The sequence below is a fragment of the Dendrobates tinctorius genome, unplaced genomic scaffold (assembly GCF_039654945.1).
Source record: "Dendrobates tinctorius isolate UK_male_01 unplaced genomic scaffold, ASM3965494v1 ptg000019l, whole genome shotgun sequence".
Lineage (NCBI taxonomy): Eukaryota > Metazoa > Chordata > Amphibia > Anura > Dendrobatidae > Dendrobates > Dendrobates tinctorius.
The window spans coordinates 89070592-89214770 of record NW_027361687.1 but is presented as its reverse complement, the minus strand read 5'-3'; the positions used below and the strand labels follow the sequence as shown (position 1 = coordinate 89214770).

General features: G+C 45.9%; 1 protein-coding gene across 2 annotated transcripts; it reads right to left on the bottom strand.

Moving 5' to 3' along the window:
* Nucleotides 1–30865: 30865 nt before the first annotated feature.
* Nucleotides 30866–116456, bottom strand: LOC141083091 (C-reactive protein-like). Of its 2 annotated transcripts, XM_073567280.1 has the most exons (4): nucleotides 116370–116410; nucleotides 101769–101804; nucleotides 100400–100455; nucleotides 30866–31595 (listed from the first exon to the last, which is right to left on the bottom strand). In XM_073567280.1, exons 1-4 carry the CDS (start codon nucleotides 116372–116374, stop codon nucleotides 30940–30942), a joined length of 753 nt encoding a protein of 250 aa, XP_073423381.1. In that variant the 5' UTR covers nucleotides 116375–116410; the 3' UTR covers nucleotides 30866–30939. The 2 variants fall into 2 exon arrangements, with proteins under 2 accessions (XP_073423381.1, XP_073423382.1); XM_073567281.1 differs by lacking the exon at nucleotides 101769–101804 and having other exon boundaries at nucleotides 116370–116456.
* Between the last annotated feature and the right edge of the window lie 27723 nt (nucleotides 116457–144179).

The following is a 144179-nucleotide window of genomic DNA, read 5'->3' as shown; positions in this document are numbered from 1 at the left end:
CCCCTGCTGTGTGTACGGCAAACTCTCCTGCTGCCTCCAAAGTCAAAATACCTCCGATTTACACCTGGCTCCTAGTAGGCCTCGGCCTGCACCATGATTGTCCCTGGGCTCCAACAATGCCAGTTGGTGCTCGGAAGTGCTGTCCACACAGAAAAAAACACTCGTTCATGTGAAAGTGGGGTTCGGTAACGTCAGCTGATCCCCTGCTGTGTGGAGGGCAAAGTGCTGCTGCCTCCAAATTGTAACTACTTCAGATTTAAACATTCTCTGATTTGGCCTCTGTCTCCACTCTGTCTCTCGTATTTCCCCTGACCTCCAACACCGCCAGTTCCTGCTCACAGTTAACGTCCACGCATTCCACACTTGTTCCTGTGTTCCTGGTGTTCTGTTACGTGAGTAGATCCCCCAATGTGTGTCCGGCACTGTCTCCTGCGCTGTCCACCTTCCCACTGCAAGCGGTGGGAATGTGGACAGAGCAGGAGACAGTGGCAGACACACATCAGGGGATCTGCTGACATTACAGAACCCCAGTAACACAGGAACACGTGTGGATTGGGCAGACGGCTGCAGTACGCATAAACTGGCGGTGTTGGTGGTCACGTGAAATCCTAGAAACAGAGTGGAGACAGATGCCTAATTGGATCACATTGACAGTTTGTTGTAGCCTACAAACAATCTAAAACTACCACCAAGTAGGCCTCGGCCTTCACCATGATTGTCCCTGGGTTCCAACAACGCCAGTTGGTGCTCGGCAGTGTCTTTGGCACGGGTACTCCCTGTTGCCCAGTCTGGTTCCAGCACGCCAGCTGTTTCCGGATAGTGTCAAGGTCACTATGCCACCAATCCGTCGTCCTGTGGTCTTGCGGCCGGGTTAGCCGACTCAATGGTGCCTGCAGTTTAGGTGACTCCTATGTGGGCTGCAGGAACTGGCACTGAAGGCTGGATCCGTAGTGCCAATGGGATATGGACCCCCTGTAGGACTGTGGGTTTCGGTAACTGAGGCCGGCTTGCGGCCTGGCTACTTTGCTTTGGATGGGTACCTTCTGCTACCCACCCGGGTTCCAGCACTGTCAGCTGGTCCTTGGTAGTGCTTTTTAGCACAGGTACCTTCTGCTTAGTAACCGTGGTCCAGCACCGTCAGTTGGTCCTCGGTAGTGCCATTGGCTCTTGTTCCTTCTGCTACCCATCCGGGTTCCAGCACTGTCTGCTGGTTCTCGCCAGAGCCTTTGGCCTAGGTGCCTCCATCTCGGTATCCGAGGTCCAGCACCGTCAGCTGGTCCTTGGTAGTGCTTTTTAGCACAGGTACCTTCTGCTTAGTAATCGTGGTCCAGCACCGTCAGTTGGTCCTCGGTAGTGCCATTGGCTCTTGTTCCTTCTGCTACCCATCCGGGTGCCAGCACTGTCAGCTGGTTCTCGCCAGAGCCTTTGGCCTAGGTGCCTCCATCTCGGTATCCGAGGTCCAGCACCGTCAGCTGGTCCTTGGTAGTGCTTTTTAGCACAGGTACCTTCTGCTTAGTAATCGTGGTCCAGCACCGTCAGTTGGTCCTCGGTACTGCCATTGGCTCTTGTTCCTTCTGCTACCCATCCGGGTTCCAGCACTGTCTGCTGATTCTTGCCAGAGCCTTTGGCCTAGGTGCCTCCATCTCGGTATCCGAGGTCCAGCAACGTCAGCTGGTCCTTGGTAGTGGTTTCTAGCACAGGTACCTCCTGCATAGTAACCGGGGTCCAGCACCGTCAGCTGTTCCTCAGTAGTGCCATTGGCTAATGTTCCTTCTGCTGCCACTACGGGTTCCAGTACTGTCAGCTGGTTCTCGCCAGTTTCTCAGCCTTCTTGTACCTTCTGCTACATTTCCAAGATCAAGCTTTTTGAAATTGTCTTTGGTAATCCTTATTGATCTCCATGACGACGACCCTGATGACGACGACCCTGAAGACCACACCAAAGAAGACCAGAAATATGACCCTAAATAATAAGACCAAGAGGACAAAGAACATGAAGACAACCACAAAGATACAGAACAAAAGACAGAAGAACAAGAAGCAGAAGAAGCAAAAGCAGAAGAACAGAAAGCAGAAGAACATTAAGCATAAGACTAAAAATCAGCATAGAAGAAATCAAAATTATAAGCAGAAGAAGACTAAGCAGTAAATGGTGGTGAGTCCGTTCCTCCTCGTGGTGCCCCTGGAAAATGCCTGCTGCTGCAGGCCAAACTGAACGCGGACAAATCCTGTTGTAAATCTTTTGTGACAGGCAGAACGTAAGGTGTAATCTTATAAGTTTTATAGATAAGTACTACAGGAATGCCTGTCACCATAAGAAAATGAAGAAAAAGAAGAATAGGAAGAAGATGAAGAAATAGCATATGAAAATTAATAATAGCTGAATAAGAAGAATATGAAGAATGGGAAAAAAAAATTAATGGGAAGAAGGTGAAGAAGATGAATAAGGTGAAGAAAAAGTTGATGAAAAAAATGCTACTGCTGCGGATCATGAAGGAGAAAGTGTGGGAGAAGTACAAAAGAAGGTGAAGAGCATGGAAGTTGTGAAACATACATATCGGACAAAACATAAAAAAGTTAACATAGTCAATATCTTTTTAACTCCGAACGTCTTGGAAAAAAAAATTGGAATTAATGCTATGCCATGTGATTTGAATAAACCACTATGCCTTTAATGTCTCCTCCACCTCCCACAATACATTCTACATGACTCTTATTTGTTTTCAATTACGTAGAATTAGCCAACAAGGAAATAAAGGGCTTTTTTAAATTCCGATACCGGAAGTCCCATTGACTTGAATGGGACTTCTGGTATCGGAATCGGCGATACCCGATATTTTTTTCGTATCGGGCGATACCATCCGATAAGATATTTTTGGGTATCGAACGGTATCGCTCAACACTATTCAGCGTGTGTCTGGGAGAGGAGCAGCAGGGTGGTCTGCTTGCAGCCAATAACAGCCAAGCCATTAGTTAACATGCCTAACATGCATAACAGGATGTGCCCACACTTCTTAGGATTCCTCATTGGCTGAATAAAATGGCTCATTGCATTATGGGAACTTCCGATTCCGGTATTCGATATTCTAAAAGTATCGGAACTCCGATACAGCGAATAACAGCCGATACCCGATATTGCAGTATCGAAATGCTCAACACTAATCCTGACACTTCCCATCCTGCACCTTCTCTGAACCCAAGGCCCGCATAATCCTCCCGTTGGCTATCACTGGATGCTTCCCGTCTACATTGCCCATCCTGGCAAGGTACAAGACTGCCGCTTGCAGTCCCAACTGGACCGTAAGTCCCAGTCAATTCCAGACGGTGTCCCCAGACGCTGCCCTGAGGTTCGCTTCCTGGCCTCTCCCCGAGATCGCTCCCCCGAAGTTCAGCTTTCAACTTTCCTTTTCCTCCAGATCAGCACACTGACTGTCTCGTCCTGCTTGCTCCAAGCTATTGCTGCAATTCCACTGTAGTTCTGCACGGTATGATCTCTCACAACACTCTGACTAACTTTTCTAGAACTTTTCTGGGTGACTCCTCCTCCCACCAATAATCCCATTGGTACAGCTAATTAACTTTCTCTATTCTGGCTAGACCCAGCTAACTATTGCTATCATCTAATCTCCCTATATCTACAGCTAGCAACTTACATTCTTACACTACAGTGGCCTCTAGTGTCCTAAGCACTATATAACTATGCTGTCCCTATAATACTTTGTACAACAGCACATATTGTATATAACAATTAAAGGGAGATTCACATAGCACATACAACACTCCATTTAAAGTAGCAGAGTGCTCTTCTGTACACACCGGGTCAGCGGTTATACCACCGGAGTTTAGTTAGTGTCCGCCATTACCGAGCAGCAGTTTACCTTCTCTGCACGGTGGACTCCAGGTTGTGATCGCACTTTCTTATATCTATATTTAGTGCTATCTGTAAACCCTAAAAAGTCCTGCCCTGCTACCAAGTCATACGCACCCCTATAACCCCAATCCTCCCTTGGAAGAAACATGGAGGAGGGCCTCTTAACAAAATATGTCCCATTAAAAAGGAGCGGGTCTCCTAGACTTGTAATGCCCATACAAAAATGTGTTGGCTGGCAAAAATGTTTCCCTGTGGGGCACACCTCAACCTATTCCATAACAAGTCTTTTGCGCCCATTAAAACCACCCACCCTTGTTCGTGTGATGACTCCTGGAGTGGACCCTCTGGGTCATGATACCAACCCACCCCGGGCGAGCTGACATAGTGAGGACCACCCCCTATACAGGGAGCATCAGGGGTAGTCCCAGGGGATTAAAGTACCATGACTGTTGGAACCAGATAGCTGGCTCGAAGGAGGCACGAGAGACCTTGTTTAGCAGGGTGAAGATGGGGGCACACAGGGTACAGGAATATGTAAAGCATATACTTGGGGCACGCTGGGTACGGAAAAACTTAGAGCATGTACACGGGGAACGCAGAGTACAGGATGGTGCAGGACTCGCGCTGGGAAGCACGCCTGAGTACAAGACAGAGCAGAGCATGTGCTGGGAATGATGCCTGGGTACAAGACAGAGGAGAGCGTGTGCTGGGAATCCAGTCAGAGTACAAGGCAGTGGACATCAGTACAGAGAGCCACCATGCAGGCACCAACAACACCTAGCATGGAAGCAAAAGCAATAATTAGGCGCCGCCTACAGGAAGAGGTGGCCTGATATAGGGAATGCGCACCGGGACTTCCGGGTCAGGTCCTCCAGGACCATAGAGATGTCAGAGTCAGTGAGGTCGCAGACAGAGCTCCGGGTTGTGCAAAAGTGCACCTGATGGAACCTGGGATCTGGCACATGCACGCACCCTACGGGACCTCAGCACTGGACGCGAGACCGTAAGTGAAGAAGTCGGGCGGAGTGCACCAGCTCCAGAGGTATGCGGTGAGAGCGGCATAACAGTTCGGAATTCGACACTGGCTGTAGCAGCACGGAACAAGTTAACCATGGTGATCTAATGGGGGTGGATGATGAGACGTGGCGGAAGGCCTGATTTCAAACTATGCCCAATTTAAAGGAGCTGTTCTCCTAGACTGGGAACGCCCAAACACTAAGTGTATGTGCTGGCAAACATTTCCCCCGGGGGGTAGATATCAACATAGTGTGGCCTTTTTTGTGGGGGCATCATAAACACCTTGCAAAACTGTAACGTGGTTTCATACACAGTTGCTGCTGGGAAGGTGCAGGTTTTTAGTCAAAATATGGTGGGCGAATCATTGGATGAAGTGATCTGGAAAAGGGGCATGGTGAAGACAGGAATGTGAAAGTACATGATTAATAACAGCAGTGGCTATCGGAGGTATGACATCCAGGATACAGTCATCAATGATTCGTCGATTAGCCACCATCAATTACTAGAATCGGTTTCATGCCCGTCAGGAGGTCGGTGTACCAGATGCACGTGTGAGACTCACCCTAAAAAATGCCTGTCCCAAATAGGTTGCCAAACACGCACATGTCTGTATAATGGGCAAAGTGCAACATGTTTGTGAGATGTTCAATTATATAAAGCAGATTAGTGTCGGAAGAAAACCAAACAAACTGATGGATGGTGGTGAAAAACTAAGTTTAAAGAGGAATGCAAGTTTAAAGGGAACCGCCTTAACCCACTTTGTGCGTCGTCCCTGGGCGTGGCAATAGGGCACTCTGTAGATGGGTCTGTTTTTTCGGCCACACCGGCGGCTTATTTTCAAGGCCTTTTTGGAGTAACTATTTACAAATAAAAGTTCTGCCCACATATAGTCCTGTGACCCAATTGTCCTTTAACTGGTTATTACGAATACTTTAAAAAGTTCATACAGTAAGTCTCTGTAGGCTCTCATGCTTAACAGTTACAACTATACATTCTTATTACTTTATTTACATTATGTAATCTCTGTAACGGGCAGGGATCTGACCTCTAGTACTACGAGTGGATCTACGCAGTATAGGTATTTCTGATGACCTGACTTGTTATCTGATGTCTACTGTTGGTACACTAGTCACTACGCTATAAGTAGACTTGTGTAAGATAGGTATTCTAGACTGCCTTGTCTTGACTCCTAGACTCACCATGAGATTGACAGTTTCGCTGTTAGCAGGGGACAGATTTCCGCATTCCACTGCAGATGTGGCATCTGTTACTGGAGCCATTTCATTTAGAGTCTCTACTTCATCTGGTGCAGTAGGCTAATGAAAGGTTAGGACTGGCACTACTATTGCCTGATTTACTTGTGTCCGTGTCCAAGGAAATTCACCAAGGATAGTGTGGATCTTCTCTTCCTCCTCTACTAAGGGCTGTGGAGTGTCTTGGACTTCTTTCTTGTCTTTCAATTGATCAGGGCACACCTTTAGATGATCTCTTGAGACTGTTTCTAAGGTTTCTCCTCCATATTTGCTGATGAGGCATACCTTGGTGTTATTAAAGTATGAAGGCATTACGGTGTGTGGCTCTGTCTCCCACTGGTCATCTAGTTTGTGAACACGTCTCTTTCTTTAGAGTACTTGTTCTCCTGGTGTCAAGGGAACAGCAGGGGCGTCTTGATTGTAATTTCTTTCCTGCCTCTGTCTTGCTTGGGACAAACTTTCCTCCACACATTCTTGTACTTTGTGGTATTGTTGCTGCCGCTCTGTATCCCAGTCTGCATCTGGTGATGTTGTCTCAGGCGTTAAGACTCCCATGTCCAAATCAATGGGTAATTTGCCAGATCTCGCTCTCATCAAGTAGGCCGGAGTGAAATTTGTGGAATTTACCGGTATATGATTATATAGATCTACCAGATCTGGCAACTTCTCTGGCCACTGGTTTCTTTCTTCCAGAGGTAAGGTCTTCAATAAGTCAATGACCACCTGGTTCATCTTTCACACATGCCATTTGTCTGTGCATGGTATGGCGTCATTCTGATTTTCTTGCAACCGTACATGTTACAGAACTCCTGGAACACTTCTGCCTCAAAGGCCAGACCTTGATCGGTGAGCACTTTTTCAGGGTATCCGTGCGGTCGACAAAAGTGCTGCTGAAATGCCTTGGCTGCTGTCTTTGCTGTTTGGTCTTTAACAGGTACGACTACCAAGAACCTTGAGTAATGATCCACGATGGTCAAAGCATAGGTGTAGCCATTCCTATTCGGACTTAACTTCACGCCATCCAAGGCTACCAGTTCAAGCGGCTGTTTTGTGATGATTGGCTGTAATGGGGCTCGCTGGCTGTTTCGGTCTTTTCTGCGTAGGTTGCATAGCCACAATCTCGGCACCGCTTCTCAATGGCTGTCCTCATGCCAACCCAGTAGAATCTTTCACGAAGTAGGACCTCCTACCTCTTCCACCCGAAGTGTCCTGCTCCATTGTGGGATGCCTCCAAGACCATTGGCACATCCCTCTTCGGGACTACCACCTGCCAGACCAGTTCGTGTGTACGGGAGTTGATGTTCCTCCGACACAGTTTACCCTCATAGATGAACAGCTTGCCTCTTTCCTTCCATAGCTGCTGTGCTTCCTGTGGGTTATCTGGACCAGGGTGTGCATCAGCTTGTGCCAGCTACTCCTTTACTAGGCGAACAGCTGGGTCACTATCTTGTGTCTCTGCCCACTCATGATGGGGTAATGGGTTCAACATTACCTCTTGTATGACAAAGCGCTTATTCCTCACTCCTTGGTAGCACTGGGCTGCAATTGGACGGTGGAAGGCTGGTAACTCGATTTCTTCGAGTTCTTCTGGATCTTCTCCCCCATCTGGTGAATTGGGCATCCTGGACAATGCATCCGCATTAGCGTTCTTATGTCCTGCTCGGTACTTGATGGTGAACTCGTAGTTGGACAGTCGGGCCATCCATCGCTGCTTAACTGCCCCAAGCGTTGCTGTTTCCAGGTGGGTTAGTGGATTATTGTCTGTGTAGATGGTGAACTTGGCTTAAGCCAAGTAGTGCTTGAAGCGTTCTGTTACTGCCCAGACTATGGCGAGGAACTCCAGCTTAAAGGAACTGTAGTTGTCGGGGTTCCTCTCAGTGGGATGAAGCTTCCTACTGGCATAGGCAATCACTCTCTCTCGGCCTTTCTGCACTTGTGACAGCACTGCTCCCAATCCCACGTTGCTGGCGTCTGTGTAAAGTGCAAATGGTTGGTCATAGTCAGGGTAGGCCAGGACCTCATCTCCCATGAGTGCCAGTTTCAACTTGGTGAAGGACTCTCCTATCCTTTTGTTCCACTTGAACGGAAGACTCTTGTTCTTGGTCTTCTTGGATTGGCTCACTAGAAGGTCTTGCAGCGGTGCTGCTATCTTGGTGAAGTCCTTGATAAATCTTTGGTAGTAGCCTACTAACCCAAGAAATTTCCTCACTTCATGAATAGTGATTGGTCTTTTCCAGTCCCGGATAACGTTGACATTGTCGGGGTCGGGTGCCACACCTTCCGCACTCACCATATGGCCTAGGTACTGCACCTTGGGTTTCAAAAGGTGACATTTGGACGGCTTTACTTTCAAGCCAAAGTTTGACAGGGCTTCGAATACCTCGGCTAGGTGCTTCAAATGGTCTTCGTAGGTTTTGGAGAAGACGATGATGTCGTCCAGGTACAGCAGAATGGTTTTAAAGTTTTTATGTCCAAGGCAGTATTCCATTAACCGCTGAAATGTTCCTGGCGCATTGCTGAGCCTGAACGACATGTAGTTAAACTCACAGAGGCCCATTGGTGTTGTAAACGCTGTCTTCTTTTTCTCTGCCTCTGCCACAGGAACCTGCCAATACCCACTGGTGAGATTTAAGGTAGAGAAATAGTTAGCAGTTCTCAGTGCAGCTAGTGATTCCTCAATTCTAGGTAATGGGCATGCGTCTTTATGTGTAATGCTGTTAATCCGCCTGTAGTATACACACATTCTCATAGTACCATCTTTCTATGAGGACTAATGGAGCTGCCCAGGGGCTACAACTATCTCTGATTACCCCAGCCTCCTTCATCTCCCGTAACATACTCTTGGCACATTGATAGTGTGCTGGGGGTACAGGTCGGTGTCTCTCTTTAATGCGTGGATGATCTCCAGTGGGGATATGATGTTGGACCCCTTTTCCCTGCTCAAAGTCTAGAGGATGTTTTCTGAAGACCCGTTCAAATTCTCAAGCCACCTGGCAATCCCCATGTTTTTGGTGTGAAGGGGTGGAGTCAGTGCCTACGTGTAGCTGCTGACACCAATCCTCCTGCTGCACTTCAGAGCCATTCTCTTCCACCTTGTCAGACGGAAGCAAGGATTCTAGTGCTTCTATTGCTTTGTTGCTGACAGTGAACAGTTTAGCAAGGGTGGCATACCGGGTTAACTGGACCTCTCTCTCCCCACAATTTAAGATGCATATTGGTACTCTCCCCTTGCGGACATCAACTACCTCTCTGGCTGTCAGGATAGTGGGCCTACTATCAGAGTACATGGATTCTACCAGGGCTTGGTAATCTTGACCCCTGAGGCCTATTGCTGCCCGACACCAAATTAACATTTCACTTCTGGGAGGTACTGCAATGGGGAAAGGATCACTTACTTTGACACTGCCGACTTCTCCACAAGACAGCTCTATCTGTTGTCTCTGCATCTGGGCTCTGATCTCCTTTTGTGCAACCCGTTGCTGACTGGAGCTGGCGGTCTCCGCTACCTGTTGTAACAAAGCAATAATTTCTCCAAGACAATTTTCAATTAGATTAGTGTCTAAAGTGATCAGAGGATGGCATTCTCATTTGTCAATATCTACTATAATCAAACCTTGCGATTGCAATTCTACTCGGCCAATCTTGATGGTCACCTCTTTATATCCCATCTGAGCCAACGGCTGACCATTGCTAGCAAAAATGGCAAGATCTTTATCTGAGCTGTGAGTAAGGTCTGAATCTTCCCAGTACTGCTTAAAAAGAACATATGGCATCGCTGTCACCTGGGAGCCGGTGTCCAGTAAAGCGTTCATTGGAAAGCTGTCAATCATGACAGGCAGGACTGGTTGTCCTCCTACGTACTTGTCTCGCCAATTTGGTGGGCCTGGTCATCTTTCTCCTGGGGGTTGGCCCTTTGCCCCAGGGGTTGCTTGTTTAAATGACAGGATCTGACTAGGTGTCCCGCCTTGTTACAGTGGCGACAGATGGACTGTCCGTCCTCGTCGTAACGATCGCTGTCTCTCCCTCTGGTCGGTGGGATCCTCTTCAGCTGTCGCCACGGGACGTCATCTGGACTGGAGGCCATCTGGATCTTCTTCTTTGGAGTCACTTGCAGGGACTGCACATTTTTTGTGAGTGCAGCCACACTTTTGGTTAGTTCCTTGACTTGGAGACATAAGTCTGCAGCAGAGTCATCATCTTGGGCCGGCTTGTCAGTCTCAATAGGGGTCTTTGGAAAGGATGCTGTCTCCTGCTGGTATGTAATTGCAGGATGCTTAGAGGGCTCTGTGCTGCTAGGGTTTGGTTCACGCAGCACTCGGATGGCGCTATCCTTAAAGTGTGCAAAGTCCAATTCAGGATTTTGTAGTGCCATTATACGCAGCTGTGTCCTTTGGTTGCTAGACTGGAGTCCATCTATGAACTGCTCTGCTAGTAATCTATCATCATCATCTTGCACGCTGTCAGGGTCAACCTGCTTTGCGGCCCGTAGTGCCTCCTGAAGATTAAGGGCATAGTCCCGTATACTGTCCTGCACTCTCTGTTTGCACCCAAAGAATCTCATTTTTATCTCTGTTGCAGTGCGGGTATCAAAAGTGTTTTTCAGTCTGGCCAGGATTTGTTGGACAGTCCCTTTATCAGTGTCCGGCCAGGACTTTACTTCCCTCTGGGCCGCACCAGTTAACTGAGCAATGAGGATACTGACTTTTTGGCTTTCTGACAAGGGGTACGCTTTGAACAAACTACTTAGTCTTTCTTTAAAATCACTCAGGGTGTGCGACTCCCCTGAGTACAGTGGTAACCAGGTTGCTCCTGGTATATATGGCATTGATAGCGGCATTATGGAGTCTGCGGCTGCGACCGCCACTGAATCTTCACCCGTGTTCAGCGTTTTCTTCCTGTTTTTCACTTGCTCACATTAGAGCGCAGCTCCAGCTTCACTGACACGCCCTCTCTGCTTGCATGCACAGTGTGACGCAGTTATGGCGGTTATTTGAAAGCTCAGTCAAATCTTTAGCACTCAATTTTATAAAGTCTATGGCACACAGTACCCATCTTTGCTAGGCTCCTTGTACGTAGCTTTGCTAGGCTGCTAAATCCTGTTTGTGACTCCAGTTGGAGCGCCCAGGCGCGTGAGCGGCGCAGGCAGGGCCGTGGGGTACTCAGTACCGGACCCGTCGACTTCAATGGGGGGCGGTGTCACAGCGGCGGTGACCCGGTCCGTGGCCCTGGGGCGTCCATTAAATAATAAGATAGGGGGTTTGTGATGTTCTTAGATGTGGTAAAAATGAAGATAAAGTTTATAGATGATTAAATATGTGACGCCACCTGTTTTATTCTGGTCAGAGGCGACCAGCGCTGCTGTGTTGTTCCCCTGAGACTGTTGGTGGGTCGCAGCTGAGGTGAAAATAGCTCTCCACAGGTAGAGCAATAGTCCCAGGGCAAAGATGTTTGATTAATAGTTAAGATGGCTGTGAACGTTGCGGTGCAAAGAAATGAGAGAAGGACACAGAGAGGTGCAGTTTCTTTACCTTTTACTGGCAAATGATTGCAATCCGGAGTACCACATACAGGTGATTGGTTGAGTCCGGCTCGCCTGGAGGCATTCAGGGGATCCACCCTGCCTGGTGGGGGTTTAGCATTTTCCTTCTGCGCTTTGTGTGCGGGTCTCTGCTGTTTATAACTAAGCTGCGACCCTCAATTGCGTGATGATTTCATTAACCTGTCCAGCTGTCAGCTTGAGCCTATTCCACAGGTACCGTCCTTTTCACCCTCAGACCCGGGCTCTTTATCTGCTGGCATGCCCTCAGGTGTTCAATGTTGCACAGGAATTTACAATCCACTGTACTTTCAAATTCAGTTATCAGGGCGTACAGCTCCTGTCAGCCTAGGACTCTGGCAACCTCTTTCTCTCTATTGACGCTTCGTTCTGGGGTCTGCTATACGCAGTTTTTAGCTTAACCAGAGCCTCTCTGTCTCTGCTCTTGCCCTTTTCCCTCTTCACAGATCAGCTCCCCTCACCAGCTCCTCACAGATCAGCTCCCCGTCTTGAACTGACTGGATCTTCCTGAAAGATCATTTTACCTCACGTTTAACTGTCTTGTCATGTGCTCTCTGCTCACAGCTGCTCTCGTTTCCATGACAACTCCCTCAGCTCACTTCTAGCTGACTCACCAACCCCCTCTGCTGGCCAGAATTTATAAGGCAGCTTCTTTTCTGACCTGCAGCAGAAATTATTATTTAATCTATGTTACCTGGCATGGGGGTCCCTTTTCTGCCTCCATGCATGACTTCACCTCTTAGAGGGAGGCAATGTCACTGTGACAACCTAACTCTCGGGTGTCATACAAGCCTTATCTGTGCACATTTTTCCCACTAGGCAGCCAGCTCCTCTTTTTCTTTTGGTTACTGGCTGTCTTCATCAGTGGGTTGAACCTGTGCTGCCCCAGCCTTTATCAATGGAGGTCTGCTGCATCCTGCTAGTGCATCAGTCAGGGCTTGGTGAGTTTACCTTTCATATGTAAGTATGTACGTTTTTGTTTAATTTTTTCTTATGTTAGCTGAAATAGCTATTAGCCATATCTTCGCCATAGAGGTTCTCAGTACTGCACGAACCCCTTTATATTACAGACTGACTGCAATGGTTCACAGTTGACACCGAATGTACCTCCTGCCAATTCCTGCATTTACAAGCCCCAGGTGAGTGAAGTATGTCTTTTGCATCACCCACGCCACTTATTTGTCACTAATTACCACTAGTGAAAAGAGGTTACCATAAGCGACAAGATCGTTGTCATATGTGTATTCTGAACTACATGAACCCCTTTAAATTGTATATTTATTGCAACGGTCCCAGTTGACACCAAATGTAACATCTGCCAATTCTTATTTTCACAGGCGTCAGGTGGGTTCAGTGTACCTTTTGCATAACCCACAGCATCTATTCTATTTTACTATGAGGGAAAAAATACCCCTACCCCTCCCCCCCCGGGTAATATCTCCAATATACTGTGACAGACTACCATCTTTTATTCTAATGATAGGACATTAACAAGCCATGTTTTCCACCTAATATCCGGCACATACTATTACTGACTGCAGTCAGGTAAGTCTATTACCTAATCCTTTACCCTCCTCTCCATCTTATTCTTGTAAATTAGAGGATAGAATATTTTGTCATTATTTTTTCTATTTTTTCATCTTTATAATGTTGAATTTGTGAGCAGTATTATATATCTAAACACAAATTGTAAAACCTTAACATGGGGACGTTGACTCTTCCTCCATTTTCATCTGTCTGAGAATCCACAAATAGAGATTTAATGCTTTGCTCTTTCCCCGTATGGTTATTATCTGTTTATGATTTATCTAACCTAAGGGTATATATGGTCTTTAATTTGTCTTGCACTTTGCACCTGTTTTTCTTTGTAGTACACTGATGAAGGTCATGATTGTTTGACAGAAATGTCTATTATTTGCACTAATTTTGTGGATTTGCACCACGTTTTGGGAACACATTAACAATATTCACTATTTATACGTTTGTGTGCCAAGTTTTGGATAGGACGAGACAGTGTTTGTTCAGTTGAGCTTTCATTCACATTACCACCTAACCCACATACATATCGAACACAAAGAATATCCCCCTTCCAGAACAGCCTTGCTTTTTCCCACTCATGTTGTAGCTAGCCTTCCCCACTTTTTACCTACTACATTAAGGCCCGATGCTATCGCATCGGGAGGATAGTGACACACCTCTTGCCATGTTAACCCTCAACACACACACCTCCTCAACACACACTCCTCTCACCTTTCACCATCTCCACTCACGTCCCCCCCTCTTTCACTCCACATACGACCCTTTCTCTCACTCCTCTCATACTCACGCCGTCATTGCCGCTGTCCCACGATCCCCGTCATCTTCTTCCGCCAGCGACATCCTGGATCCAGACGTTGTCCACGCTGGCGACATGTTCTTGCGGCAATGCCATCTTGAGTATCATGAAATCCCGCGATACTTTGCCTTTTTTCTATTACTTTTCTTTTAGATTAGGAGATGATGATCCATTAAAATTTATATTTCCAGTTGGCTTGTCCATAGTGCCTTATTTTTTATCCAGATCTTGCTGACTTTAGTGATTTGTGACTTACTTTGCCAGTGTGTAACATGTCTTATGTAAAAAAAAAACACTAAAAAATAACACTAAAAAACTTCCTACATATCCTTTTAGCATGTTTCTTTTATATGTTAAGTCCCAAGTTGGCCAATTCTATTGATCAGATGACTGTCTAATGTGTATGGAGGTCTCCCAACGCTGCCCCGATTGGTCTGGGTAGAGCAGGGTCGGCACTTTGGAATTCCAATGGTGGTTCCTTTAGTTCTCTGCACTCATAAACTTCTGCCCAAAGAGTCACAGGAGTGCATGGCCGAATGCGTGTCTCTATGAGGGAGTCCAGGACGATAGCTGGCAGCTTTATTATGTGCGTTGGGTCCTTTTAGCTACAATAAAATGTACAGTCGCATTGTGTACATGTAGGAATATAAGAATCAGATAAGGGTCCCATACTTACATTTACTGGAGGTGGCCATACACGTGAGAGGTCACAGTGAGGAGGAAAGAAGGGTCATGTATTTGAATTTCAGCACCCACAATCCTTTAGTTTGGAGAAAAGCCGTCCCCCGAGCATTCATCTGTATGGGGGATCGGAAGGAATAGCTGACAGATGACAGCCATCCAAGGTGAATGCCTACCGTAAAAATTCCATCAGACAATGTTTTATTTTGTCAATGTACAAAATGTTCTGTTGATAATTGAAATACAAAACACACTCTATATTATCATTAATGTGTATGAGGATTTTACAGTAATTATTTTGTTTTGTGAACTGAAGGGTGCACAGACTTTTGCATGAGCTATAAGCAATTTAACATGCTGTAAATTGTGGGAAATAAAACTAACACGCTACCCGCCTGTGCCTGCAAGTGATTAGTCTCTGCTATTGTACATCTTTGCTGTGAAGTTTTGGCATGACGGGATCCAGGATGGCGTCGGCAAAATCTCGTGAGATTTCGCCGACGCCATTTCGGATCCCGACGTCGTCCACTCCGGCGACATGTTCTTGCGGCAACGCCATCTTGAGTATCACGGGATTTCACGATACTCAAGATGGTTTTGCCGCAAGAACATGTCGCCGGCATGGACAACGTCTGGATCCAGGATGGCTCTGGCGGAAGATGTCGGGGATCGTGGAGCAGCGGCGATGACGGCGTGAGTATGAGAGATGGAGTGAGAGAAAGGGTCGCATGTGGAGTGAAAGAGTGCGTGGACGTGAGTGGAGATGGTAAAAGGTGAGAAGAGTGTGTGTTGAGGAGGTGTGTGTTGAGGAGGAGTGGTGTGTTGAGGGTTAATATGGCAAGAGGTGTGCTGTGACGTCACCAGTTACAACTGGATGGAAGTTGTTACAACCCGGAAGTTGCTTAGCGCATTTATTATTATAGAAGATAGATGTATCACAGACATGTTTTTATGTGGATAGGATATTTACATAGTGAGCCTCAAGAGGGACAGTATTACTGACGTATGTAAAGTGCTATTGAAATAATAGTACTTTATTAATAAATAAAAAATTAATTATTATTACCTAAGTTATGTAGGTATGTGTTAGCTATGTAGTTGAAATCTACGTAGGTGTGCCTAAATTTTTTTTGTTTTTGCTTTTGTATTTTTTTTTTTAATCTATATATACCTATACCTATGTATGTTTTTATGGATTTAAATATGTCAATGACATATATGTGAAAGAGATAATTAGTGTATGATATATCTATCTGCTTAGAATATCTATATGTATATATATATATAACATATATAAAGCTATGTATAGAAGTCTTAGAAGTCTATTATCTATATCTATTTAGAATGTAACTATCATTTATATATCTATATATCTATCCATTCCAGGACCAACTTAAATAGTTTAAAGTAAGATATTTTTGTAAACTACATTTCTAGTTAAGATTTTTGGGCTATTAGGTAGCAATTGTCCTTTAAGTGGTGTATCCACCACTTTGACCCTAACGTTGCTGCGTTGCTTTACTCGGGAGAATGCAACATACAATTGTCCATGGGCAAATACAGGTTCGGGCAAAAAAATGCCAACTCGATTGAGGGTCTGTCCTTGGGATTTGTTAATGGTCATAGCAAAAGCAGGTTTTAGAGGAAACTGTTGACGTTTTAATTTAAAAGGTAACCCAGTTTCTGAAGGACACAAATCGATGCGAGGAATAAATACAATATCTCCTTCAGCTGAGCCAGTAATCACTTTAGCCTGTATGATGTTGCGGAGTAAGGCAGTGACAATGAGGAGAGTGCCATTGCAGAGACCTTTCTTGGTGTTTAAGTTTCTTAATAGCATCACAATGGTGCCAATTTTAAGTTTTAAGAGATGTGATGGCATTCCTGATGGTGTCAGAGAGTGTAAAAATTCAACTGGGTAGTTTTCACATTCCTCTGCCTCATCAGCATCGACAGAATCATCACTTGTATATACAGTATAATCACCACTGATGCGATCCATTACTTTACAGTTCAGAAAATCGACGTCATCATTTTTCGGACATAGTATAGCATGTGATACAGCAGTGTTGAGGCTTTGTTGGTCATTAACATCAATGCAAATATGGTCTCCAAAGATCTCGGTTACTATAGAGCCAGTGCAAAGCATGTCTGGAGGAATTTCAATGACATCCTCTCCAAGGTTATGTTCATTAGACAGCTCACCATTTCCAAGTTTAAGCAACCAAGTGCTGTATTCAGGATCAGTGGAGCGCATGTTGTTGATTAGCGGTAGTCTGGTAAAATGTTGCCAATGTTCTGAATATTTAATGCAGGAATCTACAATGTCTGTTCTTGCTCCATGAGCGATGACGGGAAGACATTGTCTGAAGTCTCCTCCAAGAACAATAACTTTACCTCCAAACGGTGTTTTATTTTTTTCAGCAACATTTGTTGTCATGATGTCACGTAGAAGTCTGTCTATCACATTCAATGCATGTTTTTGGACCATAGTGCACTCATCAATAATAAAAAGTTTTGTACTCTGTAAATGTTTTCCTGCATTTGTATCGTTTTTAACCCTGGAAACGGATGTTTCGTTGATCGGAATAGGTATGCCATATAGAGAGTGTATTGTTCGGCCTCCTTGTATCAAGTTAGATGCTATTCCTGTAGTCGCTGCAGGTGAGACAATTTCTCCTTGTCCTCTTAAATGATGTGTAAGTAGATGGTATAGGTAGGTCTTTCCACTGCCACCAGGTCCATCGAGAAAAAAGCACTTTGGTGTTAAACGGCTATTTTGTAAAGCTTCAGTAATGACATTGTAGGCAAATAGTTGCTCCTGATTAAGAGTTTCTTTCATCTCTGCAGCTTTTTTAACTCATAATCCTTATCATATTGTTTAAGGAGGTGTTTAATATTTTTTGCTGGGCATGGTAAATTGAAATCAGCAAAAGTTTTTCCATGGACTATGAGGACATCTTGGACATCTTTCATAGGATATCCTTCACAATCGATACACTCTTCAGTGTCGCTGTGGTATGTATGACAGTAGTCTTGTAAAAATGGTCCTTAAATTCATTCCACAATTCAAGTGGATTACTGGGGGGGCCAAAATTACAGATATAAGCAAACATGTCTCTTAGTTGGGAAGGCATGTTAAGAATGCAAGCATCTCTTAAAAGTATGTCTCCAGATGCTATCATCGAATAATAATCCGTGTGCTAACGCAGCATCCTTAAAGGTTTCATGCATAATTCCACTGACGGTTTTAATGCTGTCAAAACTGGTAGCAGCTTTTACATGCAGTAACAACAAACGTAAATAATAGCGTTCTTGGTCTTTCACACTAACAGTATACATTCTTCCAATAACTGTGAGACCCCCACGTTTTCTTTGTTCCCATGTGCCTTGTTTCCAAACGTAGTGTTCTGGAATTTCGCGGTAGAAATAGTTATGTGCATTGTGGTCGATCTTATTAAGGTTGAAATACACCATAAGTGTAGAATTGGAATTGAGCTTTTGATGGATGTTGTCTGCAGAGTCACTCTCATGAAAATAGAGTGGTTGAGAATTAGGCAGATGTACGGCTAGGCGAATGATGGCATGAGATTGTTTATGCATAGGAAAAGCAAATATCTGCCATGCAGCCTCAGGTGCACTAACATATCTGGTATCCGTAAATTGGTGTGTTTCATCATGTTGGATGTTATTTTGGGAAATTTCAAGGTTGGCTTTGTCATGTCCTTTGTAAACGTATTTAAATAAATATTTTACACTTTGAATGGAAGCACATATTTCTACATTAATATGGCACTTGTATTTGGTGAGTAAAAATGGGTTATATGGAACTACCCATGAATTGTCAATCATCTTAGAATGGTGTTCATATGTTTTGCCAATGGGTCTGCGGTAAGTGGGATAGTCATCCTTTTCTTTGATGGTATATGGTTGGTATTGTTTAGGGAAACCTTTGATACACTTTCCAAGATCCATACAGGGAGAATTAGGATTCTGTTCTCCACAGGGACCATGAATCATGTGTTGAAGAACAATGTTATGGAGCTGAGGGTAGATTGTTTCATCAGGTATTTCAGCCCAGACTATATTGTCTATGTCCGCCTCAGTCCGTAATTTAGACAGGCTGTCAAGAATAATTAAAATATGGTGCGTGTGGGAGACCACGCTTCTGAAATTCAATGACATGGACCATTGCAGTGACGTTTCCAAATAATCCACTGCTAATGTCTTTTAACAGGGATTCCAGTTTAATTTTAAAGACGCGTGCAACCAAGTCTGGTCTGTGTTCAACACGCTGCCACGGTTCTAAATGTGTAGTAATCTCACTCCACTTAGGATTACATGTCATGGTGATAAATAGATCTGGTTGACCATACTTCGTAACAATAGCCATAGCATTCTGGTAGCGCAGCTGCATGTTTCTTGGACTGCCTTCAAAAGAAGATGGTAAAATGACAGTTTTTCCAATAGGGATGCCTTTTTGAACCAATTTTTTGAGTAGATGTTCTTGAAGGAGGCAGTAATCCTCCACTTTTAAATCTTTTTGGTGGTTGCGGATGTAATGTAGGCGATTAGCTTCGATTTTGACATAAGCATCTACTAAATATTGCTGTGTTAGCTTACCACCATTGAGGAGTGGATTAAAGTAATTTCTGACAGATAACATATAGCAATATGTTGTGAGTTCATTTTCCCCTTCACTACTGAGGCCCGAGGAACTCCCTCTTCTGGTGAAGAAAGGTAGTGAGCCTGATTGTCAAACACCTGGGGCTGATGATGATGACTGGCTGAGTGGAGTTAATGACTGGATATAAGGCTGCCGACGCCCTTCTGGCCTGCGGGTGATTTCTCTGTGGACTTCTAGGAAACCAGTCTGATTCCTGCTCATCTAAAGCTAAGATTTCTGCTTTGCCTTTTTGCATTAGTGTTTTGTTTTCCTTGCTTTTCTGGATTCTGCCATTCCCTGCTGGGGTGAGCTGAATCTCCTTTTGCCTGTTGCTCTGTCTTCAGAATATTCCTGAGTACTGACATAGCTTTTTTGAAGCCTAGCGTCTTCAGGGCCTTTTTTACTGTCAGTTTGTTGGCTCTTATTTTCATAGGGTTTTTCACGGATTGCAGACAGCAGCCTTCCTGTCCTTTCCTATCTAAGCTAGCGTGGGCCCCATCTTTGCTCAGTCTATCTTTCTGTCTGTGTTTTGTTCTTTCTTCTTGCTTCACCGTCATTATATGTGGGGGGCTGCCTTTTGCTTTGGGGTCTGCTCTGGGGCAGTTTAGATTTCCCTTTCTGTCTTTAGGCTATGTAGTCCTCCGGCTGTGATTGAGGGGCATAGGGCATCGTAGGAGCCCCCCACGGCTACTGCTAGTTGTGTTGATAGGTTCAGGGGTCTGCAATCCGATAGCTGCCAACTTCTCAGGTTTTCTGGACTTAGCTAGCATTTCTATTTTTGCCTCCTACCGTGACTCAATCATAACAGCAATAGTATTGGAGTTGTGTGATCCTCCTCGGACTTTTGCCTTGTTGTTTGAGTCCATCATGCCATCCTTGGTCTCCATAAGGGAAAAATATTGGATAGAGGAGGGCATCCAAATTGCTATGGAGAATGCTAATTTGTTGTGTTTTTGGAGCTAAAGGGTTGTGGGGATCAGGTTTTAAATGAATTAATATGTCTCTATTGAAAGGTGGCTCACCATTGTCATTTTGAAACACGACTGCTACTTCACTGACAGTGGGATTATTGTAGCGTCGAGGGTCTTGAGTACGATCTTGTTTAATAGCCATAGTGATGTTTGGCATGACAGTTCTGTTTTGTAGAGATTTAATTTTTTCTTGATCTTCCACATCACGTAACATTTGATAAGCTTCCACAAAAGGATTAATAGTTTGGATTTGAAGGGCAATAATGTTCATCAATGTAGGATGACATTTTTGATTTTCTTTACATCGTAAGCGTTGTTCGTTTGCGGTAGTGGTATCGAGAATGTAAAGTTGGGCAAATGTGCGTTGTTGGTCATCTGAGGGATGTAGTGTTCCAGTTCTATGATAGATCTGGCCATGTATGCGGAAACAGTATGGGCCATATCCAGGAGGTGGTGAAATATTTGCACCCATGGAGGCAAAAGCAAAGGAACTGTTAATACTTCGAATATTATCCATGAAATTTTTGCTAAATTCACTTTGCCCTTTCAGCAAACGTGTAAAGACATCAGAATATTGTAGTATGGGTACATGGACTTTACCCTTCTGACAGCAGAGTGTAAAGTTATTATCAGAAGGTATCTCTGCTACAAAATGAAAAGCTTGGCAATGCTCACATACATGGGTCATGTCACCTAGCTGTGTTCAGTAATACTATTTTCATCATTAGTGAAAATGTGAGGTTGTAGTAGAAGTGCATGTCCAACCGATGGGGTGCGCCTAGTTTTGAGACCAACGTATATTTGTCTTGGTTGCACTTTCTGCTGGCTAACTGCAGCTTGTATGTGAAGAAACTGTGCGTCGGTATTGACTAATGGTGGTATTGATAGGGCAGAAACAGATTGCTGATTAGTTATGTCAGTGAACGGCATATAGGATGAAATGTGGTAGTAACTTGTTCCACATGCTGATGTGGAAGCATCCTGCTGTGAGTCTACTAATGATGAGGAAGAAGCCGTCTGTTGTTGGCGGTGATGGCGTGCAGAGGCTTCTTCAGCCAATGTAATGGATTTAGAGTTAGGGGATTCGTGTGTGAGATGACGGCGTTTATAAGCCTTAATCTTGTCAAGTCGATGCTGTTTTCCTCAGGAGTCTCATTAGCACGGCGTTGTTTTTGACGTAGTGCTAAAGCAGCTTTCATTTCACTGGCATTACCATACTGTGCGTCGGTATTGACTAATGGTGGTATTGACAGAGCAGAAACAGATTGCTGATTAGTTATGTCAGTGAACGGCATATAAGATGAAGTGTGGTAGTAACTTATTCCACACGCTGATGTGGAAGCATCCTGTTGTGAGTCTAATAATAATGATGAGGAAGAAGCCATCTGTTGTCGGTGGTGACGGCGTGCAGAGGCTTCTTCAGCCAATCTAATGGATTTAGAGTTAGGGGATTCATGTGTGAGGCGACGGCGTTTATAAGCCTTAATCTTGTCAAGGCGATGGTGTTTTTCCTCAGGAGTTTCATTAGCACGGTGTTGTTTTTGTCGTAGTGCTAAAGCTGCTTTCCTTTCACTGGCATTGGCATACTTTTTGTTATGACTCATGTTGGCACAGCTAAAGGAGTCTATTTGACAGTTATCTGGCAGTGAAGAAGGCGTCCTGGAGTATTGTAGTGTAAACAGATACTAATTGGCCCTGTAATTGCCCAGCAGTAGTTATGAAGTGGTAGCGGCAAATTGGCCCTGTAATTAGACACCGGCAGTGAACAGGCAGAGGAGCAAGGCAGCAGTAGTTATGGTGGTAGAGGCAAATTAGCCCTGTAATTAGACACTGGCAGTGAACAGGCAGAGGTGCAAGGCAGTAGATGTTATGGTGGTAGAGGCAAATTGGCCCTGTAATTAGACACTGGCAGTGAACAGGCAGAGGAGCAAGGCAGCAGTAGTTATGGTGGTAGAGGCAAATTGGCCCTGTAATTAGACACCGTCAGTCAACAGGCAGAGGAGCAAGGCAGCAGTAGTTATGGTGGTAGAGGCAAATTGGAGCAAGCCAACACGTCCGCACAGCAAGTCGGCGTGAGGTAAATGACGCAATTCTCGTGAGATTTCGCCGACGCCATTTTGGATCCCGACGTCGTCCACGCCGGCGACATGCTCTTGCAGCTACTCCATCTTGAGTATCGTCCTCTTGCCATGTTAACCCTCAACACACACCTCCTCAACACACACTCCTCTCATCTTTCACATCTCCACTCACGTCCCCCCCTCTTTCACTCCACATACGACCCTTTCTCTCACTCCATCTCTCATACTCACGCCATCATCGCCACTGCTCCACGATCCCCAACATCTTCTTCCGCCGGCGCCATCCTGGATCCAGACGTCGTCCACGCCGGCGACATGTTTTTGCGGCGACGCCATCTTGAGTATCGTGAAATCCCGCGATAATCAAGATGGCGTCGCCGAAAGAACATGTCGCCGGCGTGGACGACGTCGGGATCCAAAATGGCGTCGGCGAAATCTCGTGAGTTTTCGCCGATGCCATTTTGGATCCCGACAGCATCCACGCCGGCGACATGTTCTTGCGGCGATGCCATTTTGGATTGGCGAAATCCTGCGATACTCAAGATGGCGTCACCGCAAGAACATGTCGCCGGCGAGGACGACGTCGGGATCCAAAATGGCGTCGGCGAAAACTCACGAGATTTCGCCGACGCCATTTTGGATCCCGACGTCGTCAACGCCAGCGACATGTTCTTTCGGCGACGCCATCTTGATTATCGCGGGATTTCACGATACTCAAGATGGCGTCCCTGCAAGAACATGTCGCCGGCGTGGAGGACGTCTGGATCCAGGATGGCGCCGGCGGAAGAAGATGTCGGGGATCCCGGATCAGTGGCGATGACGGCGTGAGTATGAGAGACGGAGAGAGAGAAGGGGTCGTATGTGGAGTGAAAGAGTGAGTGGACGTGAGTGGAGATGGTGAAAGGTGAGAGGAGTGTGTGTTGAGGAGTGTGTGTGTTGAGGAGGAGTGGTGTGTTGAGGGTTAACATGGAAAGAGGTGTGCGGTGACGTCACCGGTTACAACTGGATGGAAGTTGTTACAACCGGAAGCTGCTTAGGGCATTTATTATTATAGATGGTTTCACAACCTTAAGCCCACAGCTGTCAGTCACCTGTCACTAAATGAACAATCACTATTTTCTTAGAGAGTGTGCATGAACAATACTGTTATACCTTATGATTTTGAAGTGGCAATCTGGCCCTCTGATTTTCCACTTAGACACAGCTTTATCACAACTTATTTGGAGTAGATAATTGAGCCTTGTAGCTGCACCCCAATATTAGGCCTAATGATTTTTAAGAGGAAATCTGGCCTTCTGATTTGCCAGTGAAACACAGTTTTATCACAAACGATTTGGAGCAGTTATTTGGGCCTCATGACTGCACCAAAATAATAGGTCTAATGATTTGTACATGGAAATCTGGCCTTCTGATTTGCCACTGAAACACATTTTTAGCACAAACTCTTTGTGCAGCTAGTTGGCCCTCTAGACTGCAACCCAATATTAGTCCTAACAATTTTTAAGTAGAAATCTGGCATGCTGATTTGCTACTGAAACACAGATTCAAAAGATTTGGAATAGGTAATTGGGCCTCGTGGCTGCACCACATAATTAGGTCTAACGATTTTAAAGTGGAAATCTGGACTTTTGATTTGCCACTGAAACACAGTTCTAATGGAACTTAGTTTTTTGGACTTTCATGCGCTGCTTGACATATTAGACAATCCAGTTAAATTGAAAGATCAGTCTTTTATTCACATTTAATCCCAACACGTTCCAAAGTGAAAGACACTTCTTCAGGGGAAGACAAATATTTGTCTTTCCCTGAAGAAGTGTTTTTCACTTCGAAACGCGTTGGGATTAAATGTGAATAAAAGACTGATCTTTCAATTTAACTGGATTGTCTAATATGTCAAGCAGCGCATAGAAGTGTTATACTGGCGGTCACTTGCCTGACCATTTGGACGTGCAGCAGCTGATGATTTCTATATGCCTGATCTTTCCTTCAGCGGGTGAGTGGATTTTATATATCTTTATAACATTGTTATCAGATAAGACCCTATTGCACATCTCTGTTTCCTATAGTGTATTTTACTGAAACACAGTTGAAATATCGAAATATCGTTCTGCATTATACTATTTCTACTGTGGTGAAATTGATGCCACTTCAGTGGTGCAGGTCCTAATTTTTTGAAATAGTGATAAGAACAAACTTTGGTCACAAGGGAGCGCATAGGACATGGCTCCTGAAGGGTTAAATCTCATTATTGAAAAAGTCGCATGATATATACATTCATCCATTCCTATATCTTTACATTTTTTATCATTTTTAATGTATTCTGTTTTTTTATTATGTTTTAGTATGTTTTTATTAGTTTTTATTTTTTTTTATTCATTTTTATTCGTTTTGTGGCTGCATTTGTATTTTACTAATCATGTGTTTTTACTAATTGACCTTTATCTCCTATTGGTTGCCCTACCTTTATATGCCCTTCCCGTTTTATTGTATGTATTCTGCCACCTGAGGAAGATGGTGATGTACCGTAGAAACGAGTTGTGGATAATAAATAAAGGAAGATTGAATTCACCACCTCTTCTCTGTGTCCTTTGCGCTCCATTGTGACCGAGGTTTGTTCTTATCACTTCGTCCATTCCTCAGGCAGAGGCACCCGGCTGGAGCTGCAGCGGACACTTCCCATCTCATTTTACTTAACGCCAACTCAGCGCTCCACTTTGACCGTCTATTCTTACATTGTTCATACTAATTTTTGGAAATGTCAGCACTCCTGGTTCAATTTCTGTATGATGGGTTGGCTGTAGTGGAAAAGATGTCACTCCCCATTATACTATTTCTACTCTGGTGAATTTGATGCCACTTTGGTGGTGTCTGCCTATAAGTTTTGGAAATGTGGAGAGTCCTGATTGGGTCTCTTCATCAGCTGGGTTGGCTGTAGTTGAAGAGATGTTGATTCCTATTATAATATTTGTACTCTGGTGAAATTGATGCCACTTCAGTGGCGCCAGGCTCTAATTCTTGGAAATGTGAACACTTCTAGTTCGGTGTCCATGTGATGGGTTGGCTGTAGTGGAAGAGCTGTCGATCCCTATTATACTATTTCTACTGTGGTGAAATTAATGCCACTTTGGCGGTGTTTGCCAATAATTTTTGGAAATGTGGAGAGTCCTGATTGGGTCTCTCTATCTGCTGGGTTGGCTGTAGTAAAAGAACTATCGTTCTCCATTATACTATTTCTACTCTGGTGAAAATGATGTCACTTCAGTGGTGCCAAGTCCCCAATACTTGGAAATGTGAATACTTCTGGTTGGGTGTCCATGTGAAAGGTTGGTTGTATTGGAAGAGATGTCGATCCCTATTATACTATTTCTACTCTTGTGAAATTGATGCCACTTTAGTGGTGTCTGCCACTAATTTTTGCAAATATGTAGACTCCTGGTTGGGTCTCCTTCATGCGTGTTGCCTGTAGCAGTAAGCCTCCAAGACCTTCAGGCCTCCACTCAGTTTGAATCAACCACCTGTGTTACTATCCATAGATTTTTCTGAAAATTGTAGTCTTCAAAACTGTGCCACCTAAATGTGGCTGATCATGAAAGCAGGTTGAGCTGTTGCATGCTAAAGATAGGGTGCGCAGATCGCATGCGGCTGTGTGTGATAGTAGGAGGCGATGACCGGATGGGGGGCAGGGAGCCGACAGGGGGCAGGGCTTAGTGGCGCCGTGCGCTGCATGGAAAATACGCTAGTGTGAAACTAGCCTTAATTTGAGGTTGACTTCAACGCTGTAAATGTAGACCCAGATACATAATGCATGGCTGATTTCTGCCTTGCCATGCTACATTTTGTACTGTGGGTGAATTGAGACCACTTTCTTGGTTTCTGACCCTTATTTGGTGAATTTTGTCAGCTTTTGGGCCCATTTGAAGGTGTTGTGTATCTGTTTGTTTTCCCTCCCATTGACTTGAATGGTGTTCGGCTGTGTTCGGCGAATATTCAATGAAAAAGATCAGCGAACACTGCAAATTTGGCGATCATAATCCAAGCCAAACATTGAAATATCGCTCATCTCTATTGGAGAGTCCTGATTGGGTCTCTCCATCTGCTTGGTTGGTTTTAGTGGAAGAGATGTCGCTCCCCATTATACTATTTCTACTCTGGTGAAATTGATGCCACTTTGGTGGTGTCTGCCACTATTTTTTGGAAATGTAGAGAGTCCTGATTGGGTCTCTCAATCTGCAGGTTTGGCTGTAGTGGAAGAGATGTCGCTCCCTATTATACTATTTCTACTCTCATGAAATTGTTGCCACTTTGATGGTGTCTGCCCCTAATTTTTTAAAATTTGAAGACTCCTGATTAGGTGTCCATCTGAAGGGTTGGCTGTAGTGGAAGACGTGTTGGTCCTTATTACACTATTTCTACTCTGATGAAATTGATGCCACTTTGGTGATGTTTGCCACTAATTCTTGTAAGTGTGAACACTCCTGGTTGTCTCTGCATCTGATGGGTTTCCTATAGTGGAAGAGGTGTTAGTCAATAAAAATACTATTTCTACTCTGGTGAAATGAATGCCACTTTGTTGATGTCTGCCACTAATTGTTGGAAATGTGAACATTCCCGGTTGGGTCTATATCAGCTGACATCAAACCTAATACTATTATTCCACTTGCCACCACACCAGGGCAAGTTGAAAGAGCCAGTCCAAGTGTCAAAATTTGCGCATTTATTAGATGCGTTTTTTCTGGGGCAGCTGCACACTGCTATTTTTAGACTGGGGAGGGCTAATATCCATGGCCCCTTCCCAGTCTGAGAATACCAGCCCCCAGCTGTCTGCTTTAACTTGGTTGTTAATGAAAAATGTGGAGGGACTCCTCGCTGTTTTTAATTATTTATTTTAATACACTGGAGCTACGAGACTTGGCTGCTGGGAACTGAGGTGATGTCAGTAACGTTATCTCAGATCACAAAGCCCGGTTCCCATGAGAGTGGGACTATTGTGAACTGAAATGACCTTATTGTAAGGTCACTTGAGTTCATGCAAGCTGGTTCTCATGTTGCTTAGTGTCAGTGCCAACTGATGAATGACCTTTAGTCCTGCACTTGGCATGCCAACATCCATCAGTCTGCCATTTAAGATACCGTGAGACTCAGTGGCTATGAACTCAAGTAACCTTATAGGTTACTAGATTTCACAGCCACCGGGTCTTCTGGCAGCTGGAAGGCCTGGGAATCCTCTTATGACACTTTGAGGGACTCTTTAAGTTTACTTGTGTTTCCAGCTGCTGGAACACCTGGAGGCTGTGAAGTAAGGTTACCTTGGGTATGTATTTTACTGTACTTCTTAACAAATAAATACATAAATGAAAAAATGATGTGGGGTAGCTCAGTGTGATCTGGCTGTCCCTTTCATTTTCACTATCCTGCTGAGGGAAATCAGACAGCTGGGGGTTGGTGTTATTATTCTGGGAAGAAACCAGTAGCAATAAAGGTTCCCAGGTTATTCATTTCAGCTCACAGCTGATTGCTTAGCCTTTACTGTTTATAATAGGGGAGACCCCACCAAAAAAATGACAGGGGATCCCGCATATTTACGAAACAGCAAAGGCTATGCAGGCAACTGTGAGCTGATATTAATTGCCTAGGAAGTGGCCAGGGATATTGGCCCTGCTTGCAGACTAAGAACATCAGCTCTCTGCCACTCCAGAAATGGCACATTCGTAAGATGTGCCAATTCTGGCTCTTTGCCTCTCTCTTTCCACTTGCCTTGGTGTGATGGCAAGTGGGATAATAGTTGTGGGATTTGATGTCAGCTGTTTTATAGCTGCTGACATCAAGCCGACAGGTTAGTAATGGAGCTGTGTCTATAAGATACCCCCATTACTAACCTCATAGTCAAGCATAATAAAAACCGAGACAGAGCAAAGTCCTTTAATTAAAATAAAGACACAGACTACTTTATTTGACATAAAAACTCCTAGATCCTCTTTTACCCATTTATTCTCCAAAAATTTAAATAAAATGGAAAAGTTTACCTCACCTTTCCAGTAATGGCCACGTCCTATGATGTCCACATAGTTTGTAGAGTGGTCACATTAATGATGTAACCTCTCTCCATGCAATCCGTCTCACACTGAAGTGAGTGTTTTCTGGAGTGAGAGCACGGCTACTTGTCACCAGCATTGATGTCATTAAGCTTGCTATCCATCACATGATATTAGGCTTTGCTGTTGTAATAAAGATTCTTTGGGACCCAGATAAATTAAGAAGTTTTCATTTCCACAACCTGTTTCAACGCTGGAGTAACGTCTTTTTCAAGTGAAAAAAACCAAATGCAATTTGGAAGCAAGCAAGTAACCAGATTGCCTACACCTGCTTTTACCATGTGAATTAGCACATCAGGTTGTGCTTCATCTGGTGCTTTCTACCCCATTTATTAATTTGCTATCCTGCATACCCTGCTGCCCTGGTCTGGGTAAACCATACGCCATCCATCCAGAATTCCTTTGCTGCACCATCGGTCCTTTCTGCTCACTTAGACCTTTGGCTAAGAGAGTCCAACTCACCAGGTGAGATCATAACTATCAGGCTGCAAGGTGGCCAAAAATCTCCTCCATCAGCCTGCTGTGCTCAAATTGACTTTCCTTTCCTCCTGCTTCCAAAATGGCAATCACAGTTGTATGGGTTGTATGGGGTAGGCAGCTGTACGTCTAAATTAAATGTACTGCTGCCCTGCACTCCCCATGTCACATGGTATCTGCATTCCAGCAGTGCCTTCATGTGTTTTTTCCTCCACACATTCCTATTACATGCCATTGTGGTAGCCAACTTGGAAGCAGATGAAAAGGAACACTGGTTTCAGTAGTAGAGATAGCAGTAGGCAAACAAAAGCCATCAGAATATGACTGTATATCTGACTAACACTATAAATAGTCACTTCAGTCCCATGGTAGAGGGTAACTGTAAGATTCAGGTTTACTTTTTATTTCATTCTTTGTGGCAATCCACAATCCAGAGCTTTTTTACTTTTTGATATTTTTTAATTAAAGGGAAACTGTCAGTAGGTTTTTGCTATGTAATCTTAAAGCAGGATATTGTAGGGACAAATTCCCTGTTTTCAGCAATGTATCACCTATATTACTGAGTGCTGTAGTTGTGGTAGAATCACAGCTTTATCTGCTGTAGATCTAGCAGAGCTCAAATGCTGAGCTGTGTATAACCCCACCCACACACACCACTGATTGGCTGCTTTTTGTGTTCATTTTATATTGACAAAATGATGCTAATCAGTGGTGGGGGGCATCTGGACTAGGGGGCTCGAGACACTTAGTCCTCTAGTGATAATTTCTGTAATCACCAGCAATACACCAGTTTGGGTGACATGGTAGCCCAGTGGTTAGCAATGCAGCTTTGTGGTGCAGGAAACCTGTCTTCAAAACCCACAAATGAGAAGATCTGTAAGGATCTGGGGTGATTTATTTTATATCTTGATTTTTTCAAAGCGTTTGTGGGAAAATGTGTGTAAATGGGTAACTGGCTTAGTGAGACAAAGCAGAGTGTGGTTATAAATGGCATATTCTCTAACTGGGGCGCTGAGGTCGGTGTTGGGACATATTCTCCTCAACATATTTATTAACAATCTGGTAAAAGGTTTACACAGTAAAATATCAACATTTGCAGATGATACAAAACTATGTATAGCAGTTAATACAAGAGATGATAGTATTCTGCTACAGATGGATCTGGATAAGTTGGAAACTTGGCCCGAAAGGTGACAGATGCGGTTTAACAATGATAAATGTAAGGTTATACACATGGGAAGAAGGAATCAATATCACCATTACACACTGAACGGGAAACCACTGGGTAAATCTGACATGGAGAAGGACTTGGGGTTCCTAGTTAATGATAAACTTACCTGGAGCAGCCAGTGCCAGGCAGCGGCTGCCAAGGCAAACAGGATCATGGGGTGCATTAAAAGAGGTCTGGATACACATGATGAGAGCATTAAACTGCCTCTGTACAAATCCATGGTTGGATAGCACATGGAGTACTGTGTACAGTTTTTGGCACCAGTGCTCAGGAAGGATATAATGGAACTAGAGCAAGTACAAAGGAGTTAAACAAAATTAATAAAGAGGGTGGGGGAACTACAGTTAGCCCAGTGAAAATCTGGAATTCCTTGCCTGAGGAGGTGGTGATGGTGAACTCAGTTGTTGGGTTCAAGACAAGCCTGGCTGTCTTCCTGGAGCGTCACAATATTGTATCTTACAGTGATTAGGTTTCTTAGAAGGACGTAGATCTTTGGATTTATTCTGAAGGAATATAGGTTGAACTGGATGGACAAATGTATTTTTTTGGCCTCGCTATGTTACTATGCAATACTGCAATAATGTCCAAAAATAGTGTTTTTTATGTACGCACATGGCACTTAATTCCGTAAAGTAAGTAGAAATGACAGTAAGCATTTTATTCCACGTTGTCTTAAAATGTCATTATAACCATCATTAGACATCTGATCAGTTGAAACATTGAGTATATAGGGATGCAGTGTAGCCCCAGGATTTACATTGAAGTTTTGGTTCGATCAAGACATTTCCCTTAATTTCAAAGTTTAAAGATCTCCAGTTAATAACATTTCCAGTGTAATCACCGGCGACTACCTTTTGAATGTTTTCTGGTGTCAGCACATAATCACACATATGGACATCACTGATCTCACCCACAAAGCTTTGTTTCGAGTCAAACCCACCACCGAATGAGTCCTGGTCCTGTCCAAGAATAATTCTCATCTCTGTTGTGAATGAAAACCCTTTTTGGGACAATCTTCGAGGATATAGTTTACCATTGACCCAAAGCTGAATGACTCCAGTTTCTGAGTCCCATGTCACACATGTATGTTTCCAATCTAGAACATCTAGATCTGTCTTGATTTTGCTTTCTTTCTGATTCACATAGACATAGCTAAAATTAGGCGGTTCAGGAAAAATGAGAAATGCATTATCTTGGTTGGAACCAGCCATGGCCAGAGAAAAAAGGCTGTAACTGCGAGACAGCTCAGTATAGGACCTCAGGCAAACAGAAAGCTTCCGTAGAGGCGCTTTTACTTCTGGTTTTAAGATCACGTATGAAGTTGAAGATTCTCCTGGGAAGAGGAAGACTTTGTTTCCCAAATCTAAAACATAAAAAAATCCAACAGCATAAATAATATAATGAAAGATTTATAAATGCAAGATATGTATCACTGAAATAGTAACTAAACTTTTATTAATTTATTTTAATACTTTTGCTCAGCAAAGGAAAGTTCAGAAACATTGCAAATTAGATTATTTGTGATTTGTCTTTATTCCTCAAAATTATATTGCATGTAATTGGCTTAAAAAACCCACATTTCCCCAGTCCATGAGCCTGCTTTTAGCTGAATTAATATCAGAACATATCCTTTAGAGTACAAATGATGGCAGTGATAATTTCAGCTCAGCACTGAGGTCTCACTAACTCTGGGGAGAAGCTGCTGATGGAGAATGTTCTGATAAGGTCAACACTTAGAGGAGGAGACAAGTGCTGACCCATCACTATCATCATCAGTACTCCAAATGAGCATGACCAGATATCAATGCAGCTGAAGGCAGGCAATATAATAGGAAAAGCAGGAGTCTGGAAGCCACATTATATCCATTTTTAATAGGAAAGAAGGCAAATTCTCTAATAAAGAAATTTGCATAGTTTCATAACTCTACATTATGAACACAAATATAAAAAATATGAAAGTTAAATTTGTTCTGTCCAGCCATATAATTGCTGTCTAGAAAGTTTAGTCATATTTTTTATGTCTCTGTTATTACAGACAATGTATATTTTGTGTGTTTTAATCCTCCTTATATTTCATATTGTAAGGTAACAGCACCATCTGCTGGCGGTTTAATGTATAGATTCTAGTTTAGTTTGCAATGTATTATGGGAAGTTCCTAGGGCATTGTGGGATTGTTCCTGTTGCATTGTGGTCTTATGACACTGTGAAGGGAACAGCAGCCATTGTTCCTCCATGCGTCTGAGGAGAAACCTCACCATTCATTTTCTTCATGCTCCTTAAACAGCCTGCTCTAAGCATAGTTGGTAAGCAGTATCTATGTGTTACAGTCCTGTGTCTATCCATACGTTTGCTGTACTAAGTAGGTAATCATCACCTATGTATTACCTCATGTTACTGTATATTACCTCATGTAAGGCTAGTTTCATATTTGTGTCTTTGTGCGCAGCGCATTGTGCGCAAGTAAAAACGCATGCAAAAACGCACATGCATTTTTGCATGCGTTTGCGTTTTTTACGTGCATGCGTTTTCTAGGTTTCACATTTCACAGGATGAAAATCCTTGAAACAGACTCCACCAATGGGACACCAGTGGGCGTGTGTCATGGGCAGGGGGTGGTTTAAACCAGTGTCTAGACATGTTTACTCTTAAAACACATGCAAACGCAAGCGTACGCATGTCCAAGCGCACGCCTGCATTCCCATAGACTGCACATAGTAATGCGTTGTTTTGACCCATTCTGTATGCAAGTGTACGCCTTCCTTTTTTTTTTTGCCGACTTTGGACGGACCCAAAAATGCAACATGTTGTGTCTGGCGCGTCTAGACGCACACCTGGAAAAAACGCATGCGCATGCATGCAAACGCAAGACCATGCATACGCCATGTTAAACATAGGTACACATGACGCATGTGCACTGATGCGCACAAAAACACTAATGTGAAACCAACCTTACCTGTTTATTACCTCTTATTACTGTGTATTGCAGGCGATTTGTGTTTTATGCTCTGTGCAGTTATATATTCTGAAATGCTCCTGTTATTGCACCCTATAGTTTCACTCTTTCCTGTCACATCTGCAATCAATAAAAGGTTACAACTTACAGTCTCTTTTTCTAAAAGAAGACAGGGGGTTTAGCTACATGTCTCACTACACACCATGCTACCATGTATGAGGACAGTATAAAATTACTTTTTAAAAGGGTTATCTATCTTCTGAAAAGAAAGATAAAAGGGGCATCAGAATTGATAAAGTAGCATATAATCTATACTGAGCTCTTCTTTTCCTAGTTATACAGTTAAGGCCCCTTTACATTTAGCGATGCATCAGCGATCCCGACCATGATATGACCCGGTCAGGATCGCTGGTGCATCACTAAATGGTCGCTAGTGAGCTGCTACACAGGCAGATCTCACAGCGATGCAGCAGCGATCTAGCGGTCGCTACTTACCTTTCAGACGCGGCGATCCTGACGTCCTCCCGTCCGCGTCCAGGCATTGGAAGCCAAGCAGGAAGCGCCCGACGAGAAATGGAGCTGCGCGATCAGCGGGGGATCCGGTCGGAGGTAAGTATCACACATAGCGATATCGCTGCTGCGTCACCAAATCGGTGATGCTTTAGCGATATTGTTAGCGATATCGCTATGTGTAAAACCCCCTTTTGTCCTCATCTGGCATGTGACCGCCTTAAACAATCAAGTGTTAACGTACTGATACTGCCAGTAAGCAATGAGAGCCATGATGCCAGCAATACGACGTGTGACTGTTACGCCACCATCTATTTATATAATTACCTTGTAATGTTTTCATTTCCTGTTCTGTCCAGATGTCACCGTATCCCAGAATTCCAAGTGGATGAAGTTCACCGACCATCATATTGGAACACCCAAGTGATGGGTGTCTCAATATGGAAACTGCTGCTGGTAGCAGCCTATTGCGTGGTGCGACCAGCAGAACACCATCACACCACACACTCTATACGCCGTACACACCACACACACTCACACACTATCACACACTATCACACACACACTCAGTCACACTCACACTCATACACTCACACACTCTCACCCATACAGCCTCTTGCGCGGTACCACCAGCGGAACATCATCGCACTGCGCCTGCGCAAATTCCGAGAGATGGTATATACTCCGGCTGTACAACAATGGACAGCGAGTAGTAAAACGCTCGCTTGACACCGGCTGGTAACCACTGACCTGGTGTGATAGGAAATGGGCTCTGTTACTGCACAGACACTGCAGAAACTGATGCCGAAGCCTGTTAAACCTCACAGGCTACGGCTAGAGGAGCGCTAGCGTGAGGTCTCAGGACACTGCTTCTGAGACACAAGAAGCGTGCCCTTTTAGACCCACTAGTGCCTGGAACCGTTACTGCGGAGCCAGGTAAAGTTCTCCCTGGAACACTGTGCTCTGTTAAACATCACAGGGAACAGCAAGCATTAGCCTACTGCTCTGAGCGTGTACTGCATCTGCACTTGCGGTCACCACTAACCAGCCTGAGCTTAAAGCTGCAAAGCACACTATCTGTGCACAGCGCCATACAGACGGACGCTGCAACATATGCGGTACTGTGATGCCTGTGCCGACTGGCGTCCACTGGCAATAACGGATGAGTGAGCTGAATGCACTGCGGCGCTAGGCAGTACCAGTACTAAGTGCTAACTCTAACCTCTAAACCCTACTAACATGTGTATCAAAGGGAAGGGGTTTCATAATGAGTCATTCACCTGTCTCATACATCCATCATCACACACACCACAATAAACATAAGAACTAATGTCTATAATAGCGCATGGCGGGGCGGCCATGGGAGGCTTTTGTAGCCACGACTTTCCGAGACCTTCCTGATGATCCAATCAGAGCAGAAGCAGGACCTGAGCATGTGACCTCCGATCTCCAATGAGAGATCGTCCCACGGGCATGCTCAGTGGACCAAAAGGAGGACTTAGTCCCTGGAGATGCTTTGCTATAGCTGGACCAGAGGTGGCAGCAGCAACCAAACCCACAATGCTAGTCTGAGCAGGGCACCAGGATCGATGGACCTGCTGAGCAGCCTCCTCTGCGGCTGAAGAGGAATGGGAGACCGTAGAAGGCAAGGCTTGGGATTCCTCCTGTGCAGCGGCAGGAACCTGACTCCTAACACGCAGTGAATCATTTGGCTGATCCCAGCGGCAGATGCACGACGTGTCTACAGGCAGAGGAAGCTGGTCACATTAAAGGGGTTTCCCCATGAACGAAAGTTCATTTTAAAAATTGTCTGTGTTTGACCGTGTACGGAGCATACTACATCTCCTGGACAGGGAGGAAGCAAAAGACAATACTGACATTACAGCAGGAGATTCCAGAGGATACATGTTGTGAGGTAAAATATTGTTTAAAAACAGTCAGTGAAATATTTTACCTCACAAAATGAATCCTCTGGGATCCTCTGCTGTAATGTCAGTATTGTCTTTTGCTTCCTCCCCTGCCCAGGAGATGCTCCGTACATGGTCAGACACAATCTCCTGGGCAGGGGAGGAAGCAAAAGATTCGACTTTCAATGGAAAAGTCGATTATTTTTTTGCTGGACCCATCAAACAGGTCTGGGGACATGAGGAAAAAGCTGAAATGCATGGAAAAAAGCTAAAACTAAATGGGAACAGCATGGAGAAGATACCAGAATGCCTTTCTGACTCACATATGGTATCTGGGAATAATGTTGTCGGACTATTGCGCCGGTTTTACGGATTTCTAAAGAGACCTACCAAATGAAACAATTTTTTTAAAGGGAAAAATGCTAATAAACATTTTTCTCTTTCACAATTACATCTGTATATAACGCCAAATAAAAACAATAATAAAAAAAATATACCTTCCCTTTAGCATATGTTCTTACGGAGAGTTTTAGTTTTTCCTTTAACATTTGTGAGGGCCCTCACTCCTACATTTGGGAGGTTGCTACCTCATGCCAAATAGTTAGCAAGATAGTGGAATACATGTTCCCCATCCCTTTACAATGCCATTTCAAACATGCCTATTTGAATTTTGGGCTATGCCCGCCGCCACTACCATGTCCACCGCCATGTCATTATGCGGCCATCGCTTTTCATTTTCAGAGGGCCAGCAGGTGCTGTGAAACCTATGTTTTGGATTCTATCAAACACCAAAAGCATTAGAATTAAATTCTGAATACAGTGTATGCAAGTGAGGGCCTGTATTGTGCTCAGTCTGCCAGGCCTGAAACCCATGTCAGGACCATGTACAAGCCTCATTTTACTTTGAAGCAGCCTCTTAAAGGGAAAGAGACAGGAGTGACATTGACCAATCTGCACAAGCCTACGCACTTCTTCTGGAAACTACCCAACCAGGCAGAATGTATCTTTTGCATGGTTTTGAGCAACAATGGAATAATTACAGGATACTGTATGTCCCAGTGAGTGTCAAGGTCTGTGGAGTGTATTACTCAGGTAACAGGCAATACTACAGAGCTCAGGTAAAGGCCTTAACATGGCAATGACCCTGTTCCAATATGTGTAAGGCTGCGGCCTGAATAAGTCTGTGGAGCGTATTAACCTAGTCTTTAAGACGTGCTTAAAATGTACATAAACTGGCCAATATCCCATCACCATTTTTTTTGTAAGGAACTAAATTTAGAAAATGTTAGTTAAGAGACTGCTTAATAAAGAGACAGACGTTTCATTTAGGAGCCTGGAAAAGTCAGCATTGGTCCTTGACGATGTAAAACCAGAGTACACCTCATTCTACTTGCAATAGGACAAGCTGGAAGGCAAAAAAAAGTGCTAGTAATATCCCATAAGTAATAGGAATGAAAAAATAACTTTTAACCATGTCAAAGGAGTTGAAAAGTCTTGAATGAGGAAAAGAAGGGCTCAATTCTGGTTTTACTAGCAGAGAAATACAGTGAGCGTCATGTTGCCTCCATCCTTAAAATTTCTAAGATAGCAGTCCATTACAACAAGGTCAAGCAGCAGACATTGGGGACAAGAAAGCTACAGACTGTCAGAGGGCGAAAACAACTCTCCACTAACCGGGATGACCATCATCTTATTCGAATGTCACTCAGCAACCGCAGGATGACATCAAGTGACCTACAAAAGGAATGGCAACTAGCAGCTGGGGTGAAGTGCTTGGCAAGAACAGTTCGTAACAGTCTCCTAGATGCAGGGCTCAAGTCATGTAAAGCTAGAAAAAAGCCTTTCATGAATGAGAAGCAAAGGAGAGCATAAGACCATAGGATTGGACCATAGAGGACTGGAGTAAGGTAATCTTCTCCGATGAGTTTAATTTTCAGCTGGTCATCTAATGGTTAGACAGAGACCTGGAGAAGTGTACAAGCCACAGTGTCTTGCTCCCACTGTAAAATTTGGTGGAGGATCAGTGATGATCTGGGGATGCTTCAGCAAGGCTGGAATTAGGCAGGTTATTCTTTGCAAAGGACTTATGAATAAAGTCGCATACAAGGTTATCCTGGAAAAACAGTTGATTCTTTCTGCTCAGACAATGTTCCCCAACTCTGAGGGCTGGTTTTTCCAGCAGGACAATGCACCATTTCACACAGCTAGGTCAATCAATGTGTGGATGAAGGACCACCACATCAAATCCCTGTCATTGCTAGCCCACTCTCCAGACCTGAACCCCACTGAAAACCACTGGAATGTAATCAAGAGGAAGATGGATAGTCACAAGCTATCAAACAAAGAAGAACTGCTTAAATTTTTGTACCAGGAGTAGCAAAAGGTCTCCCAAAAGCAGTGTGAATGACTGGTGGAACGCATGCCAAGATGCATGAAAGCTGTGATTAAGGGTACAGTATGTGCACACATTGTGGATTGCTGTACTGATTCACAGCGGATTTGGCCCTGCAGATCCACTGCAGATCTACCAGAGAATACAGTACAAGTTATCCAATGGAAAAAAAAAAATGCTGTGCACATGCTGCGGAAACACAGCGGTTTATTTTCTGCAGCATGTCAATTTTTTTTGCGGACTCCGCAGCGTTTTTACACCCATTCCATTATAGGAATCCACAGGTGTAAAAACACAGGCCAAATCCGCACAAAATCTTCTAGAAATCCGCAGTACATCAGCAGGTAAAACGCAGGTATTTTGACCTACGTAGTCTGCCAAAAATAGCAGATTCTGCACTGAAAATTCCGCACAGTAATCCACAATGTGTGCACATACACTAAAATCATGGTTATTCCACAAAATATTGATTTCTGAACTCTTCCTGATTTAAAACATTAATATTGTTGCTTCTAAATGATTATGAACTTGTTTTCTTAGCATTATTTGAGGTCTGCAAGCACTGCATTTTTTGTTATTTTGACCATTTCTCATTTTCTGAAAATAAATACAAATTTTTTTCCTGGAAATTCGGAGACATGTTGTCAGTAGTTTATAGAATAAAAGAGCAATTTACATTTTACTCAAAAATATAACTATAAAGAGAAAGATCAGACAAACTGAAAATTTTGCAGTGGTCTCTTAATTTTTGCCAGAGCTATATGCCCTATCTAACTAACAATTTTTGAACAGACATATATGCTGACAAGGGACAATTGAACCCTGCTCTGTGAGAATGAACTGGATGAGGTTGTTGACTGTTGTGTCTGGGCAATTGCAGGTTGTGGACAGCGCCTCCTTCCTGGACAGAAGAGTGGGAATGATGTAACACGGGAAGGGCTAGTTGTTTCACCGTCAGACACAGATTTTGTACCCAGGCATTCCACTCACCTACTGGGTTGCTGTGCATATGAGCAGTATATGGCATATGCTAGCAAAGGTATTATGTAGAATTTCCCTGTGGGTAAGAATTTTGAACTTGCACCATATATATATATACAGTCATATGTAAAAGTTTGGGCACCCCTATTAATGTTAACCTTTTTTCTTTATAACAATTTTGGTTTTTGCAACAGGTATTTCAGTTTCATATATCTAATAACTGATGGACTCAGTTATATTTCTGGATTCAAATGAGGTTTATTGTACTAACAGAAAATGTGCAATCTGCATTTAAACAAAATTTGACCGGTGCAAAAGTATGGGCACCCTTATCATTTTCTTGATTTGAACACTCCTAACTACTTTTTACTGACTTCCTGAAGCACTAAATTGGTTTTGTAACCTCATTGAGCTTTGAACTTCATAGCCAGGTGTATCAAATCATGAGAAAAGGTATTTAAGGTGGCCACTTGCAAGTAGTTCTCCTATTTGATTCTCCTATGAAGAGTGGCATCATGGGCTCCTCAAAACAACTCTCAAATGATCTGAAAACAAAGATTATTCAACATAGCTTTTCAAGGGGAGGATACAAAAAGTTGTCTCAGAGATTTAACCTGTCAGTTTCCACTGTGAGGAACATAGTAAGGAAATGGAAGAACACAGGTACAGTTCTTGTTAAGCCCAGAAGTGGCAGGCCAAGAAAAATATCAGAAAGGCAGAGAAGAAGAATGGTGAGAACAGTCAAGGACAATCCACAGACCACCTCCAAAGACCTGCAGCATCATCTTGCTGCAGATGGTGTCACTGTGCATCGGTCAACAATACAATGCACTTTGCACAAGGAGAAGCTGTATGGGAGAGTGATGCGAAAGAAGCCGTTTCTGCAAGCGCACCACAAACAGAGTCGCCTGAGGTATGCAAAAGCACATTTGGACAAGCCAGTTACATTTTGGAAGAAGGACCTGTGGACTGATGAAACAAAGATTGAGTTGTTTGGTCATACAAAAAGGTGTTATGCATGCGCTGTATTGTTGACCAATGCACAGTGACACCATCTGCAGCAAGATGATGCTGCAGGTCTTTGGAGGTGGTCTGTGGATTGTCCTTGACTGTTCTCACCATTCTTCTTCTCTGCCTTTCTGATAGTTTTCTTGGCCTGCCACTTCTGAGCTTAACAAGAACTGTACCTGTGTTCTTCCATTTCCTTACTATGTTCCTCACAGTGGAAACTGACAGGTTAAATCTCTGAGACAACTTTTTGTATCCTTCCCTTGAAAAGCTATGCTGAATAATCTTTGTTTTCAGATCATTTGAGAGTTGTTTTGAGGAGCCCATGATGCCACTCTTCATAGGAGAATCAAATAGGAGAACTACTTGCAAGTGGCCACCTAAAATACCTTTTCTCATGATTTGATACACCTGGCTATGAAGTTCAAAGCTCAATGAGGTTACAAAACCAATTTAGTGCTTCAGGAAGTCAGTAAAAAGTAGTTAGGAGTGTTCAAATCAAGAAAATGATAAGGGTGCCCATACTTTTGCACCGGTCAAATTTTGTTTAAATGCAGATTGCACATTTTCTGTTAGTACAATAAACCTCATTTGAATCCAGAAATATAACTGAGTCCATCAGTTATTAGATATATGAAACTGAAATAGCTGTTGCAAAAACCAAAACTGTTATAAAGAAAAAAGGTTAACATTAATAGGGGTGCCCAAACTTTTACATATGACTGTATATATATATAGAGAGAGAGAGAGAGAGAGAGAGAATGTTTCATTATTCATATTTTTATTCTGTGTAAGGCTGAAACCTGAAGAATTGTGTGGAGCATATTAATGCATTCTTGTTCCAAAATGTCCAAGTGCAGACCCAAAAACAACAGGCTACCAGATACACACTTAACCCCTTAACGACCACCGATATGCCTTTTAACGGTGGCAGTTAAACCACAGAGTAAATAACTGACGGCGCTGAGTTTTAAGGTTATAGCGCCCCCAGGAGTCAGAATTTCTCCGGGGTTTCAGCTGCATGGGGTAGCCAAGAACCCAGAGAACATGATTCGGGCCTGTGGGACAGTCAGGAAAAACTATGTGGAGTTTCCGTCACAGTCGGTGTCCAGACGTTTGGAGAAGGGGGCATCATTCTCACTCGCAAGTAACCAACTTCTTGCAGTGAAGTGGAATGACAGGAAGGATGTCTATATGCTGACCACACTGCATGGGGACACCACTGTGACGGTCAGAGACAGGGGTCCCACCAGGGACAAGGAAAAACTGGTCTGCAACACAGATTTTAATAAATATATGGGAGGCATTGGATTGTCAGACCAGATTCTGCAAAAGACAAGTGGAAGTGGACATGGAAGACAAGGGTCTGGTACAAAAAGGTGGCAAACTACCTTATTCAAACTGCCACATACAACAGTTTTGTCCTGTACAAAAAGTCCCAAGGACCGCTTACATTCCTCCAGTTTCAGGAAAAAATTGTTGAGGACCTCATATTTGAGTCGATGGCACAGGAGGAAGCCTTCGAGTCTGAGGATTCCCAGAGACTTTGAGAGCATCACTTTCCTCACCCTGTCCCTGTCACTCACACCCAAAACTATCCTCAAAAAAGATGCCGAGTTTGCAGGAAGCATGGCAGACAGAGTGATTCCCGGTTCTATTGCCCCATGTGCCTATCCCAGCCAGGCCTTTGTATCTCCCCCTGTTTGCAGACCTACCACACCACCTACAATTAGATTTTGTTTTTTTTAATAATTTTTATTTTCTAGTTAGTGGCCCCAGAATAGTAATTTGGAACAAGTAATAGAAAATATTTTCATTAGTAGATCCCATTTTACCCCATTTCACAATTAATTCCAGGACTTCCTCAATCACATACCAAACTACTATTCCAACAAGTTCTCATCCACGCACCCATGTCTGTACACTCCAGAGTGTGGACCCCACAAATGTTCTTGAAAAGTTAGGTCATCTGAAAATTCTAGGACTTGATCAATCACATACCAAACTACTATTCCAACAAATTCTCGTCCACATACCCACGTCTGTACACTCCAGAGTGTGGACCCCACAAATGCTCTTGGAAAGTCAAGTCATCTTAAAATTAATTAAAATTCTAGGACTTGATTACTCACAAACATTTTTGACCATTTATCTAACTTTGACTGTTTTTACGACTGTATTGCTACACAAAACTTTTGCTTTCATTTATATTACTTATAGAATATATGTTTGGGGGCGCTAGTACTAATGGAGGAATGCCCGCTGCAAGACAGAACAACACACCACAACGTTGTAAAAATGAGTAATAAACATAAATGTTTGTCTGCGCTGGGATATCCTCAATATATCACGCTGAATTACCCCTAAGTTGAAATATATAAAATAATATGAATGGTAGAACTACAAAGTTATGTGAAAATGTAAAAATATGTACAAATCTAAAATATGTAAAAGAGGATAAGAATTATGGAACAAGAAGCAATAAAATAAGAAGGACACGTTGGAGCTTTACCTCAGATGCAGCCAGTACAGGATATGAAGACTTGCATTGAAGAAGGAGGATATTTCCTCTGATGTAGCGTACTGAGCTCTTCTTGAGGACAAGACAGGGTTAAATCTCCAACACGCAGGCAACTGCTGAGGCTCTGTCCTGGCCGGCAGGTGACAGGCACTCCGATTCCTCACAGATCTGAGATAAATCTCCAACGGGTCCTTTTTATTTTATTGCTTCTTGTTCCATAATTCTTATCCTCACATATACGCCTCTTTTACATATTTAGATTTTACATATTTTTACATTTTCACATAACTCTGTAGTTATACCATTCATATTATTTTAAATATTTTAACTTAGGGGTTATTCAGCGTGAAATATTGAGGCTATCCCAGCGCAGACACACATTTATGTTCATGTATATTACTTATATTTATTTTGGATCATATGGGCATGATCATTTTATTGGAGGGTCTCTAATAATGAGTAAGTTTCATACTTATACACTGTGGGCTTTATGGTTCTTGCTGAACTACTGGTAACAGGCAATACTTTATGGTTTCTGTAGGGGATTTATTATTTTGTGCATATAGCGGTTCCTACGGGTGGGAGCTTGCTATGGTGCACCACCTCTATTGGCACATTCGTCTCTCATATATCGATTGATGGAGCTAAACGGATGTTGTATGACCAGTCTTTGAAAGTGTCTGCCATTCTAACCCTGCTGGTGTTCTTTCTTCTTTGGAACAAACTCAGCTTTGCCACATAGTTGGCTGCATTTTCCTCCACATTTTTCCCTTCATTCCAGTACAGTTTATTATTCCTGCTACAATATACGCAAATGCGGGCAACTGTTTAGTTAGCAAGGCCAAATTTTATAATCAGCCAGTGTGTTTTTGGGAGCATGCCTCCCTGTGTGAGTAATCATTCCTGGAAGGATTTTCTTGTTTGCTCAATGTCTCTAGAAGCTTTGAATGGCTCCTGGAACCTCAATTTTACCCTAAAGACCAAATGGTGTGCCATCTATTATTATAGACAAAGCCGTGTGTCCAGTACTCACATTGGTGCCGTATTGGATATATTTCTGAACACATTAAAAGTAGTGCAATAAAGTTAAAGATGTGTTCCTCAGAACGTACAAAAAAAATCATAAAAGAAAAGTGAAAAAAATTAAAATTGTTATTTTTCAAACTTGTGTTGCATCAACTGCATAAAAAATGGTGGTATCAAACTACTCACTACCTCCATACATAGATTTGAGGGTACAATTTATAAAAAAAAAAAAACACATTTATGGAGGATTTTTGTTTCTCTTGAACAACATAAAGCTCTGCAAATATGACAATCTATTTCAAATAAAGCCAAATTTGTCACATTGTGCCTCTTCCTGTTCAAGCCCTGTAGTTTGTCCAAACAAAACTTTTTGACTACATATGGGATATCACCGCACTCATAAGAAAGTGGGTAACAAATTATGATGTCCATTTTTTTATGTAATCTCTGACAAAAGTGAGAAATTCAGGTTTAAAATAAGATTTTTGTGAAAAAAAATTAACTTTTTCAATATGACAACCTAATGTTATCAAATTCTGTGTCATACCTGTGGGTTCACTTTGCTCAATATACCCCTGGGGGTCAGTTTTGGAGGGTTTCCGAAGTTTAGACACATCTCCAAACCCGACATGGCATCAGCTCTCACAACATTGAGCTTAAAATTCAAACGGTGCTCCTTTCCTTCCGAGCTCTGCCGTGCACCCAAACAAAGGTTTCCCCCAACTTATAGGTTACCAGCATACTCAGGACAAATTGCACAACAACTTTGGTGGTTTAATTTCTCCTGTTACTCTTGGGAAAATAAAAATTTGGGGGCAAAAGATAATTTTTGAGGAAAAAATATGATTTTTTTTTATTTTCACTGCTCTATGTTATAAACTTCTGTGAAGCACTTGGGGGTTGAAAGTGCTCACCACACATCTAGATAAGTTCCATGGAGGGTCTAGTTTCCAAAATAGTGTAACTTATGGGGGTTTCCACTGTTTAGGCACATCAGGGGCTCTCCAAACGCGACATGGTGTCCGATCTCAATTTCAGCCAATTCTGCGTTGAAAACGTCAAACAGTGTTCCTTCTCTTCCGAGCTCTGCCATGCACCCAAACAGTGGTTTACCCCCACATATGGGGTATTGGCGTATTCAGGAGAAATTGCACAACAAATTTTGTGTTTCATTTTCTCTATTTACACTTGTGAAAATAAAAAATAATGGTTCTGAATTAAAATGTTTGTGAAAAAAGTTAAATGTTAATTCTTTCCTTCCACATTGCGTCAATTCCTGTGAAGCATGAAAAGGGTTAATAAAGTTCTTGAATGTGGTTTTGAGCACCTTGAGGGGTGCAGTTTTTAGAATGGTGTCACTTTTGGGTATTTTCTGAATGAAAACTTGGCACACAAGCGGATGAAAGTTGAATAATTTTAATGCCCAACCGATAGAAACAAAGATGCAGCACTCACCGGGTAAGTTAAAAAAACACAGTCCTTTATTTAGCCATCAACAATGTGGACAAGGTTCAAATCGAGCTGGTACGTGCAGGCATGCAAGGAACACATGCGCTTCTACCTGGATTCATAGAAGTGTGTTTAACGCAAAACGGCCATCGTCCTTCTGTGTTCCCTGCATGCACCCCCATGGCTATGGGGGTGCATTATACTACAGAGGGTGGCTATTAAGTTGCATTACATTATAGAGGATGCCTATGGGGTAACATAGTAACATAGTTATTAACCCATTAACATCTATGGACATGCACAGTCCGTCATGGCCCGGTGTAATTTACTGTACCATGACGGACTGTGCACGTCATGCATTTGAACTGTTACTGCGTGTAAACACGCAGTGACAGTTCAGTGTCGTCAGCTGTCTATGTCAGCTGACAGGCACGGCAAGGAGTGCAGGGACCCTTTCAGTCGGTCCCTGCACCCAGTGTTAATGAAAAGTAGTTGACATGATTCAGCGAAGAAAAGAGGAAATCCCGGCATTCACATGTGTTGATTTAATTTGCTTTATTCCACATCACAGCAAAACGTTTCAGCTCATCCAGAGCTTTGTTAATTGTGAATAGATACATGGTATTACAACATATCTAGAAAAAAAACAACGAAATGACATCACAAATAAAACAGAGGAGCAAATTAATTAAAAATCCAAAGAAACCTGACCAAATATCAAATAATTACCTGAACTTAAAAAAATTTTTTTACAAACAAAATTATTCAACCGTTGCATTATATTAATACCCCTTTTTTAATACGTGGCTTTTTTAAAAAAAATGTTTTATATTTTTTTATTATTCCTTTTTTAATCATATATAATCATGTGCCAATAGAACCTCAAATATAAGTATGTGAATATATCTTCTTTATCTACCATTTATAATAACCTATACATCCCTCACAGAAAAGTGTAACATTTGTACACAATATGGACACAAATGTTCATCTCTTCAAAAAATAGATATCAAATGCAATCTTCCACATTTCTGTTATATTGAAATCATTTGTCATAATCGGTAATCAAACTGTTAATTCTGCAATGTCTATAAGGGAAAAATCAAAAAATATTTAAATATACATCAGAAAAAAATATATAAAATATATAAAGAGAAAATGAATCAATCAGCTGCTGCAACCCAAATTAAATCATATGGCTTATATTATATTCCTTATTTAAGCCATTCGAGCTTAAGCTATTCAAGTAAAAATCCAATAAGCTTCCCTTCGCAGAAGGATCTTCTTAACACTACCTCCTCTCCTTGATAAAACAACCTCCTCAATAATTTGAGGGTATGTGCACACGCTGCGGATTCTGCTGCGGATCCGCAGCGGTTTTGGCCCTGCGGATCTGCAGCAGTTTCTGCTGCGTTGTACAATACCATTAAAATCAATGAAAAACAAAAAACGCAGTGCACATGCTGCGGATTTTTCCACGAGGATTATCTGCAGTTTCAAATCCGCAGCATGTCAATTCTTTGTGCGGAATCCGCAGCGGTTTTACACCTGCTCCATTGTCCAGGTAACAAACCGCAGGGCAAAACCGCAGGCTAATCCGCAGATAAACCGCAGGTCTTTTGACCTGCGGATTTACCTGCGGATTTTGAGAAATCCGAGCGGAAAAATCCGCAGCACAATCCGCAACGTGTGCACTTACCCTGAAACTTAAGTTGCAGCACTTGGCAAAGGCAGTGTAATCTCACCACACCGAATTGTCGATTTATGCCTATTTATGTGTGTACCTACTGCCTGCATAGTTTCCCCAATATATATTAATCCACATGGACATTTAATTAAATAAGTATAACCACTAAGAAGGGGGGCACCATATATCATGAAAGATATCTAAATATAGGGATCCACCTGCAGTATGTCTGAGAAGACATATTTTAACGAGAGACAAGAAACATACCAATAGCAGGGAAAACCAAAAATATTAGCAAATTTTATTGAGACACACAAAACCACAAGGTCATTTTAAAAACATTTAAAATAGTTACAAGACAAAATTGTAACATATCTACAAAAAGCCACAATTCTTGCCCAGCATATAAATGGATATCATGATCAAATGATCAGATGATGTACAAAAATAAGTCTGTATCTCCATATAATAATTAAATGTGGTAAGAACAAATCCAATAATGTCTAAAGATATATACAGCCTCAGTGAAGAGCTCCCATAATAAAAGAGAAATATAGGGGAGATATTATTAGACACCAAATACAATAAGTTGGGGAAAGATAAATCAGGGGGGCACATAAGCCTAAATATCTATTTCATTATCACCTCATAGGACAAGTCAGGAGTGGCACATTTAACAAAAATCCAGCCTATATTATCCTAGCAAAACTCCTTACCATCCCACACACATTGTAAAAGAATACATTACCACTATGTTGACACCGCCAAAATAGGCATGCTCATGAACAGACACATTATAATGAGAATAGAAAGCAAGGCATGAGAGTGGCTTCTGATAGCCCAACGTGTGTCATCACTGCTGTGACTTCATCAGGGGAAAAAGAGTGAGAGAGAAAGTACTGAGTCTTGCCATTATATATACAATTGAGTAATTGTATATATACACAGCTGTAGGGCTTACCACAAGGAGTAATTGAAACTCTCATATCAATTTTACAGAAGTCAAATCACAGTAGCACTTAGTATATCAGTGCACATTAGATGTACTTGCCTTGCGCAGCCATTATCATGGTGACCAAAATACGCTTTTCGCTCGTGTCATGCTCGCCATGTCTGTCATGTCCGCCATGTCTGTTTTGCCTCATGAACCCCTGGAGCGGTGTGCACGCGCATATCATGTCTGCTATCATGTGTGATCCCTGGAGCTGTGTGCACACTTACCTTGTGACTGTTGGGCTGCAAGATGCCTGCATTTCTGCACTGTCTGGTTCTGTGATCTTCTCGTCATGTCTAGAATCTCTGATCATGTGTCCTTCCTAAGATCCTGCACTATCTGGTTCTGCAATCATCTCGTCATGTCTGAAACCTTGATCATGTGACGTTTCCTAAGATCCTGCACTGTCTGGTCCTGCAATCATCTCGTCATGTCTGAATCTCTGATCTTGTGACCTTTCCTAGGATCCTGCACTGTCTGGTTCTGCAATCATCTCATCATGTCTGAAACCTTGATCATGTGACGTTTCCTAAGATCCTGCACTGTCTGGTTCTGTGATCATCTCGTCATGTCTGAAACCCTGATCATGTGACTGCACTCTGTGATCCTGGAGAATCTGAACTAGGAAGTTCTCCCCTGGTCCTGACCCGGAAGAGGAGGTGCTATGCCCTATATTAGACCGCCCCTTCCTATGCTCAGGGCCTGAGTATTGTGTGGTGTCCCTGCATGGTTGCTTGGTCTGTGGGACACTCCCTCTATTCTGTGCCCTTGCACTCTGCTCTGTCGTGCGTCTCTGCACACGCTCCGTGCTCGTATTCCGTCTCTTGTCCCGTGCCTTGTCTTATGCTTGTCCATTGTGCCATGTTCATCTTTGTCCTGCTTGGACTTGTAGTCCTTCTGTTATTCTCTGCCTTGCCTGTTTTTTCCATGTCTTGCCTTCGCTATACTCTGCCTTGTTCCTCCCTATGGTCTCAGTCTTTGCTTGCTCTGCCTTGCTCTCTCCTATGGTGCTCTGTAGTGCTCCCTGGCACACGCACCATTCCTCCTCTCTTTCCTTTTGTTCTCCTTTCCATGTCTAGTCCCAAGGCCCTGCCTTGGCCCGGCTCTGGGCTTTGCCTATGCTCCGCTGCTAGACTCTTTCCTATTATGCCCTCTTGCACATTTCTAGGCTAGTCCCAAGGTTCTCCCTTGGCCCGGCTCTGGGCTTCGGCCTACGCTCCGCAGCTAGCTCTGTTCTTGATCTGACCTGATTCCGTGTTTCTGCCTATGCTTCCGTCCCTGGTTCTGTACTCTGTCTTAGCTCTGCCTGGTTTCTTGTCTTGTCTTCCCTTGCTGCTTCTTATGCTCTTGGCATGCGCCTGGCCTTCCTAGACTCCTGTTTGTGCCTCAGCCGTGCCCGCCCTAGCCGTGCCCGCCTGCTTGTGCCTCAGCCGTACTCGTCGGTCAGTGACAGCTGTGTCGCCTGCCATGCCTCAGCCGGGTTCGCTGGAGTCTTGCCTGTCTGTCAGTGCCGCAGCCCGATCAGTTAGCCAGTGCCCCAGCCGTGCCCTCTGTGCTCCCTTGCACTTCACGCTGTTTCCGCACTGTGCTCTGTGTGCTCTCTAAAGCACGCGCAGGCCGTCGCCTGCCCATGGCATACCTCCCCATGCTTCTGTAAAAGTATGCGCAGGCTTTGCCATGTCTCCTGTCGTGCCCTCTTGCACGCACAGGCCCTAACCCTGTCCTGGAACCCTGACCTTGACGTGCCTCTCTGAACGCGCAGGACTCTGCCTCGCCTGACCCTGGCGTGCCCCTTTGCACGCGCAGGACTCTGTCTAGTATCTTGTGCCTTGGCGTGTCTCTACACATGCACTCTCTTACCTTGTGCTTTGGCGTGTCTCCAAGCACGCACCCTGCCTTGAACCCTGGCGTGTCTCCAAGCACGCACCCTGCTTGAACCCTGGCGTGTCTCCAAGCACGCACCCTGCCTTGAACCCTGGCGTGTCTCTAAGCACGCACCCTGCCTTGAACCCTGGCGTGTCTCCAAGCACGCACCCTGCCTTGAACCCTGGCGTGGCTCCAAGCACGCACCCTGTCTTGAACCTTGGCTTGCCTGCCGGATTCCTGAAACCTCCCGACCATTGCCAGAGGTCCGGAACCAGATGACTGCGGCCTGATGTCCGGAGCTGATGTCTGCAGCCTGATGCCTGGATCCTGTCAGTCGTTGCCAGTAGTCCTGAGTCCGATGCCATCGCACCTCGTCTTGGATCCTGGCGTGTCCTAGCATGCATCCCTTCTAGGAACTCTTGTGTGATCCCTATCACGTATCCTGTCCTGGACCCTGGTAAGTTTTCATGCACGTATTATGCCTGGAACATTTGGCGTGCCCTTGCACGCATACTGCCGTGTTTCACTGTTTGTGCCCTGCACCTGATTCCCTGTTATGCCTTGCACCTGAATAAAGTGTGAATCCACGTTTGAGGAAGAAACTGTGTGACTTCGCTGTGTTTGGTATCCTGTCCGTCCTGTTGTCAGACACTCAATAGTGTCTCCTTGAGCCGGCCGTCTGGTCCAGCTGCTGTGGTGGCTCACCCCCTTGGTCTTGCCCCTGACACTCCCTGTACAGGGGGTGGGTTCTCACTAGGTAAGCGCGCCCTAGGTGGGTGGGTGCCACGGCCCAGAGGGTCCACTCTAAAAAGGAAAATGGGCTCAGCAGTAGCTGAGTCCGCCACAGCTCGTTGGACACAAAAAATAGAGTCCTCAGATAAACACCAGCGCGTGTGCTAATAGCATAGACATGCCAAAGCAGTCCGGGGTGTGTCCTGGTGTGCACGAGACAAGCTGGGCCACATGAACCACAGGTCCTTTGTCAAGAGAGCGCAGTAAGAAATTACACAACGTATAGGACATTGTTATGAATGGGTCACCGAGGAGAAAAAAGCAAAACAAACTAAGTCACAGAACACCAGAGAGGTTGGTAACTATGCAGATTGCAGATCCCTGCTCCTAACCACACAACTAGCAACAGCCATGGAGCGTACCTACGATGATCCTAGATGCCTCGTCAAGGCCGGAGGACTAAATAAGCCTAAAGCAAGAAAAGAGGAAAACTGCCCCAGAGCAGACCCCAAAGGAAAGACAACCCCCACACATGTATTGACGGTGAAACAAGATGAAAGCACAAACACAGGCAGGAAAATAGGCTGAGCAAACGATGGGGCCCAAACTAACTAGAAAGGAAAGGAAAGGGAAAGACACTGTCTGCAACCTGCAAAAACCCCTACAAAAATAATGTCCAACACTTCTGATAGCAAAATTAACTCTGAAGTCACTAGACTTCTCCCACTATATCAGCACTCTGAAATATTCTGAGACAGAGCAAAAAGAGGCCAAACTAGTAAGGGACAAAAAGCAAATTGGCAAATACAGATAAATAAGAGTGGAAATTCAGCACAGCCCCCAGCTGGGGCTGGCTGACCACACAACTGAATAGACCAACAAAATCAAGTGTGAACATTAGCAGAAAAACTTAGCTTTAGATGACTGGAACAGAGCTGAAAACCAAGAGCTGACAAGCCAGAAGGAATCACCAGCAACTGAATAGGGCGTCGTCTGTCTTAAATCCAATCTGAGATTCCTGAGGTCCAATTGTCATCCTCATTCTCAGGGGGCAGATTTCCACCGATCAAATCAGCCTCATTACCTCCTGTTACCACCAGAGGGAGTCTGGAAGGAGAACTAACAACTGGTGAACCAGAGAAAGAAATCACAACAGGACAGCCTGGAACACGTGACCTTCAGGTCCTTTACCCCGGATCAATAATATATATATACTGTATATTATGGTACAACGTGCAAGTAAGTCAAAAAGAAAACATTTAGTGCTATTAAATTGATACCACAGCATAATTAGCACAGTGGAGGTTAAGTTGATTGTAGAAGGGTTACTGTTAAGATCCTCAATAAAATTCATACACTTGTCCAGAGAGCCTGTCCATAACACAAAATGTCGTCTATATAACGAAGCCACAATTTAACCTTGGAGGAAAATATCTCATGCGCATATACCATCTTCTCCTCCCACCATCCCAAAAAAAGATTCACATATGAGGGCGCCCACCCCGCCCCCATAGCTGTTCCCGAAACGTGTCTATAGCACTTCCTATCAAATGTGAAATAGTTTTTGTTTAAAACAAAAAATAGGAGTTCAAGAATAAATTGATTATGCTCACCATCTCCCCTTGATTGTTTCTCCAAAAAGTAGGCCACAGTGCTATGATTGGGTCACTGAGGAGGAGAGCAAGCCCAAGCTAAGCCACAGAAAACCAGAGAGGTTGGTAACTAAGCGGATTTCAGACCCCTGATCCTATCCACACAACTAGCAGTAGCCATGGAGCATGCCTACGATGATCCTAGACGCCTCGGCACAGCCTGAGAGCTAACTAAGCCTAAAGCAAGAAAGGGGAAATCTAAACTGCCCCAGAGCAGACCCCAAAGGAATAGATAGCCCCCAAACATATATTGTCGGTGAGACAAGATGAAAACACAAACACAGGTAGGAAAATAGACTGAGCAAACGATGGGGCCCACACTGACTAGACAGGACAGGAAAGGAAAGACACTGTCTGCAATCATGCAAAAAACCCTGCAAAAAAGGCCAACACGTCTGATGCAAAAAATACTGAAGTCGCACGACTTCGCCCACTATATCAGCACTCTGGTATATTCTGAAAGCAGAGCAAAAAGAGGCCAATCTAATAAGGGACAAAAACAAACTGGCAAAAGCAGTAACATAAGGATGGTGATTCAGCACAGCCTCAGCCGGAGCTGGCTGACTCACACAAAACTGAAATAGACAAAACCAGATCAAATGTGAAAGAATAGCAAAAGAACACTTAGCTGAGCATGCAGGGACTGAGCTGGAAACTAAGACCTCAGGAGGCAGGAAAAAATCACCAGCAGGGATAGAGGGAGTAGACTGTCTTAAATCCAGTCTGAAACCCCAGATCTCCGATCGTCATCCTCATTATCAGGTGGCAAGCCTCTGTTAATCAGATCAGCTCCATTACCTCCTGTAACCACTAGAGGGAACCCAGAAAGAGAACTCACAACCCCTCTGTCAATATGACCAGCTCCACTACCTTCAGTAGTAACCAGAGGTAGGCCAGAAAGCAAATTCACAACAGTACCCCCCCTTGAGGAGGGGTCACCGAACCCTCATCCACGCCACTAGGCCAATCAGGAAGGGCCCGGTGAAAAGCACGAACCAATCTATCGGCATGAATGTCAGAAGTAGAGACCCAAGAATTATCCTCCTGGCCAGAACCCTTCCATTTGACCAAGTACTAGAGTCTCCGTCTAGCCAAACGAGAATCCAATATTTTCTCTACCTCATATTCCACATTGCTTTTAACCAATACAGGGTCAGGAGGCACCACCATAGAAACTACTGGCTCCACAAACCTCTTCAACAGAGATTTATGAAACAAGTTATGGATCTTAAACGTAACTGGAAGAGCCAATTGGAAAGAAACAGGATTAAGAATCTCCAAAATCTTATAAGGTCCAATGAATCTTGGCTTAAACTTTGGAGACGCAACCTTCATAGGAATATTCTTTGACAACAACCAAACCATATCACCCACCTTAAACCGGGGACCGATGGTCCTATTCCGGTTGGAAAACCGTTGGGCTTCTTCCTGAGAAAGGGACAACTTATCCACCACTTGGTCCCAAATCTGCTGCATTCTCTCTACCACAGTGTCCACACTTGGGCAGGTCGAAGATTCCACTTGAACAGAAGAAATTCGAGGATGAAACCCAAAGTTACAGAAAAAGGACGACATCAAAGTGGCAGAACTAGCTCTATTGTTTAGCGTGAATTAGGCCAAGAGCAAAAATTTGACCCAGTCATCCTGATCAGCAGATATAAAACATCTCAAATAGGACTCCAAAGTCTGGTTTGTTCTCTCAGTCTGCCCATTGGTCTGAGGATGAAATGCAGAGGAGAAGGACAACTGAATTCCCAGCTTGGAAAAAAAGGCTTTCCAGAATCTGGAAACAAACTGAACTCCTCTGTCCGATACAATGTTCTCTGGAATCCCATGCAAGCGAACCACCTGTTGCAAAAACAAGGGCACCAACTCAGAAGAAGATGGCAACTTTGGGAGTGGTACAAGATGGATCATTTTAGAAAATCAACCATAAATCACCCAGATAACAGTCATTCTCTGAGAGACAGGAAGATCGGAAATAAAATCCATTGAGATATGGGTCCATGGCCTCTTGGGAACCGGCAGGGGCATCAACAACCCACTAGAACGAGAACAGGGTTTGGACCGAGAACAAGTCCCACAGGACTGCAAAAAATTCCTGACATCATGAGATAAGGCAGGATACCAAAAAGACCGACTCACCAAATCTCTGGTACCAAAAATATCTGGATGACCAGACAACACGGAGCAATGAATTTCAGACATTGCTCTCTTCCTCCACTGGTCAGTGACATTCAATTTTCCCATAGGGCAACGTTCAGGTTTGTCCTCCTGAAATTCCTCCAGGGCATGTCTCAAGTCGGGTGAGATGGCGGAAAGAACTACACCCTTATTTAGAATGGTAGTAGGCTCGGTCACAATAAGATAATCCGCAAAGAAACTCCTAGAAAGGGCGTCTGCCTTAACATTCTTAGTGCCCGAAAGAAAAGAGACCACAAAAGTAAAACACGTGAAAAACAAGGCCCACCTAGCCTGTCTAGGATTCAAGTGTTTGGCTAATTCAAGATAAATCAAATTATTGTGGTCAGTGAGGACCACAACTTGATGTCTAGCTCCCTCCAACCAATGTCTCTACTCTTCAAATGCCCATTTCATGGCCAACAATTCCCGATTCCCCACGTCATAGTTACGTTCAGATGGGGAGAATTTTCGAGAAAAGAAGGCACAGGGATTCATTTTAGAAGCACCAATCTCAGAAGCATCTACCTCCACCTGAAATGGGAGTGAGACATCAGGTTGCCGTAGAACAGGAGCAGAAGTGAATCTCCGCGTAAGCTCCTGAAATGCCGAGACTGCCTCTGGAGACAAATTCACCACATCAGCGCCCTTTTTGGTCAGATCAGTCAGTGGTTTGACCATACCAGAAAAATTACTTATAAATTTACGGTAGAAATTAGCAAAACCCAAAAACTTCTGGAGAGCCTTCAAAGAAGTGGGCTGAACCCAATCATAAATGGCCTGTACATGGCCGGATCCCTTTCAATAGCTGACGGGGACAAAATGAATCCCAAAAACGAAATCCTCTGTACTCCAAAGATGCACTTCGATCCCTTAGCATACAGGGAATTTTCCCTCAAAATCCAGAACACAGTCCGGACATGTTCCACATGAGAATCCCAATCACTGGAAAAGATCAAAATATCATCCACATAAATGATCAAAAACTTATCCACAAAGTCCCAGAAAATATCGTTCATAAAAGATTGGAAGACAGAAGGGGCATTAGTGAGCCCAAAAGGCATCACCAGGTACTCAAAATGTCCCTCCGGAGTATTAAACGTCATCTTCCATTCGTCCCCGTGTTTGATGCGAATAAGATTATACACCCCCGTGAGGTCAAGCTTGGTAAATAGTGTTGAGCTTTCCGATACCGCAAGTATCGGGTATCTGCCGATATTAGCTGTATCGGAATTCCGATACTGACTTCCGATACTTTTTTCATATCGGTTACCGGAATCGGAAGTTCCCATAATGCTATGAGCTCGCTCGCTTTGATACAGCCAATGGGAATCCTCAGAATCATAGAATCATAGAATCGTAGAGTTGGAAGGGACCTCCTGGGCCATCTGGTCCAACCCCCTGCTCAAAGCAGGATTCGCTAAATCATCCCAGTCAGATGTCTGTCCAGCCTCTGTTTGAAGACTTCCATTGAAGGAGAACTCACCACTTCTTGTGGCAGCCTGTTCCACTCATTGATCACTCTAACTGTCAAAAAGTTTTTTCTAATATCTAATCTGTGTCTCCTCCCATTCAGTTTCATCCCATTGCTTCTAGTCTTTCCTTGTGCAAATGAGAATAAAGTTGATCCTTCTACAATGTGACAGCCCTTTAGATATTTGTAGACAGCTATTTAGAAGAAGTGTGGGCACATCCTGTTCGGCATGTAGGCATGTTAACTATTGGCATGGCTGTGATTGGCTGCTGAAATGATGTCATGATGCACTATAAAAGCCACCGCCGCCGCCATTTCTGGTCACTCTGCTGTGAATTCAGTTAGGGACAGGCTGCTGTTGAAGACTGTGAGGGACAGTTAGAAATAGCGATTCTCAAAACAATATTGTGCTTTACCCAGGCTACATAAACCACCACTGTAGCTTGCTTTTCCCTAGCAGCAGTGTTCACAGCTGTCTGCAAGGGCTGTGTCTGGTTGTAGGCCGCTCAGCGTGTCACTGCCTCACACATTTTTCTTTTATTGCAGCTCATTTTTTCTCCTATTAGTGTGCATCCATCCGTATCCATCTACATTGGTTGGTTGCAAACACTATATAGGAGTAGATAGAGGAGCCTTTTTTCTGGCTTGTGCCCTTCAGCTGCTGCCAGATTAGTATTACCCAATTTTTTTGGAGCCTCATCTTTTGCATTGTAGGTTACCTGCCTGCATTGTAATAGCTCCAGAAAGTTGGTGATACTCTGACTTTAAAATCTTTGGTCACATCCTTTTAATTTTTTATCCCCCCCAAAAAAAACAACAAAGTTCACCAAACACAACATTTGAAAGTTGTGTAGGCCACATTAGCTCCCATTAAAGTGTAGTCGACACACACACTTCATATAATTAGTGTTTCTTATACCTGTAACCAGCTGTTCAGGAATAAGCACACCTTAGTACTTAGTGCCTTAGCCCCCCTTTGTACTTTTCTGCCTATCTTTCTCAGTCTAGCAAGATGAAGAAGGCAGGGAGTAAGGCACGTGGGTGTGGGCGTGGAGTTTCAGCAGGGAGAGGGCGTGGGGATTCTGCAGGGAGAGAACGTGGGGATTCTGTGCCTACTGTTGGCACCAGTGAGTCAGCATCCCCCAGTTTTAGCAGGCAACAGTCATTTATGCGCAGCTTTGTAGGATCTCACCGTACCCCACTGCTGCAGGAGGAACAAATTGAAGCCATTGTGGGATGGATGGCAGCTAACGCATCGACTTCAATTACTTCCACATCCTCTCAGGGCCAGAGCACCGAAGAGCAACCATCTGTCTCTTCACCACCTGCCAAAGTGCCCAGGCAGTCAGAGAGACCTGGACAGGAGCCATCACAGTCTCTACTTCTGTTCTCGGAATCTGTTGGTTTGGAAAGAGGGGGCCAGCCAAGCAAAAATTCCAGGATGTGAAGAAGAGGGAGTATGCAGTGATGCGCAACTTCTTTGTCCCTCTGAATCTGAAGAGGCGGGTGGTCCAGTGCCTATGGTCACCACACCTCAGTACTCATCAGATGATGACGAGACACAGGTGCCACTTTCTGTTGCGTACGGTGCTTGCGAGACAACCCAGGAGAAGCAGGTGTTTGAAGAGGGGAGTGTAGATGATGAGGTCCTTGACCCATCATGGCATCAGGAACAGGAAGGTGGTAGGAGCAGGTCTGAGGAAGAGATTCCCCGAATGGCCAAAACAGGAGGGAGAGGGAGGGGGCAGACTTGGTTGCCTGTAGCCTCAACTTCGGCACCCGTTAGGAGCATTCCACTTTCAAAAGGCAAAACGGGCGCTCCCAAGACTTGCAGTGCGTGGTCCTTTTTTGACAACGTTGCAGATGACATTTGCTTTGTCAAATGCAAGCTGTGTCATCAGAGAGTCAAAAGAGGGAAAAATGTCAGCAACCTCAATACCACTAATATGTGGAAACATGTGCGGACCAAGAACGAGGTAGAGTTACACAGACACACTGAAGACGTAGGCCAACGTACAGCACCACCTACCACCTCTTCAGCTCGTGTTGGGGCCTCTTCCTCCAGCTCACACACAGCTGGTTCGGCTTCCTCACAGGATCGCCAAGGAAGAACCTCTGGCACTGTTGTCTGGAGACCCTGTGACATTCCACCCACAGCACCACGTTCCAAGTCATCCTCACACTCCCAGGCCACTCGACAGCCATCGGTAGCACAGGCATGGGAGAAAAGGCGGCCATACTCAGCAAACCATCCCCGAGCACAGGCTCTGAATGCTGGCATTGCCAAACTACTGGCACTTGAAATGTTTTCATTCAGGCTGGTGGAGACTGACACCTTCCGGGACTTCATGGCTTTGGCAGTCCCACAATACACCGTGCCCAGCCGCTTTTATTTTAGCAGGCGAGCCGTCCCTGCCCTGCAGAAACATGTGGAGGCAAACCTAAAACATGCGCTACTAAACGCCGTCAGTAGCAAGGTCCACCTGACCACTGATGCGTGGACCAGTAACCATGGACAGGGACGATACCTTTCCCTCACTGCCCATTGGGTCAATGTTGTGGAGCTGGGTACAGATCTGGAGAGTGGCGCTCTACGTGTTCTGCCAACTCCACGGATTGCAGGAATCCAGTCTGTACACATTGACTCCTCCTACTCAAGTTCCTCTGAAACAGCGCAGCAGGAGCCTGTTGCGACCGATATGAGCACAGCCGTGGCCAAACGTCAACAGGCCGTACTGAAATTAATTTCTTAGGGGAATTGAAGCCACACAGCACAGGAGCTCTGGAATGCCATCAAGCAGGAGAGCAACGTGTGGTTTGTGCCAGCGAATCTCCAGCCGGGCTTGGTAGTGTGTGACAATGGCCGAAATCTGGTGGCAGCTCTTGACCTAGGCAACCTCTCTCACATCCCATGTCTGGCACATGTGCTCAACTTGGTCGTGCAGAGCTTTCTGAGGGACTATCCGGATCTTGATGCACTGCTGCACAAGGTCCGCATAGAGTGCGCTCACTTGCGGCGTTCCAGCAAGGTCGCGCCTTGCTGCTCTGCAGCGCCGATTACGCCTTCCGGAACATCGCATCATATGTGACCTACCCACCAGGTGGAATCCTACGCTACATATGTTGGAGCGGTTGTGTGAGCAGCAGTCATGGAGTACCAGCTGCATCAGGCGCAAACAAGTCGCACTGTGCGCCGGACACACTTCAGCACCACTGAGTGGGCCTCTATGAAGGACATCTGCCTCGTTTTGCGTGCCTTCGATGATTCCACGCGGATTGCGAGTGCAGATGATGCTCTAGTCAGCATGACTGTCCCCCTTATCTGCCTGCTTCAAAAAACACTGCAAGCACTAAGGGATGAAGTTTTGGAAGAGGTGGGGGATGAGGAGTCCCAAATGCCATCTGCTTCTGGACAGTCTGTGCTACATGCTTCCTCACAAAGGCCTAGGCAGGGGACACTTTGTGAGGAGGATGAGGAGGAGTCGATGGAGGAGGAAGACATCTCTCCAGAGGAGGGAGGTACACAAAGCTCTAGTCAGTATGTACAGCGAGGGTGGGGTGATGCAGAGCAGGCAGAGATCACGCCTCAAGCAGGGGACAGAGGTTCTTTGGCAGTTGGGAGTCTGCAGCACATGGTTGACTTCATGCTGCAGTGCCTGAGAAACGACCGCCACATCACCCACATTCTCTACACGGCTGATTATTGGGTGTACACCCTCCTAGATCCTCGCTACTGGGACAACTTGCAAACCCTCATACCAACGTTGAACCGGGAGCGTCAACTGCGGGAGTACCAAGACACATTGGTGCAGTCCATCATGTTTTCCATTCCACCCGACAGCAGTGGTGCTAGTGCTTTACAAAGCACCTCTGTGCGTCGAGCCAGTGGAGGAAACTCTGCACAAAGAGGGAGCAGAGGCAGCGCCTCAGCTCAAGGCAAGACCACTATGGCCCAAATGTGGCAAAGTTTTGTGTGTCCGCCACAATTGTCTACACCATCACAGACGGCTCCAGTCAGCAGGAGGCAACGTTTCCGTCAGATGGTGACAGACTACATGTCTTGCCCTGTGAGTGTACTCCCAGATGGCTCTTCCCCCTTCAAGTTTTGGGTCTCTAAGCTGGATGCATGGCCAGAGCTGAGCCAGTATGCATTGGAGGTGCTGGCTTGCCCTGCTGCCAGTGTCTTATCGGAACGCGTCTTTAGTGCCGCAGGTGGTGTACTAATGGACCGTCGCACGCGACTATCCTCCGATAGCGTTGACTGGCTAACTTTTCTGAAAATGAACAAGGCCTGGATCTTGCCAGAATTTGCCAGTCCTCTTCCCGACTAAATAACTGGTTGGCAACAGTATCCAGGTCTCCTGTTGTGTTCATGTTTCTACCACCTGAGCTGTAATCCCTGGACTTCAACACAGCCAGTTGTTGCTCAGAAGTGCCTTCTGGACAGAGAAAAACACTAGCTCCTGTGTTATTGGGGTTCAGTAATGCCAGCTGCTCCCCTGCTGTGTGGACGGCAAAGTCTCCTGCTCCATCCACATTCAAACTACTACTGATTTTTAACCCTGCACCACTTAGGCCTCTGGCTCCACTGTCTCTAGTATTTCCCCTGGCCTCCAACCCCGCCAGTGACAGCTCTTATGTGGCATCTGCACAATCCACACTTGTTCCAGTGTTACTTGGCTTCAGTCATGTCAGTTGATCCCCTGATGTGTGTTCGGCATGGTCTCCTGGTCTGTCCACATTCCCATTACTAGTAGTGTGAATGAGGACAGAGCAGGAGACCTTGCCGGACACACATCAGGGGATCAACTGACGGGACTGAGACCAAGTAACGCAGGAACAAGTGTGGATTGTGCTGACGCCACTTCAGAGCTGTCACTGGTGGGGTTGGAGGCCAGGGGAAATACTAGAGACAATGGAGCCTGAGGCCTAAGTGGAGCACGGTTACAATCAGTAGTAGTCTACATCCTCTATATAACGTGCTGCAAGTTGGCCTCAGCCTGCTCCATGCCTCATCCTGGGCTCCGTCAACACCAGTTGGTGTTCAGAAGTGTCGTCTTCGCAGAGAAAAACACAATCGCTACTGTGTCTGTGGGGTTCAGTAATGCCAGCTGTTCCTCTGCTGTGTAGATGGCAAAGTCTCCTGCTCCATCCACATGCCAACACCATCAGGCCTCAGCCTGCTCCATGCCTCATCCTGGGCTCCAACAACGCCAGTTGGTGTTCAGAAGGGGGAGGAGCTCCGAGAGATGGCTGCTCTGGCATGAGGCTCCTGAGTGTTTTAGTTTTTTACCCCGTTTAATTGTTAATTCTCCCTTGGTTCACTCACCATTGCGTAGCTACAGGATTCGGCAGAGCTGGGAGTAGTGTGGAGACTGCGATCAGCTGGGACTGGTGTCTTTCTGTCCTCGTGGAGCTCCGTGCCTGGATTCAGCTGGGAGAGAGTGAAGCTCCTGGCTGCCTGCCAACTTTCCTACAACTTGTACCCATTTCCAGCAAGCAGATGATCCCAGGATAGGAAACCTGGTGGAGTGTCCGGGCTGGAGTTGTTCTGGAGATCTTGTGGTCCACGTGGAGCTGTAGGGCTACAGGATTCGGCAGAGCTGGGAGTAGTGTGGAGACTGCGACCAGCTGGGACCGGTGTCTTTCTGTCCTCATGGAGCTCCGTGCCTTGTTTCAGCTGGGAGAGAGTGAAGTTGCTGGCTGCCTGCCAACTTTCCTACAACTTGTACCCATTTCCGGCATGCAGATGATCCCGAGATAGGAAAGCTGGTGGAGTGTGCGGTGCTGGAGATGTTCTGGAGATCTTGTGGTCCAGGTGGAGCTGAAGGGGTGAGCTGGGCAGGTTTGGACTGACTGTTGGCGTGTCGCCTGATGTCCCTGTCTTGTTACACCCATGCCCTCCCCCCCAGCAGTGCTGGGAGCACCCTTTATGGAAAGTTGTACATTTAACTCTGCTAAGCTGTGACTGTTCAGTCTTTATAGCTACAAGCTGAGTGTAATCATGGCAACTGCACTCCGTAAACCTACTCTTATGATTTCAAGGGACGATTTATTATTCTGGAATCATCCGCAATTTCTCATGGACTCCCCTTCTTGGAGCATGATTGCTAATTCGACAATTGAGTACATAAAATCCATTACTTCTGTGAAACCTGTGGAGGTGTACTGCAAGAGAGGTAGGAGAGGAGGCGTCCTGGCACGCCTTCGGAGGAGAGGGTTTAGAACAGCTCTTCCTTCACTCCACTTGGCTAATGTCCGTTCCTTATCTAACAAAATGGAGGATCTGAGCTTACTTTGTAACATGAGATCTGATATGGCCAATTCAGCTGCTCTTTGTTTTACTGAGACCTGGTTGAATGAGACCATCCCTGATTGTAGTCTGGATCTACCTGGTTTTGTTATCTACAGAGCTGACCGTGATTGTGTAGCTTCAGGTAAACAAAGGGGGGGTGGGGTATGTCTCTACATCAACACTAGCTGGTGCTGTGATGTTAACATACTGGGAAAAGGTTGCTCTCCAGATCTAGAGTACCTTGCACTCAATTGTAGACCTTTTTACTCTCCAAGAGAGTTTTCATCTATGGTTCTGGTTGCAGTATATATTCCCCCTCAAGCATCTGTTAAAGCTGCTATTGGTGAATTAGCTTGCAAAATATCAGAATGGGAGAAAGGATCTCCAGAAGCATTTGTGATCGTAATGGGGGACTTTAACAAAGGAAAACTCAACCTGGATCTCCCCAAATTTACTCAACATATAAACTGCTTCACGAGAGAGAACAATACGCTTGATCACTGCTATACAGTCATAAAAGGGGCCTACAGGGCAGTGAGCAGAGCAGCAGTGGGCTTTTCAGATCATTGTCTAATTCATTTAATTCCAGCCTACAGGCAAAGGTTGAAAACATCCAAACCTACAGTTTATACAAAGAAGACATGGTCTGAGGAGGCAAAATTGCAACTACAAGCATACTTTGAATGCACGGACTGGGAGGTATTCCAGGAAACATGCTCGGGTCTGGATGAATGGGTTGATGCAGTGTCCTCATATATCCGTTTTTGTGAAGACACGTTTATTCCATCCAAATCTGTCCACTTTCGGGGAAACAACAAGCCGTGGTTTACAAATAAAGTCAGGTTGATCCATAAGAGAAAAGAGGAGGCTTATAAAGCAGGCGATATTACTGAATTCAAGAAACTTAGGAACTCGTTATCTAAAGAGATCAAGTTAGCCAAACACGAGTATGCAAAGATTCTGGAGGAAAGGTTCTCATCAAAAGATACTAGATCTGCATGGAGAGGATTAAGAGAGGTCAGCAATTATAAAAGCGACCCCACTATAGTGAACCCCAGCAGAAGTCTGGCAGCAGAGTTAAATCAATTCTACTGCAGATTTGAGGCAAGCTCTACACACAGTGGCTATTCATCTCTAAGCTCCTCAGTCTGTTCATATAAAGATCATTCATTGTGCAACACCCAAGTAGTGATCTCCGTGGCAGAGGTGATACGCATCCTGAAGGGACTTAAGGTCAAAAAGGCACCTGGCCCTGATGGTGTATCTCCAATGTGTCTGAAAGTATGTGCTACCCAGCTTGCCCCTATACTGACAAATATATGCAATGTGTCACTGAAAGAGTGCGTTGTACCTCAGTGTTGGAAAAATTCCACAATTATCCCTGTCCCCAAGAAAGTGTGATCCTCTGAGTTGAACGACTATAGACCAGTAGCACTCACATCTGTAGCTATGAAAGTCTTCGAAAGAATTATGATGTCCCACCTGATAAAATTCACGCAGAAGCTATGGGACCCGCTTCAATTTGCCTATAAGGAGAATCGTTCGGCAAACGACACTGTCAATCTGGCACTGAAGTACATTTTGGATCATACAGATGAACTGCACTCATATGTCCGGATTCTTTTCATGGACTTTAGCTCAGCGTTCAATACCATTGATCCGAATTTACTTCATAAGAAAATGGTAGCTCTTGGAGTCCCTCTCAACTTATGCTTGTGGATTTATAACTTCCTGACAGCCAGGATACAGAGTGTAAAAGTTAGACCATTCATTTCAGACACCTTGGTCACAAACATCGGGGCACCTCAGGGGTGTGTTTTGTCCCCGTTACTGTTTTCTCTTTATACGAATGATTGCATCTCTTCAGCAGACTCAGTAAAAATCTTGAAATTTGCCGATGATATGACACTGATTGGTCTCATCAGGGGAAATGCTGAAGAGTTGTATCGGAGTGAGGTGGAAAGAATATGTGACTGGTGTAAAGCCAATAATCTTGTACTCAACACTAAAAAAACTGCTGAGATGGTTGTGGATTTTAGGAAAGATCAACATGAGATACTTCCAATCTACATCCATGACGAAGTGGTTCTTAGGGTCACAGAGACCAAATTCCTTGGTGTTATCATCTCTCATGATCTTAAATGGGGGAAAAACGTGGATGCTGTTATAAGAAAAGCACAACAGAGGATGTTCTTCCTGCGTCAGCTGAAAAGATATGGTTTGTCTAAGAATCTGCTGATCTTATTATTTAATGCTGTCATCAGATCTGTGATTTGTTCCTCTCTGATAGTCTGGTATGGGGGAGCCACTGCGCATGACAAACTCCGCTTACAAAGGACTTTCAGAACAGCAGAGAGAATTATAGGTTCCCCCCTGCCTAAAATCCAGGATCTTTATGATAAGAGTATTCGATCCCACGCATTGAAAATTTCATCCGATCCTTCTCACCTGGGACACTCCTCATTCCAACTACTCCCTTCAGGACGTCGCTTCAGAGTCCCCAAATGCAGCACCAACCGCCATATGAACAGCTTCTATCCACTCTCTGTTCAACAATTAAATCGTCATGTGTAGACTATATACTGTATCTGTCTTGTTAGATGTTACTTGTTGTATCTGTTGTTATATATTATGTTGCCTCTTTGCCACAAAGAATTCCTTGTATATATGTAATATGTACTTGGCGATAATAAATTTGATTGATTGACTGAGAAGTGCCGTCTTCGCAGAGAAAAACACACTCACTACTGTGTCTGTGGGGTTCAGTAATGCCAGCTGTTCCCCTGCTGTGTAGACGGCAAAGTCTCCAGCTCCATCCACATGCCAACAACATCAGCTCCATGCCTCAACCTGGGCTCCAACAACGCTAGTTGGTGTTCAGAAGTGCCGTCTTCGCAGAGCAAAACACACTAGCTCCTGTGTTAGTGGGGTTCAGTAACGTCAGCTGTTGCCCTGCTGTGTGGACAGCAATGTCTCCTGCTGCCTCCACATGCCAAAACAATCAGGCCTCAGCCTGCTCCACGCTTCATCCTGGGCTCCAACACCAGTTGGTGTTCAGAAGTGCCGTCTTCACAGAGCAAAACACACTAGCTCCTGTGTTAGTGGGGTTCAGTAATGCCAGCTGTTCCCCTGCTGTGTAGATGGCAAAGTCTCCTGCTCCATCCACATGCCAACACCATCAGGCCTCAGCCTGCTCCATGCCTCATCCTGGGCTCCAACAACGCCAGTTGGTGTTCAGAAGTGCCGTCTTCGCAGAGAAAAACACACTCGCTACTGTGTCTGTGGGGTTCAGTAATGCCAGCTGTTCCCCTGCTGTGTAGACGGCAAAGTCTCCTGCTCCATCCACATGCCAAAACAATCAGGCCTCAGCCTGCTCCATGCTTTATCCTGGGCTCCAACAATGCCAGTTGGTGTTCAGAGGTGCCATCTTCGCAGAGAAAAACACACTCACTACTGTGTCTGTGGGGTTCAGTTATGCCAGCTGTTCCCCTGCTGTGTAGACGGCAAAGTCTAGTGCTGCCTCCACATGCAAGCAACGTCAGGCCTGAGCCTGCTCCATGCCTCATCCTGGGCTCCAACAAAGTCAGTTGGTGTTCAGAAGTGCCGTCTTCACAGAGCAAAACACACTAGCTCCTGTGTTAGTGGGGTTCAGTAATGCCAGCTGTTCCCCTGCTGTGTAGACGGCAAAGTCTCCTGCTCCATCCACATGCCAAAACAATCAGGCCTCAGCCTCCTCCATGCTTCATCCTGGGCTCCAACAACGCCAGTTGGTGTTCAGAAGTGCCGTCTTCACAGAGCAAAACACACTAGCTCCTGTGTTAGTGGGGTTCAGTAATGCCAGCTGTTCCCCTGCTGTGTAGACGGCAAAGTCTCCTGATCCATCCACATGCAAACTACTACAGATTTGTAACTGTGCTCCACTTAGGCCTCTGGCTCCACTGTCTCTAGTTTTTCCCCTGGCCTCCAACCCCGCCAGTTCCTGCTCTGAAGTGGCGTCTGCACAATCCACACTTGTTCCTGAGTTACTGTTGCTCAGTCACGTCAGTCGATTCCCTGATGTGTGTCTGGCAAGGTCTCCTGCTCTGTCCACATTCCCATTACTAGTAGTGTGAAAGAGGACTGAGCAGGAGACCTTGCCAGACACACATCAGGGGATCAACTGATGTGACTGAGCCACAGTTACACAGGAACAAGTGTGGATTGTGCAGACTCCACTTCAGAGCAGGAACTGGCGGGGTTGGAGACCAGGGGAAATACTAGGGACAGTGGAGCCGGAGGCCATAGTGGAGCACGGTTACAATCAGAAGTAGTCTTCAACCTCTATAAAACCAGCTGAAAGTTGTCCTCTGCCTGCTGCATGCTTCATCCTTGGCTACAACACAGCCAGTTGTAGCCTGGAAGTGCCATCCATACAGATTGAAACACTCGCTCCGGTGTCTGTGGGGTTCAGTAACGCCAGCTGTTCCCCTGCTGTGTGGATGGCAAAGTCTCCTGCTGCCTCCAAACTCACACTACATAGGATTTTCTCCTCACTCCAAGTAGGCCTCAGCCTGCTCGGAGCATTGATCCTGGCCTACAACACAGCCAGTTGTAGCCTGGAAGTGCCGTCCACACAGATTGAAACACTCGCTCCGGTGTCTGTGGGGTTCAGTAACGCCAGCTGTTCCCCTGCTGTGTGGATGGCAAAGTCTCCTGCTGCCTCCAAACTCACACTACATCGTATTTTCTCCTCGCTCCAAGTAGGCCTCAGCCTGCTCGGAACATTGATCCTGGGCTACAACACAGCCATTTGTAGCCTGGAAGTGCCATCCGCACAGATTGAAACACTCGCTCCGGTGTCTGTGGGGTTCAGTAACGCCAGCTGTTCCCCTGCTGTGTGCATGGCAAAGTCTCCTGCTGCCTCCAAACTCACACTACTACTGATTTTTAACCATGCTCCACTTAGGCCTCTGGCTCTACTGTCTCTAGTATTTCCCTTGGCCTCCAACCCCGCCAGTCGCTGCTCTGAAGTGGCGTCTGCACAATCCACTCTTGTTCCTCTGTTACTGTGGCTCAGGCACGTCAGTTGATCCACTGATGTGTGTTCGGCAATGTCTCCCGCTCTGTCCCCATTCCCATTACTAGTAGTGGGAATGTGGACAGAGCAGGAGACTTTGCCGGACACACATCAGTGGATCAACTGACGTAAATGAGCCCCAGTCACACAGGAACAAGTTTGGATTGTGCACACGCCACTTCAGAGCAGTGACTGGCGGGGTTGGAGGCCAGGGGAAATACTAGAGACAGTAGAGCCAGAGGCCTAAGTGGAGCCCGGTTAAAATCTGTAGTTGTGTACAACCAATATAAAACTCGCTCCAAGTAGGCGTCAGCCTGCTGCATGATTGACCCCTGGGCTCCAACAACGCCAGTTGCAGCTCAGAAGTGTCTGTGGCACGGGCACTCCCTCCTGCCCAGCCTGGTTCCAGCACGCCTGCTGTTTCCGGGTAGTGTCAACGTCACTTTGCCACCAATACGTTGTCCTGTCGTGTTGCGGTCGGGTTAGCCGAGTCTATGGTGCCTGCAGTTTTGGTGCTTCCTATGTGGGCTGTGGGTTCTGGTAATAAAGGCTGGTTCCGTAGTGCCAATAGGACAATCACCCGCTGTAGGACTGTGGGTTTCAGAAACTGCATCCTGCTCGCGGCCTTTCAACTTTGTTGATCATGGGTACCTTCTGCTACCCATCCGGGTTCCAGCACCGTCAGCTGGTTCTCGGCAGAGCCTTTGGCCTAGCTGCCTCCTTTTCGGTATCCGAGTTCCAGCAACGTCTGCTGGTCCTTGGTAGTGCTTTTTAGCACAGGTACCTCCTGCTTAAAACCGTATTCCAGTTCCATCAGCAGGTCCACGGTTGTCCCATTGGCTCTTGTTCCTTCTGCTGCCCCTCCGGGTTCTAGCACCATCAGCTGGTCCTCGCTAGTGTTATTTGCTCTTGCAGCTTCTGCTACCCATCCGGGTTCCAGCACCGTCAGCTGGTTCTCGGCAGAGCCTTTTGCCTAGGTGCCTTCTTCTTGGTATCCGAGTTCCAGCAACGTCTGCTGGTCCTTGGTAGTGCTTTGTAGAACAGGTACCTCCTGCTTAATAACCATGTTCCAGCACCGTCAGCTGGTCCACGGTTGTGCCATTGGCTGTTGTTCCTTCTGCTGCCACTCTGGGTTCCAGCACCGTCAGCTGGTTCTCGGTAGTTCCATTTACTCTTGTAGCCAATGCTACCCATCTGGATTCCAGCACCGTCAGCTGGTTCTCAGAAGTGTCTTTGGCACGGGCACTCCCTCCTGCCCAGCCTGGTTCCAGCACGCCTGCTGTTTCCGGGTAGTGTCAACGTCACTTTGCCACCAATACTTTGTCCTGCCGTGTTGCGGTCGGGTTAGCCGAGTCTATGGTGCCTGCAGTTTTGGTGCTTCCTATGTGGGCTGCGGGTTCTGGTAATAAAGGCTGGTTCCGTAGTGCCAAAAGGACAAGCACCCCCTGTAGGACTGTGGGTTTCGGAAACTGCATCCTGCTCACGGCCTTTCAACTTTGTTGATCATGGGTACCTTCTGCTACCCATCCTGGTTCCAGCACCGTCAGCTGGTTCTCGGCAGAGCCTTTGGCCTAGCTGCCTCCTTTCCGGTATCCGAGTTCCAGCAACGTCTGCTGGTCCTTGGTAGTGCTTTTTAGCACAGGTACCTCCTGCTTAGAAACCGTATTCCAGTACCATCAGCTGGTCCACGGTTGTCCCATTGGCTCTTGTTCCTTCTGCTGCCCCTCCGGGTTCTAGCACCGTCAGCTGGTCCTCGCTAGTGTTATTTGCTCTTGCAGCTTCTGCTACACATCCGGGTTCCAGCACAGTCAGCTGGTTCTCGGCAGAGCCTTTGGCCTAGGTGCCTTCTTCTTGGTATCCGAGTTCCAGCAACGTCTGCTGGTCCTTGGTAGTGCTTTGTAGAACAGGTACCTCCTGCTTAGTAACCGTGTTCCAGCACCGTCAGCTGGTCCACGGTTGTGCCATTGGCTGTTGTTCCTTCTGCTGCCACTCTGGGTTCCAGCACCGTCAGCTGGTTCTCGGTAGTTCCATTGACTCTTGTAGCTAATGCTACCCATCCAGGTTCCAGCACCGTCAGCTGGTTCTCAGAAGTGTCTTTGGCACGGGCACTCCCTCCTGCCCAGCCTGGTTCCAGCACGCCTGCTGTTTCCAGGTAGTGTCAACGTCACTTTGCCACCAATACGTTGTCCTGTCGTGTTGCGGTCGGGTTAGCCGAGTCTATGGTGCCTGCAGTTTTGGTGCTTTCTATGTGGGCTGCGGGTTCTGGTAATAAAGGCTGGTTCTGCAGTGCCAATAGGACAAGCACCCCCTGTAGATGTCATGATCCAGGACGGGATTTCGCTTTGACCCGTCCTGGTTAGACTATGGGCTAATTGTGCTGCCTCTCTCTGGCAGCAGGAGGCTATTTAGTGCTCACTGGACCTGGGTCCAGTGTCAGTTATACTCCTGCCCTCGGCTGAGTTAAGTGACCTCTTGTATACGTGTGCCTTGTGCCTGATATCTTGCTTGCTTGTTCGGTTGTGATCTGGTTCTGTCCCTGTTACGAGTTCTGCCTGACCCTCTTGTACTGCGCTACCTCTCATGTATGACTCTCTGCTTGTGACCCGACTTCTCTCTGCTTGTCCCCTTGGTACCACGTCGTCCTCTTGTGTATGACCTTTGGCTCTGTCTGACTACCCGTCTGTTTGTCCCTCCTGTACCTCGTTTGCCCGTACTGCTGTGACCTCTGTTTTGCCTGACTCTGAGTTGTTTGTATGGTGTTCTGTCCTATCTGAATACAGGACGCTAAGCCCCGCCCCCTTGCAGTCACATGACCATAGGTCCCGTGCAGATTATTCATTTTCAGTGTCCGCAGGTCCTATGCCTCTTTACTTTCCAGCGCTGACTGGACACTGACACTATTAGCCTGAAGCATGCATGGTCACCTCTGCTGCCCGTCTCTACAGGTATCTTTTAGCACTGCTTCTGTACTCAGGACACGCGCACTGACTCTATGAGCAAGTGCAGTGCGGTGTCTCTGACAGTAGGACTGTGTGTTTCGGAAACTGCATCCTTCTCGCGGCCTTGCAACTTTGTTGATCATGGGTACCTTCTGCTACCCATCCGGGTTCCAGCACCGTCAGCTGGTCCTTGGTAGTGCTTTTTAGCACAGGTACCTCCTGCTTAAAACCGTATTCCAGCACCATCAGCTGGTCCACGGTTGTCCCATTGGCTCTTGTTCCTTCTGCTGCCCCTCCGGGTTCTAGCACTGTCAGCTGGTCCTCGCTAGTGTCATTTGCTCTTGCAGCTTCTGCTACCCATCCGGGTTCCAGCACCGTCAGCTGGTTCTCGGCAGTGTTTTTGGCCTAGGTGCCTCCTTCTTGGTATCCGAGTTCCAGCAACGTCTGCTGGTCCTTGGTAGTGCTTTGGAGCACAGGTACCTCCTGCTTAGTAACCGTGTTCCAGCAACATCAGCTGGTCCACGGTTGTGCCATTGGCTCTTGTTCATTCTGCTGCCCCTCCGGGTTCCAGCACCGTCAGCTGGTCCACGGTTGTGCCATTGGCTCTTGTTCCTTCTGCTGCCCCTCTGGGTTCCAGTACCGTCAGCCGGTTCTCGGTAGTGCCTTTGACCTAGGTGCCTCCTTCTTGGTATCCGAGTTCCAGCAACGTCTGCTGGTCCTTGGTAGTGCTTTGGAGCACAGGTACCTCCTGCATAGAAACCGTGTTCCAGCAACGTCAGTTGGTCCACGGTTGTGCCATTGGCTCTTGTTACTTCTGCTGCCCCTCCGGGTTCCAGTACCGTCAGCTGGTTCTCGGCAGTTCCTCAGCCTTCTTGCACCTTCTGCTACTTTTCCAAGTTCAAGCTTGTGGAAATGGTTTTTGATTCTCACTCTGGATCTCCCTGACAATGACCCTGAAGACGATGATCCTGAAGACCACACAGAAGAATACCTAAAAGATGACCCTGAAGAAGATGACCAAGAGGACAAAGAACAGGAAGACAACCACCAAGATGCAGAACAACAAGAGACAGAAGACCAAGAAGCATAAAAACCAAAAGCAGAAGAACATTAAGCATAAGACTAAAAATCACAGCAAATGATATTATCTAATTTATAAGCAGAAGAAGATTAAGCAGTGTATGGGGGTGAGTCCGTTCCTCCTCGTGGTGCCCCTGGAAAAGGCCTGCTGCTGCAGGCCAAACTGAACGCGGACAAATCCTGTTGTAAATCTGTTGTCACAGGCTGAACGGAAGGTGTAATCTTCAAACTTTTATAGATAACAACTACAGGAATGCCTGACACAAATAAGAATATGATGAAGAAGAATAGGAAGAAGCTGAAGAAGTTGAATATGAAGAAGAATAATAGTTGAATAAGAAGAATATGAAGAATGTAAAATAAAAATTAAATAGGAAGAAGGTGAAGAAGACGAAGAAGTAGAAGATGAATAAGGTGAAGAAGAAGTTGATGAAAAAGATGCTGCTGAGGATGATGAAGGAGAAAGTGTGGGAGAAGTAAAAAAGGTGAAGAGCATGGAAGTAGTGAAACATACATATCTGACAAAATATAAAAGAGGTTAACATAGGCAATATCTTTGTAACTCCGAACGTCTTTAAAAAAATTTTTTTAATTCCTGCTATTCCATTTGATTGGGCTAAAACCCTATGGCTTTAATGTCTCCTACACCTCCCACAATACATTCTACATTATTATTAGTTGTGTTTCTTCATGTAGAATTAACCTACAGAGAAAGAAAGGGGTTTTTTAATTCCGATATTTCAGTTCCATTGATTTGAATGGGACTTCCGGGATCGGAATCGGCGATACCCAATACTTTTTTAGATCGGCCGATCCATTCCGATCCGATATTTTTCAGTATCGGGTAGTATCACTCAACACCACCACAGACACAGATTTCCAATCCAAAACAGGATTGAATTTGCAACCAGGGAAAACCCAGAACCATAGTATCATGCAAATTGTGCAACACCAAAAATTTACAATTTTCTTGGTAGTCTGGGGCGACCCGCATTATCACCTGGGTCCAAAACTGGGGTTTATTCTCAGGCAAAGGAGTAGCATCAATACACCTCAAAGGGATAGGAGTCCGCAGGGGTATCATGGGAAAACAACAACGTTTAGCAAAGTCTAAATCCATCAGATTCAAAGCTGCTCCTCAATCTACAAAAGCCTTAGCGGAAAATGTAGACAAGGAGCAGATCAGAGTAATTGCCAAAAGAAACTTAGGTTGTCTCATGGGCATGCTCAGATGGGGAAAAGTGTTATGAATGGGTCACCGAGGTGGAAAAAAAAAACAAAACCAGCTAAGCCACAGAAAACCAGAGAAGTTGATAACTATGCAGACTGCAGATCTCTGATCTTACCACACAACTAGCTGTAGCCGTGGAGCGTGCCTACGATGTTCCTAGACGCCTCGTCACGGCTGGAGGACTACATAACCCTAAAGCAAGAAAAGGGAAAACTAAGTGCCCCAGAGCAGACCACAAAGGAATAGATAGCCCCCACACATGTATTGACGGTGAAACAAGATGAAGGTACCTTGGCTGGGTCCATTTCAATAGTCGATGGAGATAAGATAAATCCCAAAAATGAAATCCTCTGGACACCAAAGAGGCATTTCGATCCCTTAACAAGCAGGGAATTCTCCCTCAAAATCCGGAACACAGTCCGTACGTGTTCCACATGAGAATTCCAATCATTAGAAAAGATCAAAATACCATCCAGATAGATTATCAAAAACTTATCCACAAAGTCACAGAAAACATCGTTCATAAAGGACTGGAAGACAGAAGGGGCATTAGTGAGCCCAAAAGGCATCACCAGGTACTCAAAATGTCCCTCCGAAGTATTAGATGCCGTCTTCCATTCATCCCCGTGCTTGATGGGAATAAGATTATACACCCCCCTGAGGTCAAGCTTAGTAAACCAGCAGGCACTCTTAACTCTGGAGAATAAATCTGACATCAGAGGTAACGGGTACTGATATTTAACCGTCATCTTGTTAAGGGAACGATAATCAATACACGGTCTTAATGAACCATCTTTCTTGGCCACAAAAAAAAACCAGCACCTAAAGGTGACGAGGATGGTCTAATATGACCCTTCTCCAATGACTCCTTAATATAGGATCGCATAGCATCATGTTCGGGTACTGATAAGTTGAAAAGCCGACCCTTGGGAAATTTACACCCAGGCATCAACTCAATTGCACAGTCATAACTCCTATGAGGAGGCAAAGACGCAGACTTGCTCTCACTAAATACATCAGAAAAATCGGCTAGATAATCAGGAATATCATGAGACTGAGGAGAGGTGGAGAAAACAGGAGCATCCCTAAGAACACACTGACAACCCCAACTCACCACAGACCCAGATTTCCAATCCAAAACTGGATTTTGAGTTTGCAACCAAGGAAAACCCAGAACAATAGTATCATGCAAATTATGCAGCACCAGAAATGTACAATTTTCTTGGTAGTCTGGGGCAACCCGCATCGTCACCTGGGTCCAAAACTGAGGTTTATTCTCCACCAAAGGAGTAGCATCAATACCCCTCAAAGGAATAGGCGTCCACAGAAGCGTCATGGACAAACCACAACGTTTAGCAAAGTCCAAATCCATGAGATTCAATGCTGCTCCTGAATCCACAAAAGCCTTCGTGGAAAATGTGGATAAGGAGCAGATCAGAGTAATTGCCAAAAGAAACTTAGGTTGTATACTGCCCACAGCAAATGTGTGTGCAAAACGTTTCTCTTGTTTTGGACAGACATAAATAGTATGAGAGACGTCTCCACAGAAAAAACACAGCTTATTACGCCTTCTAAACTCGTGACGTTGCGCCCTAGACAAAGCCCCATCACATTGCATAGGTTCAGACGTTTGTCCAAAAGGTGGCAGCGCCTCTCGTGTAGTTTTGCGTTCACATAAGCGCCGATCAATTTGAATGGCTAATGACTTAGAATCATCAAGACCAGAGGGAACAGGAAATCCCACCATAGTATCTTTTACGGTTTCTGACAAACCCTTCCGAAAGAGAGCTTCCAAGGCATTATCATTCCATGTAGTAAGACCGCCCACTTTCGGAATTTTTGACAGTATAACTCTGCAAAATCCTGACCCTGGTTCAATGCCAATAGGGCTTTCTCAGCTTTGTCAAAAGCATTAGGTTCATCATACAACAACCCCAAGGCTTGAAAAAATGCATCCACATTAGTCAGAATAGGATCTTCAGGTGTCAAAGAAAACGCCCAATCCTGGGGATCACTGCGCAGCAGAGATGACAATTTTAACCTGCTGCGCAGAGCTCCCCGATGAATTAGGCTTCAAGGCAAGAAATAATTTACAATTATTCTTAAAATTCAAAAATTTAGACCGACCCCCAAAAAACACATCAGGAGTAGGGATCTTTGGTTCAGCAGTATGTGAATGAGCGAGATAAGGGGAAATTCCCCGCACTTCAGCAGTGAGCTGCTCCACATGATCAGACAATTGCTTAATCTCCATTAAGGAAAAAAAAAATCCTCCTACGGCCCCAGAGAAAAAGAGGAAAAAATATACATAAAAAAAAAAAAATTATGACCCTTTTTTTTTTTTTTTACAATTCTTTCCTGCTTTTGAGTACCCTAGAATCTGCGGTATGGCTGGTGATTCTGTTATGAATGGGTCACCAAGGAGAAAAAAAGAAACAAAACAAGCTAAGCCACAGAAAACCAGAGAAGTTGGTAACTATGCAGATTGCAGATCCCTGATCTTACCACACAACTAGCAGTAGCCGAGGAGGGTGCCAACGATGTTCCTAGACGCCTCGTCACGGCCGGAGGACTACATAAGCCTAAAGCAAGAAAAGGGAAAACTAACTGCCCCAGAGCAGACCCCTAAGGAATAGATAGCCTCCACACATGTATTGACGGTGAAACAAGATGAAGGCACAAACACCGGCAGGAAAATAGGCTGAGCAAATGATGGGGCCCAAACTAACTAGACAGGAAAGGAAAGGCAAGTCACTATCTGCAACCTGCAAAAAACCCTACAAAAATAATGTCCAACACTTCTGATAGCAAAATTAACCCTGAAGTCACTAGACTTCTCCCACTATATCAGCACTCTGGAATATTCTGAGACAGAGCAAAAAGAGACCGAACTAGTAAGGGACAAAAAGCCAGTTGGCAAAATACTGATAAATAAGAGTGGAAATTCAGCTCAGCCCCCAGTCGGGGCTGGCAGACCACACAAAAAGCTGAATAGACCAACAATATCAAGTGTGAACATTAGCAGAAAAACTTAGCTTTAGATGACTGGAACAGAGCTGAAAACCAAGAGCTGACAAGCCAGAACGAATCACCAGCAACTGAATAGGGCGTCGGCTGTCTTAAATCCAATCTGAGAATCCCGAGATCCAATCATCATCATCCCCATCCTTAGGTGGCAGATCTCCACCGATCAAACCAGCCGCACCACCTCCGGACACCACCAGAGGGAGTTCAGAAGGGGAATCCGAGAATGAACTCACAACAGAAAAGCAGGACTTAGTCCCAGGAGTAGATACCAGGAAATAATTTTTGGCACTCAACTTTGGCACTACTCTGGTATCTATTCTGGTGTGGGAACCTTCTTTTGTGCACCAACACAGTTGTGCCATGATATACTTGTATTATTCCCAGGAGTGTCTGCTCGACGCTGACTAATGTCAGATGCTAAAGCTGAGCCTGGAGTGGCAGTAGCAACCAGACCCATAGCGTTAGCCTGGGCAAGACACCAGGACCGACATCTCTGCTGAGCAGGATCCTCTGCGGCTGCAGAAGAATGGGAGACCGCAAAGGACATGGCTTGAGACTCCCCCTGTGCAGTGGGAGCACCTCGGCGCCTAACAGGTGTAAAGGGATTCCACATGAAGACTAACCAGAAGAGTTCCTTCCGGAATTATAAGTCCCTCCAGGTACGTCATCATGTTGCCTGAATCCTTAATGAAAGAGTTCAGAGAAATTGCAAGGGGTTGGAGGAAATGGTCAAGATAGACACATGGACGTTCCATCAAACCCCCAATCCCCGACACAATAGGCCAACCTGGAGGGTTGGTGACCGACTTGTGGACCTTTGGTAAAACTTAGAACGTCGGGGTAATTGGATGATGGGTAGTTAGTAGTGTTGAGCTTTCCGATACTGCAAGTATCGGGTATAGGCCGATATTAGCTGTATCGGAATTCCGATACTGACTTCCGATACTTTTTCATATTGGATACCGGAATCGGAAATTCCCATAATGCTATCAGCCCGCTCGCTTTGAGTCAGCCAATGGGAATCCTCAGAAGTGTGGGCACATCCTGTTAGGCATGTAAGCATGTTAACTATTGGCATGGCTGTGATTGGCTGCTGAAATGATGTCATGGTGCACTATAAAAGCCACCGCCGCCGCCATTTCTGGTCACTCTGCTGTGAATTCAGTTAGGGACAGGGTGCTGTTGAAGACTGTGAGGGACAGTTAGAAATAGCGATTCTCAAAACAATATTGTGCTTTACCCAGGCTACATAAACCACCACTGTAGCTTTCTTTTCCATAGCAGCAGTGTTCACAGCTGTCTGCAAGGGCTATGTGAGTGCAGCTCACGCTGTGGAGTGGGTCCTTCAGCCACGTCTGGTTGTAGGCCGCCCAGCGTGCCTAACTGCTGCCTCATACATATTTTTCTTTTTGAGCTGCTTATTTTTAAAAAATTCTATCTAGTGTGCTTCCATCCGAATCCATATACGTTGGTTGCAAACACTAGTAGTAGACAGCGGAGCCTTTCTGCAGCCTTTCAGTGCTAGTGCCCACCCAGCTGCACTGTTCACGGCTGTCTGAGAGGTCTCTGACTGTGTGAGTGCAGCTCATGCTGAGTAGTGTGTCCTGAAGCTACGTCTGGTTGTAGGCCGCTCAGCGTGCGTCACTGCCTCACACATTAGCTCCCATTAAAGTGTAGTCGACACACTCACTTCATATAATTAGTGTTTCTTCTACCTGTAACCAGCAGTTCAGGAATAAGCACACTAAGGCCCCCCTTTGTACTTTTCTGCCTATCTTTCTCAGTCTAGCAAGATGAAGAAGGCAGGGAGTAAGGCACATGGCCGTGGGCGTGGAGTTTCAGCAGGGAGAGGACGTGGGGATTCTACAGGGAGAGGACGTGGGGATTCTGCAGGGAGAGGACGTGGGGATTATGTGCCTACTGTAGGCACCAGTGAGTCAGCATCCCCCAGTTTTAGCAAGCAACAGTCCTTTATGCGCAGCTTTGTAGGACCTCACCGTACCCCACTGCTGCGGGAGGAACAAATTGAAGCCGTTGTCGGATGGATGGCAGCTAACGCATCGACTTCAATTACTTCCACATCCTCTCAGGGCCAGAGCACCGAAGAGCAACAATCTGTCTCTTCACCACCTGCCAAAGTGCCCAGGCAGTCAGAGAGCCCTGGACAGGAGCCATCACAGTCTCTACTTCTGTTCTCGGAATCTGTTGGTTTGGAAAGAGGGGGCCAGCCAAGCAGCATTCCAGAATGTGAAGAAGAGGGAGTATGCAGTGATGCAACCCAGGAGAAGCAGGTGTTTGAAGAGGGGAGTGTAGATGATGAGGTCCTTGACCCATCATGGCGTGAGGAACAGGAAGGTGGTGGGAGCAGCTCTGAGGAAGAGATTCCCCGAACGGCCAAAACCGGAGGGAGAGGGAGGGGGCAGACTTGGTTGCCTGTAGCCTCTACTTCGGCACCCGTTAGGAGCATTCCACTTTCAAAAGGCAAAACGGGCGCTCCCAAGACTTGCAGTGCGTGGTCCTTTTTTGACACAGTTGCAGATGTCATTTGCTTTGTCAAATGCAAGCTGTGTCATCAGAGAGTCAAAAGATGGAAAAATGTCAGCAACCTCAATACCACTAATATGTGGAAACATGTGCGGACCAAGCACGGGGTGGAGTTACACAGACATACTGAAGACATAGGCCAACGTACAGCACCACCTACCACCTCTTCAGCTCGTGTTGGGGCCTCTTCCTCCAGCTCACACACAGCTGGTTCGGCTTCCTCACAGGATCACCAAGGAAGAACCTCTGGCACTGTTGTCCGGAGACCCTGTGACATTCCACCCACCGCACCACGTTCCAAGTCATCCTCACACTCCCTGCCACTCGGCAGCCATTGGTAGCACAGGCATGGGAGAAAAGGCGGCCATACATGGCAAACCATCCCCGTGCACAGGTTCTGAATGCTGGCATTGCCAAACTACTGGCCCTTGAAATGTTGTCATTCAGGCTGGTGGAGACTGACACCTTCCGGGACTTCATGGCATTGGCAGTCCCACAATACACCGTGCCCAGCCACTTTTATTTCAGCATGCGAGCCGTCCCTGCCCTGCAGAAACATGTGGAGGCAAACCTAAAACATGCGCTACTAAACGCCGTCAGTAGCAGGGTCCACCTGACCACTTATGCGGGGACCAGTAACCATGGACAGGGACGATACCTTTCCCTCACTGCCCATTGGGTCAATGTTGTGGAGCCGGGTACAGATCTGGAGAGTGGCACTCTAAGTGTTCTGCCAACTCCACGGATTGCAGGAATACAGTCTGTACACATTGACTCCTCCTCCTACTCAAGTTCCTCTGAAACAGCGCAGCAGGAGCCTGTTACGACCGATATGAGCACAGTCGTGGCCAAACGTCAACAGGCCGTACTGAAATTAATTTCTTTGGGGAATCGAAGCCACACATCGCAGGAGCTCTGGAATGCCATCAAGCAGGAGAGCGACGTGTGGTTTGTGCCAGCGAATCTCCAGCCGGGCTTGGTAGTGTGTGACAATGGCCGAAATCTGGTGGCAGCTCTTGGCCTAGGCAACCTCACTCACATCCCATGTCTGGCACATGTGCTCAACTTGGTCGTGCAGAGCTTTCTGAGGGACTATCCGGATCTTGATGAACTGCTGCACAAGGTCCGCATAGAGTGCGCTCACTTGCGTCGTTCCAGCACGGCAAGATCGCGCCTTGCTGCTCTGCAGCGCCGATTACGCCTTCCGGAACATCGCATCATATGTGACCTACCCACCAGGTGGAATTCAACGTTACATATGTTGGAGCGGTTGTGTGAGCAGCAGGCAGCAGTCATGTGGTACCAGCTGCATCAGGCGCAAACAAGTCGCAATGTGCGCCGGTCACACTTCAGCACCACTGAGTGGGCCTCTATGAAGGACATCTGCCTCGTTTTGCGTGCCTTCGATGATTCCACGCGGATGGCGAGTGCAGATGATGCACTAGTCAGCTTGACTGTCCCCCTTATCTGCCTGCTTCAAAAAACACTGCAAGCACTAAGGGATGAGGTTTTGGAAGAGGTGGAGGATGAGTCCCAAATGCCATCTGCTTCTGGACAGTCTGCGCTACGTGCTTCCTCACAAAGGCCTAGGCAGGGGACACTTTGTGAGGAGGATGAGGAGGAGTCGATGGAGGAGGAAGACATCTCTCCACAGGAGGGAGGTACACAAAGCTCTATTCAGCATGTACAGCGAGGGTTGGGTGACGCAGAGCAGGCAGAGATCACGCCTCAAGCAAGGGACAGCGGTTCTTTGGCAGTTGGGAGTTTGCAGTACATGGTTGACTTCATGCTGCAGTGCCTGAGAAATGACCGCCGCATCGCCCACATTCTCTACATGGCTGATTATTGGGTGTACACCCTCCTAGATCCTCGCTACTGGGACAACTTGCAAACCCTCATACCAACGTTGAACCGGGAGCGTAAACTGCAAGAGTACCAAGACACACTGGTGCAGTCCATCATGTTTTCCATTCCACCCGACAGCAGTGGTGCTAGTGCTTTACAAAGCACCTCTGTGCGTCGAGCCAGTGGAGGAAACTCTGCACAAAGAGGGAGCAGAGGCAGCGCCTCAGCTCAAGGCAAGACCACTATGGCCCAAATGTGGCAAAGTTTTGTGTGTCCGCCGCAAATGTCTACACCATCACTTACGGCTCCAGTCAGCAGGAGGCAACGTTTCCATCAGATGGTGACAGACTACATGTCTTGCCCTGTGAGTGTACTCCCAGATGGCTCTTCCCCCTTCGAGTTTTGGGTCTCTAAGCTGGATACATGGCCAGAGCTTAGCCAGTATGCATTGGAGGTGCTGGCTTGCCCTGCTGTCAGTGTCTTATCGGAACGCATATTTAGTGCCACAGGTGGTGTACTAACAGACCGTCGCACGCGACTTTCTTTCGATAACGTCGACCGGCTTACTTTTCTGAAAATGAACAAGGCCTGGATCTCCCTAGAATTTGCCAGTCCTCTTCCCGATTAAATAATTGGTTGGCAACTGTATCCAAGTCTCCTGTTGTGTTCATGTTTCTACCATCTGAACTATAATCTCTGGGCTTCAACACAGCCAGTTGTCGCTCAGATGTGTCATCTGCACAGAAAAAAACACTAGCTCTTGTGTTAGAGGGGTTCAGTAACGCCAGCTGCTCCCCTGCTGTGTGGACGGCAAAGTCTCCTGCTCCATCCACATTCAAATTACTACTGATTTTTAACCCTGCTCTACTTAGGCCTCTGGCTCCACTGTCTCTAGTATTTCCCCTGGCCTCCAACCCCGCCAGTGACAGCTCTTAAGTGGCGTCTGCATAATCCACACTTGTTCCAGTGTTACTTGGCCTCAGTCACGTCAGTTGATCCCCTGATGTGTGTCCGGCAAGGTCTCCAGCTCTGACCACATTCCCATTACTAGTAGTGTGAATGAGGACAGAGCAGGAGACCTTGCCGGACACACATCAGGGGATCAACTGACGGGACTGAGCCCAAGTAACACAGGAACAAGTGTGGATTGTGCTGACGCCACTTCAGAGATGTCACTGGCGGGGTTGGAGGCCAGGGGAAATACTAGAGACAGTGGAGCCGTAGGCCATAGTGGAGCACGGTTACAATCAGTAGTAGTCTACTACCTCTATAAAACATGCTGCAAGTTGGCCTCAGCCAGCTCCATGCCTCATCCTGGGCTCCAACAACGTCAGTTGGTGTTCAGAAGTGCCGTCTTCGCAGAGAAGCACACACTAGCTACTGCGTTAGTGGGGTTCAGTATTGCCAGCTGCTCCCCTGCTGTGTAGATGGCAAAGTCTCCTGCTGCCTCCACATGCCAACACCATCAGGCCTCAGCCTGCTCCATGCCTCATCCTGGGCTCCAACAACACCAGTTGGTGTTCAGAAGTGCCGTCTTCGCAGAGAAAAACACACTAGCTCCTGTGTTAGTGGGGTTCAGTAATGCCAGCTGTTCCCCTGCTGTGTAGATGGCAAAGTCTAGTGCTGCCTCCACTTGCCAACACCATCAGGCCTCAGCCTGCTCCATGCCTCATCCTGGGCTCCTACAACGCCAGTTGGTGTTCAGAAGTGCCGTCTTCACAGAGAAAAACACACTTGCTACTGTGTCTGTGGGGTTCAGTAATGCCAGCTGTTCCCCTGCTGTGTAGACGGCAAAGTCTAGTGCTGCCTCCACATGCCAACACCATCAGGCCTCAGCCTGCTCCGTGCCTCATCCTGGGCTCCAACAACGCCAGTTGGTGTTCAGAAGTGCCATCTTCACAGAGAAAAACACACTCGCTACTGTGTCTGTGGGGTTCAGTAATGCCAGCTTATCCCCTGCTGTGTAGACGGCAAAGTCTCCTGCTGCCTCCACATGCCAACACCATCAGGCTTCAGCCTGCTCCATGCCTCATCCTGGGCTCCAGCAACACCAGTTGGTGTTCAGAAGTGCCGTCTTCGCAGAGAAACACACACTAGCTCCTGTGTTAGTGGGGTTCAGTAATGCCAGCTGTTCCCCTGCTGTGTAGATGGCAAAGTCTAGTGCTGCCTCCACATGCCAACACCATCAGGCCTCAGCCTGCTCCATCCCTCATCCTGGGCTCCAACAACGCCAGTTGGTGTTCAAAAGTGCTCTCTTCACAGAGAAAAACACACTCGCTACTGTGTCTGTGGGGTTCAGTAATGCCAGCTGTTCCCCTACTGTGTAGATGGCAAAGTCTCCTGCTGCCTCCACATGCCAACACCATCAGGCCTCAGCCTGCTCCATGCCTCATCCTGGGCTCCAACAACGCCAGTTGGTGTTCAGAAGTGCCATCTTCACAGAGGAAAACACACTCGCTACTGCGTCTGTGGGGTTCAGTAATGCCAGCTGTTCCCCTGCTGTGTAGATGGCAAAGTCTCCTGCTGCCTCCACATGCCAACACCATCAGGCCTCAGCCTGCTCCATGCCTCATCCTGGGCTCCAACAACGCCAGTTGGTGTTCAGAAGTGCCGTCTTCACAGAGAAACACACACTAGCTCCTGTGTTAGTGGGGTTCAGTAATGCCAGCTGCTCCCCTGCTGTGTAGACGGCAATGTCTCCTGCTCCATCCACATGCAAACTACTACAGATTTGTAACTGTGCTCAACTTAGGCCTGTGGCTCCACTGTCTCTAGTATTTCCCCTGCCCAACAACCCTGCCAGTTACAGCTCTGAAGTGGCGTCTGCACCATCCACACTTGTTCCTGAGTTACTGTGGCTCAGTCCCGTCAGTTGATCCCCTGATGTGTGTCCGGCAAGGTCTCCTGCTCTGTCCACATTCACATTACTACTATTGTGAATGAGGACTGAGCAGGAGAGCTTGCCAGACAGACATCAGGGGATCAACAGACGGGACTGAGCCACAGTTACACAGGAACAAGTGTGGATTGTGCAGACGCCACTTCAGAGCTGTAACTGGCGGGGTTGTTGGCCAGGGGAAATACTAGAGACAGTGGAGCCGGAGGCCATAGTGGAGCACGGTGACAATCAGTAGTAGTCTATAACCTCTATAAAACCAGCTTCAAGTTGTCCTCTGCCTGCTGCATGCCTCATCCTGGGCTACAAGACAGCCAGTTGTAGCCTGGAAGTGCCGACCGCACAGATATAAACACTCGCTCCTGTGTTAGTGGGGTTCAGTAACGCCAGCTGTTCCCCTGCTGTGTGGATGGCAAAGTCTCCTACTGCCTCCAAACTCACACTACAACGCTTTTTCTCCTCGCTCCAAGTAGGCCTCAGCCTGCTCGGAGCATTGATCCGGGGTTACAACACAGCCAGTTGTAGCCTGGAAGTGCCGTCCGCACAGATTGAAACACTCGCTCCTGTGTTAGTGGGGTTCAGTAACGCCAGCTGTTTCCCTGCTGTGTGGATGGCAAAGCCTCCTGCTGCCTCCAAACTCACACTACAACGCTTTTTCTCCTCGCTCCAAGTAGGCCTCAGCCTGCTCGGAGCATTAATCCTGGGCTACAACACAGCCAGTTGTAGCCTGGAAGTGCCCTCTGCACAGATTGAAACACTCGCTCCTGTGTTAGTGGGGTTCAGTAATGCCAGCTGCTCCCCTGCTGTGTGGACGGCAAAGTCTCCTGCTCCATCCACATTCAAACTACTACTGATTTTTAGCCCTGCTCCACTTAGGCCTCTGGCTCCACTGTCTCTAGTATTTCCCCTGGCCTCCAACCCCGCCATTGACAGCTCTGAAGTGCTGTCTGCACAATCCACACTTGTTCCAGGGTTACTTGGCCTCAGTCACGTCAGTTGATCCCCTGATGTGTGTCCGTCAAGGTCTCCTGCTCTGTCCACATTCTCATTACTAGTAGTGTGAATGAGGACAGAGCAGGAGACCTTGCCGGACACTCATCAGGGGATCAACTGACGGGACTGAGGCCAAGTAACACAGGAATAAGTGTGGATTGTGCTGACGCCACTTCAGAGCTGTCACTGGCGGGATTGGAGGCCTGGGGAAATACTAGAGACAGTGGAGCCAGAGGCCTAGGTGGAGCACGATTACAATCAGTAGTAGTCTACAACCTCAGCCAACTTCATGCCTCATCCTGGGCTCCAACAACACCAGTTGGTGTTCAGAAATGCCGTCTTCACAGAGAAAACCACACTCGCTACTGTGTCTGTGGGGTTCAGTAATGCCAGCTGTTCCCCTGCTGTGTAGATGGCAAAGTCTCCTGCTGCCTCCACATGTCAACCCTATCAGGCCTCAGCCTGCTCCATGCCTCATCCTGGGCTCCAACAACGCCAGTTGGTGTTCAGAAGTGCCGTCTTCACAGAGAAACACACACTAGCTCCTGTGTTAGTGGGGCTCAGTAATGCCAGCTGTTCCCCTGCTGTGTAGATGACAAAGTCTCCTGCTGCCTCCACATGCCAACTCTGTCAGGCCTCAGCCTGCTCCATGCCTCATCCTGGTCTCCAACAATGCCAGTTGGTGTTCAGAAGTGCCATCTTCACAGATAAACACACACTATTTTGCCATCCTGCTGTGCGGATGGCAAAATCTCCTGCTGCCTCCAACATCACACTACATGTTATTTTCCACTTGCTCCAAGTAGGCCTCAGCCTGCTCGGAGCATTGATCCTGGGCTTCAACACAGCCAGTTGTAGCTTGGAAGTGCCATCTGCACAGATAGAATCACTCGCTCCTGTGTCTGTGGGGTTCAGTAACGCCAGCTGTTCCCCTGCTGTGCAGATGGCAAAGTCTACTGCTGCCTCCAACATCACACTACTACTGACTTTTAACCGTGGTCCACTTAGGCCTCTGGCTGTACTGTCTCTAGTATTTCCCCTGGCCTCCAGCCCCGCCAGTTGCTGCTCTGATGTGCCGTCTGCACAATCCACACTTGTTCCTGTGTTACTGGGGCTCAGTCACGTCAGTTGATCCCCTGATGTGTGTCCGGCAATGTCTCCTGCTCTGTCCCCATTCCCATTAATAGTTGTGGGAATGTGGACAGAGCAGGACACCTTGCCGGACACACATCAGGGGATCAACTGACGTGACTGAGCCCCAGTAACTCAGGAACAAGTGTGGATTGTGCAGACAACACTGCAGAGCAGCAACTGTCATGGTTGGAGGCCAGGGGAAATACTAGAGATAGTTGAGCCAGAGGCCAAAGTGGAGCACGGTTACAATCAGTAGTTGTGTACAACCAATATAAAACTCGCTCCAAGTTGGCCTCAGCCTGCTGCATGTTTGACCCCTGGGCTTCAACATCGCATGTTGCTGTTCAGAAGTGTGTTTGCCATGGGTACTCCCTCCTGCCCAGCCGGGTTCCAGCACCGTCAGCTGTTTCTCGGCAGAGCCTTTGGCCTAGGTGCCTCCTTCTTGGTATCCGAGTTCCAGCAACGTCTGCTGGTCCTTGTAGTGCTTTTTAGCACAGGTACCTCCTGCTTAGTAACCATGTTCCAGCACCGTCAGCTGGTCCACGGTTGTGCCATTGGCTCTTGTTCATTCTGCTGCCCCTCCAGGTTCCAGCACCGTAAGCTGGCTCTCACTAGTTTCATTTGCTCTTGCAGCTTCTGCTACCCATCCGGGTTCCTGCACCGTCAGCTGGTTCTCGGCAGTGCCTTTGGCCTAGGTGCCTCCTTGTCGATATCCGAGTTCCACCAACGTCTGCTGGTCCTTGGTAGTGCTTTGGAGCACAGGTACCTCCTGCTTAGTAACCGTGTTCCAGCACCGTCAGCTGGTCCACGGTTGTGCCATTGGCTCTTGTTCATTCTGCTGCCACTCCGGGTTCCAGTACCATCAGCTGGTTCTCGCCAGTTCCTCAGCCTTCTTGTAACTTCTGCTACTTTTCAAAGTTCAAGCTTGTGGAAATGGTTTTTGATTCTCACTCTGGATCTCCCTGATAATGACCCTGAATGCGACAACCCTGAAGACCACACAGAAGAATACCTAAAAGATGACCCTGAAGAAGATGACCAAGAAGACAAAGAACAGGAAGACAACCACCAAGATGCAGAACAACAAGAAACAGAAGACCAAAAAGCATAAAAACTAAAAGCAGAAGAACATTAAGCATAAGACTAAAAATCTGAGCTAATGAGATTATCAACTTTATTAGCAGAAGAAGACTATGCAGTGTATGGGGGTGAGTCCGTTCCTCCTCGTGGTGCCCCTGGAAAAGGCCTGCTGTTGCAGGCCAAATTGAACGCGGACAAAACCTGTTGTAAATCTTTTGTGACAGGCTGAACGGAAGGTGTAATCTTCAAACTTTTATAGATAACAACTACAGGAATGCCTGACACAAATAAGGATATGATGAAGAAGAATAGGAAGAAGATGAAGAAGTAGAATATGAAGAAGAATAGAAGAAGAAGAAGAAGAAGAAGAAGAAGAATATGAAGAAGAATAGAAGAAGAAGAAGAAGAAGAAGAAGAAGAAGAAGAAGAAGAAGAAGAAGAAGAAGAAGATCCTGCTGCTGCTGAAGATGATGAAGGAGAAAGTGTGGGAGAAGTAAAAAAGGAGGTGAAGAGCATGGAAGTAGTGAAACATACATATCTGACAAAAAATTAAAGACTTTAACATAGTCAATATCTTTGTAACTACGAACGTCTTTAAAAAAAAAAATAATTCCTGCTATTCCATTTGATTGGGCTAAACCTCTATGGCTTTAATGTCTCCTACACCTCCCACAATACATTAATTCCGTTATTTCTGTTCCATTGACTTGAATGGGACTTCCGGGATCGGAATCGGCGATACCCGATACTTTTTTTAGATCGGCCGATCCATTCTGATCCTATATTTTTCAGTATCGGGTGGTATCGCTCAACACTAGACATAACACATTACAAAACATTACAAAATGTAACATGGGTACATAGGAAGTGCACAGGGGGGTCACACGGCAGAAGGAGGGGGTGCAACTGAGGTGACCGGCCATCTCCTTACATGATCACGGGGCCATCAATAATAAGGTGACTGTGATAACCCTTGTAAAGACATTTGGCCAAACATGCCTAAAGAGTGTTCTCTTTGCTTAAAAGTACTCAAATATAAAGCGTAGGTGATAAATGTATACTAGCTGAAGGTCTGTTAGCTGTGACATCAATCATAAAAAGAAGGATCCCCAAGTCCCTGTCCTGTGTGAATGGAGTGGCATTGGGCAGCTGTGGCGACTCCACCAAATTTTTTTTCTCTAGGACTGTTGAAACGTTAGACACAAAGGAGTAAACAGAGTGTTCACAGATGCTCTCTACGACATCATTCACTTAGGGGACCTTGGGACTTCTGGATTATTGATAATTGGGGGTCCTCCAGCAATCATATACAGTATTTATAAACTATCACAAGAAAAACCTTAAAAGAGAATCTGTCATCAGATTTTATTGCTCCTTCTGAGAGACTCTCAGTGTCCTCCCTCCCAGTTTGTCAGTTGTAGCTTATACTGAGCAGCATGAGATAATAGCAGCAGCGACTCCGAAGAGCTGTCATTTGGGATGGTGGGCATCGGTTACATTTACACTTTCATAAATAAGGTTTCATTCATTTCAGTATGACTTTCAAAGTCTGTACACCAATCTCATCAGATCTAAGAAGTCTATTTAAAGGGAACCTGTCACCCCCCGCAGGCGTTTTTAAGTAAAAGAGCCACCTTGTGCAGCACTAATGCTGCATTCTGTCAAGGTGGCTCTTTTATTTAGCGTCCCTTCCACTGCCAAAATAATCGTTTTTAAAATTGGTCAGACATACCTGATATTTGTCAGGGGGGCAGGGCTTTCCCCCTGGACACAGACACCTCACATACGTCAGTCATGTCCAGCTTTTGAATTTGGCGCTGCCTCCTCAGCGTTCATTTCTTTTTCTCGCACCTGTGCTGTAATATTCTTTCAGTGGTGCAGCAGGACCTGTGATGACGTCAGCACCATGTGACCAGTAAGGGCGGAGCTCAGCAAGCAGTGGTGCCAGCAGGGCCGTCAGCACCATGTGACCAGTAGGGGCGGAGCTCAGAAGAGCAGTGGGTGCAAGCAGGACCTGTGATGACGTCAGCACCATGTGACCAGTAGGGGCGGAGCTAAGCAGGGCAGCGGTGCAGCAAGCACTAGAATAAGAAATGAACGCTGAGGAGGCAGCGCCAAATTCAAAAGCTGGACATGACTGATGTATGTGAGGCATCTGTGTCCAGGGGGAAAGCCCTGCCCCCCTGACAAATATCAGGTATGTCTGACCAATTTTAAAAATGATTATTTCGGCGGTGGAAGGGACGTTAAATAAAAGAGCCTCCTTGATAGAATGCAGCATTAGTGCTGCACAAGGTGGCTCTTTTACTTAAAAATGCCTGGGTTGGGGGTGACAGGTTCCCTTTAATAATGAGTGCAGTTTACATTTTAAAATATGGTGACAGATCCATGCTAAACACCAAATGTTATCTTTGACCTTGGATGCAAATATGTTTGGTCAGTAATACTTATGCTCACCACTAGAGTTGAGCAAAACGGGTCGGCCAAATTTAGAATCCGTCGACTTTAGCTAAAGTAGGGTTTCGTCGATCGAAACCCGACCATAGCGTGAGGTCGGCCATGAGGTCACCGACTTGAGCGCCAAAGTCGCATTTCCCACAATGCTTCCAGAGCCTTTTCTCAGCCAATCATCAAGGACGCACATTGGCAACGCGATTACATAGGCAGCGGCCCCCACCATGTTAGAGAAGGGCATTGAAGTGATTGGCTGGCTTTGTGTGGCGTCACAGTGCCTATAAAAGGCCGTGACCACCAACCGCCATCTTACTTCTGCCGATCATAACATAGGGACAGGTTGCTGCTGATCATTCTCAATAGGGAGTGTTTAGGCAGGCAAAAAAAAAATTGCTTCTGCTGATAGCGAATGTCACTGTACAAAACAGCAGTATAGTGTGCAGTGACAGGGGAGGATATCTTTGTGTGCAACAGCTCTGTTGGTGATTAAGCTGCCTTATAAGGCTCTCTGATCACTGCATTGCTGTTTTCACACTGCTGTGGAGACTGCTTTTTTAAAAGCAAAAATCCTTTTATTCCTTTTTATCTGCACAGTAGATACTGGGCGTAAATTTTTTCACACACCGTATAGAGGTGTACGCTCCTCACACACTACCGTGTACTGGCTGGTATCACGGACAAATACATGCTATATGTGTGTGACTCCGTAAAAAAATACACGGAGATTAACATTTTTCCATACAGTACATACACCGTATAGAGGTGTCCGATTCTCAAACAGTATCGGATATCTGGTGTTCTTATTACGGTCACATCTACACAGAGTCAGCGTGTGTGTGTGACACTCCATAAATACATATACGGACATTTCCATTTCTCCATACACCGTATTGACTGCTGTCCGATTATCAAACAGTATTGGATATCTGGTGTTCTTATTACGGTCCCATCTACACAGAGTCAGCGTGTGTGTGTGACACTCTGTAAATACATATACGGAGATTGACATTTTCACCAACAATGTATACAGCTGTAGGCTCCTCATACAGTACCATTTCTCTGCTAGTATTTTTGGTACATTTTCCCAAAAATGGGGAAGTATGGTGAAAGATGCCGTGGACGTGGGCGGGGGGGCGCAGGTGGTACTGATGGTGGTTGTGGAGCATCGGATGGTTATGGGAAAAGCACAATAGCAGCTAAGGCAGGAGGTGTTGAGCCTGCGTCATCATCTGAAGGCCTTTAACTTTCCCTTTTTGGGAGTAGGTAAGCCGCTTCTAAAGCCGGAGCATCAGGAGCAGGTTTTGGCTTACATTGCCGAAACAGCCTCCAGTTCTACTGCCTACTCTTCTGAAGTGAAGTTACAACAACTGCAAGCACAGAGTCGTCAGTGCAGGCTTCTGGTCAGGAACAACACCTTTTCTTGAGTCCTTCACCCACACCAAAAGTGAAGGAAGTTTCAGCACACACTCCAGATTACTCCATGGAGCTCTTTTCACATACCATGCCTGGGTTATCAAGTCAAATCCTGAATTCCCCAGTCCAACATGAATCTGACATGGAGTGCACTGATGCACAGCCACTGCTAGATGATTCTGCTGGTACATTCACCCACAGCACTACATTGCCCTCGCAGTCTACTGAACCCGAATCAGACCCTGATGAAACTCAGGTGCCCCTTCCCGCATACTTTACCACCTTACACGGTGACACAGAGGAAGGTACGCAGGAAGGTGCAGATGACATTAAAGACGAGGTCATGGATGACCCAGTTGTTGACCCGGATTGGCATCCATTGAGGGAAGAGGGTGTCAGTGAAAATAGGTCAGAACAGGAGAAGGATCTGCAGCAGTCATCGCAGCAGCGGTTATCCGGCAGGCCCGTAGCTGTCAAAAAACTTGGTAAGAAAACTAAAAGAGTTGCAGGACAGCTTGGCCTGATGGTCAAATTAGCACAGCGTGCAAGCCCTCAAAATTTGTACCATAGTAGGAAGAGTGCAGTGTAGCACTTTTTTGAACAAAATCCTACTGATGACGCAAAGGTTATCTGTAAGAAGTGCTGAAGGACCTTTAGCAGAGGGAAAAATCTAAGAAATTTGAATACCAGTTGCATGCTTAGACATTTAACCAACATGCACTTGCAAGCGTGGATGGACTACAAAACCTCACGTAGCACATGTGCATCTGCTCCGACTGAAGGCAGCCGGCAACGCTCCATCGCTTCCCCCACTGTAAGGCCACCGCTAAGCACACCATAATCAAGAAATGTTGGGGTGTCATCGCTAGGCCAAAGCAGTCAGGCAATCACAATATTTTCACGAGGAAACACTGAATCTAGGCCATCAACGCCCTCACCATCACCAACCCCTTCTCAGTCCACACGGTGCAACGCTAGTTCCCCCATATGCAGCTCGCAAGTCCAGCTCACCCTACCAGACACTCTCAGTAGGACAAGAAAGAACTCATTCTCTCATCCGCGTACACTGGCTTTGAATGCTTACATTGCCAAACTGATCTCATTAGAGATGATGCCCTTCCATTTGGTTGAAAGCGAAGCTTTTCGAGAGCTCATGGCCTACGCTGTCCCATACCATGACATACCCAGTCGGCACTTCTTTTCTCGAAAAGCCATCCCTGCCCTCCACCGGCATGTGAAAGACCACATTATCCATGCACTAAAACAATCAGTGACTGGAAAGGTGCACCTCACAACTGATGCATGGTCGAGTAGGCATGGCCAGGGCCGTTACGTGTCCATCACTGCGCACTGGGTTAATGTGGTGGATGTAGGCTCCACAGGGGACAGCGGTGGTGGAACAGTGCTGCCTAGCCCATGGTATAGGAAACAGTTGGCTGTAGGCATTCGACCCTCCTCCTCCTCCAGAAGCGAAAGCTCGCCGACAGAGCGCAGTCGCACGAGCACTCCATCCACATCTGTGAGTGTTGCACACGAGGTGTCCCACTATCGAACAGCTAGTGGTAAGCGGCAGCAGGCTGTTTTAAAAGTGATGACACACCATGGAGGTACTGGCAGACTACTTGCATCGACAAACTGAGACATGGCTGGGCAGTCTACATATTGAGCCAGGCAAGGTAGTCAGTGATAATGGGCAGAATTTTGTGGCAGCCATAGCCCTTGCAAAACTCACACACATACCTTGCCTGGCTCACACCTTGAACCTGGTGGTGCAGTGCTTCCTAAATAATTATCCTGAGTTAACAGACCTGCTCCATAAGGTGTGAAGACTGTGCTTGCACAACCGTCGCTCAGCCGTACACTCCAATCGTATGCAGAAGCTGCAGTGATCACACCACCTCCCCAAGCACTGCCTAATCATAGACGTTGCTACAAGATGGAACCCCACCATGCACATGGTTGAGAGGCTGTGCGAACAGAGGCAGACTGTAATGCATTTGTGGGAGGATACACGGGCAGGCAGTTTGAGGGCAGACATGGAGTTGTCGGGTGTGCAGTGGCCAAAGCTGAAAGACCTCTGCAAAGTCCTTCAGTGTTTTGAGGAATGCACACGGCTGGTAAGCGCAGATGACGCCATCATAAGCATGATCATAAGCATCATAAGCATACTACTTATGCGTCTGCTCATGCAACCTTTGATGCATATTAAGGATCAGGCGTCTGTAGCGGAGGAGCAACAGGAAGAGGAGGATGAGGAGGGAAGCCTTAATGACAGTCAGCCATTGTCTGGTTAGGGAACTGTCGTGGACAAGGTGGAGGACTAAGAGGAAGATGAGGCGGAGGATGAGGGGGGATGATTATTTTGGGGATGAGGATGCTTCTCAGGGGGCAAGAGAAAATGTGGGCATGCCAAGGTCAGGTACAGGGTTTGTGCATGACTGGAGGGATGTGGATTTGCCAGAAAGTGCTCCTCCACCCACCAGTGCCAGTGCAGCATTGTCACCTTGAACATTGGCCTACATGTATGATTATGCCTTGCGGATCCTAAAAAGGGACCCCCACATTGCCAAAATGATGAGGGATGACGACTACTGGTTGGCCAGCATCCTCGATCCACGCTATAAAGGCAAACTACACAACATCATGCCACAGGAGAACCTAGAGCTAATATTGGATAACAAACAAGCAACTCTGGTAAACCGTTTGTTTGAGGCATTCCAAGCACACAGCAGCGGAGCTGGTTCTCCCACGAGCCGTAGTGGGCAAAATGGAAGAGGTGTTCATGGTGCACAAAGTCGAACTGGCATTGGAGATGGGTTTCCTTACCATGTTGTGGTCTGATTTCTCAAGTACCGCACACACGACAGCTAATACAGAATCGATTGCAAGTGACAGGAGACAGCAGTTGTCAACTATGTTACAAACTACTTCTCCTCCCATATCGAGGTTCTCCCTCACAGGTCATTCCCCTTTGATTATTGGGCCTCAAAACTGGACACATGGCCTGAATTGGCACAATATGCCTTACAGGAGCTCGCTTGCCCTGCTGGTAGTGTGCTATCTGAAAGAGTCTTCAGTGCTGCTGGATCAATCCTGACAGAAAAAAGGACCCGTCTGTCGACCCAAAATGTTGATGATCTGACCTTCATTAAAATGAACCATGCATGGGTTTCCAAGGATTTTGTCCCATCTTCCCCTGATATCACATAGGTTGTCAGAAAAAATGCTCGGTTTTGTCATCCTCTTCCTCGGAGTTCTCCAATTCCTCCATTTGCAGCTGCTGAAAGTCCAGCCTACACATCAATATATGCCATTTTTTAAACCTCCCTAACTGTGCTGCCCCCCCCAGGACCGGGGTCACCACCTGGCATAAACGGGCAAGTGCTGTTGCCCTGAACAGGTGTGTGGGCCCACCCCTGGGCAACGGCACTGGCACAGGGCCTCTCATAGTACAATACGTGTCTCTGATGGTGGGGGGGCCCATGCGCCATCAGACACCCTGCCGTACTATGCGGGGCCCTATGCCAGTACCGGTGCCCACGAGTGGGACCACTCTGCTTGCTCAGGGACACAGCACTTGCAATACTTACCTCTCCCTGCTCCCCTGCTGTGTAGTCTGGCCAGTTAAATCCTTCACAGGGACGGCCACTACAAATTTGGTGTACTGATCGATGATGGTTAAGATGTAGCTATGTCCTGTCCTGCTGGCTTCTACCTTCAGATGATCAATGGCTACCATTTGTAATGGATGTCAACTCCCAATCAGATGCAGTGGTGCTTTATGATCACCTTTCACAGTTTTCATAGTCATAGACGTGTGACATTCCTGCCACCATTTTGCAATGTCTCCTCTCATGGCAATCCAATAGAATCCCCTACGGCCTGTGGCTTCTGTGTTTTGCTCTCCAAAGTGACCAGACAGATCATGATAGGCAGTGAGGACCATGTCTACAGCTCTCCCTGTGATCACAATTTGATGGAGACGAGTAACGGTGATGGGATCGACGCTACTGCGATACAGCAACCCTTTCTTCACTAATTTCTGTTTTAGCTGTATCAACAGTAAAAGTAATTGAGAGTCAGCATCGCCTCTGCTAATTCTCCCAGGAGGTTTTCCCATGATTAGTAATTAAAACTTTTCTGAAATCACTCGACTTTCCGTCTGTACTTTTATCCATCTAGCTTCCTGTAGCGGAGAGTCTGGACTGGCTTACTGAGACTGAAATATATACGAAGATTTCAAAGTTCCCCAACACTGTATACTGGTGTACGTTTCGCATACATTTCCCTTTTTCTCATTTTTATATTCTGGTGTAATCCATACTGAGACTGTGAACATCTGTCTGTAACTCCAGAAATATATTTGTACATTTAAGATTACCCCAACACTGTATACAGCTGTATGCTTGTGATACCTTACCGATTTAATGCTTTTTATATTGTGGTCTAATCCATACTGAGCCAGTGAGAGTCTGTTTCTGATTCTGGAAATATATACTGAGATTTACAATGCCCCCTACACTATATACAGCTGTACGCTTCTGATCCATTACCCTTTTACTGCTTTTTCTATTGTGTAATCTATACTGACCCTGAGAGCGTCTGTGTCTGCCTCCTGAAATAAATAGGGAGATTTACAATGTTTAAACAATACTATATCTACCTTGTATCTGGTGAAACAGTACCCTTTTTCTACTTTTTATATTCTTGGCTAATGCATACTGGGACTGAGTGCGTCTGTGTCTGCCTCCTGAAATGTCTACGGAGATTTTGAATGTTTAAACTATACTATATATACCTTGTATCTGGTGATACTGTACTCTTTTTCAACTTTTTACATTATTGTCTAATCCATACTGACCCTGAGAGCGTCTGTGTCTGCCTCCTGAAATAAATAGGGAGATTTACAATGTTTAAACAATACTATATCTACCTTGTATCCGGTGAAACAGTACCCTTTTTCTACTTTTTATATTCTTGGCTAATGCATACTGGGACTGAGTGCGTCTGTGTCTGCCTCCTGAAATGTCTACGGAGATTTTGAATGTTTAAACTATACTATATATACCTTGTATCTGGTGATACTGTACTCTTTTTCAACTTTTTACATTATTGTCTAATCCATACTGAGCCTGTGAGCATCTGTGTCTGCCTCCTGAACTACATATGGAGATTTTTTCTATTTTAAGTATACTATATATACCTTGTATCTGTTGATCCAGTACCCTTTGTGCCCGAAAGTCATCCTCCACCCACCACTCTAAGTGCATCATTGACACCTGGAACATTGGCCCACATGTGTGATTATTTCTTGCGGATATTCTTTTTATATTATGATGTGATCCATACTGAGCCTGTGAGAGGCTGTGTGTTACTCAAGAAATATATATGTAGATCGCAAAATGACCCCAACACTGTATACAGCTGTACGCTTGGGATCCATTCCTCTTTTACTGCTTTTTATATTGTTGCGTAATCCATACTGGGCCTCAGAGCGTCTGTGTCTGCCTCCTGAAATCATTACGGAGATTATGAATGTTGAAACAATACTATATCTACCTTGTATCTGGTGAAACAGTACCCTTTTTCTACTTTTTATATTCTTGGCTAATGCATACTGGGACTGAGTGCGTCTGTGTCTGCCTCCTGAAATGTCTACGGAGATTTTGAATGTTTAAACTATACTATATATACCTTGTATCTGGTGATACTGTACTCTTTTTCAACTTTTTACATTATTGTCTAATCCATACTGACCCTGAGAGCGTCTGTGTCTGCCTCCTGAAATAAATAGGGAGATTTACAATGTTTAAACAATACTATATCTACCTTGTATCTGGTGAAACAGTACCCTTTTTCTACTTTTTATATTCTTGGCTAATGCATACTGGGACTGAGTGCGTCTGTGTCTGCCTCCTGAAATGTCTACGGAGATTTTGAATGTTTAAACTATACTATATATACCTTGTATCTGGTGATACTGTACTCTTTTTCAACTTTTTACATTATTGTCTAATCCATACTGAGCCTGTGAGCATCTGTGTCTGCCTCCTGAACTACATACGGAGATTTTTTCTATTTTAAGTATACTATATATACCTTGTATCTGTTGATCCAGTACCCTTTGTGCCCGAAAGTCATCCTCCACCCACCACTCTAAGTGCATCATTGACACCTGGAACATTGGCCCACATGTGTGATTATTTCTTGCGGATATTCTTTTTATATTATGATGTGATCCATACTGAGCCTGTGAGAGGCTGTGTGTTACTCAAGAAATATATATGTAGATCGCAAAATGACCCCAACACTGTATACAGCTGTACGCTTGGGATCCATTCCTCTTTTACTGCTTTTTATATTGTTGTGTAATCCATACTGGGCCTCAGAGCGTCTGTGTCTGCCTCCTGAAATCATTACGGAGATTATGAATGTTGAAACTATACTATATATACCTTGTATCTGGTGATACTGTACCCTTTTTCTAGTTTTTAGATTGTTGTTGAATCAATACTGGCCATGACAGCGTCTGTGTCTGCCTCCTGAAATATGTGCATAGATTTAGGGTGGCACGGAGGCTCAGTGGATAGCACTGCAGCCTTGCAGCGCTGGGGTCCTTGGTTCAAATCCCACTAAGGACAACATCTGCAAGGAGTTTGTATGCTCTCCCCGTGTTTGCGTGGGTTTCCTCCGGGTACTCCGGTTTCCTCCCACATTCTAAAGACATACTAATAGGGAATCTAGATTGTGAGCCCCATTAGGGACAGTGATGATAATGTGTGCAAATTGTAAAGTGCTGCAGAATATGTTAGCGCTATAAAAAAATAAAGATTATTATTATAATTATTAATGTTGGAACTATACTATATATCCCTGGTATCTGGTGTTAAAATGAAACACCATGCAGGGCCGGGGGTTACTCAGTACCGGGCCTTTCAGGCTCTTTTAAGGGGGAAGTATGTCACGGTGGTGATTGGGACCCAGTCCGTGGCCCAGGGTGTCCAATAAAGAAGATGACAGTTCAGATGAGGGGGAAGATGGTATGATAATTAATTTGGAAAAGAGGGATCGTGATGCCACCCGTGGTACTCGACTAGGCTAGCCGACGCTGCAATGCATATCCTCTGGGACGGTATTAAAGCATCCAAGTTGATGAATCTCTCCACGGACACAGCTGTATCCCAGGGCAGTTGAGATGGTGCTTGTGAGCTGGTGATGTAGCAGGCGAGTTGTAAAAGACACAAAGGACACAGTTGGGTGCAGTTTCTGAGTTTTTCCTCAAAAGTTTTGTGCACAAGATGACCCGCTTGGTACTGTGTCCTCCGAGGGAGGGGTCCGGCAAACTCCAAGGTAGATCAGGAACACCTGTTCAAGACTCCTCCTTGTGTATCCTTTGTAGGCCGTGTCTCTGCGCTGATCTCTCCCTTCCTTCCTGCTGTGCGCCTTCGCAAACAGTGTCCCAAGCCGGCAGCCACGGATCACACCGGGCGACGTGGATCAGGCCCCGGGGTCTTTTATTCCAACTGCTGCCTTTTTGAGTATTGAGTGCGGCTGCGACTGAGGCACTTAAAGTTACTACAGCCTCCGTCTTTCTAGCTGAGCCCTGTATTTCTCTACTACCTTCAGGAGCCACCTTCCCGAACGAGGCCTGGTCCTTCCTTCGCCAGAAACGGGCTGCACAGGTGGCTTATTGCACTTCCCGTGCCCCAAGGACCCCTTCCTTCCAGTCTAGGAGCTTGGACAAGATGTTTCTCTCTTCTCTGACCCTCAGCCCTGTCACAGCAATCCTGCTCTTATTCTGTCCTGTCACCGACTGGCAACTCTCTAGAAAGATCGATTTTCCTCAGACTAGCTACACCCACCAACTGTCACCTTGCACTCTCTCATTGGATGGCCACAATCACTCTACTACCTAAGCTCCCCCACTGTACCTACCTTCCACACTAACCCCCAACACCCTTTCCTAGTCAGTCTGGGATGAGGCCATCCTCCCGCCAGGTACACCCAGATGCCCTGACTAACTAGTGTGTGTGTTGAGTGCAGGGTTAGGAGTCCTGAGTGGTGATCTCTCCTTACCTGAGGGTGGGATACCACACCTTTGGATGAGGTGCAGTACCTCTGTGGCGACCATACCATCAGGGGCACCATAGTACCCTTTCTCAACTTTCTATATTGTTGTCGGATCCATACTAGGCCTGACAGCGTCTGTGTTTGCCTCCTGAAATGTATACGGATATTCAGTATGTTTAAACTATACTATATATACCTTGTATCTAGTGATACTGCACTCTTTTGCAAATTTTTATATTATTGTCTAATCCATACTGAGCCTGTGACAGTCTATGTCTGACTCATGAAATATATACAGAGATTTAAAATTATCCCTAGACTGTATAAAGCTGTCCGCTTCTGATACAGTACCATATATCTGCTTGTATTTTTATTCCATTTTCACAAAAATTATTAAGTATGGTGGAAGAGGCCATGGACGTGGGTGTGGGGGTTCAGCTGGTACTGATGGTGGTGGTGCATCTGCTGGTAGTGCTAAAAGCACAATAGCAGCTAAGGCAGGAGGTGTTGAGCCTGCGTCATCATCTGGCACAAGAAGGCCTTTAAGGCTCCCTTTTATGGGAGTAAGTAAACTGCTTTTAAAGCCGGAGCATCAGGAACTGGTTTTGCCATACATTGCCAAAACAGCCTCCAGCGCTATTAATTCCTCTTCTGAAGTTTACAAAAATGCAAGCACCGAGTCGTCAGTGCAGGCTTCTGGTCAGGAACCACCCCTTTCCTGGTCTCCTTCACCGCCACCCAAAGTGCAGGATGCGGCAGCCCACAATTCAGATTACTCCATGGAGCTCTTTTCACTAGCCATGCCTGTTTTATCAAGTGAAATCCTGAATTCCCCAGTCCAATATGAATCGGAGATGGAGTGCACTGATGCACAGCCACTGCTAGATGATTCCGCTGGTACATTCACCCACAGCACTACATTCCTCTCGCACTTTATAGAGCCAGAATGTGACACTGATGAAACTCAGGTGCCCCCTATACCACCTTACATGGTGACACAGAGGAATGTGCAGATAAAAGTGTCAGTTCCCTGAGCAGGTGGGGCGTCCTACTCGTGGGAGATGGCAGTGGCACAGGGCCCCTCATAGTACGCAAAAGTGTCTCTGCCGGTGGGAGGGCCCACTCGCCGTCAGACATACCGTCATAATATGAGGGGCCCTGTGCCAGTGCCGTCGCCCACAAGTGGGCCCCCCATGCTTGCTCAAGGCCACAGCACTTGCAATACTTACCTCTCCCTGCTCCACCACCATGATGTCTTCTGCATTTTCTGACAGTGACATTCAGGTTATGGAGCACGTTGACATCACGTCTGTATGCCCTCTACCGAAACATTACAAGTGCAGAGAGCTTGAAGATAGCAATGCTGATCAGTCCAGAGTACAGCAGTGCCCAGTGAGGAGAGGTATTTAATTTTTTTTAAATGTTGGGAGCATTTTTTGGGGAGCAATATACACTGGAGAATGATATATGGGGCCCATCATATACTGGAGCATTCCAAATGGGGGACATCAGACACTGGAGCAGCATTTACGGGGCCCATTATACACTGGAGCATTAGAAATGGGGCCCAATATATATTGAGCATTATTTGGGCCCATAACACACTGGAGCATCGTCCATGGGGACCAACATATACTGGAGCAATCCAAATGGGGGACATCAGACAATGGAGCAGCATTTACCGGGCCTATTATACACTGGAGCAATAGGAATGGGGCCCATTATATATGGAGCATTATTTGGACCCATAAGACACTGGAGCATCATTCATGGGGACCAGCATATACTGGAGCATTCCAAATGAGGGACATCAGACAGTGGAGCAGCATTTACAGGGCCCATTATACACTGGAGCATTAGAAATGGGGCCCATTATATATGGAGCATTATTTGGGCCCATAAGACAGTGGAGCATCATCCATGGGGACCAACATATACTGTAGCAGTATGTGGAGCTCATCATATACTGTATGGAACATTATATGGGACCAATTATTCTGTATGGAGAAATATATGGGGCTCATTATTCTGTATGACGCACTAGGTGGTGGCCATAATACTGTATGGAGTACTATAGTGTCTGTTTTTTGAGCTATTGTAGAATTTAAAATAGATAATATCAGTCATGTCATGTAAGCAGTGAAGTATTTTTCATTGTACTATACCTATATTTCTGTGCCATATCAGAGCATTATGAATTGTGGTATGTGTTAAAAGGGCGCACTGACACTCTTTGGCCCAGGACACACGAAAACCTGGAGTTAGCCCTACCCCCCCACAACTTTAGCCAAATAACCCCCAGTTTTTAATGCGTAACTATTATAAAGTAAATTAAGGTCGACAAGCTTCAGTAATAAGAATTGATGTTTTTGGCATTGAAATGGGCACTGTAGGTGTGTTCACTGTCCTCACCCCCTGCCGACTTTGCTTCACCATTGACTTGCATTGGGTTCCGTGTTTCAGTCGGACCCCGACTTTTCCCTATAGTCGGCCGATTTCGCTCGACCCGACTTTTAAGAAAGTCGGGTTTCATGAAAAAAGGCAAAGTCGCTCATCTCTACTCACCACACTTCCAACATAATGAAATTGAAGGGTAACATTTGTAAGAAAAAACTCAAGGGCATAGAAACATGTCAGGGTTGATGGAACAGCATTATAGCAGATAAGCACAGGGTTGTCAAAAGAAAGCAAGGAGCCGAAAGAGCCGAAAAATAACTTTTCACAATCACTTTCTTTTTTTGATCTAATAATAAAATATTAAATGTAGCTCCTATACCTTGTGCTGCTTGAGAACCGATGAGACCCATCAGAAGAACAGGTAATGGCATCCACCTTTAACGTACATATTGGTAGAAAAGATGATAGTTATAGAAAAGTAATAGGTAAGTAATATTTGTTATAATAACCAGAGTAAAAACAAGACATGCAAGATAATAAAATATTCCTGACTCATATAAATACACATGAAAGGTTTGTGATTTGTGGCTGATGTAACTGTCCTAGTGCAGGCGGAATAGCCGACATAATATACTATGAAAACAGTGCAGTCTATAGTCATGAATCTGAAAATGTGACTAAAAACTTCTATACATTTCCCAAACTGGGGCCGATTCACCAAGTCTTGGTTGTTGTTGAAGGCTCCAAATTCATTAAGAAGAATACAACACTAAATTTGATGCATCTTCTGAATAGTATGCGTCTTGTGTGCCATACTAGACTTGCTGCTCCAGTCAATGACAGGAGAAATATTTCTGGTATATAAAATGCTGACACATTTGATGAATTTGATAAGTAGGCGCAGCCACTCCATGTCCCACCCCAGATCCACCTCAACTTCACCTATTTTGGTGGAGCTAATTTCGACTGGCGTTAAAAGCGTAAAACCTTTCATGGATCAGTCCCAATGTGTGTTGAGAATTTGCAAAGTACTGGGAACTAGAGAGGAGAAAATTGATTTGTGGGACTCAAGTCCATCAGTCAGGCCAGGATCCGCAGCGTAGCTTTTGATTAGTGAGGCGGACAAATGATGTTACTCCAGCCAGGCTAATCAAAAGCAGCTCAAGGTGAAGGTAAGAAATTTGCGAGCCTCCTGTCTAGTAGCCAGAGACTAGCCACCTGAATGATGCACGGTAGTACCACAAATCGATCCGCCCCTGTCTATTGAGACCTCAACATTGGATTGAAAGTTATAGGCACACCTTATATCTATAAATATAACACTTACAGAGAGTATGTCTCTTTCATACAAGGTATTTTACAAGGTGATTCTCAGGATGCCCTGGAAACCACAAATTATTGGGTTGAGGCTGAATGTATATGCAATAAGTAAGGCTACCTTCACACATGATTTTTATCAGTAATTTTATGTGAGTTTTTTTTCTTGGTTACTTTGGTGAGTTTTTGTTTAAATTAACGTATTTGAGCCTTAGCTTTCTTTGGTTGCATCTTTTTCAATTACATTTTTACCATTACCAAAGATTGATCATAGAATACCATTAGTTGCAATATTAAAAATGCAATAGTCAAAAAACACCGCAAAACTCATTGTACAATGCAAGGAATCTGTCATCACAAATGTACACTTTAAACCTACATCTTAGCCTTGCAGCGGATGGAACAATTGTTTTACTTTTCAAATCTGTTACCTTGTTGCCTCTCTGAATTGCTGGTTTTTGTTCATTCTGCGTCACAAAGAATAGAAACCGATCAAAAAATGTCATGCACCCGAAAATGGGACCAATAAAAACGTCAACATTTCCCGCAAAAAACAAGCCATCACATGGCTCTGTCAGAAGAAATATGGAAAAATTATATGTATCAAAATATGGCTGCAAAAACTAGTTTTTGGGGAAAAAAAAGCATCTTTTATTGTTTGACAGCAGCCAAACAGAGAAACCCGATATAAATCTGGTATCGCTGTAAATGCATCAACTCTAAGTCACCTAATCATTCATACTGCATGAGGAATGGCATAAAAAATAAATAGAATAAATTATTAACCTTCTACAGACTTGTTCATTTGCCTCTCAAATATCATAGTGAGGCTTGGCTCTAATTTATCCTGTGCTCTACGCTGAGCACTTACTCCGGGGTTCACTTGTAAATCTCTGAAATACGTGATTCAGATGGTGTATCAACATGATCACTGCACCCTTAGATGAATTTATTGAGAGGTGTAGTTTGTAAAATGGGGTCATTTATGGTTTGGTTTTTTTTTGCTGTTCTGGCACCTCAGTTGCTCTCCCAGTGGGTTATAGCGCATGCAAATCATAACAGTAAAATCTGCACTACAATATGGTGCTCCTTCCCATCTGATCTTTGCACTTTGGGGGGGTATTGACGCACTCAGGAAAAATTGCACAACAAACAGATGTTAATTTTTCCAATTAATATAATAAAAATTACAAATTTGGGGCTAAAACAACATTTTTACAATAACAATGCTATTATTATTTATTCACTGCCCAATGGTATACATTTCTGTGAGAAACATGCAGTGTCAACATGCTCACTGCACCCCTACATTAATTCATTCAGAGGTGTAGTTTGCAAAATGACATCACTTATGAGAGGGTTTCCGCTGTTCTTAATGTGATGCTAGTCACTGCTCACAGATGAGCCGTGAGGCAGAAGAGTCAGATGGCTTGGGATCAATACCGAGAGAGCACTTTTTTATCACTTCTAATAAAGTATTGTACTTTTGTTAATTTTATGCCTTTTTTTATATGTTATCACCGAGAGAGTACATAGATAACCAAGGGAGAAGATGAAGGCGTAAGTCAGGTCACAGTCCAGGGTCAATAACCAGAGATAGTGAATCAAAAGCCAAAGGACAAGACAAACGAATAGTCAGAACAGTGTCCAAATGGTCAGGCAGCAGAAGATCAGAGCTCTGAGCAACAGAATCAGGCTAACAGTCACAGAGAAGCACAAACTACATCTGGCAGGGATCAGGGGCAGACAGCTCAGTTAAGTATCTAGGCGATTACCAGAACACTGAACACCTGCAGAAAGTCGTGCATGCCCCAGACACAGATTGGACAGCTAAGCTGTCACTCAAGGCACCATCAACCCAGCAAGCCCATCCCAGTATTGGACAACCTCAGCAAGACAGTTTCCATAGAACAACATAGCAATCATTCACTGAGCGGAGGAATTGTGACAGTGCCCCCTCTTCTAGGAAACCTGCGATGGAAGGTCCTGACCAGACGATCGGCACTGACAGCTCGAGCAGGGACCCAAGATTTCTTTTCCAGTCCGTAACCTCTCCCGGACTTTCTGGGAATCAACAATCCTTTGAACCTCAAACTCAAATCTGTTAATGACAGAAACCAGTGGAGGTTGAGATGAAGGAGACAAAACAGACTCTTCAGCAGTGATTTATGAAATACATTTGGAATGCAAAAAGATGGAGGGAGTTTTAATCTGAAAGCCACTGGGTTGACTACCTCCAAAATATCATATGGACCAATAAACTTAGGACTCAACTTGGTTGCTGGCACTTTCAATTTAATCTAATATATAAAGCTCAAAGTGTGTATGCATGTATGTATGTATGTATGTATGTGTGTGTGTGTGTGTATGTCCGGGATAGGCATCCACACTGTCGCAGCTACAGCCACAAAATTTGGCACAGTCACACGTCTGGACCCTGAGAGCATCCTAAGCAATGTTGTGAGGCGAAATTTTAACCCCACGCGTTCCAATTCACCAAACAATTTTGCCCCTATCTACATACTAGGGAAAAAGTGTGTGCGCGTCAAGCCCCGCCACTCATTATGATGTCATAATGGTTGACTATGAGATGGAGGATGTGTGATGGGTATATGGGCACTGGACTATGGGATGGAGAATGTGTGATGGGTATAAGGGCACGGGACTATGGGATGGAGGATATGTATGACGGGTATATGGGCACGGGACTATGGGATGGAGGATATGTATGATGGGTATATGGGTACTCGACTATGGGATGGCGAATATGTATGATGGGTATATGGGCATGGGACTATGGGATGGAGGATAATTATAATTTGTTATAACTAACCACAGTTAGTTACTATGCCCGGGCAGCGCCGGCCTCTTCAGCTAGTCTAATATATAAAGCTCAAAGTGTGTATGTATGTATGTATGTATGTGTGTGTGTATGTCCAGGATAGGCATCCGCACCGTCGCAGCTACAGCCATAAAAATTGTCACAGTCACACGTCTGGACCCCGAGAGCGTCCTAAGCTATGTTGTGAGGTGAAATTTTAACCCCGCGCATTCCAATTCACCAAACAATTTTGCCCCTATCTACATACTGGGGAAAAAGTGTGTGCGCGTCAAGCCCCGCCCCTCATTATGATGTCATAATGCCCCTATCTACATAATGGGGAAACAGTGTGTGTGTATCAAGCCCGCCCCTCATTATGATGTCACAATGGTTGCCATGGCGACGCTGATGTCATCATAGGTTGCAAGCACCGCTGCTCATTATGATGTCATAATGGTTGACTATGGGATGGAGGATATGTATGATGGGTACGGGCCTGTGGGATGGTGGATATGTATGATGGGTATATGGACACTTGACTATGGGATGGAGGATATGTATGATGGGTATATGGGCACTGGACTATGGGATGGAGGATATGTATGATGGGTATATGGGCACAGGCCTGTGGGATGGTGGATATGTATGATGGGTATATGGACACTCGACTATGGGATGGAGGATATGTATGATGGGTATGGGACTATGGGATGGAGGATTTGTGATGGGTATATGGGCACTGGACTATGGGATGGAGGATATGTATGATGGATATATGGGCATTGGACTGTGAGATGAAGGATGTGTGATTGGTATATGGGCACTCGACTATGGGATGGCGAATATGGGTATTGGACTATGGGACGGAGGATATGTATGATGGGTATATGGGCATTGGATTATGAGATGAAGGATGTATGATGGGTATATTGGCATTGGACTATGAGATGAAGGATGTGTGATGGGTATATGGGCACTCGACTATGGGATGGCGAATATGTATGATGGTTATATCGGCATGGGACGGAGGATGTGTGATGGGTATATGGGCACTGGGATGGCAGATATGCATGATGGGTATATGGGCACAGGACTATGGGATGGAGGATATGTATTATGGGTATATAGGCATGGTGTTAGGTGTCGGATTCGTGACACTGCACAGCGGGAATCCAGAGCCAGACATCCAGCGGTCTCCCATTCTCCTCCGACCGCTCCGGGTGCTGCTCAGCAATCACGGCGAGCCAGGCGTGCTACTCAGACTTGCTCTGACAGCCTGGATGTTGCTGCCACCTCTGGTGCAGCAATGGTAGCGCATCCTGTTCTGCAGGGAACCGCTCCTGAGGCTAAGTCCTCATGCCGTGCTACTGGGCATGCCCGCAAGGTGACCCCTCACTGGAGAGCAGGGGTCACATGCTCAGGTCCTGCGTCGGATCTGATTGGTCCTTTCCAGGGTACTGGAAGGTCCCGGAAGCGCATGGCTATAAAAAGTCCGCATGGCGGCTCGGCCATGCGCTAGTGTAGCATATTATGCTGTGTGTGTATGGTGATGGATGCATGGACTGGTGACTGACTTATTATGAAATCCCTTCCCTTGGATAATACGATTGGTGACTGTGTGTTGGGTTAGTCAGCTCCAGGTTGTGGCAAGCTACATGCCATTGTGCGATCCACGCCTACACTAGCGTCCGTCGGTGCCCGGTTCTCGGCGCCGACGCTTGCGGCTTTAGTTGCCGCTGCGCTGCAATACCAGCAGCTATTGGTGTTCGTGGCTGCGACGCCACACGCCGGCTCCTGTGACGTTAACAGGACCAGCGCCTATGCATATATTTTTGCCAAGTGACTCTGTGTCTGAACAGAGCCGCTCCTAGCGTTCGGGTGACGTTAACCCGTGCGCACTACGGCACCTTCTGGTGCATCTGCCATTGTCCAGCAGCGGTCTAGTCACCTACCGCACGGTGGACCCCGGGCGGCGAACGCACCCCCTATTATTTATATTTCCCTAACATTACACTAGCGCCAGGGTCTGGCTGGCAATGGCAGACGTGCAGCAGTTGCAGCGCTATATTCGGCAGCTGGAGAGCAGGTTGGCGGCTATTGAGAGCGCCAACTCAGCAGCGAATACCGCGCTAGCTGCTGCCCAGACAGTCGCCGAGGCTGTCTCACGTGCGCCCGCTTTTTTGCCCATGCCGACACTTTCTCGCCTCCCGCTTCCCGACAAATTTTCGGGTGACAGCGCCACCTGTAGGGGATTCGTCAGTCAGTGCTCAATTCAGCTTGAGTTACTGGCTGCACGGTTTCCTACAGTGCGGGCTAAGGTGGGGTTTATTGTGTCACTTTTGTCTGGCAGAGCCTTACAGTGGGCCACGCCATTGAGGGAACGTGATGATCCCGTGGTTCAGGGTGCTGCTCAGTTCCTCATGGCCCTGAAGCAGGTCTTTTTGGGACCACGGATCACGCACGACACCTCTTTACAATTACTCTCCCTAACACAGGGGTCACTCTCGGTCAGCCAATATGCCGTCCAGTTCCAGACATTGGCTTCCGAGTTAGAGTGGCCGGACAAAGCCTTAGTCCCAGTGTTTTGGAGAGGGTTGGCTGAGCACGTTAAAGACGCTCTAGCTACCAGAGAGGTTCCCACAAGTCTGGAAGATTTCATTGCCGTTTCCACCCGCATTGGCCTCCGGTTTACGGAGCGCGGGCTGGAACGGGCACAATCCAGACGTAGGGTTAACTTGGCTCCCACATTCACCGAACCACTAATATACCCTGCACAGGAGCTTTCACCCTCTGAACCTATGGAGGTGTCTCGCACCGGCTCAAAGCCACGACCGATGCGAAGCTCTGCACGTTGCTATCAGTGCCGACAGTTTGGTCACCCGGCTAGCACGTGTCCTCTGCAGGCGAAAAGGCGTCCACGCCCAGTGGCCGTAGGTAGTGGGCAGTCCAATATGAAACCCTTCTCACCCAAACCGGTATTCCGGGGCATCTTAGACAGTGGGTCCTCCACCTGGGAGGCAGAGGTTACCGTGGACTCTGGGGCCGAGGGGAACTTTATGTCTTCTACCTTCGCCCAGAAACACGCCATTCCCCTGGTACTATTACCTCAGCCTCTGACCATCAGGGTGGTTAACGGAGCACCGTTACCCTCTCAGGTGACCCATCAGACAGCTCCACTAGGGCTCACTATCTCACCCTCTCATCATGAGACTCTGTCCCTGCTAATCCTGCCAGACGGCATCGATCAGGTGCTGCTCGGGGTTCCCTGGCTTCGGTGCCACTCTCCTCATATCGAGTGGGCGACAGGGAAGATACTGGCCTGGAGCAAGGACTGCGAGGGGAGATGTCTGAGGGGCAGTCTTCAGGTGGCTTCCACTGAAGTGCCTGCAGATCTCTCCACACTACCTAAACCCTACCACCAATACGCGGACGTCTTCTCCAAAAAATCTGCAGAGATGCTCCCGCCGCACCGTCCTTACGACTGCCCGATAGACCTCATGCCAGGCACAGAAACTCCTAGAGGCTGTGTGTATCCACTATCTCTCCCTGAGACAGAAGCTATGTCACAATACATCCGGGAGAACCTGGCTAGAGGCTTTATCAGAAAGTCGGTGTCACCGGCTGGAGCAGGGTTCTTCTTCGTTCAGAAGAAGAGCGGAGAGTTACGCCCCTGCATTGACTACAGAGGTCTCAATGCGATCACGGTTAAAAACAAATACCCTCTACCGTTGATCTCTGAGTTGTTTGACAGGTTGCGAGGGGACCAGATCTTTACTAAGTTGGATCTGAGAGGGGCATACAACCTGATCCGCATTCGCGAAGGAGACGAATGGAAGACAGCTTTTAATACCAGGGATGGCCATTACGAATATCTGGTAATGCCTTTTGGCCTTTGTAATGCGCCAGCTGTCTTCCAGGATTTTGTCAACGACGTCTTCCGCGACATGCTTTCTACCTCGGTGGTGGTATATCTGGATGATATACTCATCTTTTCGCCAGATTTGACTACCCACCGGAGGGACGTCTGCAGGGTCTTCGACCGTCTGCGGGCGAATTCCCTCTTTGCCAAGCTGGAGAAGTGCCAATTTGAGCAGGAGTCCTTGCCGTTCCTGGGCTATATCATCTCGGCCCAGGGGCTGGCTATGGATCCTGCAAAACTGCAAGCGGTAATGGACTGGCAAGAACCTCATTCACTCAAAGCGGTGCAGCGCTTTCTGGGGTTCGTGAACTATTACCGCCAGTTTATACCACACTTTTACACCCTGGTAGCTTCTTTGGTTGCTCTCACCAAAAAAGGAGCTAACCCCAACGCTTGGTCTGAACAGGTCTCCAAGGCCTTCTCGGCTATAAAGTCTCATTTTGCTGGCACTCCTGTTATGATGAGTCACCGAAGAAGGAAAAAACAAAATACCAGCTAAGTCCAGAAAAACCAGAGAGGTTGGCAGCTATCGGATTGCAGACCCCTGAACCTATCCACAACAACTAGCAGTAGCCGTGGGGGGTTCCTACGGTGCCCTAGACCCCTCGATCACAGCCGGAGAACTATAAAGCCTAAAGACAGAAAGGGGAAAAGCTAAACTGCCCCAGAGCAGACCCCAAAGCAATAGGCAGCCCCCAACATATAATGACGGTGAAGCAAGATGAAAACACTAACACAGATAGAAAGATAGGTTGAGCAAATGATGGTGCCCAAGCTAACTACATAGGACAGGATAGGAAAGCTGCTGTCTGCCATCCGCAAAAACCCTATCAAAATGAGCCAACCGACTGATAGGAAAAACAGGCCCTGAAGTCGCTAGGCTTCAAAAGACTATATCAGCACTCAGGTATATTCTGAAGACAGAGCAAAATATCAACAGATCAGAGACAAAAATGGAATTCAGCTCACCCCCGGCCGGGGATGGCAGAACTGCCAAGAAACAAGGCAAAACAAAAACAAAACTGAAGAGTATAAAGCAGCGCAGAAAAACTTAGCTTTGAGATGCAGGAATCAGACTGGTCTCCAAGAATCCAGCAGGAAAATCACCAGCCAGGAAGAAGGGCGTCGGAAGCCTTATATCCAGTCCTCAATTCCAGCCACCCAGTCATCATCTAGCTGCCCAGGTGTTTGGTAATCAGTCTCACTACCTTCCTTCACTAGAGGAGGGAGTTCATCAGACCTCAATGGTGAAGGGAAAAATGAACTCACAACACGCTCCCATCCTACATCGTCCCGATGTGAACAAGCCATTTATACTAGAGGTAGATGCCTCTTCTGTCGGTGCAGGAGCAGTTCTTTTCCAAAAGGACGCTCAAGGTCGGAAGCATCCCTGCTTCTTCTTCTCAAAGACCTTCTCACCGGCAGAGAAGAATTACTCCATCGGTGACAGGGAGCTGCTAGCCATGAAGTTGGCCTTTTCAGAATGGAGAGATCTCCTGGAGGGGGCTCGGTTTCCCTTCCAGGTATATACGGACCATAAAAATCTGGTCTATTTACAGACTGCCCAGCGCCTGAACTCCCGTCAGCCTAGGTGGTCGCTCTTCTTTTCCCGCTTCCGCTTCACTCTGCACTACCTTTCTGGAGAGAAGATCGTCCGTGCGGGTGCTCTCTCACGCTCGGTGGTCTCGGCAGAAGAAGGAGAGGCTGAGCCTCGGTTAATTCTCCCGCCGTAGAGTTTTACGACCATGGCTCCAGTCGCTCTCGAGTCAGTGCCACCAGGCAAGACCTTGGTGCCTCCTCAGCTGCGGCCGGAGGTCCTCGCCTGGGCACATGCCTCCAGGGTGGGTGGTCATTTTGGCAATAAACAGACCACCGAACTCCTGGCAAGGTCATATTGGTGGCCACATATGGCTCGAGATGTCAAGGAATACGTGCAAGCATGCGTCTCGTGTGCTCAAAACAGACCCTCTAGACAGAGGCTGGCGGGGCTGTTGTATCCCCTGCCAGTGGCGGATAGACTGTGGGAGTTGGTGGGCATGGATTTCATTGTTGGCCTGCCCAAGTCTGGTGGCAGTATGGTCATCTGGGTGGTCACCGACCATTTTTCCAAAATGGTGCACCTGGTGCCACTCGCACGCTTGCCTTCTGCTCGAGGTCTGGCCACTTTGTTTATTAGGCACGTATTCCGTTTGCATGGCATGCCGGACAAAATCGTGAGTGACCGAGGTCCCCAGTTTGCGTCTCGGTTTTGGAGGGAGCTCTGCAGCCTACTCAGCATTGAGCTAAATCTGTCCTCCGCCTACCATCCCGAGATGAATGGCTTGGTCGAGAGAGCCAATCAGACCTTGGTCACCTATCTACGGCATTTTGTCTCTGCCAGGCAGGATGACTGGGCATCCTTGCTACCTTGGGCTGAATTTGCCCTAAACAATGCAGTGGCTGATTCCACTGGACAGACACCCTTCCTCTTAAACTACGGCCAACATCCACACATACCTGTCCCGATGCCAGTGTCCTCCACTGACTCCAGGGTGGCAGACTGGGCAGTGGAGGCCCGGGACATCTGGGATCGCACTCAGGATGCTATCCGTGCCTCTAAGGAGAGGATGAGGGCGTCCGCTGACACGCATCGGCGACCCGCTCCAAGCTTCTCCCCTGGCGACATGGTGTGGCTCTCCATCCGGAACATCAAACTACGGGTCGAGTCCCCTAAGTTCGCGCCGCGATATATTGGACCTTTCAAGGACCTTGAGCGAATTAGCTTGGTGGTCTACCGACTGGCTCTTCCTCCACATTTAGCCATTTCGGATGTGTTTCATGTGTCCCTCCTCAAACCAGTTCACATGGCCCGGTTTTCTGAGTCATCGGCCGGGTCGTCAGACTTATCGTCTGACGAGTTTGAGGTTAATGCCATCGTAGGGCGCAGGTTTGTCCGTGGCAAAAAATTTTATTTAGTGGATTGGAAGGGTCATGGGCTCGAGGCTCGAACCTGGGAGCCGGTGGAGAATATCCACGCACCGCTCCTGATCGCAGCTTTTGAGTGCAGTGGGGAGGGGGCCTTAGGAGGGGGGGTAATGTTAGGCGTCGGATTCCTGACACTGCACAGCGGGAATCCAGAGCCAGACATCCAGCGGTCTCCCATTCTCCTCCGACTGCTCCGGGTGCTGCTCAGCAATCACGGCGAGCCAGGCGTGCTACTCAGACTTGCTCTGACAGCCTGGATGTTGCTGCCACCTCTGGTGCAGCAATGGTAGCGCATCCTGTTCTGCAGGGAACCGCTCCAGAGGCTAAGTCCTCATGCCTTGCTACTGGGCATGCCTGCAAGGTGACCTCTCACTGGAGAGCAGGGGTCACATGCTCAGGTCCTGCGTCGGATCTGATTGGTCCTTTCCAGGGTACTGGAAGGTCCCGGAAGCGCATGGCTATAAAAAGCCCGCATGGCGGCTCGGCCATGTGCTAGTGTAGCATATCATGCTGTGTGTATGGTGATGGATGCATGGACTGGTGACTGACTTATTATGAAACCCCTTCCCTTGGATAATACGATTGGTGACTGTGTGTTGGGTTAGTCAGCTCCAGGTTGTGGCAAGCTACATGCCGTTGTGCGATCCACGCCTACACTAGAGTCCGTCGGTGCCCGGTTCTCAGCGCCGACGCTTACGGCTTTAGTTGCCGCTGCGCTGCAATACCAGCAGCTATTGGTGTTCGCGGCTGCGACGCCACACGCCGGCTCCTGTGACGTTAACAGGACCAGCGCCTTTGCATATATTTTTGCCAAGCGACTCTGTCTGAACAGAGCCGCTCCTACTGTTCGGGTGACGTTAACCCGTGCGCACTACGGCACCTTCTGGTGCATCTGCCATTGTCCAGCAGCGGTCTAGTCACCTACCGCACGGTGGACCCCGGGCGGCAAACGCACCCCCTATTATTTATATTTGGTGCGTTCCGCCATCCCTAACACATGGGACTATGAGATGATGGATGTGTGATGGGTATATGGGCACTCGACTATGGGATGGCGAATATGTATGATGTGTATATTGGCATGGGACTATGGGATGGAGGATGTGTGATGGGTATATGGGCATGAGACTATGGGATGGAGGATGTGTGAAGGGTATATGTGCACTTGACTATGGGATGGAGGATATGTATCATGGGTATTTGGGCATGGGCCTATGGGATGGAGGATGTGTGATGGGTATATGGGCACGGGCCTATGGGATGGAGGATATGTATGACGGGTATATGGGCACGGGCCTATGGGATGGTGGATATGTATGATGGGTATATGGGCACGGGACTATGGGATAGAGGATAATTATAATTTGCTATAACTAACCACAGTTAGTTACTATGCCAGGGCAGCGCCGGGCTCTTCAGCTAGTATGTAATATTTTTGGAAGAAAGCCAGACCTTATCCCCAACTCTGAATATGGGACCCCCTGAACGTTTCTTATCCTATCCATTTCTGGTGGCTCTGGGCTACCTCAATATTCCTCTGAACGTCTCTCCAGACATTCCCCAGTTTTTGTATAGCAACCTCAACTCCCAGACAATCAGAACTCATCCTCAAGAATTCACTGAAATGAGAATGAAAACCATAATTTCAAAAAAATTTCGCAATTTTCAAACTTTTAGTTTTTCTGCCCTTAAATTACAGAGTTATATCACACAAAATATTTAATAAATAACATTTCCCACATGTCTGCATTTTATCAGCACAATTTTGGAAACATAATTTTTTGTTAGGAAGTTATAACGGTTAAAAGTTGACCAGTGATTTCTCATTTTTACAACAAAATTTGCAAAACCATTTATTTTTGGGGCCACCTCACACTTGAAGTGACTTTGAGGGGCCTATATGACAGAAAATGCCAAAAAGTGAAACCATTGTAAAAACTGCACCCCTCAAGGTACTAGAAACCACATAGAATATGTTTATTAACCCTTCAGGTGCTTCACAGGAATCTTTGGAATGTTTAAAAAAAATGAAAATGTATCTTTTTTCACAAGACTTTTCAATTAGACTTAATTTTTTTTTACTTTTGCAAGGGTAACAAGAGAAAATTGACCATACATTTTGTTGTGAAATTTCTCCTGAGCATGCCAATACCCTATATGTGGAGGAAATCTACTATTTGGGCACATGGAAGGGCTCGGAAGGGAAGGAGCGCCATTTGATATTTTGAATGTAAAATATGCTGGAATAATTAGCGATTGCCATGTCGGGTTTGGAGAGCCCCTGATGTGCCTAAACAGTGGAAACCCCCTCAAGTGACACCATTTTGGAAACTAGACCCCTTAAGGAACTTATCTAGATATGAATTGAGCACCTTGAGCCCACAGGTACTTCACAGAAGTTTATAGCGTAGAGCCGTGGAAATAACAAAATCACATTTTTCCCAAATAAATCTTTGTAGCTTCATATTTTGCATTTTCAGAAGGGTACAGAAGAAATTGCTTCATACAATTTAGTGTGCAATTTCTCCTGAGTACGCCGATACCCCATATGTGGGCTGTTTTGGCGCATGGCAGGGTTTGAAAAGGAAGAAGCACCATTTGACTCTTTGAATGCAAAATTTGAGGGAATAATCAGCGGACGCCATGTCCCGTTTGAACAGCCCCTGATGTGCCTCAACAGTGGAAACCCTCCACAAGTGACACCATTTTGGAAATGATACCCCTTAGGGAACTTATCTAGATGTGTATTGAGCACCTTGAACCCCCAGGTGCTTTACAGAACTTTATAACATTAAGTCGTAAAAATAAAAAAATCAAATTTTTCACACAAAAATCTTTTTTAGCTACAAATTTTGTATTTTCACAAGGGTAAAAGGAGAAAATGGACACCACAGTTTGTTTTGCAATTTCTCATGAGTTCACCGATACCCCATATGTGGTTGAAAACTACCTTTGAGGCACAGTGTAAAGCTCAGAAGGGAAGTAGCACCATATTGCAGTGCTGATGTACCCCCCAGTAGGGACCCCATTTTGGAAATTATAACCCTTTGGGAATTTATCGACAGGTGTAGTGATGATTTTGACTCCATGGGGGTTTTACAGAAACTGGCAGCAGTGGATGCTGCTGAGTGAAATTTTCAAACTGCCGTTGTAGTGACCAGTACGTTGTAGTGACCAGTACATTATGCCCAGCTCATGCTTCTGGAGACACACACCTGTAAATTAGGCGGTTTCTCATCACTACAGAAATGACAAACATGTGGGTGATAAATGTTGTTTAAGTACACTGGGGCTCAGAAGGGAGGGAGGCATTTGGATTTTGGAGCGGAGAATTTGCTGAATTTCTTTTGGTGGGTGAGGAGTCATTTTGCTTTTCCTGAGCCTTTGTACTACTAGTAATGTGGAAGCCCCCTATATTTCCATTAACAGATGATGGACCTGAGTGGGGATTTGCTTTTTTGCGAATTGAGTGGAAGGTTTTATTGGGAACATTTTACATAACGTTTGGAATCACATTTAACCAGTGCTCTACACTGAGCACTTACTTTGTGGTTTTCATCTAAATCTCTGAGTGATGTGATTCAGATGAAACCCCCGATGCATCTATTCACTATAATGAGGCAGCAGAGTTACTCTGGACTCCATATGGCCTCTGTTCCACTGTTTCCTTTTTTGTTCAGAAGTGCACAAAACTGTGGCCGATGGCACTTTTATGCAATCCTAAAAAATGGACTCTGCCAGCTCACAGGTCCTATGACACCCACAGTGCCTCCATCTGCCTTATTATAGGGAACCTTCCGCCGGAGGTTCTGTCTGAATCATGTATTTCAGAGATTTACAAGGAAACTGAGAAACCATAGAGCACAGGATAAATGTGCGACAAACCTTACTGCGATCTTTGGGAGGCAGAATGAAAAAAAACAACAGCATGTGAAGAATCGGTTTTATTTATTTTTTACGCCGTTCCTCGTGCGGTATAAGTAGCTAGGCGACTTTATTCTTTGGGTAGGTGCTATTACAGCGATACCAGATTTATGTTGGGTTTTTATGTTTGGCGGCTGTCACACACTAAAAGATGTTTTTTATTACGAAAACTAGTTTTTGCATCACCAAATTCTGAGAGCTATAATTTTTATATATTTCGGCTGACAGAGTCATGTGAGGTCTTATTTTTTGTGGGACAAGATGACGTTTTTATTGGTACCATTTTCAGGCACATAACATTTTTTGATCGCTTGTGGTAAAATTGTGGTCAAATTGATAAGGCAGCTTTATTCTTTGGGTCGGTACAATTACAGCGATACCTCACTTATATCTTTTTTTCATGTTTTGGCATTTTTACACAATAAAAACTATTTTATAGAAAAAAATAATTCTTTTTGCATCGTTTTATCCTGAAAGCTATTTTTATATTTTTCTGCTGATGGAGCTGCATGGTGGCTTGTTTTTTGCGGGACAAGATGACATTTTCAGCTGTGCCATTTTCATTTACATCCGTCTTTTTGATCGCGTTTTATTGCACATTTTGTTTGGCGGTATGATGATAAAGCACTTTTTTGCCTGGTTTTTAATTTATTTTTTTAACGGTGTTCACTGAAGGGGTTAACTATTGGGATAGTTTTATAGAGTGGGTCGTTACGGATGCGGTGATACCAAATATGTGTACTTTTATTGTTTTTTTTTCATTTATATAAATAAATGGATTTATTGGAAAAAAAAAATTTTTCTTTGGGGATTTTTAAAAAAAATATATTTTTGCACACTACAATTTTTTTTTAAACTTTATTACACTGTCCCAGTATGGGATATCACTATATCATGTCAGATCGCTCATCTGATGCTTTGCATAGCACAGTGTAAGATCTGCAATCTGACAGGCAGGGAAGGAGGCATAGGAGTGCCTGTTCTCAGCAGGCGCTCGCAAGCCACCTCCCTGCAGGACCCGGAAGACCACCGGAACAACGTGATCGCAATTAGAAAATTGCGAGATTTTCGTCAAATTTATGTTACTTTTAAAAATAAAAGCAAGTCATATTGAACAAATTTTCCCACGATCATGAAGTAAAATATGGCACAAAAAATAGTCTGAGAATCAGTGGGATCCGTTGAAGTGTTCCAGAGCTATTACCACATAAAATGACAGTGGTCAGAATTGTAAAATTTGGCCTCGTCAGGAAGGTGAAAACAGGCTTGGAAGTGAAGGGGTTAAAATGCTGAGCCTGCATCTAATGCTATGAAATCATGTATATATATAGTATAATCAAAAGCTCAATAGTTCAATAAATCTATGCACAGTTATATTTATATTAGTTTTTTCATGCATTCTACCTCATGATGTCCAGCTCACTATTTGCTTCCGTATTTCTTCAGACTTTTCTCCACACTGTGTTTTGATGTTAGAATTCATTTATTATACATATTCATTATTATACATATTCATTTATTATACATATACATTTATTATACATATTCATTTATTATATATATAATTAGAATACAGTTGTATTCTATTATTGCCAGCCCATTTTTTGCAAATAGTGCATGTTGCAATAGACTTTCCCAGAAATGTCCACATAGCTGATGTATAAATACAGTTATGCTAACAGAACTGATCTTTATCGGCCTAAGGATGGATAGGTAATATTTATTCATGAATAGATAAGAACGTAAGTGAACTTTTAGCCCTAAGTTTTGCATCGTGTTCCACTGTGAAGCTCCAGAGAGATATAAAGCATGATTTAGAAAGTGAAAAGTATAAAGAAATCCAAAATGACATATAGCCTCAGGCACGTGAGGTTTAGTTTGACATGACTTTTGGATATGGGACGACCCCTACTCCATCTTAAAACCACCATAACTACAGTAAACCTAGGCACTAGAATAAATACACAACACATTATTTTGGTTGTCAAGGTGGCCACAGCTTTATTTAAATCGCAGGATTAAAACAATCACAGTAGGTGTCAGGTGAAGTGCTAGTACATTGGGATTCCCAAGTACTGTGATATCCCCAGCTGTCTGACATACAGAACCAGGACAGACAGCCATAAAGGGGCGGCACGCACTGGCTTGTCATTCAAGCAGAGCCAGTAAACTTTCAGGGCACCAATGACCCTATTATCCTCACTCCTGTGCTTAACCACTGTGCCTGCCCCTGATTGACGTTACCATTACAACGTCCTTGAGGCTGGCCAACAAAGCCAAGCCTGCTCACCACCATGAGGTTTTACATCCTCTATTAGTTAAAATGAGTCCCCCTTAACTTGTCTGCAACTTCCACCTGACTCCTAAACTGCCACCAGAGAGGCCATTTGACACCTTAAATGGACTCGACCCCCATCAACCATGCCTAATAAAGCCATCAACCATTTCTACATGCTATGGAAAGACTGTGCATACAAGTAAGAAAAAAAAATTCCAGAGCTCCGACAGATTAATTTTATCAATGCCATGCTACCAAGTTATGATCGATAATGCGGTAACTACAGCAAAATAACAGTTGCTAAACATCCTGCAATGAGGATCCCATAATGAGGAATATGAAAAGTAAACCAATAATTAAGGTGTTAGCCATAATCTGAATACCTGTATAATGACATCTGCCATGCCTCAAAAAACTATTATACTGCATGTATTGTAGCCAGCTCTAATAATTCACCAATTCACAGATTTTAGTTCTAGAAGCCACCATTATTTACAGTAGCTGTGCAGTAAAATTTCTTAAACTCACTTACTATCACTACCCGAAAAGTGATGAACATATCAATAGAAAGATATTATAAATAGGGAGTAATTAAAAACTACACACAATATAACATCAACATTATAACCGACCATAAAATAACGTTCAGAATATCTGGAAGTAGTAATTTAAATAAACCTAAAGCTGAAAAAGTCTACAAAGGCATTATTAATAACCCTGCCACGCCATTGTTAATTGTTTTTCATGCACTTGATAACATTTACTGTTGACTATGGTGAGCATTCCGATACTGCAATATTGGTTATCGGCCGATATTCGCGGTATCGGAGTTCCAATACTGAGTTCCGATACTTTTAGAATATCGAATACCGGAATCGGAAGTTCCCATAATGCAATGAGCCAGTTTGATTTGATTCAGCCAATGAGGAATCCTCAGAAGTGTGGGCACATCCTGTTATGCATGTAGGCATGTTAACTAATGGCATGGCTGTTATTGGCTGCTGAAATGATGTCATGATGCACTATAAAAGCCTCCGCCATTTTGGGTTCACTCTGCTGTGAATTTGCTTAGAGACAGGACGCTGCTCTTCTGACTCTGAGGGACAGTTTGAGCTAGCGATTTGCTTTATTGTGCTTTACCCAGGCTACTTTAGCAACCGCTGTGTGAGAAGCTTTCTTTTGCCTTGCAGCGCTGTTCACGGCTGTCTGCGAGGTCTCTGTGTGTGAGTGCAGCTCACGCTGTAGTGTGTTCTGCAGCCACCTCCGGTTGTAGTCCGCTCAGCGTGCATTACTGCCTCATACATTGTCCTTTTTTGCATTAGTGCAGCTCATTTTTCCTGATTTCTCCTAATAGTATGATTCCATCCGTATCCAGCTAGATTGCTCAAAAACACTATATAGGAGTAGATAGAGGAGCTTTTCTGCAGCCTTGTAGCCCTGTTCACGGCTGTCTGCGAGGTCTCTGTGTGTGAGTGCAGCTCATGCTGTAGTGTGTTCTGCAGCCACCTCCAGTTGTAATCCGCTCAGTGTGTGTCACTGCCTCATACATTGTCCTTTTTTTGCATTAATGCAGCTCATTTTTCCTGATTTCTCCTATTAGTGTGGTTCCATCCTTTTCCAGCTAGATTGCTTGAAAACACTATATAGGAGTAGATAGAGGAGCTTTTCTGCAGCCTTGCAGCGCTGTTCACGGCTGTCTGCGAGGTATTTGTGTGTGAGTGCAGCTCACGCTGTAGTGTGTTCTGCAGCCACCTCCGGTTGTAGTCCGCTCAGCGTGCATCACTGCCTCATACATTGTCCTTTTTTGCATTAGTGCTGCTCATTTTTCCAGATTTCTCCTATTATTGTGTTTCCATCCGTATCCAGCTAGAATATTTGCAAACACTATATAGGAGTAGATAGAGGAGCCTTTCTGCTGGCTTGTGCCCTGCAGCCCCAGCCAGATTAGTATTAGCCTATTTTTTGGAGCATCATCTATTGCACTGTAGGTTACCTTCCTGCATTGTAATAGCTACAAAAAGTTTGTGATACTATCGGTTTTACATCTTTGTGCACATCCAGTGTCTTTTTGTGAAAAAAAAAAGTTAATAAAGTTCACCAAACACTCGACTTTACAGTTGTGTAGGTCACATTATAAAATTAGTGTTTCTTAGACCTGTTAGCAGCTGTTGAGGAATAAGCACACTAAGCCCTTAGTAGTTTTCTGCCTATCTTTATCAGTCTACCAAGATGAAGAAGGCAGGGAGTAAGGCACGTGGTCGTGGGCGTGGAGTTTCTGCAGGGAGAGGACGTGGGGATTCTGTGCCTGCTGCAGGCACCAGTGACTCAGCATCCTCCAGTTTAACCAGGGAACAGTCCTTTATGCGCAGCTTTGTAGGAGCTTGCCGTACCCCACAGCTGCGGGCCAAACAAATTGAAGCCGTTGTCGGATGGATGGCAGCTAACACATCAACTTCAAATAGTTCCAGATCCTCTCAGGTCCAGAGCACTGAAGAGCACCCATCTGTCTCTTCACCACCTGCCAAATTGCCCAGGCAGTTAGAGAGCCCTGGACAGGAGCCACCTCTACTTCTGTTCTCTGAATCTGTTGGCTTGGAAAGAGGGGGCCAGCCAAGCAGCATTTGAGAATTTGAAGAAGAGGTAGTATGCAGTGATGCGCAACAGCTTTGTCTCTCTGAATCTGAAGAGGCGGGTGGGCCAGTGCCTATGGTCAGCACACCTCAGTACGCATCTGATGATGAGACTCAGGTGTCACTTTCTGGTGTGTACTGTGCTGTCGAGACTACCCAGGTGAAGCAGTCGTTTGAAGAGGGTAGTGTAGATGATGAGGTCCTTGACCCATCATGGCGTGAGGTACAGGAAGGTGGTGGGAGCAGCTCTGAGGAAGAGATTCCCCGAACGGCCAAAAAAGGAGGGAGAGGGAGGGGGCAGACTCGGTTGCCTGTAGCCTCCACTTTGGCACCCATTAGGAGCATGCCTCTTCCAAAACCCAAAACGGGCGCTCCCAAGACTTGCAGTGCGTGGTCCTTTTTTGACACAGTTGCAGATGACATTTGCTTTGTCAAATGCAAGCTGTGTAATCAGAAAGTGAAAAGAGGGAAAAGTGTCAGCCACCTCAATACCACAAATATGTGGAAACGTGCGGACCAAGCACGTGGTGGAGTTTCAAAGACACACTGAAGACCTAGGCCAACCTACTGTACAGCGCCACCTACCACCTCTTCAGCTCGTGTTGTAGCCTCTTCCTCCAGCTCACACACAGCTGGTTCGGCTTCCTCACAGGATCGCCAAGGAAGAACCTCTGGCACTGTTGTACATAGACACAGTGTCATTCCACCCACAGCACCACGTTCCCTGTCATCCTCACACTCCCAGGCCACTCTACAGCCATCGGTAGCACAGGCATGGGAGAAAAGGCGCCCAATCTCGGCAATCCACCCCCGAGCACAGGCTCTGAATGCTGACATTGCAAAACTACTGTCCCTTGAAATGCTCTCATTCAGGCTGGTGGAGACTGACACCTTCCGTAACTTCATGGCATTGGCAGTCCCACAATACAACGTACCCAGTCTCTTTTATTTCAGCAGGCAAGTTGTCCCTGCCCTGCAAAAGCATGTGGAGGGAAAAATTAAACATGCGCTACTAAACACCGTCAGTAGCAAGGTCCACCTGCCCACCGATGCGTGGACCAGTAACCATGGGCAGTGACATTATCTTTCCCTCACTGCCCATTGGGTAAATGTTGTGGAGCCGGGTACAGATCTTGAGAGTGACGTTGTACGTGTTCTGCCAACTCCAAAGGTTGCAGGAATCCAGTCTGTACACATTGACTCCTCCTCATTCTCCAGTTCCTCAGAATCAGCGCTGCAGGAGCCATCACGGTCTACCTCCACATGGACCCGTGAATGCTTACCTGTTACGACCGATATGAGCACAGCCGTGGCCAAACGTCAACAGGCCGTATTGAAATTAATATCTTTGGGGAATCGAAGCCACACAGCGCAGGAGCTCTGGAATGCCATCAAGCAGGAGAGCGATGTGTGGTTTGTGCCAGCGAATCTCCAGCGAGGCATGGTAGTGTGTGACAATTGCCGAAATCTGGTGGCTGCTCTGGGCCTAGGCAACCTCACTCACATCCCATGTTTGGCACATGTGCTCAACTTGGTCGTGCAGAGTTTTTTGAGGGACTATCCGGATCTTGATGCACTGCTGCACAAGATCCGCATAGAGTGCGCTCACTTACGGCGTTCCAGCATGGCAAGATCGCGCATTGCAGCTCTGCAGCGCCGATTCCGCCTTCCGGATCATTGCATCATATGTGACCTTCCCACCAGGTGGAATTCAACGTTACATATGTTGGAGAGGTTGTGTGAGCAGTAGGCAGCAGTAATGGAGTACCAGCTGCATCAGGCGCAAACAAGTCGCACTGCGCGCCGTTCACACTTCACTACCACTGAGTGGGCCTTTATGAAGGACATCAGCCACGTTTTGCATGCCTTCGATGATTCCACACGGATGGCGGGTGCAGATGATGCACTAGTCAGCATGACTATCCCCCTTATTTGCATGCTTGAAAAAACACTGCAAGCACTAAGGGAGGAGGTTGTGGAAGAGGTGGAGGATGAGGAGTCACAAATGCCATCTGCTTCTGGACAGTCTGCGCTACATGGTTCCTCACAAAGGCCTAGGCAGGGGACACTTTGTGAGGAGGATGAGGAGTCAATGGAGGAGGAAGACATCTGTCCAGAGGAGGGAGGTACACAATGCTCTAGTAGTCAGTATGTAGAGCGAGGGTGGGGTGATGCAGAGCAGGCTGAGATGATGCCTCAAGCAGGGGACAGCGTTCCTTGGCCAGTTGGCAGTTTGCAGCAAATGGTTTATTTCATGCTGCAGTGCCTGAGAAATGACTGCCGCATCGCCCACATTCTCAACACGGTTGATTATTGGGTGTACACCCTCCTAGATCCTTGCTACAGGGACAACTTACAAAGCCTCATAACACCGTTGAACTGGGAGTGTAAAATGCGGGAGTACCAAGACACACTGGTGCATTCCATCATGTTCTCCATTCCACCCGAGAGCAGTGCTGCTAGTGCTTTACATAGCAGCTCAGTGCGTCGAGGCAGTGGAGGGAGCAGAAGCAGCGCCTCAGCACAAGGCAAGACCAGTAAGGCCCAAACGTGGCAAAGTTTTGTGTCCTCGCCACAAATGTCTACACCATCACAGACGGCTCCAGTCAGCAGAAGGCAACGTTTCCGTCAGATGGTGACAGACTACATGTCTTGCCCTCTCAGTGTTCTCCCACACGGCTCTTCCCCCTTCAAGTTTTGGGTCTCTAAGCTGGATACATGGCCAGAGCTTAGCCAGTATGCATTGGAGGTGCTGGCTTGCCCTGCAGCTAGTGTATTATTGGAACGCGTCTTTAGTGCTGCTGGTGGTGTACTAGCAGACCGTCGCATGCGACTATCCTCCGATAACGTTGACCGGCTTACTTTTCTGAAAATGAACTAGGCCTGGATCTCGCAGGAATTTGCCAGTCTTCTTCCAGATTAAATAATTGATTGGCAACAGTATCCAGGTCTCCTGTTGTGTTCATGTTTCTACCACCTGAACTGTAATCCCTGGGCTCCAACACCGCCAGTTGCTGCTCCTAAGTGCCGTCTGCACACTCAACACATGCTCCAGTCTTATTGGGGTTCAGTAACGTCAGCTGATCCCCTGCTGTGTGTCCGGCAATTTCTCCTGCTCTGTCCACATTCACACTACTACAGATATTAAACTTGCTCCAATTAGGCCTCTGCCTCCACTCTGTTTCTATTTTTTACCCTGGGCTCCAACACCACCAGTTGCTGCTCAGAAGTGCCATCTGCACAGTCAACACATGCTCCAGTGTTATTGGGGTTCAGTAACGTCAGCTGATCCCCTGCTGTGTGTCCGGCAATTTCTCCTGCTCTGTCCACATTCACACTACTAGAGATATTAAACTTGCTCCAATTAGGCCTCTGGCTACACTCTGTTTCTACTGTAATCCCCGGGCTCCAACACCGCCAGTTGCTGCTCAGAAGTGTCTTTGGCACGGGTACTCCCTCCTGCCCAGCCTGGTTCCAGCACGCCAGCTGTTTCCGGGTAGTGTCAATGTCACTTTGCCTCCAATATGTTGTACTGTCGTGTTGCGGTCTGGTTGGGTGACTCTATGGTGCCTGCAGTTTAGGTGCTTCCTATGTGGGCTGCGGCAGCTGGCAATGAAGACTGGTTCCGTAGTGCCAATAGGACAAGCTCCCCCTGTAGGACTGTGGCTTTCGGTAACTCCGGCCGACTCGCGGCCTTGCAACTTTTTGTTTCATGTGTACCTTCTGCTGCCTATCTGAGTTCCAGTACCATTAGCTGGTTCTTTGGAAGTCAATCTTGAATATGTCCCCCTGGGTTCCAGTAACGTCAGCTGGTTCCAGGCAGAGCTTTTGGCTTAGGTGCCTCGTTCTCAGTATCCGAGTTCCACCAATGTCTGCTGGTCCTTGGTAGTGCTTTCTGGCACAGGTACCTCCTGCTTAGTAACCGGGTTCCAGTACCATCAGCTGGTCCTCGGTAGTTCCATTGGCTCTTGTACCATCGGTTCCAGTACTGTCAGCTGGTTCTCAGCAGTTCCTCAGCCTTCTTGCACCTTCTGCTACATTTCCAAGTTCAAGCTTTTTGAAATGGTTTTTGGTAATCACTCTGGATCTCCCTGACAACGACCCTAAAGACGACGACCCTGAATACCACCCCGAAGAAGACGACGACCCCGAAAACGACGACCCTGGAGACGACGACCCTGAAGGACGACCCCGAAGAAGACCAAGAAGATGACCCTGAAGAGGATGATGAAGGAGAAAGTGTGGGAGAAGTAAAAAAGAAGGTGAAGAGCATGGAAGTAGTGAGACATAAATATCTGACAAAATATAAAAAAGCTTAACATAGTCAATATCTTTGTAACTCTGAACGTCTTAAAAAAAATGAATTCCTGCTATTCCATTTGATTGGGCTAAACCTCTATGCCTTTAATGTCTCCTCCACCTCCCCCAATACATTCTACATTATTCTTAGCTGTTTTCCTTTATGTAAAATTAACCTACAAGGAAAGTAAGGGTTTATTTTCATTCCGATATTTCTGTCCCATTGACTTGCATTAGTTTCCGGTATCGGAATCGGCGATATCCGATATTTTTGGGGTATCGGTCCGATCCAATCCGATCCAATATTTCCCGATATCGGAAGGTATCACTCAACACTAATGATGTTATGTACGTATATGCAGAGGAGTTGTGGAGGTGCTATAGTTAGATAGCGGTTTAGGGGTAATATGGTGAGGATAGCTAGACGCAGGATTACCCACTCTCTAGTAAGAGAGGAGAAATATACCAAAAAATTGTTACGGCTTACTGTGTTAATAATTGTTGGGGAGGGAGGAGGGAGGGGAGGGTTGGGGTTTATTGGTAAAAAATGGGTTTTATAAAGTACAAGGAACAGCATTCTATTTAAAGGGGTCAGGAACTTGCACACATGAGACCATATGATGTGGGACAGAATTAAAGTTTTTAGTTGGAATATAAAGAGGAATGTCGGAGGGAACATGGAGAATGGCTATTATGGAATACTAGACGAGTGCCCGATGCTATAGCATCGGGAGGTAAGTGTGTGTGTGGGGCAGCGTCGGACTGGCCCACCGGAGAACCGGAGGATTCTTCGGTGGGCCCTGGCATCTGGTAGGCCCTGCACCTGCTGGCATACAGGGCCAGCAGTTGCCTATGGCCCCCACTGCTCCAGGGACCCCCAGCCAGTGATCTGCCGCTAATAGCGGCACACCACACAGCTGCTATGGGGGCCCGTGCCAGCTGAGCAGCAGCGGGTGTCAGGAGGCAGAAGCCCCTGTTCCCACTGCTAAAGAGAAATGAATATTCACTGCATCCCATGCCCATGTGGGCGTGGGAAGCAGTGCATATCATTTCACTCTCGGTCTCCACTCCCCCGGGGCCCCGCCCCCCAACCTAGGCAGCCGGCGCCGCCCTCAATTGCAATGGAAGAGAGAGCGCCTCTCTCCCATCAGTCCCCTCTGCTCCTGACTCACAGAAGGTGCACGATGACGTCACTTCATCGCGCACCCACTGTGTGTTTTGCAGATGGGACAGCTCCTGAGTCTGAAGCCGGCATCAGCGTGGGAGCGAGGAGGAGAGGTGAGTATTGTGATTTTGTTTTTTTTATATCTCTATCTATCTCTATATCTATCTATCTCTATATCTGTCTATCTCTTTATCTGTCTATCTATCTATCTATCGATCTATCTATCGTTATCTATTTCTCTATCTATCTATATCTATTTCTATAGCTATCTATCTCTGTATCTATTATCTGTATCTATCTATCTATCTATCTATCTATCTATCTATCTACCTATCTATGTCTATATCTACAGTATCTATCTCTCTATCTATCTCTATACCTATCTATAGCTATCTATATCTATCTCTATTATCTTTATATCTATCTATCTATCCCATATCTATCTAGCTCTATATATATCTATCTATCATCTATCTATCTATCTATCTTTCTATCTATAGCTATCTATATCTATATATCTATCTATTTATCCATTATCTATCTATCTATCTATCTATTTATCGTGTTATACCCTATGAGGAGGCATCATTACACCCTATGAGGGGGCCAGCATTACAGTATACCCTATGAGGGGAGCAGCATTATACCATATGAGGGGGGAAGCATTATTCCCTATCAGGGGGTGCATTATACTTTATGAGGGGGGGAAGCATTATACCCTATGAGTGGGCAGCGTTATACCCTTTGAGGGGGTGCATTATACCTTATGAGGGGGTGCACTATACCCTATGAAAGGGCAGCATTATACCCTATGAGGAGGCAGCATTCTACCCTATGAGGGGGGCAGCATTCTACCCTATGAGGGGGGCAGCATTCTACTCTATGAGGGGGGCAGCATTCTACCCTATGAGGGGGGCAGCATTATACCCTATGAGGGGGGCAGCATTATACCCTATGAGGGGGCTACAATATATTCTATGAGATGGCTGCATTATATTATATGAGGGGGCTGCTTTATATTGTATGAGGGATGCTACCCCAACCCCTGCTACATAATTAAGACATGTACTACCTTATATTATACCCGGATAGTAGCGTGTTTTACCGCACAATTGGTGGTCTTGTATTTTTTCTATGTAGCTACATAGTGGGCCCCAAGAATAATTTTCTCTGGTGGGCCCAAGGTGCTCCAGTCTGACGCTGGTGTGGGGTGTGTGTGAGTACGTGTGTGTGTGTACATGTGTGTGTGTGTGAGTTTGTGTGTGTGTGTGTGAGTACATGTGTGTGTACATACCTGTGTGTGTGTACGTACGTGTACTGGAGAAGAAGGCACTACTGCAAACAAATGCACACCACAACATGGGTTTTGTTAAAACATTGTAATGATACAAGCTTTATTGCTACAACAAGGTATTAAAACACAATTAAAACCAAAAACCACATCTGCTCAGGAAAATAGCCAAAAGGCCCAACATATACAAAATGCATGACATGTACCAACAAGGGGAAATCAATTCCAAACCTAATGGCTCAGGAGGCATATAGTATGTCCAAAACACAGGGAAAAAACAATAATAATAGGATGATGCACCTGGGTTAAACCACATAATCAAGAGGGAAACCCCTCACGATAGAGAGCTACCCCCCCCCAAAGAAAACAACATACCAGCACAATAGCTAGAAATGTTAGAGGAGAAAAGTAATAAACGCCCCATATAAGCCTGAAAGAAATAACGGTTTAGTTGCCAAACATGCAGTGTATAGAAAAGACCAGACCCCCTGGATCTGAGCTCTGAGCAGAACGGGACCGTGGCCCCACGCGTATCGCCCTGACAAGCACGGCTTCGTCAGGGGAAGTAATGACAATAAAAGCCTGCCTGTACTTTAAATCAACCGTAATTAATTACCTAATAGTCTGCTGGTGTGTCATGAAAAACCGCCCTAACCGGTGAACTGTAGGCTGTACCCGGGCACGGAAGCTGCATGCAATGAAGAGAACGAGCCTGTGCAGTATGGAAGACAAATAGCATCACCAGCACCGCACATTTACATATTCAATAAGGCCGGGTGGAGGTACTAAGACCCAACCCACGTGACTGGAGCACCGACCATGTAAGGTCGCCTGTGTAAGACGCAGCGCCGGATATCCAAAGTCCCCGAAAGGCGCGATAAAGAGGCTGACGTCTCAGCCAAGTTTATAAAGAGCCCGCGCCTGCGCATGGAAAGAAATACATGCGAGCCATATCAGAGATTCTGAGAGTTGAGAGAAACGGGCCGAAAAATTTGAAAAGTCGCCGACTTTTGGTAATGTCGGGTTTCATGAAACGAAACCCGACCCTAGGGTGAGGTCGGCCACGAGCTCGGCGACTTTAGCGCCAAAGTCGCGTTTCAAAAGTTTGTTTTCCGCCCTTTTTCAGCCAATCAGGATCCACGGACACTGTGGGCAACGTGATGACATGGGCAGGGGTCACCACCATCTTTGAGAAGGGCATGCAAGTGATTGGCTTGCTTTGGGGGGCGTCACAGGGGGTATAAAAGGGCGTGCACGCCGACCGCCATGTTACTCATGCTGATCTCAGAATAGGGAGAGCTGCTGCTGCTGATTCTGTAGGGAGAGCGTTAGGCAGGGAAGAAGACACCATAAACTGCTTCTGCAGCTAGCGATTTTGCCTGTACAACACACCAGTCACTGTGTGTGCAGTGCAAGTGGAGGCTATATTTTGATGGATCAGCTGTGTTGGTTGTTAGGCTGCCTTATAAGGCTTCCTGATAGCTGCATTGCTGTTTTCCCACTTCTCTGCAAACTGCTTTTTTAAAAGCAATCCAAATTTTTTTTTTGTCCTAGTGAGGTACTGAGCGTGCATTTTTTCACACCATACAGCGGTGTACGCTCCTCACACAGTACCGTGTAACGGCTGTTATCACGGCCACAGTGAAGCTATCTGTGTGTGACTCTGTAAGAATAAGTCGAGCACATGTTCCGTTCTTACAGACCTCCACCTTCTAGTTTTGTCTGGTTTTCAAACAGTTAAGTGTATTTGCTGTTTGATCACATTCAAAACTATAGAGAGACAGCGTGTGTCAGTCTGTATACTTAAAAAACATGGAGCTTGACAATATTACGGACACCGGACAGCGGTGTACATGCACGCTCCTCTCTCAGTACCGTGTAACGGCTGTTATCACGGCCACAGTGAAGCTATCTGTGTGTGACTCTGTAAGAATAAGTCGAGGACATGTTCCGTTCTTATAGAACTCCACCTTCTAGTTTTGTCTGGTTTTCAAACAGTTAAGTATATTTGCTGTTTGATCACATTCAAAACTATAGAGAGACAGCGTGTGTCAGTACGTATACTTAAAAAACACGGAGCTTGCCAATTTTACGGACACCGGACAGCGGTGTACGTGCACGCTCCTCTCTCAGTACCGTGTAACGGCTGTTATCACGGCCACAGTGAAGCTATCTGTGTGTGACTCTGTAAGGATAAGTCGAGGACTTGTTCCGTTCTTACAGACCTACACTCTAGGGAGATTCCTATTCTACCCAATTCTATATACACCTTGTAGTTTGTCATACACTAGCCAATTTCTGCCTGTGACATAGCGGTATGATATTCACTGGGCCTCACACAATCCAACAGTGTCCACAAGTGTGTTCAGAAACTCTACATCTCCCCTGTCCTATAGTGACATTTTTCACACCTACGACATTGAGCCTGTGACATAGCGGTGTGATATTCACTGGGCCTCACACAATCCAACAGTGTCCACAATTGTGTTCAGAAATTCTACATCTCCCCTGTCCTATAGTGACATTTTTCACACCTGCGACATTGAGACTGTGACATAGCGGTGTGATATTCACTGGGCCTCACACAATTCAACAGTGTCCACAAGTGTGTTCAGAAATTCTACATCTCCCCTGTCCTATAGTGACATTTTTCACACCTGCGACATTGAGCCTGTGACATAGCGGTGTGATATTCACTGGGCCCCACACAATCCAACAGTGTCCACACGTGTGTTCAGAAATTCTACATCTCCCCTGTCCTATAGTGACATTTTTCACACCTGCGACATTGAGCCTGTGACATAGCGGTGTGATATTCACTGGGCCTCACACAATCCAACAGTGTCCACAAGTGTGTTCAGAAATTCTACATCTCCTCTGTCCTATAGTGACATTTTTTACACCTGCGACATTGAGACTGTGACATAGCGGTGTAATATTCACTGGGCCTCACACAATCCAACAGTGTCCACAAGTGTGTTCAGAAATTCTACACCTCCCCTGTCCTATAGTGACATTTTTCACACCTGCGACATTGAGCCTGTGACATAGCGGTGTGATATTCACTGGGCCTACACAATCCAACAGTGTCCACAAGTGTGTTCAGAAATTCTACATCTCCCATGTCCTATATACACCTTGTACCTTGTTATACATTACTATATAGTTTGTGGGATTTTGTGTACATTTTTACCAAAAATGAGGAAGGCTAGTGGAAGAGGCCGTGGAATTGGGTGGGGGTTGCCAGCTGGTAATGATGGTGTTGGTGGTGGATCTGATGGTAGTGGCAAAAGCAAAATAGGACCGAATGCTGGAGGTGTTGAGCCTGCGCCATCGTCTGGCTCCACAAGGCCTCGAAGGCTTAGTTTTCTAGGAGTTGGCAAACCGCTGTTAAAGCCAGAGCTTCAGGAAAAAGTTTTGGCTTACATTGCTGACTCAGCCTCCAGCTCTATCGCCTCCTCTTCTGAAGTTGTAAAAAATAAAAGCACTGAGTCGTCATTGGAGGCTCATGTTCATGAACCACACCTTTCCTTGTGTCCTTCACCCCAACCAAGATTGAAGGATGACGCAGGCCATACAACTGATAACTCCATGGAGCTGTTTTCACATAGCATGCCTGGGTTATCAAGTGAAATGGTGAATTACCCAGGCCAAGATGAATCTGACATGGAGTGCACTGATGCACAGCCACTGATAGATGATTCTGCTGGTACATTCACTCAGAGCACAACATTGTCCTCGCAGTGTAATGAGCCAGATTCTGACCCTGATGAGACTCAGGTGCCCCTTCCCGCATACTATACCACCATACACGGTGACACAGAGGAAGGTGCACATGACATGGAAGAGGAGGTGATGGATGGCCCAGTTGTTGACCCAGATTGGCATCCATTGGGGGAAGAGGGTGCTGCTTCCAATAGCTCAGAGGAGGAGGAGCATCCACAGCAGACATCGACATCGCAACAGCTGTTATCTGCAGGCCCGGAGCACTCCAAAGACAGGTTCCAAAAATCAAAAGAGTTGCTGGACAGCTTGTCCAGACGGTCAAAATAGCACAGCGTGCTAGGCCGCAAAATATCTTCCAAAGTAAGAAGAGTGCAGTGTGGCACTTTTTTGAACAAAATCCTCATGATCAGGCCAAGGTTATCTGTAAGAAGTGCACAAAGACTTTTAGCCGAGGGAAAAATCTGAAAAATTTGAATACCAGTTGCATGCTTAGACATTTAACCAGCATGCACTTGCAAGCGTGGACACAACACCAAACCTCAAGTACCACATGTGCAACTGATCACAAAGAAGGTAGTCAGCAACGCTACATTGCTACATTGTTTCCCCCACTGTAAGCCCACCGGTTAGCACAGCACCAAATGTTGAGGTGTCGTTGCAAGGCCAAAGCAGTCAGGGAATCCCACTGTTATATCAATGAAAGACTGAATCTAGGCCATCAGAAAGAACACCAACTCCATCACCATCATCAACCCTCTCCCAGTCTGCCCTGTCCACCGCTAGTTCCACCATATGCAGCTCTCAAGTCCAGCTCACCCTCCCAGAGACTATGAGTAGGTCAAGAAAGTACTCAGTCTCTCATCCACGTACACTGGGTTTAAACGCCCACATTGCCAAACTAATCTCGTTAGAGATGATGCCCTATCGGTTGGTGGAAAGCGCAGCTTTCCGCGCACTCATAGCCTTTGCAGTACCACGCTATGACCTACCCAGTCGCCACTTCTTCTCTCGCAAAGCCATCCCAGGCCTCCACCATCATGTGAAAGACCGCATTGTCCATGCACTCAAGCAGTCAGTGAGTGGAAAGGTGCACCTCACAACAGATGCATGGTCCAGTCAGCATGGCCAGGGCCGTTACGTGTCCATCACTGCACACTGGGTTAATGTGGTGGATGCAGGGTCCACAGGGGACAGCGGTGGTGGGACAGTGCTGCCTAGCCCACGGTATAGAAAACAGTTGGCTGTAGGCGTTCGACCCTCCTCCTCCTCCAGAAGCGAAAGCTCGTCCACAGAGCGCAGTCGTACAAGCACTCCATCTGCAGCTGCCATTGTTGCACACGAGGTGTCCCCCTATCGAGCAGCTAGTGGAAAGCGTCAGCAGGCTGTGTTGCAGATGATGTGTTTGGGCAACAGACACACCGCGGAGGTGCTGGCCAAGTACTTTCAGCGACAAACTGAGTTATGGCTGGGCAGTATACATCTTGAGGCAGGCAAGGTAGTTAGTGATAACGGCTGTAATTTTGTGGCAGCCATAGCCCTTTCAAAACTCAGCCACATACCTTGCTTGACTCACACCTTGAACCTGGTGGTGCAGTGCTTCCTCAACAATTATCCGGAGTTAACAGCCCTGCTCCAGAAGATGCGAAGACTGTGCGCACACATCCGCCGGTCGCCTGTACACTCCATTTGTATGCAGAAGCTGCAGCGATTGCTCCACCTTCCCAACCACCGCCTCATTATCGACATTGCAACAAGGTGGAACTCCACCCTGCAAATGGTTGAGCGGCTGTGCCAACAGAGGCAGGCCATAATGCATTTGTGGGAGGATACACAGCCAGGCACTTTGAGAGCAGACATGGAGTTGATAGGTGTGCAGAGGTCGAAGCTGAAAGACCTCTGTAAAGTCCTTCAGTGTTTTGAGGAATGCACACGGCTGGTAAGCGCAGACGACGCCATCCTAAGCATGAGCATCCCACTTATGCGTCTGCTCATGCAAACTTTGACGCACCTTAAGGAGCAGGCATCTGTAGCCAATGTTGACGAGGAGGAAGAGGAGGAGGGAATCCTTGATGACATTCAGCCATTGTCTGCTCAGGGACCTCTCCTGGACGAGGTGGAGGAAGAAGAGGAGGAGGAGGATGATGATGGGGATGATTACTTAGGGGAGGAGGATGCATCTCGTGGGGCAAGTGAAAATTTTGATGTGCCAATGTCTGGTACAGGGTTTGTGCGTGACTGGAGGGATGTGGATTTGCCAGTAAGTGCTCCTCCAACCAGCACTCGCAGTGCATCATTGACACCGGGAACATTGGCCCACATGTCAGATTATGCCTTGCAGATCCTAAAAAGGGACCCCCGCATTGCCAAAATGATGAACGATGATGACTACTGGTTCGCCAGCATCCTGGATCCACGCTATAAAGGCAAATTACAAAACATCATGCCATAGGAGAACCTTGACCTAATATTGGCTAATAAACAAACAACTCTGGTAAACCGGTTGGTTGAGGCATTCCCAGCACACAGCAGCGGTGATGGTTCTCACACGAGCCGTACGGGCCGGGGGCAGCTTGGCAGAGGTGTTCGTGGTGCACACAATAGAAGTGGCGTTGGAGACAGGGGTTTCATGACAATGTTGTGGACTGATTTTTCAAGTACCGCTCACACAACTGGTAATACTGCATCGATTGAAAGTAACAGGAGACAGCAGTTGTCAACTATGGTTACAAACTACTTTTCCTCCCATATCGATGTTCTCCCACACAGGTCATTCCCCTTTGACTATTGGGCCGCTAAACTGTACACCTGGCCTGAATTGGCACAATATGCCTTACAGGAGCTCGCATGCCCAGCTGCAAGTGTGCTATCGGAAAGAGTCTTCAGTGCAGCTGGATCAATCCTGACAGAAAAAAGGACCTGTCTGTCAACCCAAAATGTGGATGATCTAACCTTCAATAAAATGAACAATGCATGGGTTTCCAAGGATTTTGTCCCACCTTCCCTTGATGACACATAGGTTGCCAGAAAAATGGCTCTCTTTGGTCCTCCTCCTATTCCGCAAACTTGACCTATTTCGCCTTTTGCAGCAGCTGAATGTCCCACATCAACATATGCCACTTTGTAAACCGCCCTACCTGGCCGCCCCCCCCATGGCCGCGGTCACCACCTAGCACACGAAACCGTGCGAGTGCCGTTGCCCTGGACAGGTGGGTAGGCCGACTCTTGGGCGCGGTCACTGGCACAGGGTCCCTCATAGTGCAATCAAGTGTCTCTGACGTTGGTGGTGCACACCCGCCGTCAGACACACCGCCGTACTATGAGGGGCCCAGTGCCAGTACCGACGCCCACGAGTGTGCCCCCCTTGCTTGGGCAGGGCCCCAGCATTTGCAATGTTTACCTCTCCCTGCTCCTCCGCTGTGTAGTCTGGGCTGTCAAATCCTTCCCTGGGAGTGCCACTACAAATTGATTGAACTGAAAGATGATGGTTAAGATGTAGCTATGCCCTGTCCTGCTGGTCGGGCTCTAGCTCCAGATGATCAATGGCTTCCATTTCTTACGGACGTCGACTCACAATGACAGGCAGTGGTGGTTTATCATCAGCTTTCACAGTTTTCCTACTCACAAACGTGTGACATTCCGGCGCACATTTTAAAATGTGTCTTCTCATGCTAATCAAATAGAATCGCCTACGGCCTGTGGCTTCTGTCTTTTGCACTCCAAAGTTACGTGACAGATCATGATAGCCAGTGAGCACCATGTTTACATCGCTCCCTGTGATAAAAATTTGATTGAGATGAGTAGCAGTGATGGAATCAACGGAAGTGCGATACAGCAAGACTTTATTCACAAAAAAATGTTTTCACTGTCTCAACACACAAACTAATTGAGGGTCAGCATCGCCTATGAGAATTGTGACGGAAGTTTTTCCCGTGAATAATAATTCCTAGATTTCTGCAATCACTAGCCTTTATGTCAGTAATTGTATGCATCTCATTTCCTATTGCGGAGAGGCTGGACTGTATTACTGAGACAGAAATATATATGAAGATTTAAAAATAACACCAAACGTATATAGTTGTGTACGCCTCAACTGCATTTCCTTTTTTCCACTTTTTAGAATGTTGTGTAATCCATACTGAGAACACAGAGAATTTACATGTTTAAACTATGCTATATATACCTGCTATCCAGTGATAAAGTACCCTTTCTCAACTTTGTACAATCTGGTCAAATCCATACTGGGCCTGAGAACATTTGAGTCTGCCTCCTGATCTATAGACATATATTTTTAATGTGTAAACTAAGCTACATATATACGTGTTATCCGGTGAAACTGTACCCTTTATCAACTTTCTACAATGTTGTTGAATCCATACTGGGCCTGAGAACGGCTGCCGAGCTGTTAAGCAAGCTACAGCACCTTTGGTTTGGACATGTAATTTTTTCAGGAATGACGGTTAGGCCTAACTCCAGAATTGCGGTTGACCTGAACTTACTGGGAAATCATCGTTCGTTCGCGGGGAATAATCTGAATCCCAGATCCCCATCACTAACGGAGTTCAGCAGGTTATCTGCACCTGTAAGCGACAAAAGCTGGTCCTTTCAGTGTAGCGTGCATGCAGCCCTGGACATGTACGGGAATGCTAGATCTGTTATTGCTCGATCTCACGTGCCAGAGCCTCGCTTATCCCTCTAGTAAGCTTGACGCGTACTGCGGGGGCATGCCGGAGTCTCGGTTGTTAACGGAATAAAGCTGAGAAATCGCTAGCACAACTACAAACACACATACCACACCACACACAGAATCGACAAAGCTTTCAAAGTGTGCATCTTTTCTCAAATTCGCCAAAATGAGGGTTGATCCCGTAATTAATAAAAAATGGTGACCTACCGGTAGATTGGTTTACCCGGTTGTTAAAGGTGAATTCTGCTAATGGTAAGGCATCAGACCAGTCGCTCTGCAGGGAAGAAGTCAAGCACCAAAGAATTTGTTCAAGCGACTGGTTGGTGCGTTCAGTTTGTCCGTTGGTTTCTGGGTGATACGCTGAGGAAAAAGACAGAGATATCCCCAATTTTTTGCAGAAGGCCCGCCAGAATTTAGATACAAACTGAGTTCCCCTGTCTGACGCAATATTAGTGGGAACCCCGTGTAAGCGTACCACCTGGGATAGAAAATGTCTAGAGAGCGTCTCTGCTGACGGTAAACTTGTCATGGGTACGAAATGTGCCAACTTAGAAAACCTGTCCACCACTACCCAAATTACAATATTACCACGGGAAGGTGCAAGATTGGTGATGAAGTCCATGGACAAGTGTGTCCATCGCCTTCCTGGGACTGGAAAAGGCACCAATTCCCCGGCCGGCAACTAGAAATCTTAGAACGGGCACAAATCCCACACGCTGCAACATATTTCTTTATATCTAAAGCCATTAAAGGCCACCAAAAGACCCTTGCCACTGCTTCTCTTGTGGCGGTTATACCAGGATGTGCACCCAACTTTGAATCATGGAACTCCTCCAGGAGTTTGTTGAGTAAATGCTGTGGGACAAACAACTTGTCTACGGGTTTGGAGCTTGGAGCCACAGATGAGCCCCCACAATCTCTCGCTCCAATTCCGACGAGACCTTGGCAACCACGAGACTGGGTTGAAGAATGGGGGACAGCGGATCAGGGGCAGAAAATGGCTCAAAACTACGTGATAAGGAATCGGCCTTTACATTCTTAGACCCTGGCCGAAAGGTAATCGAAAACTAAAATCTGGAAAAAAAAGTGACCAGCGGGCCTGCCTGGGAGTCAGTCTTTTAGCCGATTTGATGTACTCTAAATTTTTATGGTCAGTGATAACCGTAATAGGGTGAGCTGCCCCCTCCAAAAAATGCCTCCATTCTTCGAACGGCTATTTAACAGCCAAGAGCTCCCTATTGCCTATGTCATAATTTTTCTCCGCGGGAGAAACTTTCTTTGAAAAATAGGCACAAGGCCAGGGATTGGTTCGGAAAGCCGATCCCTGTAACAACACTGCCCCCACCCCCACCTCAGAAGCATCAACCTTGACCACAAATGGCATCGAAGGGTGGGGTTGAATCAGGATAGGAGCAGATGTAAAACAGTTCTTTAACCTTAGAAATGACTGTTTAGCTAACGGGGACCAGTTCCTGACATCTGCCCCTTTACAAGTGAGATCCGTGAGGGGTTTAGTTATCTGTGAGAACCCTTTATTAAACTTGCGATAATAATTCACACATCCCAAGAAGCGCTGGAGTCCCTTAAGGTCCCGAGGCTGGACCACTCCACAATTGCTTGTACCTTCTTGGGATCCATGCGAAACCCCTGAGGTGAGAATATGAGACCTAAAAATGACAATTCTTGAACAAAGAATGAACATTTTTTGAGTTTGGCGAACAATTGATTTTCTCGGAGCCTCTGGAGTACAGTTTTAACATGTAACAAATGTGACTGTTCATCAGTAGAATATATCAGGATATCATCCAGGTATGCAATTACAAAGCGGCCGATGAGGTCCGAGAACACAACATTGCTAAAATTTTGGAAAATCACTGGTGCATTGGTGAGATCAAACGGCATTACTAAGTTCTCAAATAGCCCCTCCGAAGTAAGAAAGGCGGTTTTCCACTCATCCCCTTCCCATATCCTTATCAGATTATAGGCCCCTCTGAGATCCAGTTAAGAGAACCATCTGGATCCCGAGAGCTGATTACAGAGGTCGGGAATCAAAGGCAGGGGATATGTGTTCCTGACCATGATTTTATTTAATTCCCGAAAGTCGAGGCAGGGACGTAGGCCGCCATCTTTTCTCTTAACGAAGAAAAATCCAGCTGCTACTGGGGAAACTGAAGGTCTTATGTTCCCCTTACGGAGACTCTCAGCAATATATTGTTTCATAGCTAGACGCTCCGGACCTGACAAATTAAACAAACGAGCTTGGGGCAATTTGGCTCCTGGAACAAGATCGATAGCACAATCAAATGGCCTGTCATGAACTCATTTTCTGCTCCACCAGTTGAGAGTTCCCCTTCTGTTCTCCCTCTGGTTGTGACAGGAGGTAGTGCGGTTGGTTTAAGTGGTAGTGATCTGCCACCTGATGAGGAAGATAACGATTGGATCTCTGGAGTATCAGACTGGATATAAGACAGCCGACGCCCTATCTGGGTGTTGGAGATTCAGTCTGCTTCTCAGGTCCTGGACTTCAGCTCTCTTCCACTCTTCTCAAGTTAAGTTTGTTTTTTGCTAATGTTCACACTTGCGCTTGTTGGTCAATTCAGATTGTTGTGCAATCAGCCTGCCCCTGCTGGGGCTATGCTGAAATTCCACTCCTATTAATCAGTATTTGCCAATCTGCTTTTAGTCCCTTATTAGATTGGCCTCTTTTTTGCTCTGTCTCAGAATATTTCAGAGTGCTGATATAGGTTTAGAAGTCTGGTGACTTCAGGGTTAATTTTGCTATCAGAAGTGTTGGACAATATTTTTGTAGGTTGTTTTTGGCAGATTGCAGACATTGTCTTTCCTTTTCTGTCCTTTTTAGTTATCCGGGCCTCATCGTTTGCTCAGCCTATTTTTCCTGCCTTTGTTTGTATTTTCATCTTGTTTCACCGTCAATACATGTGGGGGGCTGTCTGTCCTTTGGGGTCTGCTCTGGGGCAGTTAGTTTTCCTCTTTTCCTGCTTTAGGCTTATGTAGTTCTCCGGTTGTGATGAGGCGTCTAGGACCAATGTAGGAATGCTCCACGACTGCTTCTAGTTGTCTGGTTAAGATCAGGGATCTGCAATCTGCATAGATACCAACTTCTCTGGTTTTCTGTGACTTAGCTTGTTTTCTTGCTTTTTCCTCCTCGGTTTCCCATTCATAACAGAATCACCAGCCATACCGCAGATTCTAGGGTACTCAAAAGCAGGAAAGAATCGTTAGAGAGAAAAAAAATAGAAAAAAAAAAAAGTGTCAGAATTTTTTTTTTTTCTTAATGTATTTTTTCCTCGTTTTTTTTTCTGGGGCCGTAGGAGGATCTTTTTTTCCTAATGGAAATTAAGCAACTGTCTGATCGTGTGGAGCAGCTTGCTGCTGAAGTACAGGGAATTTCCACCTACCTTATTCAGTCACATACTGCTGAACCCAAGATTCCTACTCCTGATGTGTTTTCTGGGGATCGATCTAAATTTCTGAATTTTAGGAATAATTGTAAATTATTTCTTGCTTTGAAGCCTAACTCATCGGGGAGCTTTGTGCAGCAGGTTAAAATTGTCATCTCCTTGCTGCACGGCGATCCCCAAGATTGGGCTTTTTCTCTGACACCTGAAAATCCTATTCTGACTAATGTGGATGCATTTTTTCAGGCCTTGGTGTAGTTGTATGATGAACCTAATGCCGTTGATCAAGCTGAGAGAACCCTGTTGGCATTAAACCAGGGTTAGGATCCTGCAGAGTTGTACTGTCAAAAATTCCAAAAGTGGGCGGTCCTTACTACATGGAATGATAGTGCATTGGCAGCTCTCTTTTGGAAAGGTTTGTCAGAGACCGTAAAAGATGTTATGGTGGGATTTCCTGTTCCCTCTGGTCTGGATGGCTCTATGTCATTAGCCATGCAAGTAGATCGGCGTTTACGTGAACGTAAAACTACACGGGAGGCGCTGCCACCTTTTGAACAAATGTCTGAACCTATGCAATGTGATGGGGTTTTGTCTAGGGCGCAACGTTGGGAGTTTAGAAGGCGTAATAAGCTGTGTTTTTTCTGTGGAGACGCCTCTCATACTATTTCTGTCTGCCTTAAATGAGAGAAACGTTTTGCACACACATCTGCTGTGCGCAGTATATAACTTAAGTTCCTTTTGGCAATTACTCTGATCTGCTCCTAGTCCACATTTTCCACTAAGGCTTTTGTGGATTCAGGAGCAGCTCTGAATCTGATGGATTTGGACTTTGCTAAACGTTGTGGTTTGTCCATGAGTTTGTCCTTCCACACTGATCTTCTGTCAGACTGACCTCCAGACTGAACTATAATTCTCAACTTTCTCACTCTTTTATATCTAACTCCACCCACCTCCCAGCACATCTCGTGTTACGAAGCAAGGAACCACGAAAGGTGCTCTGCTATCCTCTAAGCATGAAGCCGCAATGTGGTCAGTGCTGAACTATCCTGTGTGTGGGATGCAGGTGTTGCAGTGTGGAAAGGAGTTCCCAACTTAACTAGGTGGTGGGGCACCACACTTTAGGAGAAGGTGCAGCACCTCTGTGGCGACTGAGCCTCAGGGGCGCCAAATAACAGGAGAAATTGGACCCCAAATGTTGTTCTCCAATTTGTGATGAGTACACGATACCCTATATGTGGGAGAAAACTACTGTATGGGCACACGTTGGGGCTTGGAAGGGAAGTAGTGACATTTTGGAATGCAGATTTTGATGGAATGGTCTGCGGGTGTCATGTCGTGTTTGGAGAGCCTCTAATGTGCTTAAACTGTTGAAACCCCCCATAAGTGACCCCATTTTGGAAACTAGACCCCCAAGGAACTTATCTAGATGTGTGATGAGCACTTTGAAACCCCCAGTGCTTCACATAAGTTTGTAATGCCTGGGCATGAAAATAACAAAATTATGTTTTTTCCACAAACATGATCTTTTAGTTCCCAATTTTTTTTATTTTCCCAAGGGTAACAGAAGAAATTGGACATCAAAAGTTGTTGTCAAATTTGTGCTGAGTACACTGATACCCCATATGAGGGAGACAACTACTGTATGGGCACATGTTGGGGCTTGGAAGTGAAGTAGTGACATTTTGGAATCCAGATTTTGTTGGAAAGGTCTGCGGGTGTCATGTCACGTTTGGAGAGCCTCTGATGTGCCTAAACTGTTGGAACCCCCCACAAGTGACCCAATTTTGGAAACTAGACCCCCCAAGGAACTTATCTAGATGTGTGGTGAACACTTTGAACCCCTCGGTGCTTCACAGAAGTTTACGATGCCCGGGCGTGAAAATAAAAAAATCATATTTTTTCCACAAACAAGATCTTTTAGTTCCCAATTTTTTTATTTTCCCAAGGGTACCAGGAGAAATTGGACACCAAAAGTTGTTGTCCAATTTGTCTTGAGTACGCTGATACCCCATATGTGGGAGAAAACTACTGTATGGGCACACGTCAGGGCTTGGAAGGGAAGTAGTGACGTTTTGGAATGCAGACTTTGATCGAATGGTCTGCGGGTGTCATGTCGCGTTTGGAGAGCCTCTAATGTGCCTAAACTGTTGAAACTCCTCAAAAGTGACCCCATTTTGGAAACTAGAGCTCCAACGGAACTTATCTAGATGTGTGGTGAGCACTTTGAACTCCCAAGTGCATCACAGAAGTTTATAACGCCCAGGCGCAAAAATAAAAAAATCATTTTTTTTTCCACAAAAATGATATTTTTGCCACCAATTTTTTATTTTCTTAAGGGTAACAGGAGAAATCGTTGTTTTGCAATTTGTCCTGAGTAGGCTGATACCCCATTTGTGGGGGTAAAACACTGTTTGGGCGCATGGCAGGGCTTGGAAAGGAAGGAGCACTATTTGACTTTTTCAATGCAGAATTGGCTGGAATTGAGATCAGATGCCATGTTACGTTTGGATAGCAACTTATGTGCCTAAACAGTGGAAACCCCCCAATTCTAACTCCAGCCCTAACCCCATCACACCCCTAACCCTAATCTCAGCCTTAACCCTATCTCTAATCCTAGCCCTATCTCTAACCTTAGCCCTAACCCTAACCCTAACTGTAACAAGGAAAATGGAAATAAATACATTTTTTTCTAATTTTATTATTTTTCCCTAACTAAGGGGGTGATAAAGGGGGGTTTTATTTACTACTAGCTGAAGAGCCTGGCTTTGCCTGGGCATAGTAACCAACTGTGGTTAATTATAACAAATTATGATTATATTGCATATAAAAACATTCACATCATATATTCAACTCTACAGATTTGCAACACAAATTAACTAAACGATTACCCAAGTATTAATAGTATTTTATTTTCAACTCATTCAAGAGCCTTTGGATAAACAACATTTTTGGTTTTTCCTTTCGGTGCAAAGATGAACAGATTTATGGCAATTCCAACTCTTGAACAGATCACATAAAGTTGACCATGAGAAAAGCATGGAGATTGCAAATTGATCCCTAGAATTTTCAAGGACTGTCCCTGAGCATTGTTAATGGACATTGCAAATAGCAGTTGAACTGGAAACTGGAGGCGTTTAAAATCAAAAAACAATTCAGATGGAATGAGTGGAATTCTTGGAATGAAAATGTCCTCTCCTTTGGTACATCATGTTTCTGAGCTGTGTACCTAACCCTATCCTGTGTGATAATGTCTGCTGAGCCATGTGTCTAATCCTCTCCTGTGTGATACTGACTGCTGAGCAGTGTATCTAATCCTATCCTGTGTGATACTGACTGCTGAGCCGTGTATCTAATCCTATTCTGTGTGATACTGACTGCTGAGCTGTGTATCTAATCCTATCCTGTGTGATACTGACTGCTGAGCAGTGTATCTAACCCTATCCTGTGTGATACTGTCTGCTGAGCTGTGTATCTAATCCTATCCTGTGTGATACTGACTGCTGAGCTGTGTACCTAAACCTATCATGTGTGTTACTGACTGCTCAGCCGTGTATCTAATCCTATCCTGTGTGATACTGACTACTGAGCCGTGTATCTAATCCTATCCTGTGTGATACTGGCTGCAGAGCCGTGTATCTAATCCTATTCTGTGTGATACTGTCTGCTGAGCCATGTATCTAATACTATTCTGTGTGATACTGTGTGCTGAGCTGTGTATCTAATTCTATCCTGTGTGATACTGTCTGCTGAGCCATTTATCTATTCCTATCCTGTGTAATACTGGCTGCTGAGCTGTGTATCTAATCCTATCCTGTGTGATACTGACTGCTGAGCTGTGAATCTAATCCTATCCTGTGTGATACTGACTGCTGAGCCATGTGTCTAATCCTCTCCTGTGTGATACTGACTGCTGAGCTGTGAATCTAATCCTATCCTGTGTGATACTGACTGCTGAGCTATGTATCTAATCCTATCCTGTGTGATACTGACTGCTGAGCCATGTGTCTAATCCTCTCCTGTGTGATACTGACTGCTGAGCTGTGTATCTAATCCCTATCCTGTGTGATACTGACTGCTGAACTGTTTATCTAATCCTATCCTGTGTGATACTGACTGCTGAGCCATGTGTCTAATCCTCTCCTGTGTGATTCTGACTGCTGAGCTGTGTATCTAATCCTATCCTGTGTGATACTGACTGCTGAGCCGTGTATCTAATACTATTCTGTGTGATACTGTGTGCTGAGCTGCGTATCTAATCCTATCCTGTGTGATACTGACTGCTGAGCCATGTATCAAATCCTATCCTGTGTGATACTGACTGCTGAGCCGTGTATCTAATCCTATCCTGTGTGATACTGGGCTCCCCCTGCAGTCTGTGTCAGAGGGTGGTCTGTGTTGGCACGGTAATAAATTGTGTTATTTCCAGCTTTACAGAAGGACGATAACACCATAGAAATGATAAGAATAATAGGCCTCAGTTACCACAGCTGCCTACAAAGAAAACTGTTGCTGATAGCAACCAATCACAGCTCATTTTTCATCTTTTAAGCAGCTCTGGGACAGCGTGGCGAGTTTTGAGTGGCGACTTTTGTGTTTCGACTTTTATGTGGCGAGGTTGGTGTATGTGTGGTGAAATGTGTGCTGAGGGTGGTATATGTGTTGAAGCACGTGGTAGTGTGTGGCGCATTTTATGTGTGTTCATATCCCCGTGTGTGGTGAGTATCCCATGTCAGGTCCCCACCTTAGCAACTGTACAGTATATACTGTTTGGCGCCATCGCTCTCATTCTTTAAGTCCCCCTTGTTCACATCTGACAGCTGTCAATTTGCCTCCAACACTTTTCCTTTCACTTATTCCCCATTATGTAGATAGGGGAAAAATTATTTGGTGAATTGGAACGCATGGGGTTAAAATTTCGCCTCACAACATAGCCTAGGACGCTCTTGGGGTCCAGATGTGTGAATTTTGTGGCTGTAGCTACGACGGTGGAGATGCCAATCCTGGACATACACACATACACACATTCAGCTTTAAATATTATATATATATATATATATATATATATATATATATATATACTAGCTGAAGAGCCCGGCGTTGCCTGGGCATAGTAACCAACTGTGGATAGTTATAACCAATTATAGTGATTATATTGCACATAAAAACATTTCACATCATATATTCAACACTACAGATTTGCAACACAAACTGACTAAACGATTACCCAAGTATTGATAGTATTTTATTTTCAACTCATTCAAGAGCCTTTTGATAAACAACATGTGTATCTGTGTATCTAACCCTATCCTGTGTGATACTGACTGCTGAGCTGTGCATCTAATCCTATCCTGTGTGATACTGACTGCTCAGCCATGTGTCTAATCCTATCCTGTGTGATACTGTGTGCTGAGCTGTGTATCTAATCCTCTCTTGTGTGATACTTACTGCTGAGCCATGTATCTAATCCTCTCCTGTGTGATACTGACTGCTGAGCTGTGTATCTAATCCTATCCTGTGTGATACTGACTGCTGAGCCGTGTATCTAATGCTATCCTGTGTGATACTGACTGCTGAGCAGTGTATCTAATCCTATCCTGTGTGATACCATCTGTTGAGCCGTGTATCTAACCCTATCCTGTGTGATACTGACTGCTGAGGCATGTACCTAATCCTATCATGTGTGTTACTGACTGCTGAGCCGTGTATCTAATCCTATCCTGTG

Coding starts and splice junctions, on each gene's coding strand:
- LOC141083091 (XM_073567280.1), bottom strand. Junction 100,456..101,768: donor CAATTCAGAGAGGCAACAAG/GTAACAGATTTG, acceptor TGTACGTTAAAG/GTGGATGCCATTACCTGTTC. Junction 31,596..100,399: donor CGGTTCTCAAGCAGCACAAG/GTATAGGAGCTA, acceptor TTTATGTTTTAG/ATTTGGGAAACAAAGTCTTC.